Raw genomic sequence first — 144,179 nt, forward strand, 5'->3', positions numbered from 1 at the left:
ATGCCATTTGTGTTGGCTGACCATATCAAGTTTTCTGCAATTAAGTGTGCAAATACTGTTTTTTAACCACTTATGTGGCTAAGGAAAGGAGGTGCAAGTTCATAGTGGCCCCCATCTTTTCCTTCCATTTATGAAGTCTGAACTGCAATCAGTACCCTCAAAGGTATTTTTTATGCATCACTACAGCAAATGCCATAAAGATGCTGACACAGGTTCCTAGGTGTGTACTAGGCTAATGGCCCTGGAGCCTTTACAAGCCTAGCCCATAGAAGTGCCCATGCATAGTGCCGCCCGACGTTAGTTCCCAGTGCCCAGTGCAGTAGAGCCACTGGAGTGATCCCCGGGGTGAACTTTCCATTTCCCATCTACTCATCAAGATTTCTCTTGAAGAGGCCCAGTGAGGTACTCTGCTTGACATGTATAGGAAGTCTATTCTAGAGCATGGGTAGTCCCTGAGTTATATTTTAATTTTATCATTTGTTGACCAGGTTAGTCCCACTAGGCTGGTGACTTTTTTCATGGGGGGCACCCAAGGTAATATTTATACTACAAGGGGAAATTTGCCCAGGGCATCAGTGAACTTCCCCTAGTCTTTATGATAGGTGCTGTGGGATCTTTTTCATCCACCAGAGCTACCACCAACTCAAGCTGATGGTACCTCAGTTTAATATCTGATCCAAAGGATGACACTTGTGGAGTTCAGCAACCCTTTATGATGCACTGCAGTGTCAGTAATCCATCTACCTGGTGTGGGGATAGAACCCACAGCCTCCTGCACCAAAGGTGAGTATGCTACCTGTTGCACTACTGGCATAGAAATAAGATGATATGACTGCAGACTGTGGGTGAGGAAATTCATACCCATTACCAGAAAACTTCTTTTAGAGATACTGTTGAAGTATAATTTGTATTTTAACTGCCATGATAGTGACATAGACAGACAATGTACTAACTATGACTCAACTTGACCCAGGTCCGACTGTTGTCTCAGGTACTTGACACAGGGTAGGATGCATATGTGCATCCAGGTGGGGGGGGGGGTACCAGCCAGTCATAGCACTGTCTTTTACACACAGGACAAGGACAGTGTCATACTGGTGGGTAGCTTGTACAGGGGGAATGTGGGCATGGTCACTGAAACAAGCAATAGTATCCTTTAATGATCATCTATGTGGGACAATGATGCAAGGTTTGAATCCCTCAGCCTCCATTACCTAACTGTTGACTCTGAGAAAGTCACATAACCAGAGAATGCTCCCAGTCAGAGTCTGAAAATGGTCTATAAAGATCAGTGCTCTACCCCAGAAAACAAATACAAATAAAAATAAAATGAAAAAAAAATGTTGGAGGGACATAGGCAGGCCCTACAGTGACATAGGTGCCTGTGTAAGGGGCTGGGTTACGGCCATTCATGCAAAATGCTTTCATGGACAGGATGTTAGTGAGAGCACCAAACTCCCTAAAATTTGCCTGAATGAAGACCTATGCAGATGGCTGTTACCCTAGGGGATCTGAGGGAGAAACATATCCTCACCTCTAGAGAGCAAATGGGCTTCAGTATAATGAGAAAATGTTCAGTAGGTGGCAGGAAGGGATATAAAAGGGACCCAGGGAAAAAAATTATAAAATGTGGGTTTTACCTAGGATGCCATGTTTTGAGTGGTCCAGAGTATGGACAGTTACCAAAGCATGAGGTCTTAATGGACTAGTTCACACAGTCACAGACCATAGTTTAACACAATGTATTTATTGTGTGTTCCCCAGCATTTCTTGACATGGAAACATATGACTGGTGCCAGAAACATGGCCTCAAGGTGAATACCAAAAAAATGCATCATTATCCCCTTTGGGGAGAGTGACATCCCCACAAAAAGTATCACATTAATAACAATGTCCTAAGCATGCAATCAGTCGTGAGGGATCTGGGCACCCAGGTTGATAGCAACCTGACTTTTGACCACCATGTTGCTTTCTTTGTAAGGAAAGCTTTCTACATGGCCCACTTCATAAGTAAAGGTATCTCATCCAAGGACAAGGTGGTCATAACATCCCTGTATTCTTCCCTTATAAGGCCCATTGAGTACAACTCCCTGTTCAGCATGTACCTCACAAAGCACATGCAGCAGCTGGAGAGATCACAGAGGCTCCTCTCCAGGAAAATCGAGGGTCTCAAAAAACCTACCATACACAGATAGGCTAAAAGCCTTATCCCTCTACTCAGTTTTATATAGACTCCTCAGAGGTGACCTCTGTCTGGCATACAAGGTGAGCTCAGACCCCACCTTGAGTGGACTTCTGCATATCCACAAGTCAAGCTCCACTCGAGTAACCTGCACATGTGGCCTCAACCTGGTCTGTGATGTCAATAGGACTTGTTGGTGGGAGAGATTTGTGACCCTGAAACTCCCCCATTTATGGAACACAGTCCCTCTCTACATCAAGCAGAGTACCTCTTTACCCCCCTTTTTAAAAGTAATCTAGATAACTGGATGAGAAACAAAAAATACATCCCTGGGATTCCACCTGTGTCCCTGCTGGACATGGGCATCGGGTGCTGACTTGTCTAAACATGGGCTAAACTCTTGGCTTGGCATATAACTTCCTCTGATCCTGTGATCCTATGCATTGCTTCCTGACAGTTGTAGGGGTAACTACTTTATGACTTTGATTTCAGGATGCCATCTGAGTCAGGTGTAGAATAAACTCCATGTAAAAGATAAATATCCTGTTTGTATTATGCATTCTGTTGCTTATAACTTTTGTACTGTAGCTACTATATGAGACCTTTGTATGGTATACTGCACTGACTTTAAAGTGGATGTTTTCCTGGTTCACCAAACTGTGCATTTGTCAGAGATTGTTTGTTTATGCTCATGGAGTTAGAGGCATGTTGGTCAAACAGATTGCATCTCCTTTATCATCCTTTTTCACTAGTCACCTTGTCTTTGTATCCATGAACATTCTACTTCACTGATTGTTTATGGTGGTAAACCATCTGGGGGGGGGGTTCTTCCTGCTCCGTTTGCTTTGCTCCACTCCGCTTCCCTACCCTTCCCCCATATCCCACCCCCAGCACCTCTACTCATATCCCAAGCATACCACTCCCCCTCATTCCTATGATCCAGTTATATACAACTGTACCTTGTCCACACCCACATTTCAGTCACACCTTACCTACTTTTATTTAACCAAACTTATCTGCTTTCCCTTACATCCATCCCCTACTATAATTCTTTGCATATTACTCTGCTTTACCATCTAAAACTGTCTTACATTAACTCCAGGCTTACCACCTCCTCTTATATTATACACACAAACTAACATTGCACCATAATTTTACTACTGACCATTTACATCTCCCCCACCCCTCCTATCACAAACCACAGGGCAAAACACCTAACCTCATTGTCATAGCCCACCCTGATATCAAAACATTTCCAACCTTACCTTTAGCTGCACACATATCACAAGATAATATAATCTTTGTTTACACCTGATATTACATTCTAACACATAAATACCACTTTTACTATTTTTAAACCCACTATCACAGTTGACAAGCTCCTTCTTACCTGTTTAGCTTCTTTATTCTTAATTCTCAGCCTTGCTACAGCTATATCCTTGCTTACCCCCACACACCAATACACATCAACAACTTCCTCCAACCATCACATCAATAAACAACACAGCTTCTCACATATCTCCTCCCAGCTTTTCCCCTATACCCTCCCATATTATTCAAGCCACAGATTGGCCTCCTAACCTCCTATGAAACCACATTTGATACCAATACCATTACCTTGGAATAAAAAATGCTTCCCATGATACTCCTTCCTCATTACCTACTTACTCAAATGAGGAGGCATACATCCTAACCCTGGCCCACCCTCTAATACTAACCACAAGAGTAACCCCAAAGATTTAAACATACTTACACTTAACCTTAGAAGTATATGTAATAAAATGGCCCCACTGCATGCCTGGATGGATCAAATAAACCTGACATACTAGCCCTTACCGAAATATGGCTACACCCCGGTGTAAAAGACTCAGAAATAATACCTCCAAACTTTGCAATAACCAGAAGTGATAGATCTAAATAAAGGGGGGAGGGATAGCCCTTCTATATCCCTCTATGCTCAACATCACACCCTACACCAGTAATATACCCATCTTTTCCAATGCGGAGGTACTAATCTCTTTTTTGAACCTCAATATATCAAAAATAATTTGCATAATGGTAATATATATCCCACCAGGTATCAATATACCAGTGTTGGAAAATATTTTGTCCTGGACATCCCAAACAATAAACCTCGAAATAATAATCTTAGGAGACGTAAATATAGATTGGCAAACCATAGCTTCCAACTCCCCCACAAACAGTATAAATCTGTACGATTTTTCTCAGCTTATCAATACTCCAGCAAGATCTTACCTGCCAATCCACCCTAGACTGGATCTTAATTTCCCACCCTGCCAATTACCCCTCTTCCGGTACACTGTCTAGCTCCCCCAGCTATCATCTGCCAGCATATTCCCTTGGAACAAACTCCCAACAACTAAGAGTACACACTGTAAAATCAGTTAGGAACTCAACTCATTTTTGTCTGCATAAATTCAACAAGCTCCTACATGAAATAGACTGGACACCACTTAAACAACTATCCCTAAGTGATGCTACACTATATTATCCCTAAATGATGCTGCACTCTACTTTAATAACACCTTCCTTCACATACTTAATACACCAGCTCCAATTTGCATGAAAAGAATCAAAAAAAAATCAGCTCCATGGCTCTCTAAGGAATGTAAACACCTGATGAAGCACCATGGCTCTCTAAGGAATGTAAACACCTGATGAAGCTCCATGGCTCTCTAAGGAATGTAAACACCTGATAAAGCAAAGGGACCCAGTCTGGATAACCTGGAAACAGAACAAAAATGAACAAAATCATGTTAATTTCAAAACACTACGAAACAAAGTGACAAAACTAATCAACAGAGATAAGAAGTCATATTATTTCCGGCTTCAACTCCAACATAAAATCAACCCCCAATAAATGTTGGCACTCCATATCTTCTCTATCCTGGAACAAATAGAGACCACACCCTATCACTTAATACCCCTCCACAACAAGCACGTCATAAAATCAATATCACCTACTAACACCCCTAATGCTGGACCCCCCACACCCTTCAACCTATTCAGACATCAGCCCCAGACCATCAACTACTTCTAACCCTGTCATTACTAACCCCCCTACTCAACAAAATGTCATACAAACCCCATTCTCTCTTCAGCCCATACCCACTGACACCATTAAGAAACTGCTACATAAACTAAAACCCTGCTCTACCTCATCTGACAGTCTCCCCCCACACTACCTCATTTCAGTCACCACACTGCCGCTATTTCAATCACCTACCCAATCAATATCATTATAAATAGGTCTTTATCGAATCAGAAGTACCTACCATATGGAAACAATCTCACATCACCCTCATTCACAAAGGAGGGAACTTTTTTGATCTATACAATTTCTGTCCTATATCCATCTTGTCACCCATATCCAAAATTTTCGAGAGGAGTATCCATCAGCAGGTAATGCAACATTTATTGCAAAACAATCTTTTATCCAAAACCAAACATGGCTTCCAACCTAGCCGCAGCACAACTACAGCCCTATTACCTTTTACAGACACTGTGAACAAGGCCAGAGATGTAGGATGCTATACAGCCTCAGTATTCCTTGATCTCTCCAAGGCCTTTGACACAGTGTCGCACCCCTTACTATTAAACACACTGTCTAACTTAGGCTTCTCACATAACACAGTAAAATTGTTTCAGAGCTACCTCAAGGATCGTAAACAAGCAGTGAAATGGTCCAATGAACTCTCACCCTTTCTCCACAACCCTACTGGAGTCCCTCAAGGCTCCATCCTAGGACCCCTACTCTTCAACATTTTTACAAGCAACCTTCACACTGTCTCTCACCATGGGACCCTCAGTACACTGATGATGCCACCATAATCTGCACTGCTCAATCACTACCAGAACTACTCTCAAAAACTCAACGGTCCTTTACTGCAGTCGAATCCTGGCTAAGAAATGCCCGACTCTTTCTTATTCCAAAGAAGACAAAACTAGTACTCTTTCATCCCAAAAACACCTCCCCTGTCACTGATCATTTCAACATCCTTTCATCTGACAATACTGTAAAAAAAATAGTGCAGGAAATCAAACTTCTAGGAGTTATCATTGACAATAAACTTTCATTCGACTCCCATATACAGCAAAATATAAAGTAAACTCAGCAAAAACTGGGACTGTTACATAGAAACAAACATTTCTTTACTGCAGCAAACAAAACTACCCTTGCAAAAACATTTTTACTTCCCTCCCTTATTTGTGGTGCCCCTATCATTACTAAGTTACGAACTTCTACCATAAACAAGATGGAACAGTGCTACAACAACATTGCAAAGTTTGCCACAAACTCTAAATATCAAACACACCAGTGTAAACCACTACTAGAATTAAACTGGCTTGAACTCCCCAACCAACTTGCATTTATTTAGCTATCCACCTTGCACAACCTTATTTTCAAGCCTACTGCCTGCCCTGCAGTAACCAATCTAATCACACCTTAAACACCAAATCGATCCCTAGATCAGAAGACAAAAATCTCCTAGCTATCTCAAAACCCACAAAAAATCCAGGTCACTCACTGTATTCATACTTTGACTCTATACTTTGGAATTCACTACCTCTAGCTACCAGGTCTATGCCTGGCCTAACCCATTTCAAAGCCTCTTTAAAAAATCATCTCAAAAAGACATGGCTCTGCTCCTGCATAAAGCCTGCCCAATGCTCAGTACTTCCTAGCCTCATCCTCCTCTTCTGTCACATTTCAATCCCTCACAGTCTGCGAGATCCTAAGGCTCTTCTAGCTCCTTCTCTGTTTCTGTACCATGTACTTAAGCTGCTGCTAAGGCTGTATTACTCTCTCACTATCTTTCTGCATCACTAACTTTCTGGCTATTATTTTCCTAATGGAAACTAACATTCTATTTATTTATTTATTTTTTCATATACTATAGCAGTCAATGTCACACATTGCTCTACCTACGTACTATTTTTTGGACACTACCTCATGTATAGTGACAGTGATTATTATTCTCTATAATGTTTTTAACTATATAATTGCCTAGATGTGTAGTATATATTGTAACATCTTGTAACATAGTTTGTTCTTTCAACTTATTTTGTATAGTATTTCTAATGTAATTTGCACTGTATTGGATTTTACTGTATTTTATTGTACTGTATAAGTCTGATATGCAAGCAAGCACTATAAAGTTAATAATTTATACTGTATGTACTCTGTGAATACCTCTGCACTGTTATGCACAGTAAATGAGAAAATGTTCACTAAGAATTTTCTGTGTTTTGGTTTTGCATTTTTGTTTTTGGGACTGTGATTAATCTATCATATTCTTCCTTCCAGCTTCTTAATGCTTTATTTTGTAGAGTTCAGCAAAGCCACATGTGATCATTCTGCAAAAACCTGGAATACCTGCTGCACATCTAAAGTATGGCCAAATATTCGATTTGCTTTGGAATTTTACAGCACCATTTAAACTAGCAGACAAAACAAGTGCTCATGATATCTGTACCAGATATAGCACATTGCCCGTCCCATAATCAGTAAAATAATTTGTTTTGGAACAAATACACAGCAAGAATTGTTGAAACTGTGGGACCCTCTACAGTCTGACAGGCATTTTAAGTGATGCATGAAAAATTAAATTGCTATGCAAAGGTTTAGGGTAGCCACTCAAAAGTATCTATTAAATACAAGGGCTTTTGAGATTAAATGTATCATTGAAATAACAGTCATTATGAAAACTACTAAAAATGAAAAAAAAATGTACAGCACCTGCAAGTAAGACCCAGCAAGAAAATAAAAATAGAAACTTATGCTGCTTATTTATAAAACATGTAAAGTATATTGAGGTGAAGACAAGGAACAGCCACTGAGCTGTATTATGTACCCTGGCAGAAGCAGGCATTTCCATCAGCAAGCAGTTTAACAAAGGGACCGGGAAAAGGATCACAAGCCAGTGCTGTCTCAGGCATGGATGCTGAGTAATGGATTTGCATCACAGAACCCTTATCGACTGAAAGTGCCGTATCATAACACTATCAAATTCTCATTACAGGATTGAAGTTAAACCTTGGAAATGCGATGGCATACAGGGTCAACAACATCAATCATTTCTGATGAGGCGTATGTGCAGAGGTCTTAATAGAGCTACAATTATAGCCAGTATTTATCTTGTTAAAAGCCTACATGGCACAGAAAAAATCCTCAGTAGAAAATTACTGACTATGGGAAATATGCCAGCAGCAAATCTTCTATGTGATGGTCATTAGCCCAGTACAAATGTATTAGGGGTCACTTGTACTGTATTAGTACCACTGGCTAATGAAGAATCTTCTAGAAGAGTTTAGCTTAAGGACAACTCAAACACCGTCTCTGGCAGCTGCTGCTGGTGTTAATATACTATTCTTGTCTTGCTATCTCATTTTGCCAACATGTGCATTCCCTTAGCATGATTTCAGAAGATCACCAAACTAACTATCTTTAAAAAGAATTACCAAGAGATTCTCACAAGCAACAAAACAAATATCTAAAAATAGAAAACAGCTACTCCTCCCATCTTTAGCAAGCATAGCAGCAACACACAAACACTAAAACATGACAAATGTGCTTTATCACAGGATATCATTAGTCCACTGAGGGGTGTTGAAGTGCAAAGCCAATGCTCTATAAATGCAAGGCACAGGTATTCTTTTTCTGGAAGTTAGCACAGTGGGTTACGGATGTGAGCTGGGGTACACGGTTTGATTTTCTTTCTTTGCCTCATGCGTGACCTTTTGCAAGTCACGTAACCAGATGTTGCCCTGAAAAGGGACTATGTCCATTGGGCCTACCTGCTTAACAAATGGGTGTTAGTAGTAATGTTATTATTGTAGGATTCTGTTATATAGCAGAAAAATACTGTTCCAATGACAGATCATTCCATCAGATTTCACAAATTTAAAAATCATGCCCTGAGGGAAATGGGGAGCAACCCTCCCACCTCCACCTCTTTACTTAATTTAGCATCCTCCAAGTTAGCACAACCTCTGGGGAAATTTGTAAAATCAGATGGAATGGTCCGTTAAGAAAACAGCACTTAACAAGATGTGCACTTCAAAATAATGCATACCCAGAAGCACTCAATGAGGCTATGCATAGATGTTTAAAACAAAGACAAGAGAGCTTTAGATTTAGCTGTTGTGTGGTAAGGAAATATCAACATTGTTACAAAACACATCTGACTGTGTTTGAGGTCATTGTTGCCCAGAACTAAATGAAAAATAACATCATGCACAATTCTTTATTTGATTTTCTGTACCACTTCAAGAGCATGCCTAAATTATTCTGAAAGTAATCTCCAAAGGTTTGGGTGGCCTTTCAGCAAGGAGAAGCTTGTGTAACATGTGACGCAGATAACAGCAGCTTGTAGATAGCAGATCTAAATCCTCATTACACACGGGTGCAATTTATTTCTATAGTACTGAGGACTAAACAAGGTCCTAACAATCCAAGCCATGATACCTAAGGTCACAAGTGTTTACATCTAGCTGTTTAAAATCCTGGTGTGCCCGTTCTTCTGTAGAGTAGGATGCAGGTGGAAAATCCATATGGAAAAGACATTTTTATCAACCAGGTGAAACGGAGAAACATAGGTGTGTGTGTATGTGTGTGTGTGTGTGTGTGTGTGTGTGTGTATGTGTGTGTGTGTGTATGTGTGTGTGAGTGTGTGTGTGTGTGTGTGTGTGTGTGTGTGTGTGTGTGTGTGTGTGTGTGTGTGTGTGTGTGTCCTAACATTACTACTTTACTACTAGTATCACCATTAACTCAGCGCTTGTGCTGCAGAACTTTTAAGGCAGAAACAATCAAGGTTCAGCAGTTTGTTCAGAGATCCATGCGGAGGCTCTGTGGAATGAATGTGAATGTACAAGATTCAGCTCATCCAAAGACATACTGTAATCACATGACTATATTTGATAGTCAGGATAAACAAAATAATATAATGGTAAACAACTTAAAAATGTAAAAACATTAAAAGAGATGCAACCACTTGTAAAATAACTTTCCTTGATTGCTGGGAATGAAATGCTACGTAGCAGGAATGTATTGTAAACTACTAGACTGTCAAACTATGTGACTGACATATCCTCAACACCGATTGTATGAACCTTCTTGTTACCTAAACTTACACTGAGCAATAGTTCTTACCCTGGGTACCACACAAAATACATAGTGTCTGCTGGTAGGATATGTAGCTATGTCCGCAACCTCAAAGGCAACACACAATTGTGTCCAGAGCTCATTGTAAATGGAGTCACCTATACCGAGCCAGAAGATATAGCAAACTTCCTGGCTGAAAAATTCAGCTCCAACTTTACTCCTCCCCCTCAACCTTCCCTCAGGAAATATCATCAAATATAAATCCCCTACTATCACTAGGGATCCAGTCCTTAATGCTCTCTCTAAGACCAAGAACACTGCATCAGTGGGCCCAGACAATATCCCAGGATGCCTTCTAAATAGCATGAAACATGACCTATCAGGGACTCTGGAATGACTATTTAACTGCAGCCTCAAAACAAGCTTCGTACCTCATGAATGAAGAAAGGTAACAGTCATCCCTCTGCACAAAGGTGGGCCATCTACAGACCCTAGAAACTACCGACCCATAAGTCTCACTAGTCTTATATGTAAAGCCATGAAAGAATTATCATGGAGATGATCAACAGAGATACAGTAAACCTCCAGACACTGGACCCAACCCAGTTTGGTTTCGTAAAGTGCAGATCATGCCTACTCAACCTGGTGGACTTCTTTGAGAAGGTCACCACAGCAATGAATGAGGGCAAAATCTTTCACACTGCCTACCTTGACCCGGCCAAGGCATGTGACGCAATACCCGATTCAGGCATTGTTGACAAACTCTAGAGTTTAGGTACAAACCTGTATGTCACCCAGTAGATAGCCAATTGGCTCACAGACAGGACCCAGGAAGTTAGAATTGGGGAGTCCACCTCTACAAAGAGGCCAGTCACAAGTGGAGTCCCTCAAGGATTGGTCCTTGGACTGCTCCTTTTTGGCATTTACTTCAAGGCCGATGTCAGTGGTCTCTGGCTGAATAAATTTGCAGATGATTTCAAATTAGGCGCTGTCATTGAATCTCACACTGGCACAAATGTTCTCCAGGAGGGGCTGACACAGACAAACAACTGGTATCAGAGACATGACTAAAACTAAATGCCAAGAAATGCATAACAGTATCTTTTGGGAAGTCATCTATCCCTGGTAATTATGATATTGACAACACACCCCTTAGAGTTGACCCACTAGTCAGGGACTTAGGGACACACATAGATAGTAATCTAACCTTTGATCATCACGTGTCTATAGTGGCGAGGAAATCATTCTATGTTGCACAACTTATAAACAAAGGTATGGCATCTATGTCCAAGGAAGACATTATTCCACTGTATTCAGCATTCATCAGACCTATCACTGAGTACAATGCCCCCATTGGTATGTAAATAACCAGGTATACCCAACAACTGGAACGTCCACAGAGGTTCTTCACTAAAAGAATACAGAGCATAAGTAATACGTCCTATGCAGTCCACCTCAAGGCCCTATCCCTGTATTCTGTCTCCTACAGGCTTTTGAGGGGAGATCTATGCCTGGCATACAGGGCATTGTCAGACCCCACTCTGATGGACCTCCTGCATATCCATAAAACAAACAGTGCCAGAATTATCCATTTTAAAAACTTAAACCTTGCCTGTGATACAAACAGGACCAGCTGGAGAGATAGGTTTGTATCCCAGAGACTACCCCATCTATGGAACAGGCTCCCATCCATGTGAGGCAGAGTTCCTCCCTAACCCAATTCAAGTGCAACTTGGACAATTGGATGGGAGACGGGCAATTCATCCCTGGTTTGGAACCTACATCTCTAATGCAAACTGGTAACCTGTAAATGGTTCATCTCCCAGGCCCATGCTTACACTTATCAAGGGTATAAGAACTTGTCAGAGATTTGGGATGCATAGCTAGGCTTAAAAAGGCCCTTGTGGTCTTTAGCCTAGTAAACACCTATGAACCTATGGATGATACACCCACTGATCTTCCTGTAACAGGCAAACATCTCCAGAGTCACTCCAAAATGTGGCTAGGGGTACTGTCTCCAGAGACACACCAAAATGGGTGGTCTCTGGCCCCACAGATCTAAGTCTATCAGGAACCCCCAGAAAGCATGCCCCTGATTCCATCACCTACTTAGGTGGGTATGGACCCCTTTTGAATTCGCGCATGTAAAATGTGTAGCCTCCTAGAAAATAAGTCAGTTAGTGGCGTGAATATGAACCACACCTCCAAATTCTTTTCAAATTAGACTATTTTGAATAAACTTCTGTTCTGAATAAGGTATTTGCCCATTCACTGTAATTTACTGCATTCGCTTTCAATATTAGCTGATTGTTCAGAGTGTTTTACTGCAGTAAATGAAGTGCAACAACAGACTCTTGTAACTGAAGTACAGGAACTCTATTCTCATTTGTTCCAACACACTTTCAATTATTAAAAGCATGTACTGTCATTTTATGGAAGAAATACTGATGAATCTGGGAATATGTTACTTGGAAATATCCCTGTGACAGATTTGCTGAGAGTTTGGTGCAATCTGAAAGAAGAACTGCCAATGATGGCTAGACAGCATGCCATGAGTCACCGTGAAAGAGAAAGTGGACACGGTGTGTTCGATGCTTACCAGTGTTATAGGTTCATAGGTTCATAGGTTTATACTAGGCTATCTGCCCTAAGGCATTTATAAGCCTAGCCCAAATTATTGTGGCTTACGCCACCCCTTATATGAAAAAATACTGTGCCCATTAGTTTGTTGTGCCTCTGTCCAGCAGTGACACAGAGTTGATTCCTGGGGTAAACCTACGATCTCCCATCCACAGGTCTAGATTTCTCTTGAACAGAGTCAGTGAGGTGCTCTGCCTCACATGGACCGGGATTTTATTCCACAGCATAGGGAGTCTCTGAGTGATAAATCTATCCCTCCAGCACGTCCTATTTATATCCGTGCTAAGGTTTAAGTCGCTTGCTCTAGTGGTTTTGGTGGATTTGGATTTTTTGAGGTGGAGCATGTCCATTAATTCCGGGTTGGACATGGCCTTGTATGTCAGGCACATGTCACCTCTGAGCAGACGGTATGCGACTGAATAGAGCTGGAGTTTCTTCAATCTGGCAGCATATGACAGATTTTGGAGTCCCTTTATCCTTTTGGTGAGGAACTTTTGGGGTCTCTCCAATTGCTGCAGATGTCGGGTGAGATACATCCCGAATGGGGCATTGTACTCGATCATTGGTCTGATAAGTGAAGAGTACAGGGGAACAATGACCTCACTAGATCTGGATGTGAATCCCTTCATGATCAGGTGGGCAATGTAGAAGGTCTTTCTAACCACCTTAGCAATGTGAGTGTCAAAAGAAAGGCCACTGTCAACCTGGGTCCCCAGGTCCCTGATAACCTCTTCTGTGCTTAGTGGATTGCCACCTATATGGTAGCTTGGGGTTACCTTGTTTTTCCCGAAGGGTATGACTATACATTTTTGGCGTTTAACTTCAGGCCATGGCTCTGGCACCAGCTATCTGTTTCCGTGAGTCCCTTCTGAAGGATATCCGTGTCCGATGCACTTTCCACTATGGCGCCCAGTTTGCAGTCGTCTGCAAACTTTGTCAGCCAAAGTCCTCCCATGTTGGCCTGTACTTCTGAGAAGTAGATGCCAAACAATAGGGGCCAAGGACCGAGCCCTGTGGGACACCACTTGTGACCGGCTTGGAGTCTGACACAGCGCCAGCAACTCTAACCCTGTGGGTTCTGTCCTTAAGCCAGTTTGCAACCCATCTTGTGACATATGGGTTTACATTTAAGCTGGTAAGTTTTTCTACAATACCCGAGTGGGGTATTGTGTCGAAGGCCTTTGCAAGGTCAAGGTAGGCTGTATGGACTGCCTTTCCCTCATCAATGGCCTTGGTGACTGTTTCAAGAAGTCAACCAAGTTCAAAAGGCATGATCTTCCCTTGACAAAGCCAAACTGGGTCGGGTCCAATGTCTACAAGTCCCCTATATCTTTGTTTATCAGCTCCATTATGATCCTCTCCATAGCTTTGCAGACTAGACTTGTTAAGCTTATGGGGCGGTAATTACCAGGGTCCGTAGAGGCACCGCCTTTGTGGAATGGGACCACAGTTGCTGCACGCCACTCCTTGGGCACGTATCCTGTGGTAAGGCTGAGATTAAACAGCTGCCTTATGTGCGGGTTTAATTCTTCATTTAGCTCGTGTAGCACACAGCCGGCGACACCATCCGGTCCCATTGATGCTGTGTTTTTAGCTTTAGAGAGAGCAGCTTTCACCTGCGCATTTGAGATGTCCGGGAGGCTACACTCGGCTGGGATAGTTATCTCTCCTTTAGGGGAGAGGGGTGAAGTTTGCACTGAACCTGTCTGCCAGTATGTTGGCAATATCTGTGGGTTCAGTGATTTTTGTATCATTTTGGACTAATTCTGAGCATATCTGGGAGTTTCCACCCAGGTTCCTAACATAGCTGAAAAAGGCCTTATGATTGTCCTTTGAATCCATGGCAATTTTTCTCTCAAAATTGGCCTTAGTTGATTTTATGAGTGCTCGTATTTTTTACTAATAATGATCAGGGTGACTTCCCTTTTATGGATTTTGTTCTATCATGTAATAGCTTTCTCCTCTTATTGTAAAGTTTGTTAATGGCTGGGGTCCACCAGACTGGACGTTTGCCCTTTGTGGAAAGAGTCTTGGTTTTATTTGGGATTGCCTGATCCATGCAGTCCTGGAGGTGTTCATAGAAGGCATTTGTAAGGGCTTCCAGCTTGGGTTGTGGTTTCCTCTGGCTCAGGGGCCTTGAAGGATACCACACCAGTCTTGAGTAGTGTGAAGTTTGCTTTAGAGAAGTTCTTCACTATGGTCTTTTTTGCTTGGGGTGGGGGCGGGATGTGGATTTCCAGTGAGATTAGTTTGTGATCAGATCTCACCAATGAGGGATATACTTCCGGTGTGGAGCATTTTGTCCCCATGTTTGTGACAATGAGATCTAATATATTTTCTCCTCTCGTGGGAACAGTGACTAGCTGTTCCATGGCATTTGAATTTATGAACTCCAGGAACCGTTGGGCTAGAAAGTTAGGGCTTGAGTAATGTTCCCAGTCTATATTCGGGTAGTTGAAGTCACCCAATATGATGGTGTTTGGAGATACATTTATACCCTCCAGTGTCTTCAGGAAGGCTGTGTGGGTTTCCTGAGTTTGAGAGGGTGGCCTGTAGCATGCTACAATTTGTAGAGCAGTTTTGCCTATGGTTAGTTGCACCTGGATGGTTTCCGAGCTTCGTGCGTTGCCACCAACCTGGAGGTGTGAGTATCCTTTATGAATATGGATACACCCCTCCTTTTGTGGTGTGGCCCGGGTTTCGGCGCCGGAACGCATGATATGAGGTAAAACCTAATAGTGCCGGGTGCTCTCAGGAGCCTTGAACCAGGTTTCAGTTACAGCACAGACATCGATGTTCTCCATACTGAGAAGGGCCTCGAGTGCGTGCATTTTGAGATTTAGACTTCTGGCATTGAGCAGCATTACCCTCAGTTTCTTCCCATTTTTGTTTTCTAGGGTGGTAGGTTTAGAATTTGAGCCTTGCCTAAAAAGGCACTATGGGGTGGCAAGAGCCTTAGCCAATATCCGAATCCCAGGGTGACAGGTGCAAGCCGTCCCTTGCGAAGCAGCGTGGCTTGTCAAGCATGTCATCCCAGGCAGACAGACACTGGATCCCCTTTGAATGACACCAGACATTAAGCCAATTGTTAAAGCTGATCATCTTGTCTCTATATTGTGGCATCATTCTTGGTGAAGGAAGGATACTGCTCAGGGTTAGGGTCATACCTGCCTGGGCTACATAATCAGAGAGCTCCTCTATGTCTCTTTTCATGTAGTCCAGGGAGGTACATCTCAGGTCGTTCACACCAGCATGGACAATGACTGTGTCATATTTGTACTTGCCATGGAGTGACCCGAGTGCTTGTGTTATGTGGCGGATTATAAAACACTTGACACAATAGAAATAAAGGTTAAAAGGGAGGTGAATGAGTTGAAGTATTTGAGTATGGGAATCATACTAAAGAAGGTGCCCATAACAACAACAACAACAAAAAAAACTGGCAAAACATGCAAGGACTGTTGTTAAAGATCAATGACCTTGAAAATAGGAATCAAAGGAGCAATGTGAAAATCAGTGGGATGCTTGAAAGTTATATGGGACAAAACATAGCATGTGGGGAAAGCAAAATTATCCGGCCTGCAGATATAGAATTTCCAAGTTCCTGTAGTCTTTAAAAGAGAAAAAAGAGGAATATTTTTTGCAGAGGATAATTGACTGATTCAAGCCAACATATGTTTTACGTCCCTGAGTTTTTCAATCTCTTTCATTTAAAAAGGAAACTATATAAAGCAATTATATTCGAGTTGCAGGCAGTTGGATGGGATCCAGACATGGTCCAACTGTACTGCTTTGCAGTATTATTAGCAACTAAACAGAGGCAGCTACTGCATTTGTCAGCTGATGGCTGAAGTTTAGTGGGTAAAGGTTTAGGGATCAGTGCAGCAACAGAAACAGTGAAGAGGGAACGATAGAATGCTTGTCTTCCAAAATATGCATCCTGAAACCATAGAAATGCTTCCCATCAACTGAATGTGAAATTAAGGCACAGACAAGGTTTAAAGAGTAGTCAGTTTTGGAAGGTGAGGACTACTGCAAATAGCATTGTCCATTTTGGCATTAAGAGACTATATTCTTCAACAGGCAGTAGAGTGCCTCACTGCTGAGTCTGAAGCAAATGGAATGGAACTCAGCACCTAAAAATCACAGGTCATGGTTTCCTACCAAAAGGAGCATGGATTGTTCTCCAAAGGCATGTGGAAAGCAGTGATGTCAAGTAAAGGGACTGAGTACCTTGGGGTCTTGTTCATGAGTCCTGTTAGAATCAACGGGTGAACCATCCTGTAGATGAGTGCAATGATGGAAGTACCACTGATGTGTATACAGCACTGCAGTAGAGAAGTGACATAGCCAGAGGATGATGCTGTAAGTTTACTGGTCAGCATGTGCCCCCACCTTTATCTATGGTTAGAAGTTTCTGGGCAGTGACCAAAAGGATGAGCTCAGAGATACATTTGGGAATGAGGTTCATTTGTAAGGGGTGCTGGGTTCTGTCTCTATAACATAGTAAGGAACGTTGCAACTTAGAATGATCTAAGAGTAGAGCTATACCTCATCTGGGCTGAAAAGTGGCAGCTGAGGTACTCTGGGCACCCACTGAAGCTGTCCCAGCTGTGTTCCATAAAAGATGCACCATGCATGGCCTAAGGGGAAAGAAGACTGAGGGCAGACCCAGGATATCCTGAAAATATCTCCTACCTCACACAGAAATGCCTGGAAACTCTTGAGGATGAACTGTAGACTGTTACTGGGGACAGGGAAGTGTGGTCTACCTGCACAGCCTGCTAACACTGCAACACTCACCAGGGCATCTTGTTTAGAAAATCCAGCCAACCAGCCACTACAGGGGGAAAAAGAAATGTATTTACTCACTTGAGGATGAATGCATGGAAAAAGACATGCAGAGTTCCCTGGAAATGGTTAAAAGACTGACTAACCATTCAAGGCTGGGGAGGTGGGTACGTATAAAGTTCCTGCATATGGTAATGCAGTGGAAGCCTTTGTGACTAGCTGTAGTGAGGCTGGGAATATGGAGTAGAAAAGAGTTTAGAATAAAATAGGATCCACAATTGACTGCTATGGCCTTTCTGCAGAAAGGAGGTCTGGCATGAGGGAGGGCAAAAGGTGAATGGTCATATGACTCAGTGGCCTTGAAATATGTATGAATGTATGCATCTATGAACAATAACTAGCTTAGTTTGAAGGCACTGTAGCTTACAGGATGTGAACAGTGGTTAACCAAAACGGCTTGAATTGACTCCAGTTAGTCTTAATTTCAATATGATATGCACAGAGGACAAAGGTTAATTATGACAGGGAAAAGAAATAAAATGGTTATTGGTCTGAATGAACTGTCTACTCTGGTCTCTATATTAGATGGCTGGAAACTGTAGTTGTCATTAAATTGGGCTAGACTAATGAGATGCTGTAGGTTTCTATTTAGAAGGCAGCGTAGTAACTGGATGGACAATTAATTTGGGGCAATGAGTTAAGATTGGTCTGGCAGTTAAAAAAAAACTCCTTGGTAGGAAGAATTAAAGGTGGTGCCTCACACTACAGGACAGATGCAACCATTCCCACAGTGAGGTGGCAAATCCCCAGCCAGGAGCCCATAACCAAGGCCCTTTTGACTGGACCACAAATCAAGAAACATGTACTGAACTCTACAGGTCAATTGACCTACTGCTACAATAAATACGTGGTCAGGCAGAAAGGTAGAGGAGTGGCAGAGTGCATGGCTGGTTACAGTAATTTCACCAGAGATTTGGTAATGTAATTCCAAACTCTATGTTACAGATTTGCTTCTAGATTTTGAAATACAGGTCTCCTTACTTATGTGAAAATGCTTTTCTTTGTGGGATTCCATGGGGTAAAGTTTAGACAGATATGGGTCAGGAGATATTCTTATTATCAGGCTCTATTGAACATGCAAGAAAAAAGAGCTATGATGCGTCCTGTGAAACCAATATTCCCTTGGCATGCTTGAGCCTGAAGTGTTCATTTCTCATTTGCTTCAGCATCATCAGGTGTTTATTAGGTAAAGCTGTTTGCTCACTACATGATGTAGTAGTATATGCAAGCTCAAACTGTGTTGTGTACTAACTACAAGATCACAGTATCTCAAAAAAGTGAGCCTTTTTTAATGTTTTAAATTATCTCTCCTTCTAAGAGTTGGAGTAATGTTGGAGTGATAGAATAATAAAGTAATTCAGTGAGTCAGGCGTGAAAGTGGCTGAAGCCCCACATTATGGAATGCAAAACCATTTGCTTTACTTTAAGCAGTTAACTTACATTATAGTTTAATAAATTGTACAAAAATTAATTTTCCTGTCAATTCATGTGTTTAGATCGTAGGTATACTTGTGCATATTTGTGAAAGTACTTTCATGCAGTTAGATCATGGTATCGCTTTTCAAGGCATTTTAGTTTTGAAGTATCATAATGTAACATTAAAATCAACAAAGTGAGAATATGCAGCCTGGAGACCACCACAGAAGCTTGAAATGTCTACAATCTTCATTACTGTAAAAAAGTTAAAAGCAGAATTAAGATGTCTCACAGGTGTGAACATAAGTAAAAAATCATGACTGAGGAAAGATTAAGCAACATATGAATGACAGGTAACCAGGACAAATAGACTGTTTCAGTTCTTCTGAAGAGAACGATGAAAACACTTAATGGACTTATTAGGATGACAAAGGACATTCAAGGCCTGCTGAGACAACATCAGGAGGATACAAGGGTCATCACATCACAGCTGGACTGCATAAGCCCAGACATTAACAGCGAGTTGCTGTTACAGTGGTTTAAGATAACAAGATTTATGACCTTATTCAGCCATACAAAGTACAGTCTAACAAACTTACTGATCAAGAGAGCAGAAACTATAAAAAATGTATGCATTGTGGGGGTAACCGAATGCACAAAAAGAAATGGACTCATTCTGAATACTCATCACAGTTTTCACTGGTAAAATACACCAAGCATACAGAGTGAAGCCTTTTAGTAACAGTTTCTAGAACACCCCCCCCCCCAAAAAAAGCGCTTTCAGCTTTCATTCATATGCAGCTTAAGAACAGCTCCCGAATAACATATTTTTAATTAAATGATTCTAGCTGAACTACTAGAGTTTTTGAGTATTTACAAATTTTACACAAAAGAAACAAGGCATTCACTAAGTGATTATACATGGTAATAGTTTAATGGATATCTCGCCCTTTCAAGATAGCCATGCTGGCTTTAAGCCAAAGATGGGTGGTGGTGAGCAGGCAGCAAGAGGATGATGATATGATTAACCTGTTAAAGCAAAGACAGAACTGGTTTTCCTAATACTCTAGTAAAGGTAGTAGCAGAACGGACAGAAAAAGGACACTATCCACGAGAGGAGGAACCTTGCAGTGAGCCACCTAGAAGATCTAGTAAAATATCAAAAGACCAGCAGACAAGAAGAACTGGACTAGCATAAGAAACAAGAGATCAGAGAAAAGGCAGAGAACATGGGGAAAGAAGCAAACATCAGGACACCCGGGCTTGCATGAGCTAGTCAGAGAGAAACATACTCATTAAGAAGAAAAGGGGAGAACCAGCATTGTGCAAAAGGAAGCCGGAGAACGTTACTCAGTAAAGAAAGGAGCTGAGGGCAGCCAAAAATAATCAGCCCTTTGATCAGTGGCAAGTTAGAAGCAGGATATGGTCCCAGATAGTGATGCTGGATTGGTTGGCATCCCTTCAAAAAAGATAAGTGCTAAGGCAGGGACACTCAGTAACACACAGCCACTAGGTAAGACACAGAAAAGGGAGTATATTAGAGAAGCATAGCTTCAAGACAGAGGTAGATGTAATTCAGTTACAGATGGGTATATTTGATTTACAGTCACAGAGCTCAAGCACACTAAACTTTAGCAGGCATATTAAAATGTGCTCTGATCAGGATTTAACTCTTTCACAGTGTAAAAGTACAGACATGCTGATTCAGATCTGTACAAACTGGTGATATCCTGCTCGAAGCAAATCTCTCAAAGACTCTTTTTAGCATGTATTTTAATGGTTGATAACATTTTATTCTAAAGGGAAACTATCACCATGTCAATTGCTGTAGTTGACATTCAGGGTTTCAGTATGCAGCAAAGTCACACAGTAGACAAATAAAAGCTCTGGCAAGAAAAATTTGCACAAAAGCCTTCATGAGCATGGGCAGAAATGTTTACACCCACAGGAGATGACATAGCAGGCCTTCATTTCAGCTGGAGAGTCAGGGTCCAAAAAAGAATAAAGTAAAACATGCCCAAATGATGCCTGCACCCCAGTTGTTGGAGGGGATGAATGAAAGACTGACATGTCCTGGTAAGATGGTCACCAAGTACAGGGACCATAAAAATACTATAAAAATGTATAGAATTCACACTTTATCAAAAGAAGGCACAAATAAAGAAACCTGGGAAAAGAGGGGCCAGACATAATGCTACTGCAGGAAGTTAAGATGAAGAGAAAAGCGATATAACAAATGGCAGGCCATAGAAATATGTAGGGTGAAGGAGATGGAAGTCTGGAATGGAGCAAGAGGCAGAAAGCATCTGGCCTGGGTGAAGGAAAAGTTTTAAAAAAGATGTGTCAGTTACTATCACCACTTACACCTATCTGTGCATTTATTATTTTTAAAATCCTCACATCTGTTTGCTCACGTTATTTGCACTTTTTTTGTCACACTTGTTTTTCTTCACTGTTGGTATATTGCACTGCACTCTTCTTTCTGCTATCAGCCATGCATTTTCTGCACTTTAGGTATATTATTTGTACTTTCGTTTTATTAGTTTTATTTTTTTCTGCATGCAAATTATTTTATTCTCATTTTTATAATGTCTGGTATGTAATTATTCTAAATGTAATTTGTATTATGTAATTTTTTTTATTGTTATTCTCATTGTTTAAATGTCTAGTATGTTAGTGGTTGTTTCTGTAATGTTGGAGCTTTTCTCCTTGGGTCTCCACTGAAAATGGACCATATGGATTAGACAAACTAACCCAGTTAACAAATGTCAAATAAATAAGTTGTAACTGATAAAAAAAGTGGCATAACATGGCTATTTCTGTTAGATAAGATAAGAATGGAAAATGATACATAGTGGAGGGGAACACAGAGAGGAAATCTTGAAAGACGGGGAATATCTGTGGAGTAAATTAGAATGACAAGCAAGATTTTTGAAAATGTAGTTGAATTAAAAAACAAGGGAGAGTGGAACAATTTTTTAGTAACTTGGGATGTTTTGGTTATTAAGCAATTTAGTTTCTACAAATCAGCGAGAGGCAGAAAAATGAGGAGTTTATCTTCTTCCAGTGGGCACATTAATAAAAACAATGCTGGAGGGTTGGACATTTCATGGGTTATGTTTCCCTTGGTCAAGTGTAAAATGGGCGAGTTTAACGTAGATAATTTATATTAGGTGATTTGAAACCGATCCCTTCTATCCACTGAAAATCGCTGCCAGTGCAGCTTCTGTTTGAGCGGTAGTAGTCATCCAATGTCTGAGTGGTAGTAGTGATCCAGTGTTTAGGCCGTAGTAGTGATCCAATGTTTGAGCGGTAGTAGTGATCCAGTGTTTGAGTGGCAGCAGTGATCCGATGAGTGGTAGTAGTGAGCCAATGTTTGAGCGGTAGTAGTGATCCAATGTTTGTGCAGTAGTAGTGATCCAGTGTTTGAGCAGAAGCAGTGATCCGATGAGCGGTAGTAGTGATCCAGTGTTTGGGCCATAGTAGTGATCCACTGTTTGAGTGGTAGTAGTGATCCAGTGTTTGAGCGGCAGCAGTGATCTGATGAGCGGTAGTAGTGAGCCAATGCTTGAGTGGTAGCAGTGATTCAATGTTTGAGTGGTAGGAGTGACCCAATGTTTGTGAACTTTTCTTGTTTTATGCAGGGTAGCTCAACTGGGAATTACACATCAATATACGGATGAGGGGTCTATTTGTCCTTGCAAAAATGTGTTTCATTGAGTTGAGACTTTGAAAGATGTGTTAATAGTTTACTGTCATGAAAATACAGGGAAGTGGAGTGTTAAACAAGAACGGCAGAGGCAGTACACATCTCAAAGAAAAACTACTGAGAACTGAAGTAGAACAGACACATTTTAGTTAGAGGAGAAACTGCTGGGAGAGAATGGGGACAGGAAAGTCTGAAACAGTGTATATCAGAACATATGGACAACATGCTAGCAATACCTGCATACCTGGCAGTTGGCGCAGAGGTTAAGGTCATGAGCTGTAGCTACTGCTGTACAGGGTTTGATCCCTCAACCTTTATTTGCCTACTGTGTGACCTTGTACAGGTCACTTAGCCAGACACTGCTCCCAGGTCACCCTTGAAAGGGATTGTGTGTCCAGTGGGCTTACCTGGCTAACAAATAAATATTATTATTAATAGAATGTTGACAGAGAGGAGAAATGGAACTTGGAAAGGGGAAAAATGGCTTTGGCAACAGGATGAAAGAAAAAATGAATTAAGAAGCAAAATATTCAGATTATAAATTAGTTTTTGCAGAATAAAGTTCGCAAGGAGACCCAAGTAAGATGCAATTAAGACAGCATGGCAAAGGACATTGTCGGGTAAAAAAAGGAAAGTGTGAGTGAATTATGCAAAGGAGAAAGAAAAACAGAAGTCAGGATGAAATAATTACAGGCACAGAACCCAGAGGGAAATTTGCTTCAAAAGGATGTAGCGGTCGTCAAGATGCAGATCAGAGAAAAAGAGATGTTGGAACAAGAGATTTTATCTAAAAAAAGGCTTTCAGTGGACTAAGGAAGCAAAATGGAAAGGCTGCAGACTACATTAAATATACAAACAAGATTGTACAATGGTAGGGGAAAAAACTTTCTGTTTCCCACTGTTCAACAATCTTAGGCATAAAAACACAAAACACTGAGTAATCAACCAACAAAAAAGGAATTTGTTTAAACATGCAGCTAACCAAGCCTGTGATGAACACAGTCGCACCCATATGTGATAGTGTGATAGACAGATAGATTGACTGATTGTTACAGATGTTATACATACACACACACACACACACACACACACACACACACACACACACACACACACACATATATATATATATATATACATATACATATATATATATGCGCGCACACACAACACACACACACATATATATATATATATATATATATATATATATATATGTATATGTATGGATCCAGACACATGCTCAACTAGCATATGTCCGAATTACAAAACATCGAACACACATACACAAAAGTGCTTAACATTGACAAGCGCTTCCATGTATGTGTGCCTGTTTCGTAGATTGGACTACAGTGCAGGTAAGGGAAAATTCCCTTTTCCCCACTGTAGTGCGATCTCAGAGTGAGAATAATAAAGTAGGGGGGTGGGGGGTGCAGGGGGCAAAGCCCCCTGTAGAAACGTAGATTTTTTTATTTTTGAACTACATGTACACGGAAGTGCTTTTCGATGTTAAGCGCTTTTTTGTATGTGTGTTCGATGTTTTGTGATTCGGACATATGCTAGTCGAGCATGTGTCCTAGACCCATATATATATATATATATATATATATATATATATATATATATATATATACGTGTGTGTGTGTGTGTGTGTGTGTGTGTGTATTTATATATATATATATATATATATATATTTTTTTTTTTAAGGGAGTAAGAAAGATTTCATTTAGGAATGGGAAAGGTTTGACAGTAATGACAGAAATGCCTAGAATGGATAAACATCAAACGAGGAAGTTGAGAAGGCAATATGATCAGTGAATGCGGGGAAGACATTCAGGGAAGATGGCTTTCCAACATAATTTTACAAGTGAGGGAGAAATGATAGCAGAAACACTAAAGGAAGATGAAGAGGGGACCTTCGTCAATCTTTTGAACTAGCTAGTGGTACTATTGAAAGGGGACTGAGATAAAATGTAGCCTGATAGTTAAAGGCTTACTTCACTTACCAGTGTGGATGCTAGGATTAGAAAAACAATATCCAAATTAGTCAAGCTGGACTACAAGGGTTTTGTCAATGGAAAAATAGTAGAACAGAGATAGTGACTACTAGATTCTTTCTGGAAGATTGTGATAAGAAACGGATAATACTAATGTGTCCTTGTCAATTTACCAAAAATCATTATACTGAAAGTAATAATATTGAATGTGCAATGCTGAAATGTCAAAATGCTCAAATGTTAAAATGTAGAAATCAAAGTATCTTCTCCCCTACATGGGGAGAGTTGAATTTGCATCCCCACCCTGCAGGACCCAATTTTCACTAACAAGGGAGTGATATTGTTTGTTGGCTGAGTGTGTACTGGCACAGTGGATATATGTATGTAGTATGCATATGCTATTAGTAGGTAGTTTGAATTACACATTATAAAATTTCAACATTCCGACATTTGAGCATTTTGCATTCAGTATTATGACTTTCAGCACACTACTGTTAAGTTTTCACATACCCAATGCTAGATTTGTCTTGTTTTAATGTTACAGAAAAAAAAGAAGAGTTTTTTTTTCTATTTTCACATTTGTTAACTTAATAAAGTACACTGACTGAAGACACTTTTTAGGTATGACCTGGACCAGATAGATGAAAACATTACATTTACAGCAAGACATGACAAAGAATGATTAAATATAGAATGAGGAAATTGAGAGCAAATGAGAACTGACTTCATACATACAAGCTTCTTGCCAATACTAAAAGGGTATTTAATGATTTTTGTGATATTTCAAAAGTTACAGCCAATTCACAAACTCACCATTACAGATCCAACAGGTTCCCTTCCATTCTTCAGCAGTGAACAGAGAAATTTAGGCCTCACATTTGAGCTTTTTATCTTCTTAAACAAACCCAAATTCACAAAGTTTTACCTCAACTATCCTACAGAATACCTCATCTCCTTACTGTAGAGGTTCAGTGAGACATAGCCGTTAATGTTCTAATAGCTAGGCTTTAATATCTATATTTTATATATCTACCTATCATTATTCTGGAATCTTCCCAAAATAACACTCAGCTTCAAAAATCTGAAAATCAAGTTCTGCATTTCATTCATCTATCCCATAATACTGAAAAATATTGCCATACCCTTAGTAAAGGAAAAAGGCTACCAGTGACTGACATGGCCTTACTTTGTCTAAATACTCTCACCCATAAACTTCTTAAACAAGGATACTCTCTTTCCCACTCAAATTGCATATCAAAAACTCCAACTATTCCCTTTGGAATTTAACTCTCTCCCCCTTTCTTGACCATCCTTTTCCCTTGCTGGTTGTGAAAGGTCCTTCTGTAGACTCACTCCAGCTTGCTAACATTTTTAACCTGAATCTATTAAACATGCTGAAACAATTGCTTCTTTAAAGAAGTCTCTTCATTCTCACTTGCTAAAGAAAAACAAATGTAGGGGCTTCAGAGATACTGACTAAAGGCCTTCATAGCCTCGCCGACCCTACGTCTAGCCTCTTTAGATTGTACTTTATATCACAGCACTCTAGTCCTGTACATTCTCTTCACGTTCCCAATACTAGACAAATAGTACACAAAGCAGACTCACATTTCGTAGCTAAATAAACCTCCTCAAACACTTTACTGTTTTACTAATAGGTAAGTCTTGTTATTATCTACACTTAGCATTTGTTTCAAGCCTTCTTCACATCCATTTACAGGTTATTGTATAGTTGTCGAACTTGTACATTAAACTTGTATATCATTTGTATTTTAGTTACATTAAGTGCAGCCTAAACGAAATTCCGAGTATCAACTCACCAGAGAGTACATAGGAATCAAGGATAACAAGAACATTTTAACATTTCAATACAATACCCACAGAAGGATAAATAAACCAATAATAACAGAAAAAACACAGAAGCTCCGCCCCAGACAGTCATAGGAATATTGTATATAACAGCATGACAGTGGAGGATTGCACATGTTAAGACTGTCCTCCTTTGTTCGTCTGGATCAGCCAAACAGCAGGCAATTGCACATGAATAAGAAAACATAATGTTACATCAAAGAATAAAAAATGATATTGCGCACTTTTCATCTACTACGTATTGTGAATGATTGATGACTAAATAATCTGTGGCTCGTATCAGAGTTTATAAGTCTCAACACTATTGGTTAGAAGCTGTTTAAATATCCGATGGTCCTGCAGGAGATACTCTGATATCTCTTGCTTGAAGATAATTGTGTAAACTAGCCATGTGCAGGGTGAGAGTGGTCACAAATTATTTTGGATCCACATTTAGTGCTTCTTGCTATGAAGAGATCCTACATTGATGTTAAGTTTGTACCCATGATTTTTTCGGCAACTCGCACCACTCTCTGTAGCTTCTTTCTTTCTGCTATTGTACTGTTCCCAAACCAAACTGTGAAGCTATTAGTGAGAACACTGTCAACTGCTCCTCTGTAGAATGTGGTGATAACAGTAGGTGGGGGCTTTACTTTTTTGAGCCTTCTGAGAAAGTGGAGACATTAATGTGCTTTTTGACCAACTGCTCAGTATTCACAGTCCAAGAGAGATCCTCCAAACTGTGCACCCCTAAAAACTTTGTAGATTTGACCCTTTCTACCTCTTCACATTTTATCATGAGCAGTGAGTGCGTTGTTGACCTTTTCCTGAAGTCTATAATGATCTCTTTTCTTTTATTGGCATTCAGGTCAAGGTTGTTCTTAGCACATCAGTCTATCAATGAGTAGACCTTGTCTCCATAAGCTCTTTCATCCTCTCCTTTGATGAGGCCAACAACCGTAGCATCATCTGCAAACTTAATGATGTGGTTGGTGTTTTATTTTGCAGAACAGTCGTGGGTGAGGATGGTGAACAACAGAAGGCTTAACACACACCTGAGGAACACTGGTGTTGAGTATTTTGCATCCTGAGGTGTTGTTGCCCACACATGTTTTCTGAGGTCTGTTTGACCAACAGCCTGACATAGTTGTTTATTGTTTATTGATACTACACAGGATATTGTTTATTGATATTACACAGGATTGGGTTCCAGGATACAGGTGTTCATTTATGAAATGTTTTCCACAGCAGTGAGGGTGAAGGGTGGTCTGTGTAAGGAGAGATTGTCAGAGTTTTTTGAAAAGTCCTCCTCTAACTTTCTCCATTGTGTTGTATGGAAATGAAGTGGAGGAAATTGGGACAGAGGGAGATTTTTAGATAAGTTTAAATGTGAGTGTGTCAAGGACTAGAAAAGCTCTGCTGCAAACTGGAAGTCAGTTGTTTTAGCAATGGTAGTGCAGTGGTGGGCATTGTAGGGGCAGAGTTTAATGAAAAGCAAGACTGTTTTAAGTCTTTTGAAGGATATTCAGCTCTGCATTGTATTTAAAGCAACTGCAGTCAAAGCATATTCTAATGTAAAGAGTAGAACATTAATAGTAATAGTTAATCTAGTTCTAGAGTCAGTACATAAGAAATTTTATAGGCATCCTTAAGCTATGTCAGAACTTTTTTGGAATGAGATTCAGTACAAGGTAGGATGAACAGAGAATGATTGTAGGCTAATCTTCAATATTTTTGAGATAAATCATAGAGAAGAGGGGTCCACATGGGTCAGGAATAGTGGGTGTGGTCTTCTGGTGTGATCGCTTTTGGTTCCAAAAACATAACCGTGGATTTTTGTGTTGAAAGTTAATTTAGATAACTAATTCAGCAGCTGGGTGAGGATACTCTTTATAGGTTCATAGGTTCATAGGTTGGTACTAGGTTATCAGCCCTAAGGCCTATACAAGCCTAGCCATAACAATTCCCTGGATATTTTTTCCCACAATATTTACATCCCCGGACTCCTGTTTAGCAGGGTGACTGACGTGATCCCTGGGGTGAATTTCCTATCTCCCATCCAATCATCAAGGTTCCTTTTGAATAGCGCCAAGGAGGCACTCTGCCTGACATGTATGAGCAGTCTATTCCAGAGTATGGGGAGTCTATGTATTTGGAGTATGACCAGAGTAAGCATTACTAACGAATCTGGAAAAACAGAGTGGCATAGTGCAGGGATGGCCCTTGTCACCCACTCTCTTTTTGCTAGTTACTTAGATTCTTCTACAAAACATAAGAACAGTCTTTGATTTGGCACCAGGAAGGGGTGGAAATGGGGGCATATCACTATGTTCATTCAAGACTGAATGTTAATCATAGATCAGTTAAACAGGGTGCTACTGATGATGTGGGAAATAAATGAAGCATTTTGGAGCCAGGTGGTGCAGGGTGCAGTTTGAAGAAGAAGGTTGCGAGTCAAACATAGCGTACTGTCAAAACCCACAGTACAGGACCGAATGAAGAGAAGGATGTGAGTGAAAAATGCAGTCATGGGGTTATATGAGACCTGCTGCCAGTCAACTGCAATAAATTATGAAAGGCTTTTAAGTAGGGTGAATGTGTTGTTAAAAATATAGTGGAAAATGTGGAACATGCTTAAAAAAATGAATTTATTTATTTATTTGCATGTGTTTACTTGGAAAGTCTAACTTAGCATGTAACCCCCTTTCACTGTTTTCACTGAAGACCAGGGGGATCTCCATTAACAATATTATACAGTAACTGCATGTATATGTAATGTAAAATGCAACATTAAAAAATACCTTCCAAAGGATGTACAGATACAGTTAGGTACACATAAATACATGCAGCAGTATAATACAAGTCAAGTGCATAAAACAAAACATGGGATTACTTTAAAGCATGTCATTTGCAATGTTATGTTAGGCAAGTACACAGGAGAACTGAAAATGAGTGCAACATAATACCTAGCAGCATTTTATGTTTTATTTATTTTTGTTTGTTAACCAAGTTGATCCGCTTGTACAAGCCCCTTTTCAGCATTACCTGAGCCAAAAAGCCAAACTCAAAAGAAAGTGTGTATGCCAACACCATAATCATCATCATCAGTCCCCCTTTTCCCATTTTTCTACATAGGGTCATGGTATCTTGTTAACTGTAGCCAACTCTCTCGATTCAGTGCCACACTCCTGCCTTCTTCAACACTCATACCTGACTGTCGCAGATCTTCTTTCACACAATCTATCCACCTCTTTGCTGGACATCCTCGCTTTCTCTTACCTTCTTCCTGTCTGTCCCAAATCTTCCTCACCAGATTGTCTTCTTCTTTTCTACACATGTGCCCAAACCACCATAATCTGTTCTCTTTGATCTTTTCTGCAATCAGAGCTACTTTGACTTCTGCTCTTATCTCCTCATTTCTTCATTTGTCCCACAGTGTGCATCCTACCACCTTTCTCAAGCACTTCATTTCTATCACCTCTAGCTTCTTCAACTGTTCTGCCTTTACTGCCCAGGTTTCTGTACCATACAGTAGTACTGGTCACACCACTGTCTTGTACACCTTACCTTTCAGCTTCTTTGGCATTCTTTTGTCATAGACTACACCTGATACTCTATGCCAGTTGGCTGCAGCCCCTTTGATTCTAACTTTTACCTCTTCATTCAGACCACCCTTATCCTCAACCACCCCTCTCAGATACTTGAAGCTGTTTACCTGTTCCACTATCTTCCCTTCTGTCTCTAGTCTCAGCTTCTTCTGATTTCCCCAATTTGCTGCCATTACCACCATCTTATCTGTGCTTAGTTTCATCCCATGTGCCTTCAGATTTGCACTCCATTCTCCTATCCTTTGCTGAAGTTCTACCTCAGAGTCTGCTTGTACTGCCACATCATCTGCATACAGCAGCTTTGTTGATCTGTCCCCTCCAACCTGTTTGCTAATGTAGTCCATCACCAGTATGAACAGCAGTGGGCTCAGAGCTGAATCTTGGTGTACACCCACTCCCACTGTGAACCCCCCTGTGTGGCCAAACATTGTTCATACTTGAGTTACTAGGTCCCTGTACATAGCTTGCACTAATTCTACCAATGTTTCAGGGACTTCAAACCACCGTAGTACTGCCCAAATCATCTTTCTTGGGACCTTGTCATATGTTTTCTCTAAGTCTAGGAATGCCCAGTTGAACTCTCTCCTCATCTCTAGATTCTTCTCAAGTATCTGTCTCACTGCAAACATTGAGTCAATCGTGCTGCATCCTGATCTAAATCCAAACTGCTCATCTCCCATCTTACATTCCACTACTCTGCTCATCCATTTATCAGTCACCCCCTCCAGAACGTTCATGCCATGTGGTAGGAGTTTGATGCCTCTGTACTGTCCACAGTTGTGGATGACCCCTTTGCTTTTGTACACTGGCATAAGTATGTTTATTCTCCAGTCATCTGGGATATGCCTTTCTCTCCACACTGCTATTAGTACCCTTAGGGGCCATTTCTCCCCTATCTCACCCAGCATCTTTATCATATCTGCTGTGACCTCATCTGAGCCTGCTGCTTTCCCTGACTGTATCATCCTTAGTGCTTTTCTTATTTCTTCTAAGCTGGGCTCCTGTTCTTCTCTCATCGTAGTCTGTTTCTGGGGCAGTACAGCTTCTATGGGGTTTTCTTCATTCAGAAGCTGCTGGAAATACTCCTTCCATCTGCTTTTGATGTCCTCTGGGCTGTTGAGCAGGTTGTTGCTGGCATCCCTTATGAAGGGTGTCTGACTATCTTCTTTATCTTTCTGTCTTTGCCTTGCAACCTGATATAGTTTCTTTGTGCCCCTTACTGAGTCACTTTCCAGAAGCTGGTAGAGTGCCTCCGATGCCATATTCTTTGCTATTGCAACTTCTTTCTTAGCTTCTTTGTTAGCCAACCTTAGTTCTTCCTAGCTTGGTCAGTCTTTTCTATCTCCCACTTCTTCCTGCACTTCTTCTTTTTTTGATGACTTCCTGGACTTCTGCATTCCACCAGCAGCTTTCCGTATGTACCTTATTTCCATACCAGGCTCAGCCACATATCTTTTCTGCAGTCCTAACACATGCTGTTTTTAGGCGCTGCCACTCTTCTTCATCTCCACCTATTTACTCCTCTTCTTGGGGTGCTAGAGCCCTGAGTAATTCCTTGAACTGTTGTACTTTCTCTCCAGTCAACTTCCAGGTCTTCAGCCTGGTCTCTGTTGATCTTAGAGCCTTCTCTGACCACTGCTTGCAGCTAATTGTGGCAACTAGTGGTTTATGCTGTGGGCCGACAGTTTCACTGGGGATGACTTTGCAATCATGGATTCTACTCCAGTGCCTTTTCCTTACTAGGGGGAAGTCAACCTGAGTTGCATGTTGGCTAATCTTTTATGTGATCTTGTGTCTGCCTCTCTTTCTGAACCATGTGTTAGCTACTATCAAGCCATTTGCCAGACAGAAGTCTAGAATGGCTTCTCCTTCTTTATTCATGTTGCCCCACCCATGTGGACCAAGGCAGTCCTCATATCTTGTTCTGTCAGTCCCGTTATGCGCATTCAAGTTACCCATTATCAACACCAATTCATGTTGTCCTGCTTTATCCAGTGGGTCCTGCAGTTGCTGTCTGAATCCACTCTCTTCCTCACTATCGCAACCCTGTTGTGGGGCATAGGCTGAGATTATGAATACTGCCCTATCATTATATTGGAGTGTTGAGTCTGTCATTAATTCTGATGATATCTCTCACTGCCTTCTGAACCCTCTCTCTCACCACAATTCCTACATTATTTCTAGCCTGTCCCCCACCTCAGTAGTAGAGTGCATGACAACATACATACATAGGTAATTAGCAGCAACATATCTCTCAATCTCTAAGCACAAAGTTCTAGACAAAGCCAAAATAATTAGATGTCAAAAGCCCAAAATCAGAGGCACATTTTAAATACTGAGTAAAGTAACAAAAAACAGCTAACACAGCTAGGCAGAGACAAGTTTGTTAAAACAGAATTAAAAATGGTAAGTGCTTTCACACCTCAAACAGCAATTCATCAGACCATCAATCAGATAAAATTACAAGCATTTAAATAATAAATTAATGAGCAAGTACATGTGATCTTAAAATAGGTGTTAAAGGAACACCATCAATTAAACCTAAACCTTTATCAGCCTGCAGTTCAAGAATTCAATTTAACTGAAGGCATTCAGTGCAATTTGTTACATTTCCACCCGTACAGTCCACATGAATAATTGCAGTACTAAATGTACAAAAGAATGATTACTTCCTGCCTCATGTATATGCTTAAATAAAGCATTCTTCATCTTCCCTTTTCTCATATCATATACATGGTCCCTAATACACTCTTTAAGTGTATGATTAGTTTTCCCAACATAGACACATTTATATTTCTTACAAGATGCCAGATATACTAAATTGGTACTATTAGTCAGTATAGAAGTTCAATTTATAAATACGATTAGCTGAAGGGCAAATGAAGTATTACATATATAGCTACACATACTACAGGACCTGCAAGCAAATGTGCCAAGCCCTTCAGATTTAGGAAATGTTGGTCTGCCAAAATTATAACATAATCTTCTTTTCAAGAACAGACTATTCTTAAAACAAAAATAACATCTATCACCCAAAAGTTCTCTCTATGTATCTTCCATTATCAGGACCAATGTTTCCTGATGACATCACAAATAAGATTTACATCATTAGAATATGTCAAATTCATTCTACATTTATTGCTATCAACAGCATTAGTGTGTCCAACTACATTCCAATTAACTGAATACGAAAAGTAAGGCTTCACAGAATCATTTCTATGCATCAAAACTTCATCAGTTGTATGATCAATCTCATTTTCAGAATAACCTTTATGCAAAAAAATCTACCTTCATATCTTTAAACGTATGCAGCATAGTACCATCATTATCATTCAGCCTTACTACTGTAAAAAACGTATTCATAAGAGCATTCTTATGAATATGCCGTGGATGCACACTATTTCAATGTAAAATGGTATTTTTCTTATATGCTTTTTTCTATAAATTCGTAGATATAGAAACATCACTAGCCCTATTAATGTATCCTTCCAAAAACACAATATGCTCAGTAGAATGCTTTACACTGAATTTAAGGAAGGAAGTAGTATTATGTAAGTACTCAGTGAAATCACTTAAAAGACCAACCAAACCAGTCCAAATCATCAACAAATTGGCCATAGTGGAAGATATATCCCCTAAAAGAATTGTCATTAAATAGATACAAACATTCCCAGTACACTAGAACCATGTTAGCATAGCTATTGGCACACATAGTAGCCATAGCTACACCAATCCTTTGTAAATAATAAACATCATTCAAAACCAAAACATTATTGTCTAGGATAATCTCCAATAGTAAAGTGAAATGAATCTTGCCAGTACTATACTGTGAGTTACGGCAAAAAAGCCTGAAAAATCAACACCCAAATCATTGGGTATGACTGTAAACAGGGAGTTCACATCTATAATGACCAACAAATATTCACTAACATGACAATTCCTTTAACACCTATTTTAAGATCACATGCACTTGCTCATTAATTTATTTATTTAAATGTTTGTAATTTTATCTGACTGATGGTCTGATGAATTGCTGTTTGAGGAGTGAAAGCACTTACCATTTTTAATTCTGTTTTAATAAACTTTTCCCTGCCTAGCTGTGTTAGCTGTTTTTTGTTATTTTAGTTTACTGTTTTTGGTTGTGCTAAACTAGTCTTTACCTGTTGTGGCAGTTTTTTCTTGTTGTTCAAAATTTTAAATATTGCTCGTATAAATTTAGAATGTTGTGAAAAATATTTGGTTTTGCATTGCCATGTATTTGCTGAAGGACACAAAGTCTGAAAATCAAATGTGTATCATTATATAGTGACTTTAATTCTCAGTTATTTGCCAGAAAAAAATGAGGAACATACCAGAAACATGAGGCAAAAATCTGGACATCCTGCAAAATACTAGATAGATGAGAGGTACAAACATACATTTGTAAATGTGTAAAAATAAATTTATGTTAGAGGCAAAGCCAGGATATAGAATATAGACAGAATATAACTGAGACAGTTAGATACTGTAGATAGATAGATAGATAGATAGATAGATAGATAGATAGATAGATAGATAGATAGATAGATAGATAGATAGACAGATGGAAGGATACACAGATAGATAGATAGATAGATAGATAGATAGATAGATAGATAGATAGATAGATAGATAGATAGATAGATAGACTGGTAGATTGATAGACAGACAGATGGATAGAGAGATAGACAGAAAGAACCAATGAATATACAGTAGAGTAATATATACATGCTAAAGACTTCAGTGCATTGAAATTAATACATTGAGGTATGCAATTTGGAGCAATAATTTAGTGACTATACCAGTGGCATAACACAGCTGAGCTAATACACTTTAATACTATGTTTAGTTTGGTTAAAATACAAAGTTGTGACCTATAAATGGTATCTTTCAGTTACAATAGTATTGTGACAGGCTGCATATGTATAGTTATTTATTGGTCAGTATCAAGGAAAAAATAGTACTGTATATTAGAGAGAGTTCCGATCAGATTATAAAAGTTTCAAAACTCAGAAAATCATATGGTACCATATGATCAAAGTCATATGATGAAAATCATATGGGACCATAAGATCAAAGTTTTGAATCTTCTAATTTTTTAATTGAGATCGTGGTATGGGAAATTTACCCTTTTCTGCAATGTAGTATGATCTTGGAGTTGGTATATTTCATTAGCAGGAGGGGTGGGGGGCAGAGCCACCAACATGGGAGGTGCAGGGGGGGGCTTGCTCCCCTGCAAAAATATTAGAAATAGATTTTTTACTTGTTTATTTTTTTAATAGTCAAAGTTCTGAAACTTCAATCATATGGTCTTGGCCATATGAATTTCGAAGTTTCAGAACTTTGATAATGTAGCATAGATCCATTAGAGAGCATGTTTAACCAGGAGATGTACAAAAGCATGGTCATGAGTGTGATGTCCCTCCTCTAGGCCAGTAGTGACGGAGTCTCAATCCTCACCAAGGACACTGGTGAGGCACATTCTCTTGGAACAAAAATAGATGGACACAGTACTTCCAGATGCATTTCTCTGCACCAAGCCAAATTTCCCTTAATAGTACACAGAGAACACACTCCTATCCTGGGGCTGGGTTTCCCCTCTCTCTCACCATGCCCCAAATAAGACTCCACACTAACCACAGCTGTAGAGTTGAGTCCTCAGCCAAGTCCGCCATCACCTGCTCTGTGAAATCAGTGCTATGTGTCCCTGCTCCAAGTAGCTGACACACACACTGTTTGACATTTGATTTTCACACAGACACACACACACACACACACACACACACACACACACACACACACACACACACACACCTGGAAAAGACTAGCACAGATTTACCAGCTAGGCCCCCTCTGCCCAGATTATAGGGTAAGTACTGCCACCAGAACACTCCAAAGCCAGTTACACTAAGGATCTTACCAGGGTATCCAATTATACTGAGAAAAATTAGTACTAATACAAATGATAATGTTTGACCAATGCAGCAAGGCTTTCAGAAATGGCCACAGTATCACCAAATAAATATAAGCACTCCCAAAGGTTACAATATTCTCTAAAAGACCAGCCACAATGAAAATTTTAAATATATTTAATAATAAATAATAAAAGAGCATGTTGTTGTGTCTTTCGGCTTTTCCTGGTTAGGGGTCACCACAGCGGAACTCCGGTCTGCTAATGATTGGCAGTAGACTTTTACGTACCGAGTTGCCAGCCCTGATGAACAACCTTCAATGAAGGTATGCCCATTCACGCATGTCTCCACACAGAGGACGCTTTAGCTGAGAATCAAACAGGACAACGTTTTACTGTGAGGCGACAACGCTACCGCAGCACCACCACAAAACTACTAAATATCTACTTACAATAGACACCAGAGTTTCATTCACAGAAAATATTAAAAATAACACTGATGGAAAGATTCACACAGATACAGAAAAAGAATACTTTACTAATGTCACTATATTTTCCTGACTGATCTAAAGAATTACTGTCCCATAGTTCACTTACTAGAGCAAGGCAAGATGAAGTGGGTGGATGGTCCTTCTTTTTCAAGTTTCACAAACAGACTGCACTTAGACTTCTGTCTCATCTGCTATTAAAACATAATTTCGGTGCTGGATTACAGAATGACATCACATACATCTGGTCACATGACTTCTGGTTTCCACACTATACCCTTTACTAGAAAGTAAACCAAATATAGCACATATGTGTCATAATATACACACATAGAGCTTTGCTAAGATGTGTTATACCATCTGGAAGCTATAAAACTATTTCAAAAACTTCCACTCTTCCAAGGTAGCAATTAGTTCACCCCTAAGAACACTACAGGAAGATTCCTAGTCCTGGTTGTCACAGACATTTTGTCTCTGGCTGCAGTTAAGAACTGTAACATACAATCTTTATGGCCTAAACCAGGTAATTTAATTTCAGACTATTTTTCAAAGTTAGCTGGACTGAGATTAACCTCTTCTCTTTCAGTATCCTCTGTTACAATATATTAATTTCAACAGTTACAATACAGTCTGACATATAGGTGTATTTATTTTCTGTCGAGCAGGAGCTACTGTTGCTACATTTTTAACAGAAGCAGCTTTACAAATACATTTTCAATACAAGCACCTGTACAAACCAGTTAGATATAAAAATGACATATGATTCTTTACAAAACTCTAGCTATGCTGGCACTACCTCACATCATCAAATATCTCCCTATTTTGAAAACTCAAGCTAGTTTTTCAAGTGACCCTTGAGAAACATGGCTTGAGGGACATAAGCCTGTCTGGAAACACATTAACACATACCCTGTCTTGAGAGTCCATCTACATTGGCATTGCTGACCCCACTATTGTGCTGCACTGTCATATCATATGCCTGCAACCCTAAGTTCCACCTTAATAACTTGGCATTTTGCTGGCTGGCTAGATGTAGCTATGTTAAGAGATTTTGGTCTGTATCTATAGTGAATTTCCTTCCATACAGCTAGGGTTGACTTTTCTGGAGTGCCCATACTATGGCTATACATTCTTTTTCTACTGCTGCATAACATTCCTCCCTGGATTGGAGTCTGTGACTGATATATACAACTGGGTGCTCTTCTCACTCTGAGGAAACTTGGCTGAGTACAGCCCCCACCCCATGGTTGAAGCATCCACCTGCACCACAAATTCTTTGCTGTAATCTGGACTGGCTAACACAGGAGGTCCTCCCAAAGCCCCTTTAAGCTTTGGAATGCCTGCTCGCATTCTTGGATCCACACTACCTTATCTGGCCTGTTTTTCCTCATCAGGTCTGTGAGGGGGAGCAGCTATTTTACTATAATTGGGAATGAACCTTCTATAGTACCCTGCTATCCCCAAGAATACCCTCATCTGAATTTGGTAACAGGGGCTGGCCATGCCTAAAAAGCTTCCACTTTGGCAAGTTCTGGCCTGATCTTATCACTCCCACTCTATATCCAGGTAGGAGACCTCTGCCATACTCACCTGACACTTACTGGGCTTAATGGTCAACCATGCCCTTTGCAGTCTGCCCAGGACCTCCCTTGAAATGCTGAAGGTGGTCATGCCAGGAATGGGTGCAGGTGGCAATATCGAGTAGGTAAGTAATAGCATAATCAGTTGCTCCTTCTAGGATATAATCTCCCAGCTTCTGGAAGGTTGCTGCAGCATTTTTCATCTGAAAGGCATCTTTGTGAGCTCGTATATCCAAAAGGAGTCACAAAGGTTGACCTCTCTCTAGCAGTAGGAGTCAAGGGCACCTGCCAGTAGCCCTTGGTCAGATCAATAGTGGTCAGATACTTAGCCCCACCTAGCTGTTCTAAGGCTTCATCCGTCCTTGGCATGCGTAAGCATCTGACTCTGTATGACTGTTTAGTTTTCTGTAGTCCACACAGAACCTGATGCTGCCATCTTTCTTTGGTACCAGCACCACTGGGGGGGGGGGGGGGCAGGGACTGATGGATTCCTGGATTACTCCCAGTTCCAACATTTCCCATGTCTTCTCCCTCAGAGTCTGTCTGATTTGCTCAGACACTCTGTAAGGAGGCCTGCTTGATAGACCTTTGGAGTCCTGTATCCACATTCTGCTGCACCAGGTGGGTGCACCCTGGTTTCCCAGTGAACATGTCCCCAAACTCCTGTAACACTGTTTGGATTTCTCAAACCTGGATAGGGGATAGCTGCTGGGACATTGCTACCTCTTCCACTGATGTGTCAGTCCGAGCCTCACTGAAGAGATCAGTCACCAGATCCCCCTCAGACTCCTTCTGCCATCCACTGCAAATACATAGCACCAGGTCTTCCCTACCATGGTAAGGCTTCTTTATCTTGAGGTATCATTTCAGGTGAGATGTAAATAATTGAAGGTTGCATATCTGTCTAAGACTTTAGACAAACTGTATGCTGCTTTCCCAGCAGTATTATGATCTTTACAGCATTTAATTTTTTTGTCCTTAGAGTGTAGAGAACTACCCAAGGAGTATTGCTGTATGAGGTTGTTTAATTAATTCATTTATTTGCATGTTATTACTGGGAAGGTCTGACTTGGTGTGTAACCCCTTTTCACTGCATTTTTCTGGCCTGTGTGTAAGATTGTTGACAACCCAACCATTGGATGGTTGCAAGATTGCAAGTCACTTGCTGGGATAAGTCAATCTAGTTAAGTCTGGGTGTGATTACTGGCAACTAACTATTTTATTGTAGCATTGTGCACATTTATTTTTTATACAGCTGCAGGTTGGTGAAGATCATTGCAGGGTATAGCCCTATAGGAAGAAAACATGTAGAAGCAATAGTTTTTTCTAGAAGTATCAGTGAGATAGTGTCTAGTACATTAGGCCAAATTTCTAATGAATAATTTTTACAGTTTGCTGGATGTGTATTTCTAATCGCATGTGGTCGTCTATAGCGACTCCTATAAACATTTCATATGGTTTAACAGTTCAAGTCTAATTTTATTGCTTGAGAAACAGTGAAAAGTAGTTTGTATTGGAGACAGATTTACTAGTGAACATTATTATTATTATTATTATTATTATTATTATTATTACTACTTTGGATTTAAGAGCAGTTGAAAACTACCTAGGCAATATTCAATAGAAAAGCATGCTTCTTGGTTTGTTGTTGTAGTTAATAGTATGTTTTTGGCAGTGTGTATTGCATGTGAGTGAAGGGCCATCTACTTATTGAATAATCTTGTCTTGTGTGGTTTCTGTGTGTGCGTCATTAATAAATATGTTAAACAGAATGGGGCCTAGAATGGAGCATTGTGGGACACCAATGGAGACTGTCAAAAAGGAAGAGTATTGTTTTTGCCATTTGACTGCTTGATATCAGTTTGAGAGGTATCTGAGGAAGCAGGAGAGGGAGGAATGTGGCAGTCCAATTTTTGATAGTTTGTGAAGATCTTTTTTAGAGCAAGATAGCATCAAAGGCTGCTGATGAATCGAGAAAGAGGATGAGACTAGGTTATCATGGTTTCTGTTAATATTAATGGTATTTCTGAAATTAAGAAATGTGGTGGTGCTGTGATGTAGCCTGAAATCATGTTGGATAAGAAAGACAGAAGATTATTGTCACTTAGCTGTTTGAGTAGCTATTTTTGTATGTATTTTCCAGAATTTTAGATAATAGAGACTGTGTAGCTATTGATCTACAACTAGAGAAGACAGTGCAGTTTCTACCTTTATGAGGATATATGACTTTTTCCAAATGAGTGGGACATAATTTTCTTGAATGGATTTGATAATTAGGATAGAAATAGGGTATACAAGAATGCCTGCAGCAATTCTGATAAACTCTGCAGGGAGAATATCGTCTGCAAGTGTTTTTGGTTTTACCTTATGAAGGAATCAACTTATAAAACATCAAAATATAAAAGAAAAGATGCTGTAAAGTGAAACAGATCCCCTCCAGGAAGGAGTAAACGAGAAATTACAGAATTCAGTGCAAAGTGCCAAAACGCACTAATACAAAGACTCAACATAAAGAAGGAATGTCCCCTTTCTCCAAGATGCAGTGGTTTCAAAGTTGTTAGACACTCAGTGCTGCCACACAGTTCTTTCTAACAAATGGATGTTTAGCTGTTCTAATGTAGTACCAGAAGAAAAAAGAAAGAAAAAAGAAAGAAAAAATGGAGGAACATGATGTGTTTTACAGCTTTGAAAGCGGTAATGCACGTATCCCTGTCACAAAGACTGTGACAATATATAAAGTCGACTGCTGGCAATCAAGGGAATGGTAAGTCGTACTCACTGTTCTCAAATAAAATATTTTTGCCTGAGTATCTCTTGGAAACCTTATTACTTAAGCAATGCAGAATGTTTAGAACTATCTAAACTAATGTTCACAGTATGGACCTATGCAAAATGTGCTTAAGTGATAGGGATATATCCCTAAAACTAGTCATTTTAAGCTAGTAAGTGACGACATGTCTTCATAGGAGTAACATTTTGCAGATCAAGTACATTTTTATTTGATATGTGGGGGCAACACCATTAGGGTTGAGTACAAAATACAAATCTCTTGCTACATCACTGCCTGTAATATCTTTAAAAGTTATTATACACTGCACTCTGCTAGACTTTCATGTCTACATGCACCCATGTGTGTGTGTTTCTGTGTTTGTGTGTGTGTGTGTGGGGGGGGGGTGCACACGCATGTATGTGTGTATACCAGGGCAACGTGTATTATAGTTTTTAAAGCTGTAAAAGGCTTCCAGCTCTTTTTTCATATCTACTGTCATATGAGACTAAATAGGATTGATTCTTGTGTACCTTTTTATATCAAAAAGGTGAATAACAAGCTTGTCTTTTGTCTAATTTCAAAGCACAATCAGCCTACTTCATTTATTTATAAACTTTCCTATATGATATTATGGAAAGTTTATAAAATATATTTTATTCTGTTTAATATCACAGAAAGTTTATAAAAGTATGTTTTATTATGTATAATATAACAGAAGGTTTATACAAATATGTTTATTAAGGCAACCGAAGAGATGTCACTAAGCAGTCATGAACATCATTAGACAATTGGCACAGGGCACCAAATCAATGTGTTGCCCAATGCATCAAATTCTCTTATTTCACCTTAGACTATGATATCTGTACCTGCTTTAGTATACTAGAAGAATGAATGATATTCAACCAATATAGACAACATAAAAAGCTTTTAAAGTCTTTCTGTTTTGTAAGGCAGACGGCATGGTTAAGTGATTAAGTTCTTTATAAACAATTATTGTATTTAATCAGCTAATGAAGACACAGGTGATGAATGAATGTGTTATATTTGTAATCTGGTAAATTGGGCAGTGTCTGTGTACATTGTTTTAAAAAATTCATATAAATATTCCTACAGTAATGAAGAGAAGCCTTTGTAGAAGACTGTTTTCAAAACTATGCCACATTTCCTGAAGACGGAACTAAAATTGCAAAGTAATCTATACAGACACAATATAACAACTAACAGATGCTAAATTTAATTTAGCAAAGGCAGGCATGGAATAAGATACACAAGGCAGGAAAACAACAGTAACAGGCAAAAAGGCTGATTAGAACACCTGCTAGGTCTGACTTTTGCAGTTGCATGATGCCTCAGATATGCAGGCCGCAGTCCTTGGTCCTACAAATTTATTAGCTGGCGACAAATTCCAAAATGAAAGCCCTCTGGCCAACCCAGAAAGGAACAGAGAAATGAATGAAGCAGTACTCCTAAAACAAATCATCTTTACAATTAGCTGATGAGCAATCTCACACACTCCTTAACAGCAAATGTGGACTTAACTTTGATGTTAACTGAGGAAAAACTTTGCACTCTGCTGACTTGGAAGCAGATTTTGGCTTGGTTTCACTTTGTGCATAACAAACTTGTGTCATAAAAAGTTTAAAAGATGAAGACTCCCCAGTGAAATGTTGTTGCCAAGATCAAAAGCCATGAGAGTTTTATTAATTATTTTGATTTTCTGTCTCTGATGGCTGAAATGTCAAAACAAAGGCGAGAGACAAGGCTTACTTTAATATTACTTTACCAAGAGAAAAACAACCCCCAGGATTCACGAAGCCTCCGTGTAAGAGTTATAACTCTTACACGGAGGCTGCAGTTAAACGGAGTGATGTCAGCATGCTCTGCATATTCATGAGAGCATGCTGAATCACACCTAAGTCTAACACGGTCCATGTAAGACAGTAGGGGGCGTGTCCGTAGGCTGAGCCCTGCAAGTGGACACGCCCCCAGAAGTGTAAAAGTGCCCCAAGTAGACACCCACAACAGAGTCCACGGAAATGTGAATAAACACAACACAACACATGCCCCTACAGACTATTAAACATAAAACAATCTAAATGAACATGTCATATTTGTTTTAAATTGTAAAGATGTTTAACCGTGAGTGCGCTTATGCGTTTGGCGTGCCCGTAGCGCAGCTACAGTTAGCAGTCAATGGGAAAGCATATAAGAACTAAATATGCAAAATAAGCCAGAAAGCAATAGCGTAGCGGTAGAGATGCTGGCTGCAGAGCAGGCATTCATGGTTCGAGCCCCCACAACACAAATTTTTTTTTTTTGCAAAATAAGCAGGAAACAAGTCCCTGACACATATGTACACATAAAACCAGAATATATGTAAAATGCAATGAAATATCCCATTTATATTGAATAAATGTGAGCTAAGAAATTAATATAAACTGCCAGATGTGCCCATAGCTGAGCTACAGTACAACAGAGTGAGTGTATGTGCCCGTAAATAAGCATTGGTCCAACTGGTGCAAACTGAGTGCCCGTAGCTGAGCAGTGGTTTACCATGCTAAATATATGTGCTCCTAACTGAGCTGAGCGGAATATGCATGCCCATAGCCAAATGAGGCTTAAACCAGCGTACCCCGTTTGCGCGGAGCTGCGCACCGCGCAAACAAGCTAACCGACGGGCAACGGTGAGCAAGCCATATCCAAACTGCCTTTACACAGACACACCCCTCAACATGTCTAGACAGTCATGAAAAATAAAAAGCAGTGGCCAGGTTCGAACCCAGGATACTATACACCATAGTCAAGGTACAGAACCACTAAGCCATGACAGCAGTACCTAGAAATGCAATAATAGCTCATATATAGGAATGAATACAAACTACAGCATGACAATGCAGGTTTACTGAAGTTGATACAATTCCAAACTGGCCAATCACAGATATGTGCGGAAAACGGACTATATAAGCCCCATAGGCGGAATACACAGCATAAACGATTGTAGAACAGACCTGCAGGCAGAATGTCAGGTGTAGGGGGGGGAGGGGGGGGTTTGGGGGGCCCGGCTTTCCCCGAAAAGGGCCCAACCAGGGGGGGTTTGGGGTGGGTTGGGGGGGAAGGGAGTCCCGGGGGTTAAACATGGCCCTTGGGCCTCCCCCTAAGGCCCAAACCCCAATAAAAATGAGGCCCAAAAAAAACCTTTCCTTTTTTTTCCCCGGGGGCCCCCAAAGGTTCCTTTTCTTGGGGGGCAAAACCCAAAGGGGGCTAAAAAAGGGCGTGGGAAAAAAAACCAAATTTGGGGGGGCTTTCCTTTTGAAAAACTAAAAAACCCCAAAAGTTCCCCCCCAAAAAAAAAAGGAATTTTTCCAAAGGGAAAAAAAGGTAAAAAGGGAAAAAAAAGGGTCCAAAACCAAAACCAAAATCCCGGACCTTAAAAGAAAAAAAGAAAGGGGGGGGGCGGGAAAACCAAAAACTGCCCCCCTTTTTTGGGAAAAATTTTCCCCCAGGAAAGGGGCCCCCGGGGGCCCCAATTTTTTTTCAAACCCAAAAAACCCCCGCCCCAAAAAAAAACCAAAAAACTAAAGTTTAAAAGAAAAAAAAACATTAAATTTGAAAATTTGGGTAGAAAATTTTTTTTTTTTAAAAAAAAAAAAATTTTTTTACTGAATATTTTTTAATTCCAAATATCCCCTTCCCATTTTTAAAAAAATTCCCCCCCCCGGGATTTTCCGTTGGGCAAATTTTTTGCATGCTGTTGTGCACCCCCGTTCATAATCCACCCCTGATGGTGTTGCCATAAACAATGCATTTTGGGAGGATTACTGAAAATTACATGTGTTATGCGTTTCGGGTTAAAGGGGTGGGGTTAAGGGAAACTAACATGCTTTTCAACTAATTTAAGGGTTTAAAATGTCACAACCCCAAAACGCATGAATAATGCAAAAATGAACACAGGGAATTCCGGGAAACCCCCCTAAACGGGCGAGTGACCTGGAAGGGCCGATCCGGACCCTTCCCCCTCCCCTGGCCACCTGGGGTGGAAGCGTGGGGGATGGGGTGTCTGAATGTCGGGGGAATCCCCATACCCTCCTGCGCCCGGACGTTGCTGGGGATTCACTCTGTTCAAAGTGGGCAGGGTGGCCAAAACGGGATTGTTGCCCGCCTAAACCCCCAGAAGGTTGGGGCGTAAAACATCAACTGCCTATGGGGGGGGGATATGTTCCACTGTTGATTGTGGGCTATGGGTTGGGATTCCAAACCCTCCTCCCGTAATTTTTAAACCCCCACACGTGTAACATGTATTCTTGTTTGTCTTGTTGTTAATAAATCCCTATTACCACCCTTTACCACATACCATCCCCCTGAAAAAAAAAAAAAAACACTCTGTCCCAAAAAATTCGCCCCATACATACTGCCCTTCCCACACATGTTTGGACTGGAACCCTTCAATTCAATTGGCTGTAAAAAAGTATTATTGTTGTTGAACCCCTCTCTCATGGAAGGTTTAAATGTCACACCAAATTCATACATACCCCTTTGGCGAAGAAAGGGGTAGGGCCACCTCTCCCTCCTGCACACCCAAGCTTGTTTCCCTACTGCTTACCCCTTTGTGACCCCACCACCCGTCCCCCATTTTCTTTTCTTTCAAAAAAGCGGGGGGGGTAAGCTGCTTTTAAGGGAAAGGGGGTTGCCTTGGGGGGGGATAACCCCAGTGCCGTGGCTCGGGCCCGGAACCCTTCAACTGTTAAAAAGTGCCTTCATTTTGTTGCTTGTCTGTTAAAAAAAAAAAATCCCACTGTACCCAACCTTTTCCTGACTTACCACTCCTACTCTTAAAAAAAGTGCAAAAAATATATCATGTAACATGGAAAAAAAAAATTGGTGTACAAAAGATACTTTTGTTCCAAAACGGGTGGATTTCCCAAATGTATTTTAAAGAAACAGCCAGCTTTTGGGGCTGTGGAATAATGCACCTAGCCCTTCAATCCCTCCTCCCCATCCCAAACCTTTCCACTCACCTTTTGGGGACAAAGGCCCAAAACCAGGGACACATTACAAATAAAGTTACAACAAGCGCCGGACAGTTCAGAAAGTAACAGGGTCTACACCTTGTGGGATGTTTGGAAGGGTATGCAGTCTGGAACTGAATGTTTGTCACCATATTCTGACTTGAGCCCAGACTGACTTGCCAGATAAAGGTGTGCATGAGATATTGACCAAATTATGAGGCAGAAATGAGGACAGCCTGCAAATATCTGTACACATGACGGGTCCAACACCACCATATTTGAATAGTTAAGAACCTAGACATAGCAACAGTGAATGTCTTACAGGATGCCCACAGACCCCATGTGAAATGTACAAACAGTAGGCAGAAGGTGTAACACATGCAATGGTAACTATGGAGTCGGAAAGTATTCACCACTTTCGCATGATCAGAAAAAGTGTAGTAATACATATGCTCATGCTAACCCACAGTCACAACTGCAGCATACCAGACATTTTAATGGGTGTACCCCACTGATATGTACCATTCCATGAGGCACATAACCGATGAACCTGAAAGTCTCTGGGGCCTGCTCTGCAGCATACTCAAATACCCAAATAGATGTCAAGGCCCACACCATGGCCAGACCACACTGCATGCTGTAACACCCTAGCAGATATAGCAAGCATTCCAAGGTGTGAATGTACATGGAAAATAGGAAATCTACAGCAGCACACTACAGTCAAGACACCTAGCAGGCATACAAGTAGTGACTGTAAAGGGCAACTATTGAAGCCTTAGCAACAGAGTGCAAGCAAAAGTGAAAGGAAAGCACACACACACACACACATTAACAATAGTAGTAGTTGTAGTTGTCAGTGTACATACACAGTTAGTACAGGAAACTGGAGAAATGAATGGAGGAATGTTAATCTACAACACACCTGGAAATATGAGAGATACCAACCTTTACACTCACAGAACATTGTCCACAGCATAACAGCATGGTCCCTGCACTTAACATCTGAAAAGGGCTACGCCTATCTCACACACCTTTTATAGCACTGTTCTGAAATCACAGTGAGAACTGCAATCAGTACACAACTGGCTGCATGCAATTAGCAAATGCTGGCTAACAATTGGTGCAGAGGCCATCACATGGGCATATGCAGATACCTACAAAAGTATGCTGTACTCCATGTCCACGCATGCAATACTTTCATTACACCCTGAGAAGGACGTGAGAGACAGACAGAGACAGAGAGAGAGAGAGAGACAGAGAAAACTGCAATTAAGCAGACAGAAACGAATTGTTCAGCAACAGCTACCTGAAAGCTGACAACTGGGAAGTGGAGCAACAGGACAGAGAACCAGACAGCAGCAAGCAGCTGTGACAAACACAGGTAATGTAAAGTAATACTATAAAGGTGTACATACTGTGAACCCTCCATATGTGTCATTGGTCTGTATCCATATGTATATGAAGATGTGTAAGGGGCAGGAGACATACAGCAACTATCAGTGAAGGCTGTACATACATTTGTATGTGAGAGCATCTATGTGCACATATCAATGTTGTTTGATTGTAGGTTGTAGTGCCATGTACAAATTAGGTTACACAGCTATGTATGTTTAGCAGTATGTTAGTGTGTGTATACAGTATGGTAGACAAATATGTTGATATACCTGTCTAACATATGGATATGTATGTATGTCAACATATGCATATATATATATGTATATATATATATATATATATATATATATATATATATATATATATATATGATATGCATATATGTATACATACATAGAGAGAGAGATGTAGGAATACATAGACAGATGTCGATAGAATATTGTACCAACATATCTATGTAATGCACACATGCAGATATAGATATATGTAGATACATATACATAGACAGACTGATCTGACTACCTACAGGTATGATTGTATATGATGACCTGCAACACAGCCTGTCCCACCCCTCTGTCACTCACACCCCTCTGTGCCCCCTCCACATCTATGGCAATATATGTACATCAACATATATATATGTGTATATGTATACGGACATATATATATATATATATATATATATATATATATATATATATATATATATATTTATATAGATATATCTATATACATATATATATATATATATATATAGAGAGAGAGAGAGAGAGAGATGTATATAAAGTCTGAGTGAGGCACATGTGTACAGATGTATTGCAACAGGTGCCTGGTGACAAAGGCATGGAGTGAACACCAGTGTCAAATCCGGATATCATACCACATTCCAGATCACCTACACCAGTAACCACCAGATATGTGATTGGCCGCCCACCACTGCATGTGTCAGGGGTGAGCAGGGTCAGAAAATGTAGAATAGTGGCCCCAATGATAGTCACAGTGGCACACTATCCCTGGAATACCTGCACATGGTATGTGTCCGCAGACATGGTGAGTCAGGTATGGACATGTAGGTCGGTGTACCCCACACCACATAATGGATGCCATGGTATGGACCTCACATGACAGCAACAGATATGGAGAAGGACACAGTGACATGTACAACACTGTGACAACGCACTCAAACACATTAACAATGCACAGTGACTGACAACACCACAGAGTACACATATGCTACCCACATAGAGGTTACCACTCCCAGATTTACATATGGAGGTCACACCCATGACAGATGTCCAACAACCATAGTAACACCTCCCACCATCCACAACCTAAATGTCTGCTGTGTGTCGTCCGTTGCCACTGCAATAGTGTGCACATGTGGAGGTAAGAGTTCCTACTCACAGATAAGACACACCCTGCAATAAACCACACAGTGTTAAGAAGCGAGACTCCCCATGAGTACATGTCACACATACCCCTGCTGAATGTTAGTCAGATAGGTAATATGCCATATGAGTCACCCTGTGTAACTGTGTGATGGCAGCAGGTACCATCACACCACATGTGTCACAATGGTCAGGGTAGCAGAACAGTACGCTGCTGTAGACACAGGGGCAATAGCATATTGGATAGTATTGTATTGTAATGTAATGTATTGTGTTGTATTGTATTGGTATGGTGAGGTGCCTCCGTCATGGAGTGGAACCACTGCTGCTGTGCGCCAGTGTACAGGTACATATCTTGTAGTCAGGCTAGTGTTACATAGCACTTCTATATGTGTTTAGCTCCTGTCAGAGGTTATGTAGCATGCAACTGGGGATACCATCAGGTCCCATCCATGTTGTGTATTCTGCTGTCCTGTGGGTGTCTCTCACCTGGACATCTGTGATGACGGGGAGGTTACAGTCAGCTGGGATAACTATGCCTTATTACAGGGGAGAGGGCGGGGTGACACCTGCACTGAACCTGTCCGCCACAATGTTGTCTATATCTGTGGTGTCAGTGAAATATGTGTTGTGTACTACCTATGGGCATAGAGGATGGCTCCTGACCAGGTTGCTAACATAACTGAAGAAGGCCTCCTGGTCATCTGTAGTGTCACTCCTGTTTTCCCTCTCAACGTTGCCCATGTAGTCAGTATGATGGGAAATAGATCCTTACCAGTGCTGCTCAGACATGCCCTCCCTTCAGTGAATGATGCTCTGTCTTGCAGTAGCTTCCATCTTCTGTAATACAATCTGTCTATGGCTGGGGTCCACCAGACAGGATGCTGTCCCTTTCTGGAGAGTGTCTTGGTCATATATGGGATTGCATGATCCATGCATTCTTGGAGATGTCTGTAGAAAGCAATTGTGTAGGGGTCACCATTGTGGGTTGTATCTGCCACTGGCCCAGTGGGCTGTAAGGATACCATATCACTGTTACAAAGTGTAAAGTTTGTATCTGTAATGTTATGCACTATAGTCATCTGTGCTGGTGGTGGAGGTGGGATACGTATATCCAGGGCAATCTGTGTGTGGTCAGCCCACAGTAGTTTCCGATGTAGGCCATACAGTACCTAGATACAGATGTCCAGGGGTTCTCGTGGGCGCATCCATGGGCGTACTGCCCCTGTCAGACGTGCCCACAGAGGTCTTACAACCTCAGCTATGTTTCGGACTGTCATGCAGGCACAGTCACGTATGGAACGGTACACCAGACAGGGTCTGAGGAGCTGGCAGCATGTCGCACAGCCATGACGACTGACAGTATGCGTGATATTGCTGACTGCCATCCGTGATTTCACCGATGTCAGACAGGCGTTGTGGGGACATATTAGACCCGGTTCCACAACTACATGTCCATGAGCCAGGGTGATGGTGGGCGGTTGAGGCGTCGGCGTGGCGTATGCCAGCAACAGCAGCAGCTGGCAGTCGTGGCGTGCGACAACAGGGCCGTGGGTTGCCCTCGCCAGTGGTGCAGCAGCCCCAGCAATGCTGGGTCTGTGCTGTCATCAGACACCCAGGAGACCACGCACGTGGCTCTGGCCAGGCCCGACAGGGATCTGTGTCCAGTCAACGAACACCTGCTTTTGATGACAGTACCCAGTCTGGGTTGGTACTGGATACGGTCCGTAGCACCCCTGCAAGGCACAGGTACCGTGTCCGTGGCCAGAGACACTGATCTGTATGACCTGGCAGGTACAGTCTGTGGCTGTTCACAAACACCAGTATATGGCAGCCATGAGGTGGAACTGTGTGCATCCATACACACATGCAAATTGACAACACCTAGGGCTACCGCATACACGCACACTGCATCAACATTGCCCCACCTTCTACTGCTGTCCCTCACCAACACACATACACATACATGTCAATTGGTGGTATGGGTGGCTGACTCAGGCATACCAAGTTCACACCCTGTGCATATGATGAAACTGTGCCACCTCCTGCAATCTGTAACAACTGTGCAGGTACAGGTTAACATGTTGCTGATGCACAGGGTGACCACATAGATGTGTAGTAATAGTATCATGTTGTTAACAGTACTGTGTGCTGAATTAATTGTGGGTATATCACAGCATGCCTGATGCAGTAACTGTGTGATTGTCATGTCCTGTTGCCTACACCCATGGTAAGTACCATAGTGTATCATCTGCACATGTTGGCATACTGGTGGTAATGATGTCAACAGAAGGCTACATACATAGGTAGCACAGGGGATAGGGTAATGAATGTAGTAATACACAATGATGGACATGTAAATCGCAAGTGGCATGTTGCCCACACTAGACTCTGCAATGCAGATGTTTGAGGATGTTGATATGTGTGCAGTACTACACGACTGGTACAGGACACACAGGAGCACCCTAGCACTGCATGTGCACACATCTCATACCATGCTAGACAGCCCCAACACACATAACTAACTGTCACAGGAGGAGAGTCCCCATATATGTCAGGATACTGTGGTGGCAGGCCAGGGAGCATACATCCTACTAAGTATGGAACCACTGAGTGAAGGCTCAGTGTCTGTTATTTAACATGTGTATTACTGCAGGTATGAGCACATGGGTTTCTATCCAGTTATTGTACATCCTGACAGTACATGCATGTTCCATACACTTGTGTGCACTGAGACTGGACCCTAGCCATCTGACCCGTGTATTTCCATGTACATGTGCATAGTGCCTGCATATTTGCAGTGTTACCTACTGGAACTGGTACAGCTTGTTTGTTGTACAATGGACTACATGGAGCCCTGTTTACTGTATCTTTGTTTGCATGCATGTTTGCTTGCAATTACCCTGGAATACTGATCACACCTGCAATGCATAGTTATAGAGCTTCTGTGGACTCCTAGTGCCATCTGCATAGCCTACTATATGTATGTCCATGTCCCACTTGACAGGTTGTCACTGTTTGTCCTGTTCACATGTACATTGCCTGTGACACAGTGCATATGACCTGCCTGGCATGTCCACGTGAGCAGTCATATATGCTACTGCTCACTAATCACAGGCACTACACCTTCACACATTCATCTTCTGTTGAACTACCTGCTTTGCTAGGGACAGCCTGCACCTGTCACCCCTGGCCTTTCAGATATTGGCAAAGGCTCTTGCTACCCCCATAGTGCCTATGTTAGGCAGGGCTCAAATGACAAACCCACCTTCATAGGTATCACAAGGGATAAGACACTAAGAGCAATGCTACCCAACGCCAGATGTCTAACCCTCCAGATGCATGCACCCAAAACACTCCTTGGCATGGAAAACATCGATATCTGTGCAGTAACAGATGCCTGGTTCAGGGCTACTGAGAGCACCAGCACTACCGGGTGTAACCGGTTGATTTCTTTGATACAGTCACCAAGGCCATTGCCAAGGGAAGGTGGTTCACACAGCCTACCTGGACCTTGCAAACGCCGCAACAATACCCCACTTGGGCATTCTAGGGAAGCTCACCAGCTCAAATATAAGCCCCTATGTCACTAGATGGATTGCACAGTGGCTCAAGAACAGAACCCACATGGTTAGCATTGCTGGAGCCATGCCAGACCCCATAACAGTTACAGGTTGTGTCCCACAAGGCTCAGTCCTGGGACACTCTTGTTTGGTATATATTTATTGGAGGTACAGGCCAACACGGATGAACTGTGGCTGTCCAAATATGCAGATGACTGCAAACTGGCCACCATAATCGACTCCCCAGCTGACACAAGCATCTTCCAAAGGGGCATCATAGCAACAGACAACTTGTGCCAGAGCCATAGCCGTCTGCTGAACAGTGTTTAGAAGGGGAATGTGCATCCTGTAGTCTGTTCACCTAGTTGCCAAAAGGGACATTGTCCTCACACACACTAACCCCCCTCAGCCAAAAACACACACTTGTCAATTGCAGGATTCAAACCCCTATCTGACTGTTATGACACTTGAGACGGACACATTAGCAGAGCACGCTATTTGCATTACTGGGGGTTTTCTCTTCCCCTGCTATACTTATACAGTGCTGACATCATCAGTGTTTAGAAAAGGGAATGGGCATCCTGTAGTCTGTTCACCTAGTTGCCAAAAGGGACATTTCCCTCACACACACAAACCCCCCTCAGACAAACGCACACACTTGCCATTCGCAGGATTCAAACCCCTACATAACTATGTTATGACACTTGAGACGGACGCATTAGCAGAGTGTGCTATTCGCATTACTGGGAGGTTTCTTTTCTCCTGCTGTACATATAGGGTGCTGACATCATCGGTGTTTAGAAAGAGAATTTGCATCCTGTAGTGTCTTATCCTATTTGCCAAAGGGACATTTCCCTCACACACACACACACACACACACACACCCCTCAAACAAACACACACACATGCCATTCGCAGGATTCAAACCCCTACCTAACTATGTTATGACACTTGAGACGGACGCATTAGCAGAGCGAGCTATTCGCTTTACTGGGAGGTTTTTTTTCTCCTGCTGTACTTATAGGGTGCTGACATCATCGGTGTTTAGAAAGGGAATGTGCATCCTGTAGTGTCTTTATATATTTGCAAAAGGGACATTTCCTCACACACACACACACCCCCTCAAACACACACACTTGCCATTTTGGGATTCAAACCCCTACCTAACTATGTTATGACACTTCAGACGGACGCATTAGCGGAGCGCGCTATTCGCATTAATGGGAGGGTTCTTTTCTCCTGCTGTACTTATAGGGTGCTGACATCATCGGTGTTTAGAAAGGGAATGTGCATCCTGTAGTGTCTTATCCTATTTGCCAAAAGGGACATTTCCCTCACACACACACCGCCCTCTCAGACAAACACACACACTTGCCATTCGCAGGATTCAAACCCCTACTTAACTATGTTATGACACTTTAGACGGACGCATTAGCAGAGCGCGATATTCGTATTACTGGGAGGTTTCTTTTCTCCTGCTGTACTTATAGGGTGCTGACATCATCGGTGTTTAGAAAGGGAATGTGCATCCTGTAGTGTCTTATCCTATTTGCCAAAAGGGACATTTCTCTCACACACACAAACCCCCCTTAGACAAACACACACACTTGCTAATCGCAGGATTTAAATCCCTACCTAACTATGTTATGACACTTGAGACGGACGCATTAGCGGAGCGCGCTATTCGCATTACTGGGAGGTTTCTTTTCTCCTGCTGTACTTATAGGGTGCTGACATCATCGGTGTTTAGAAAGGGAATGTGCATCCTGTAGTGTCTTATCCTATTTGCCAAAAGGGACATTTCCCTCACACACACACCCCCCTCAGACAAACACACACACTTGCCATTCACAGGATTCAAACCCCTACCTAACTATGTTATGACACTTGAGATGGACGCATTAGCAGAGTGAGCTATTCGGATTACTTGGAGGTTTCTTTTCTCCTGCTGTACTTATAGGGTGCTGACATCATCGGTGTTTAGAAAGGGAATGTGCATCCTGTAGTGTCTGTTCCTATTTGCCAAAAGGGACATTTCCCTCACACAGACTTACACACACACCAACCCCACTCACACACACACACACACACACTGAGCATTTGAAACCCCTAACTAACTATGTTATGACACTTGAGACGGACGCATTAGCAGAGCGCGCTATTCGGATTACTGGGAAGTTTCTTTTCTCCTGCTGTACTTATAGGGTGCTGACATCATCTGTGTTTAGAAAGGGAATGTGCATCCTGTGGGAGGCAGACACCAAGCACACTATGGCTAAGCTGTCATTCCCTAGGGCAAACAGCCTAGTGTTGACCTCTACACCATTATGTTTAATTGTCAAATGCACATTATTTGTTGCTGATAGACTGTTTGCATATCTTTATTGCCATAGCATTCCCTGTTTGTATGAACAACTTCTGCATCTGTGGAAAATGTTTGCATATGGGAGGGATCCACTATATCACATATGTCTCTGTAGTCATTTAACTGTGTGCACTGGGCAGACTGCTGTAATGTGGTTGGTTCCTGGCATAACACATAACAATACCAGATATGTGTGTCCAACTGCTAAACCGAGATTTGGACTAAGTGTGTGAGCATGCCCAGTTCAGCCTTCCCATGGCATGTTGTCAAAGTGTGTGAGCATGCCCAGTGTGAGCATTCCATATGTTGGACTCTGCAGCCCACCACATTTGTGGATGTGTGTGGACTTCAACAACTATCACCCGTTTATGGTTGTGGGTTGTGTGTCATGTTGTGTAGTTACTGTACAACTGCTTTGTGTGTGAACACAACAGGATTATACTGTGCCTGCAGTGTTTGCATGGGATACTTTGCATACAGTTGTCAACATCCTTTCACACTGACCTAACACTGTAGTACTGTATAGTGTACTGGTAGTACTTTGACTGTGGTGGACAGTATCCTGGGCTTTACTGCTGTCACTGCTTTACATTTCGATAGTGGGCACAACAGCCTGGTTGGGGCCAGTTGTGTACATCTGGCCATGTTGCATTCTGTTCAGATATGAACTACTTACACCAGGCTTGTCCAACATTGTTAGTGTATTCCACAACATAGGTGTACAATTGCAAACACTAGCGATGTGCCCTAGTCCATGTCTAATGCAAGTTGGAGAGTGTGTTTGTCCTTCAACACACATTGTAAGAGGAGTTTGCCATGACATATGTCATGGTTAGTATACTGTGCCTCTGTCTACCTGTGACATGACAGTGATACCCAGGATAAACCTACCATCTCCGTCCACCCATCAGGATTCCTATTGAGGAAGATTGATAAGTGACTCTATGGGTAGCCTGTGCTGAGGGTTCACTCATGGGTGGGAGTGGCTTCTGTGTTATGGATCACACAGTACAGCTTGTCCTATGTAAGTCAGTGCTGGGGTTCAGGTCTCTCATGTGCATAGCTCACTGCCATTCAGATTGTACAAGGTGCAGCATGTTTATTGATGCCAGCAACACAGGCAACACATGGCATCTGTGTAGGCTGTTTGATACTCCTGATGAGGTACTGTTGGGGACTTTACAGTTGATGGAGGTGTCTGCTGAGGTACATCCCACAGGGGCTATTGTAGTTGATTGTACCACTGATGCAGGATGACTGCAGAGCCACAATGACCTCCCCTTATGTAGATCTGACAGCCTTCATGATTAGGTGGGTATATGGTATGTTTCTGTAAACACTACAGCACATGTTTGTCCAATGCAGGATATTTATCACCCTGTGTCCCCAGGTCTCTCATTACATGTTAACTACATAATGGGTTAACACCTATGTGGTAATTGGTGGGCACTTACTGTATATCCACGGGGGTTGACTATGCACGTTTCTGCACTTAGCTTGCTGACATAGCTATGGCACCAGTTGTCTGTTTCTATGTGGCCCTTTTGTGGGATGCATGTGTCAGCTGGTGGATCATATGTGGTGAGCAGTTTGTAGTCCTCTGCAAAAATGTTAGGACACAGTCCTTCCATGTTTGCCTGTACCTATGGGACATATATATACCAGACGAGGGAGATACCAGGACAAAGCCTTGTGGGATGCCAGTTATATCTGGTTTGTAGTCTGACATGGCTGAAGCATGTCTGACCATGTCTGTTCTGTCCTTGGTCTGGTTTGCAACCCCTCTACTGACATGTGGGTTTATATTTACGCTGGTGAGCCTATCTATACTGAACATGTAGGGTATTGTATAGAAGCCTTTGCAAGGTCCAGATACACTGTGTGGAGCACATTGCCCTCATCAATGACCTTAATGACTGTTTCAATTGAGTCAAACATGGTTAGGGGCAGGATCTGCACTTGAGAAGGCCACACTGGCTTGGGTCCGGTGTCAGTAGGTCCCCAACATCCTTATGTCTGTGGTACATGCTGATCCTTTCCATAGCTGTGCAAACTGGGCTTCTCAGGATTCAGGGGTAGTACTGTTCAGTATCCATTCAGGCAACACCTTTGTTGAGAAGGACCACTGTTGTTGTACACTGCTCTTTGGGTACATATTCTGTGGTAAGGCTGACATTGAGCAGTAGTGTGGTTTGGCATTCCATACATCTTAGACTCCATGTTGCACTAAGCCCAGGACACCATCTCATACCATTGCTGCTGTGTGTTTTGCTTTGGAGATGTTGTCTGTTACCTCAGCATCTGCAATGTCAGGGGCCAGCAGTCTGCTGGGATAGATATTCTGCATTCGTGGGGTGGGGGTTTGCACTGCACCTGTCAGGATGTATGTTGGCAATATGTGTGTGTGTTTGTGGTATTTGTGTGATTCAGGGCATATCTGTGAATTCCCAACATGGCTCCTACCATCAGTTGTGTAAGCCTTGGGATTATCTTTAGTGTCCTGTGCAATTTGTATCTACATAGGTTCATAGGTTCATACTAGGCTATCCACCCTGGGCATTTGTTAGCCTAGCCAGAGTGTGTGTGGCTTTTCAGACCCCTTGCTATGTGGATATTATGGCCATTTATGATTTGCTTTGCTGTGCCTCTGTCTGGTCATGACACAGTGAAGACCTCCACTGTAACTCTACAATCATCCATCCACTTGGCAAGATTCCTGTTGAACAGTGTCAGTGAGGGGCTCTGCCTAACATGGAGTGGGATTCTGGTCCAGGGTGTGGGGAGCCTCTGGATTATGTATCTGTCCCACCGGCACATCCTATTTCATTATTTGTTGAGGTTGACATCTCTCACTCTCGCAGCTCCAATGGATATGTGTTTTCTGGGGTGGAGCATGTCCATTACTCCTGTGTTGGGCATGGCCTCCTACAACAGGCATGCAATGCCTCTGTGTGGGCAGTATGTGACTGGATTCAGCTGGGGTGTCTACAGCCAGGCAGCATATGACATATATTTGAGACACTTTATCCTCTTGGTGAGGTACCTTTGAGGTCTTTCTAACTGCTGCAGGTGTCAGGTAAGGTAGATCCCATATGAGGCATTGTACTAGATTATGGGTGTGATTAGAGAAAAGTATAGGGCCACAGTGACCTCTGTTGCCGTAGATGTGACTCCTTTCCTGATACGGTGTCAAATGTAGACAGTCTTCCTAGCCACATTGGCAATGTGGGTGTCACATAACAGGTTACTGTCCACTTGTGTCCCTAGGTCCCTGGTTACTCCTTCCATACATAATGGTTTACCACCTATGTGGTAATTCGTGGTACCTTGTTTGGTATTTGGTGGGACATTCATACTGTCCAGTGTCTTCAGGATGGTTGGGGGGGTTATTGTGTGTGAGAGTGCAGTCTGTAGCATGCTACAGACTGCACAGCAGTCTTGCCTACAGTTAGTTGCACATGGGTGAACTCCACTGCCTTGTGCATTGTCAGTTACCTGGATGTATGGGTGTCTGTGCTGCCTATGGATACTCACCCTCCTTTTATGTTTTGTTCCAGGTTTTGGGGCCATGACACATGGTGCGTGGTATAACCTGGTAGTGCTGGTGTGCTGTCAGGAGCCTTGCAGCAGGTTTCTGTCACTGCACAGACATCGATGTTCTCTATTCTGGAGATGGCCTCGGGAGCATGCATATTGGGGTGTACACATCTGGCATTGGTCAGCATTTCCCTTATGTTTCTTCCCACTTATGTTTTCTAGGGTGGTGGGTCAGTCTTTTCAGCCTTGCCTACAAAAGGCTCTATGGAGGTGGCAAAGGCCTTATCCAATATTCAGATGCCCAGGGGTAACAGGTGCAGGCCATCCCAAGAACAGCTGCATGGCTTGTCAAGCATGACATCCCAAGCAGACAGACATTGGATCCCCTTGGAATGACACCAGTAAGTGTGCTACTTGCTATGACTGATCATTCCGTGTTTGTACTGTGGCATTATTCTTGGTAAGGGTAGGATGCTGCAAGCGGTGAGTGTCATACCGGCCTGGACTACATAATCGGATAGCTCATCTGTGTCTCTTTACATGTAGTCTAGGGCAGTACATCTCAGGTCATTCACACCAGCATGGACTATGACTGCATCATATGTCTACTTGCTTTGGAGTGACCTACATATTTCTGTTATGTGGCATATTGTGGCAGCCTACAGGCAGCTTACTGTACCCTTTCCCTTGTTCAGTCTGGTGTGGGACAGCAGTGTGTCTGACTATGGAGTCACATATTACAACTGTATCAGGCATGTTGTTTCTCCATCTGGCCTGTGACTGTTTGGCACACCAGCTTTGTGTGCTATGTGTTGCATGTGCTATGTTTGGAGGCTGTTTCATTGGGTGTCTGCTTTAGAGGCCTCTGTTGGTGTGCTGTGTTTGTGATTTCTGCCTCCGGGAATGTATTTCTGTGTTTATGTGTTTGGTTTGCAGTTGTGATAGGTCTATGTGGGTATGTGTTTGTGGTGTGTGTGGTTACCTTCTCCTACTGACTTGTTTTGGGAGTACTGAGTTGAGGGAGCTCAGCCTCCAGTTTGGATGGATGGTTGCATCTCTTACATATATTTTTATTTCTTGGGTGGAGTTGGGGGTTGTCTGTGTACTTGGGGCAGGTGTAACATTGTCTCAGGATTCACAGATTCCACTTGTTGTGGCTGGCCTTAGTGGATTGCATGTGTGGACAGATTTTATTGTCATACTACTGATCAGTAATTACTTCATTGTTCATGTTTGCTGTATCATGTAGTAGCTTCCTCATTCTCTTGCATGTTTTGGTTATGGCTGGTGTCCACCATGCCAGATTTAGGCACTGTGTCTTGTTTTAATTTAGGACTGCATAATCCAAGCATTCCTGGCAGTGTTCATGGAATGGCTGTATTACAGGTTCTGAGGTGTGGCCCATATTTTGCACCTGCACGACCTTTAGTGGATTCCACAACAGTTTGGAGGTGTGCAAATATTGCTTAGCACATGTTTTCCACTGTGGTTTTCCGGCCAGGGACTGTGGTCAGGATTTGTATATCCAGTGTGATTACTATATGGTCTGGTTTTACCAGTGAGCAATACACTTCTCATCTTGACATCCCGAACCCATGTTGCTGATTCTCACATGCAGTATGCTTACCGCGCTTGTGGGGTGGTACGTTGTTCCTGGGCCTTTTGGTTTGTGGATTCGATGAACTTTTGTCCTACACTGTTGCAGCTGGTATAATGCTCCCAGTCTATATGTCTGGGTATTTGCAGTCGCCCAATATAATGTGGTTTGGAGGACTTGATATATTCATGTATTCCAGCATAGGCCGGATGCAGTTCCTGGTGTTGGGCCAGTAGTCTGTAGCAGGCTGTAAACTGGGGGGCAGTTTTAGCCACTGTTACTTGAGCATGGCTAGTCCATGCTGCTTTTTGTGGTGGTACCCACATGGGGGTGTGGTTATCCTTGACAATTCTTGCTAGTCACCCTCCTTTTGTAGCTTGTTCCTAGTTTTGAGGCTGTACAGCACAGTATGAGGTGTAACCTGGTAGTGTTAGGGTGCTGTTGTGAGCCTTGCCTCAGTTTTCTGTTACAGCACAGTTATCAACATTCTCCATACTGGGTGGGCTTAGACTGCATGCATCCTGCTGTTTCAACTTATCCCTTATCTTATTCTTATCCCTTCTGGTACCTATGGAGATAGGTTTGTGTTTTGAGCCTTACCTATTCAGGGCACACTGTGCGTGACAACAGCCTTTGCCAGTATCCATACGGCCTGCACTGATAGGTGCATGCCAGTCCTAGCAGGTGGTGCATCATGTCATGCTCAGCATGTCATCCCAGACTGGCACACATTGGGTCCCCTTTGAGTAACTGCGATACTTCAGTCAATTGTTGCACTTGATCATCTCGTTGTCATGTTGTGGCATGCTGCTTGTTGAGGGTAGGATGTTAGTCAGGGTCCTCAGGTGTGCATATGGTACTTGGTGTTACATTACTTAACACATAGCATTCATGCCTCAGGTGGTGCTGCAGGGCTGCCTCTGTCGGATGCGCATATTACACTTCCCTGTACATGTTTGAGAGCAGGTTGTGTCACGTTAGGCATCCCTGTTACTATATGAGTGAGTCAGAGGGTATCATTCCCAAGGTTCCTACTGAGCCAATGTATGTGCTATGCGTTGCCTCTTTGCCAAGGCCAGGGCATACTGGGCACGCCTCCTTCTGCCTACTGGGGCAGGCTCAGGTTGTTCCTCTTCCGAGTCACGCTGTGCCTGTGGTGGCCTTGGCAATGGTGGGGGGCTGTTTGGCCCAGCCCTATGCTGGTCCTGCTGCAGCTGTTTTCGCAAGATCATATTATGTAGCATAGCACATACCATGACAATTTGGGTACATGTAGTTGGTGTGTACTGCAAGGCTCCACCAGATGTGTCCAGACACCGGAACCGTGACTTGAGCAGCCCAAACACACGCTCTATTACATTACGTGTTTGTGCGTGTGCCTCATTATGGCGTTCCTGTTCAGGTGTGTGTGTGTTTCTGATGGGTGTCATCAGCCACGGCTCCAGTGCATACCCTGCATCCCCCACTAGGTGTCCGTGCGGGATGTCCCCATTGGCAAATGTCTGGTACAGCTGCGTCAAATGCCAGATGTGGGAATCGTGGTAGCTCCCAGGACAGCCAGCACACACATTCATTATTATGCCCTGGGCATCACACATGACCTGGCAGTTGATGGAGGGGAAGCCCTTGCGGTTGATGTATGCCCTACCCGCTCACCGGCTGGTGCTTTGATGAGTATGTGCGTGCAGTCTATTGCACCCACTACCTCAGGGTATTCCGCTATTTGCTGGAAGAGACGCATGTTGCTGGCCAATACCTCATGGGCATTGGGGAAGTATACATGATCACCGACATGTGCTGACATGGCATCCAGGAACTGGTGCAGTACCCTGGAAGCCGATGCCTGTGATATCCCCATCATATCGCCAGTTGGTCTCTGGAAGGTACCTGTTGCTAGTATTCTTAGGCCAACACATACCTTGGTTTCCACTGGGATGGGTTCCCCTCTGTTGGTTCTGTGTGTGAGGCGTGGCCTGCACAGCTCCACTATTTGCTGCAGGAGGTCTCTGTCCACTCTATAGCGCTCTACTATCGCCAGCTCATGTAACCCGTGGTAGGTGACCCTGGGCCTGTACACTCTTCTCCGTCTCCTCACTGTGGGTTGTCTGGCACCATCTGCATTGTCACCACCCTCAGCAAGTCGCCTATGTCTCATTATGACAGCTATGGCAGCCCCTAACATTTCTGCTCTGAGTTCAGCTTTTTCAGTTTTCACTTCTGATAACTTAACTCCTGTCTTGCAGTGTCTCTTGAGAGAAACATTCTGCACTGCTGTTTGCAGAGTTTTAAGTGCTGGGCTGGCCTAGTATTCTGCCTGTGTAATTGCCTGCATCTAATTGTTTTCACCTGCTAGCTCCAGCAGTATTCCCTGCTAACTTCCTACTACATCTGTTGCTTCCTTTTTCCTTTCTGTTTCCTCAGGGTGGAGCCGTGTGCAAACCAGCAGAAACACGCTCACAGTGGCTTACACGCGCGCACACATACTTACACAGTTCAGAATCTGCTTATTCGGATTAAAACGCGTGCACGCCCGCGCACACGGTGTTAAACATCTCCCAACACACTCCCAAATGCTGAGTCTGCCTTACACGCGCGCACACTGCCCTACACACGCACACTGCCTTACTCGCGCTTGGCGGCGCATGCGTCGCATACACGTCCAGCAAGAAACTTTGGTGTAGGCAACAGTGCACACCTTCCATTTCTTGACTTTCTCATGTTTACTTAGTGGCACACCTCTTTCCTTGATATCTGTCTGACATCTGTCATGTAACTCTAACCTCCAATGAACTGCATCTCTTTCTACCATTCCCCCCTGTGATGTCACCTATCTCCTACTCTGTTCCTCCCCCGTATGTAACTCTTACACTACTCAGAATGTACTCATTTGCTATGTGACAGTGGAATTCAGTATCCTTACACTCATTTGCATCAGATTGCCTACTAATGCTTAGTTACATCTCTTAAACTCAGCTTCCCCCCTTAGCAACCACTACACGGTGGCCATGTTGGTTTTGCTCTGCTGGTCCCTCCATTGACATTCCATGTATTGCATAAAACCTACATTTGTAGGTTTAAAACCTTCGTTTTTATGTTCTATACAGCGCAGCCCGTTTGTGGGCTGCGCTGGTTTAAACATCGGCAATCGCCCGAAAAAAAATTATATTTTTAATATATTTGCATGGGGTCACCTTGCCAATGGCCACATATTTGGCCATTGGCATGCTGCCTATCACATATGCACCCTTTATTTGGAGCTGACATGGCTCCATTGCGTGTTGCAGAAACGTGCTCAGTTGTCAACTGAGTACATTTCTGCAGCTAAAACGGCTCTTACACGGGCTGTTCTGGGCTTCCTGGATCGCTAATCAGCCTCATTTGCATGCTATTCGGCTGCAAGTGAGTTGATTAGCTTATCCACGCCCACTCCATGTAAGAGCCGTTTTAGCTTGACTTTTACACGGACTTTGGGCTGTTCCTGGATCGCGAAGGCTGCATGGAGTCTTACACTACTCTTAGACTCCGTGCAAGCCTTCGTGAATCCGGCCCAACTACTTTTACATGTCCTGAAGTACCCTTGGTCTGGTATTTTGTGTACATGCTCAGCAATATTTGTAGTGCAATGATCTGCTCTACTTTATTCAAGCTGCATATTTAAATTTTCTCTGCTGTACCCTGATAGATGTGTTTATACTGAGGTTTCCCTAAGATCTGAATGCATAGTGAATGAAACATTCTTTTTAAAACAGTTTATGTCTGTGATCTGTATTATTGAGGGCAATATGTTTCAGGTGTCCTTTCTGAGATTTTGGCACAAAATGTGCACATCATTGGGGGTGGGGATCTCCAAAACAAATGATGATGCCTGAATGGGAGACATAAATAGTTTAAGACACCTCAAATAGATGGCATAGTATAACTTGTTGTTCTGGTCTATGACATATTACAGTTGTACCTATATTAAGATTGTTTCTCAGATACACAACAGCCACCTATATGCAGGAAGTAATACCTGAAAGGAAGGATAGTGCAGTGGTAGTGTTGTCACCTCACAGCAAGAGGTTCTTGGGTTCAGTTCTTGGCTGGAGTGCCTTCTGTGTGAAATCAGCATGTTCTCCCTATGTTTGTGTGGGTCCCTTACAGGTGCTCCTAGTTGTCTACCATGTTAGAAAGACATGTGTCTGGAGTGTTTCTCCCTGGGTCACTGCTGAAAATTGACTTTGTTCCAAGTTGGACTTTCCTGGTTAACAAATGTTAAAGAGTTCTGAATAACTGAGACCATATAAATACTGCAAACCATATAGACATAAAACATTCATCACCACAGACACAGTTATGTTATTAAAACTGTGTACCAGCTTCTGGAATGTATCCACATCCTCAAAAGTATACACCACCCTGAGTCCTGGCCAGTCCATCATTCTGCACAGTATACCTTTTCAGTACTGAAAAAAAATGAGAGATTTAAACAAAAGAAAAAAACATGCAATCTACCATTCTGAAAAAAACTATAAAGCTGTTTAACAAAATTTGGAGACAAATCATGATAGATACACCAAATGTATTTTTAATTCAGATTATAGTATGTTTCATTGCACAAAATAAATAAATTGTTTTAAAAAGTGTATGGTGTGGCATACATTGTGCATGCCATGTAATGCCCTTGCTATTTACAAAGCTAAACTGTAATATATTTACATTCCTTACTGAAGAACAGAGTGTGTGTTGTAACTTTAAGAAGCATTTCAAAGTGAGGGTACGTGCATATAAATACAGAGCATGTGCAGGCAGCAGTTTCATTTTGAGAGAACAGTCAGAGTGTTAACATGTATGAGTGGAGTAGTCAATCTGTTTATAAGTTTGCTTAAGTTTAAGTTACTAAGCCTCAATCCTGATGTGTTTGTACATAATAAAGTTGCTTGAACCAAACCCACAACTGTTTGTCTGTTTTCTCCTGACTGGATGAGCGACATGGTGTCAGAACCGGAATAGACAGTGCAGTTTCTTCAAGCTATGAAGTACAGAGTTAACAGTGAAGGTATCTTGAGCAGGTTGAATGATACAGTGCTGAAATGATGAAAAGAAGGCCAGAAATGAACTTCGTGGTTACCAAGACTCACATAAATTATGTATTTTGTAAAGAAAATGAAAAGAAGCATTTGCAAAGCACAAAACACATTATTATTAATTAAATGAATAGCACAAAAGGCATTATTAATCAAGCAAAGGCACAAAATGCATTATTTGTTGTTGTTGTTGTGTCTTTCGGCTTTTCCTGGTTAGGGGTCGCCACAGCGGAACTCTGGTCCACTAATGATTGGCAGTAGATTTTTACGTGCCGAGTTGCCGGCCCTGACGCACAACCTTCAACGAAGGTACGCCCATTCACACATGTCTCCACACAGAAGACGCTCTAGCTGAGAATCGAACAGGACAACATCTTACTGTGATGCGACATTAAACAAAATATTTGAAACCACAATATTTGATAGAATTATCAGAAATACATATGAGGGTGTTCAGAGTTACTTTTGATTTGCATAACGAGCATGTTAAAGTAAAACGAGCACAAGAAAAGTAAAACGAGCATGTTAAGAGGTCAAATGGGCATAACGAGTACAATAAAAGGGCAAAATTTGCATATGAAAGCCAAGCGACTGCATGTTTTTTAGTAAACGACCGTGTTTTGACATGAACTACTATTTCACATTGACTAAAGTTATTGAAAGCATAACTAGAGTTATTCAAAGTATCTCAGAGTATATAAAGTGTTTGCAGTGTGTGCTTTATTACAGTACAATTATTTCAAAGGGTTTACTGTATGCAAAGTACAGTTATTTTGCAAAGTGCAGCCAGAATACCATGATTTTGAAAAGTTTCTTGTGCTGTGTATATTTTATTCGCAGAGTGCAGTCATTTCAAAGTGTTTCTTACACTATACAGAGTTATTTATCAAAGTACAGCCATTTTGAGAAGTTTCTTGTCCTGTGTACAGTTCATTCACAAAGTGCAGTCATTTCAAAGTGTTTCTTACACTGATAAGGAGTGGTTTCACAAAGTACAGTGATTTCAAAGTGTTCTTGTGCTACGGAAACTTATTTTACAAAGTGCAGTTATTTTGGAGAGTCTATTGTGGTATTGGGCATAATTACAAGTTCTGGCATGAATTTCTGATGTATATGTGTGCATATGTGTGTATGTTCATACATAATTCAAAGGGTCTTTATTACTGTGTGTTGATATGGCACAAGCATTTCATAGACTCAGTCCACTTGTGTTTGATCATAATATTGAAGGGAATTGGAGAGTGTTTGAGCAGGAATACAATATTTTCATACAAGTAGCTTTTTCTGACAAAGATGCACATATGAGGGCATTTACTTTGCTTAATCTAGCAGGGTCAGACGCCATTGAAAGAGAGTGTTCATTTGTGTATGCACTAGCAGTATATGCAGGAGAAGGAGAAAACTGACATATTGTTGTACAAGTTGAATCAAGGGAGGACCCCAAGTGCTTGAAACATAAATTTAGAGAAATGTGTAACTCCCAGACAAATGTTACATTGGGGAGACACCTGTTTTATGCAAGAGACCAAAAGCCAGAAGAAACTTTTGCAGCTTATATTACTGACTTGAGAAACAAGGCTAAAACGTGCAGGTCTGGTGATTTAAAAGATGAGTTGATAAAAGAAAAGCTTGTGTGTGGTGTTAATAATGTTATTGTGAGAAAGATTTTGCTTCATGACAGTGATTTAATGTTGAGCAAAGCTATAGAGATTTGTCAGATACATGAGCTTACAGAAAGGCACACAAATATGCTTGCAAGTGATAAGAGCATGGTTTCAACAGCTTCTCGAGCAAGCGTTGACAGCATGCAGCACATGGCTAGCAGAAACAGGCCTAAGTACATGACAGCTGCAGCCCCTGCAGGATTTCCAGGGAGAACCTGTAACTTTCCAGCAAGTTCTAAAACTAGCTTAGTAAAACGGACATGTTCAGTGCAGCATAAGGGTGAGTCAGCAAAACCCAAGTCAAGTCTTATCGTTAAGTGTCATAATTGTGGTGCCAATCATGAGTCTACAACAGAAAAGTGCTTAGCATTTGACCAGCAATGCCACAAGTGTAAAAAAATGGAACCATGTTCAAAAGTTTTGTAAATCAAGCAAGCCTCATTCATTTATTAAGAAAGGTCACACAAAAAAGCAAGTCTATTATATTGGAAGCTGCAACTATACTTTCTATGTAGATGCTGTATTAGTGGTTCATGAAAAGGTTAGTGCAGTAGATTTGTTGGCAAAGAACGAGTGTTTTGTACTGTCCTAATCAATGGTAAACTTACAGAGCTGGTTCAAAGTGCAATGTTGTGTCAGCAGAAACATTTTCGAGAGTAAGAGCTGGTGAACAACTTAGTTTGGCCAAGTGTGTGAAGCTTGTTGCTTATGGAGGTGAAAGGATTCAAATCGACAGCTCAGTAGTGCTTTCATGCTATTCAGCTGGGAACAAGTACAGATTGCAATTATATGTAGTCAGAAGACCTGTGCAGTCATTATTAGGTCTCAGAGACAGTTTAAGAATGAAACTGCTTTATTTTACCAAAGAGGTCCATCGTGTAAGCATGTCCTAGTTCCAGTTTCACTGATGCTATTTTCTCAGAGTATGCCGATTTTTTCAAAGACAAGCTAGGCAAACTTCCAGTTTTATTAGACCCAGAGGTCAGTCCAGTGGTCAGACCAGTGATAAAAGTTCCAATAGTTATGCAGGACAAAGTCAAGGTCCAGTTAGAAAAAATTCTGCAACACGGTGTGATTTGTCCAGTCACAGAACCCACTGAATGGGTATTTTCCATGATAGTCGCTCATAAGAAAAGCTCAGATGAAGTCAGAATTTATATTGACCCAAGAGACTTAAACAAAGCATTAAAGAGGCACCACCATCCTATGCATACAGTTGTGGAAGTTGCTACCCTGATGTCAAATGCCACTGTTTTTTCTGTCTTGGATGCAATTAGTTCATTTTGACAAGTAATGCTTGATTGCAAATCTTCACTACTGACTACATTCAGTACCCCATTTGGTAGATGCAGATTTCTTAGAATGCCTTTTGGAATAAATTCTGCTGGTGAAGTCTTTCAGTGTGCAATGGAGGAATTTTTTTCAGGCTATCCGTGTGCTATAATAGTAGAGGATTTACTATTTGGAGGCAATGCTGAAGCAGAGCATGACAGAAACCACAAGAAAGTTCTGGACAGAGGGTGTGAAGTGAACTTAAAGCTCAATCCCCTGAAATGTAAATTCAGCCTAGCAGAAGTTACTTATATAGGTCATTTATTCATTTATTCATGCTTATGACCAGATCCTTCCAAACAAACAGCCATTCTTGAGATGCTAGCTCCAGACAATGTCCAAGCCTTACAGAGCTTCCTTAGTATGGTTAACTATTTGGGTAAGTTTATACTAGACTTCAGTGAATTATCAGCACCTTTAAGAGAGATGACATACAAAAATGTTGCCTGGTTGGAACAACACCAGAGTGCAATTGATGACCTTAAACAGAAAAATGCCAGTCCACCTACAATAAGATACTGTGATGTCCACAAACCAGGAATTCTTTCCTGTGATGCTTCAAAGTTCAGCCTTGGTGCAGTTATTCTTCAAGAGGGCAGACCAGAAGCCTATGCATCTAGAACTCCTACCCAAACTGAGATGCAGTATGCTCAGATTGAGAAGGAACGTTTGGCAATTCTGTTTGCATGTTCGAAGTTCCATGATTATATTTATGGCTGAGCTATCCAGATTAAGACTGATCATCAGCCTCTAGTCACTATTTTAAAGAAGCCTACATATACAGCTTCAGCAAAACTACAAAGAATGATGCTCAGATTACAAAAGTACAATTTCAAAATGGTCTACACAAAAGGCAGACTTCTTTATCTGGCTGATACCTCATCCAGATCACCCAGAAATATCACAGAAAAGCTTGATGCAGAGAATTTTGACTTTGATGTCATGGAGGTGCATAATTTTTCTACCACAAGACTTGATGAGCTAAGAGATCATGCAAAGACTGATTCAATTTTGCAAAAGCTCAACCACTTCATTAATGTAGGATGGCCGTCAAAGCAATCTTGTGTACCAGCAGAAGTGCAGCCTTATTTTCCTTACAGAGATGAGATGTTGATGGAAGATGGTATCATTTTTAAAGGTCCTAAAGTTATTGCTCCTACTTCCATACAACACGAGTACAGATTTTGCATCGTGGCCACCCAGGTTCTGAAGCTACCAAAAGAAGGGCAAGAGGACTAGTATTTTGGCCTTCTATGTTGAAAGACATTGATAAAGTGGTGTAATCTCATTCAGTCTGCAATAGTACTAAACCACATTTGCAAAAAGAGCCACTCCAGCTAAGCTAGATTCCTGACCTACCTTGGTCAACAGTAGCCGCTGACATATTTGAGTAGAACAATCAATATTACTTAGTGTTGGTAGACTCTTATTCAAACTGGTTTGAGATCAGTCTGTTACCTAACCTAATGTCCAGTGCTGTTATTACTAAGTTGAAATGCCACTTCTCAGCCCACGGTAGCCCACACAAAGTTATTTCTGACAATGGTATCCAGTTTACCAGTCAGTTATTTCAGAAATTTGCAAGAGAGTGGGACTTTATCCATATTAATAGCAGTCTGGAATACCCCCAGTCAAACGGCCTGGCTGAGCATGCAGTACAAAGTGCAAAGCAATTACTAGAGAGGTCAAAGTGTGACAATACCAATATCTTCTTGAATTTCATAAGTCTCAGAAATATACCCCATGGCAACTTACTTGACTCACCTGCGCAGAGACGTCTATCCAGGCAAACCAGAACAATCTTCACTGTCAGTTCCAGTTCGTTGGTGCCTAATGCTAAAAACACAAGAGCAATCAAAGCCCAACTATTTAAAAAGCATTTATTTCGGAAGTCAAGCTATGATAAAATGAGCAGATTTTTTTGTCCATTGAAAGAAGGAGAGATAGTGAGGATGCAAATGGCGAAAGGTTTTACTCTAATTGGTCAAGTGAGAGGTATATCTGCCAAGCCAAGATCCTACCTAGTGGAATTTGAGGGTATAGAATACAGGAGAAATTGCAGGCATCTTCTTCCGGTGTCTGAATCGATATCACAGCATTGTACTTGTGATACAGACTCTAGATCTCAGAACAATCCAGATGATGTTCCTGTTGAAGGACACATCTCAGTACCTATTCCCATTCCTCATGATGTCCCAGATGTCCCTGAAGTTGAACATTCATTAAAGACAGTCCCTGCTGCTAAACCTGGTTCTAATTTATATGTCACACAATCAGGTCATATTTCCAGACCTAGTGTAAAATACACAGCAACCTGGACATGATTGTTTTATTTGTATTTAGTTCTGTTTGATTGTATGTCAAAGAATTAGTTCTCTATAATTATATGTCAAAGGATCATTTCTGTACAATTGCATGTCAATTAATGTTGTCATTTTCAGTGCATGACTTATTTCTCAAAGAGGGAGGATGCAGAACGGTGTGTGTTGTAACTTTAAGAAGCATTTCAAAGTGAGGGTACGTGCATATAAACAGAGAGCATGTGCAGGCAGCAGTGCCATTTTGAGAGGACAGCCTGAGTGTTAACATGTATGAGTGCAGTAGTCAGTCTGTTTATAAGTTTATTTAAGTTTCAGTTACTAATCCTCACTCCTAATGTGTTTGTATATAATAGAGCTGCTTGTCTGTTTTATTCTGACCGGAAGAGGTACACTTACCAAGGGTCCTAACCAGACTTCAATATTTTATTCAAATATTAAATTACTCCAAAATAGTTAAACAATTGCATGTGGTACAGATACAATGTATCATATCAGACAAATTCATGGAGTGTAAAGGCTCCTTAACAAATGGCATGGAATAATCATCACTATAACTTTAAAGAATGCATTGCAGAAGAAAGTTCATAACTATCAATATTAGCTAGAGAAATCAGAAGATCAGATGAAAAAAAAAACAGAATGCTGCTGTAGTGCACTGTTAGAGGTTCAAGACTGGATAGTTGTTGATTGTCTTTTTGGCTTTTCCCGGTTAGGGATCGCCACAGTGGAACGGAGTCTGCTAATGATTGGCAGTTGATTTTTATGGTGCTGAGTTGCCAGCCCGATGCCCAACCTTCAGAGAAGGCACGCCCATGTCTTTCAGAGGCCACTGGACCACGGGGAGGACATACAGACTCCACACAAATGCACTCCAGCTGAGAATTGAACAGGAGAACCTCTTGCTGTGAGGCAACAATGTTACTGCTGTACCACCGTGGCTCCAACAGGTTCAAGACTGGATAGTGCAAGTTACAAAACTAGAAAAAAGTAAGAGTGATTCACTACAGGTAACAGCAAACTTCATCCATTAAAAGCATTCTCCCTTCCCCCTCCACCTCACAAATTATATATATATGAAGTACAAGATCAGTGAACCTAAAAAAAAACAAAACTCTGAAATACAACAATTTGGGGCTTAATATGCATTTTGCCCAAATTAGACTTTATAAGTGTTCTGATTATCTCAATTTGCAGTGCAGAGGTAGACAGGTGAACAGGGAGGGAATGCATTCAACCAAGGGGGAGGGGCACACCCTATACATCATTACCACTCAAACTGGTGAGGTGGGACAAAAATTAAGCTGGTGACTGTCATGAATGAGGAACTTCCTAATTTTTGTAGTAGAGTACAAAAGAATTTGCTCAGAATTTAGCATGACGCAGGGCCTTACAAAGAGGAATCAGTCTGCCCTCTGTAGTTTCTAGGGGGGCCTCTTTCAAGTCTATACTAAGGGTCTGAATACACTCAGTTAATTTGTGCTGACTATGGTGGGTCAGCTGACCTGCTGCTACTGTGTATATATATATATATATATATATATATATATATATATATATATATATATATATATATATATATATATATCTAGGACTTTTGATCAAAAGATCAAAAGCCGAATCAATACCACAAACACACTTTACGAAAGCTTCATCAAAAGCGCTTTTGTTAAAGTATGTTAAAAAAAAAAAGCACAAAATCTACTTGAATGCAAGCTCCCCTGCACCCCCCCCCCCACACCCCCTACTTTAATATTCTCATTCTGAGGTCGCACTACATTGGGGAAAAGGGAATTTTCCCTCACCGCACCATAGAATGACCGGAACAACAAGCATACTTATGCGAAAGTGCTGCTTCGGTGAACAGCACTTTCGCGCAAGTATGCTCACCAAATTGGGATTCGGTGAAAGATGCAGTCGAGCATCTGTACGGATTCCATACATATATATATATATATATATATATATATATATATATATATATATATATATATATATATATATACACACATATACAGAGAGGGAGATATATATATATATATGTGCCTTCAACTAGTAATCTCCCCATTGCCTTCACTTTTTCTTCTGTACCTACTTTTAACATAAAAAAAACTCTAACATAAAAAATTAGCAGCAGACAACCTCCCAAGTGAATACCTACAAATCACAGCTGATGCTCTGGCCTACCCAGTATCCATCTTGATTAACCGATCTCTGTCAGAAAGTTGCGTTCCCACACTGTGGGAAGTATCACATATAATTCCCCTCCACAAAGGCGGCCCCTCCACAGAACTAACCAATTGCCGCCCCTTAGCTATTCTCTCTCCACTCTCCAAAATACTAAAGAGATGCATACACTCTCAGGTCTCAGACTACCTCCTTACTAACAACCTCCTTTCCAATACTCAGCATGGTTTCCAACCAAACCATAGCACCACCACTGCCTTACTCTCCTTTACTAACACTATCCTTCAGCATAAAAACAATGGCTATCTCTCCTCTGCTACTTTCCTAGACCTATCTAAAGCATTTGACATGGTCCCACACAAACAACTTATCTCTGTCCTCAATAACCTATCCTTCTCACAATCAGTCACCAACTGGTTTCAGAGTTACCTGTCTGACCGCCAACAATCCATTGAATGGCAGAATGACATATCTCCCCAACCATCTGTCTCCATAGGGGTTCCCCAAGGATCCATCCTTGGACCCCTACTCTTCTCTGTTTTCACCAATAATCTAGCCTCTGCCACCAAACATGGCACACTCATACAATACACAGATGACTCAACCATCATCTGCTCAGCCCAGTTCCTACTCAAACTGCAAAAAGTCACACAGGAAGCCTTTTCCTCTGTTGAACCTTGGTTACCCGATGCCCAATTAATACTCAACCCAAACAAAACTAAACTACTCATCTTCCAACCCACCAAACATACTTAAAACAACTCTCACGTTAACATCACAGCAAAAGACAACACCACTATATACCCAACTGAACACACCAAATTACTAGGAGTGGAAACAGACAATAAACTAAAATTTGACATTCACATATCCATGACCATAAAAAAAGTCCACAAAAAAACTAGGAGCATTATATAGAAATAAGCAACATCTCACCAAAGCAGCAAAGATTTCAATAGCAAGTTCCCACCTTATCTCCACCCTACTTTATGCCTCTCCAATATATACCAACCTAAGGCAATGCGATCTAAACAAGCTAGAGACCTGCTATAACAAAATTGCCAAATTCGCTACAGGGGCATCCTACCATAGTCACCACTGTTTCTCACTTGCTGAACTGGGCTGGCTTGAACTCCCTCACCTCCTTCAATGGTATCAACTCTCACTCGCCCACAAACTAGTAAACCATCCACTAAATGTCCCATCCCTCCAGAATCTACTCCAACCCTATCGTACCACCAGACCACTAAGATCCAGCAACAAAAATCACTTGCAGATCACTAAAGCCAATAACTCTGCTGGTGAAGCACTATTCTCTTGCACCATAGCCAAATTATGGAACTCCCTCCCTCAAACAATTAACTCCATACCATCATGCACTCACTTCAAAACTTTACTAAAAGCGCACCTAAAAACATGCTGGCTATGCCCTTGCAACTCCCACTCTAATATCACCCACCCCATCCAACAACTACCTTTCTTTCCACTCCACTAACTACCTTGATTATAGCAAGCTCAGATGCTCATAAGCCTAGTACTTATTATACAGCAGGAACTTCTTATTGTAACTTTTGTTAATGTCTGTTATGTACTTCACAGATAAAGATTCTAGTTGTCTACTGATGTACTATGTTCTTCATCTGTAAATATGTTGTAAGTAATTGCTATGTAAATTGTTAATCGCTACGTAATCCAATGCAACTACTGTCTGTTTATTTTAACTGTGGAGCTTTTCTCCCCGGGCCTCCGCTGAAAATGGACCTAAGTCCAGTCGGACACTCCCGGTCAACAAATATAAATAAATATATATATATATATATATATATATATATATATATATATATATATATATATATATATATATTGGGAGACTGGAAAGGGATAGGTGTGTAGGGAAATATGTGTGCCTTTAGGAGCTTCAGCTGAGGTTTTCAGGTGTGACTGTGGACCCTACATAATGGACTTACATCTGGGCATTAGAAGACGGAGTTGCTTTCTTAGATGAAGTTGTTTCTGTTCCTCTTGGATTTGTACCAGATAAACTGTACATATTTTGACTGGGGCTGTTCTTAAGCACAGGTCCTAATGGAAAAGGAAAGTCTCATCATTAGATAAAATCACCGCTTGTTCTACTTGTGAAGTACTAACTGGGAGACATGAAGATTTTGGGATTCCTAGTGCATTAGAATGAATTACAGAAAAATGAAAACTTCATTTTAAAGCACATCATTTAGTTGAAATCTTACTTCATTGAGTAAAACTTAGTGCTATAACAGAAAAGCAGAAATATGTGAGAATGTATGAAGAAGCTTAAATGACTATTTGTAAACAGTTAATCTGATATTGTTAATCCTTGTTCATTCCTTATGCATGGGTATCGGTTCCGACCTCGGAACCGAGCCGGCCATTTTCCAAGCTCGTGTCAGCTTCAAACTGTCGAGCTAAACTCTTACCCACAATACCCCTCTCCTTGTTACTCCAGATTCCGTTTGCCGCATTGCCATTCGGTCATGTCAAGCTGCTTCTCTTGAGCTAAGTACAGTTATTTGTTGTCTAATAGTCATTTATATTACTTTTCTGTCAGAAAAGTTTCTTTTTTGTTGTCTCTTACCCTATTGCATCTAGCGACCATATTTTCTTGAGGTTTTCTACTTTTTTACCGCAAGGTATTCTCCCCTTACTATCATTGGTAATCTTCCCTTTTTTTTCATACCTTCAGGTTTTCTTTTGTACCATTGCTGGTACCCTTTTCTACTTTCTAATTTTACTATCATGGCAGATAAGAAAGGTAGTCCGGGGTTTAAACGGTGTTCTGATTGTGGACACAAACTACCTACATCTGATGCACACTCTTTGTGCATTTATTGTTTGGGGGCATCCCACTTATCTGTTGACCCACCCTGTACTATCTGTGAAAATTTTATAAATAGAACTTTGTTGGAAAGGAAAAACACGTTGTTGCTGCAGGGACTTCTTAAATCTCCCTTTTCAGAGACTATTTCTGGGTCGGAGGCCTCAACCCCTCCTAGAGCCCATAAGAAAATCTTGGATGTTCCTACCAAGGCTAAATCTTTGCCTTCATCCTCGGCTGGGGACTCCCACCAACCAAAACCTAAAAAGGCTAAATTTTCAGCCCCGGAGCTCACCCAGTCAGCCTCAGTGCTTTCGGTGCCTAGACCTTTGGCACCGACGCCTTCGGCTCCATTAGTGATCTCGGCTCCATCTTCTCCTGCAGCCTTCATTATATCAGCACTGAGGGGATCCTCAGTTCAGACTAATACCACTGTATCGGCACCAACCGCTCAGTCGGCGCAGACCTTGACCACGTCAGCTCCGACATCTTACTCGAAACTGACGCCTTTATTGTTGACTCCAGTTTTGTCGGTTCCAGCTTCGTTACCGACAACCACTTCGGCACCGATCCCTGTGTCGGTGCAGACCATGACCTCGGCACCGATGACTTCTTCGGTGCAGACACCCATAGTCCAGTCTCTCTCGGCACCATTGTTCTTGGTGCGGACTGCTGAGATGGGCACCGAGTTTGCCTCTTCTGTGGACAGGCCTGTTTCTCCCTCAGTCTCCATGAGGTCCACTAGAATTCTTTCTGAACAGGATATGTTGCATCTTATGGATCAGGTCCTCTTGGCCAGAGGTATCCCACCCCCCAGGAACTATCCTTCCTTGGGAGGTGATCACCCATCTCCAAAGACCCCTTCTTATTCTCCTCTTTCATTGCCTTTAAAGTCCATGGATATAGCACAGTCTTCCCCTTCTGCGGTTCCCTTTATAGATCTCACTAAGGAACCGCAGTTGCCTTCATGGCAGGAAAGTTTTGCTATGACCCAGGATGTCAGTTGTGACATGCATAGTTTACTGCTTCACAGCCATCCGGGGAATCCGGGTCGGCAGGCTGAGCCACTTAGGGGAGGGTGACCCCTGTCCTGGACATTCACTCCTCTTCAGGTGGACTAGCCTTCCAACTGATGGAGAAGGCTTTCTCTGCTGCTGGCAATACTGGACTGTCTATCCCTTCGCCCTCCTCTGGTACACTGGTTTCACAAGTCGCACCGAGCGGACACCGGGTGCAAGGGCCTCAGGACATATTCCCACAGGAACTTTTTTCCGCTGTCTTCCCCAGCTTCTCCCACTGAGGAAGGCCACCGGAAAAGTTTGTGTAAGAGGAAACACATGGACTCCACAGAGGATTCCCTCACTGAAGACACAGATTTTGATGAGGGGGAAGGATCCCCTCGGTCACCCTCTGAGGTATCCTTTGGTGATATCCTCGAAATCCTGAAACAGAGAGGTGACTGGCAGTCCTCTAATCTGACCTCTGAGGAATTTGTGTTCCTGCAGGCTTTTTGTGCCCAGCCCCCTCCCTCCTGGGTTACTCCACCTGCCAATGAACTTGTCCGGCTTATCGTGCAGTGTGCTTGGAAGGCTCCTGACACCATTGAAGTTATTCCCCAGAGGCCAGATAAGATTTTGTCCCCTCTTGCTACAGATACCCATTGGTCAAAAGGTCTTCCTGTGGATGCTTTGGTGGTGGCGGCCGCAACAAAAAAGGATCTGGCAGAAGAAGAAAGCCAGACTGTCCATACGCCTAACAAAAAGTCCTGGGCCCTGGACAGGATAGGGAAGGGCACCTTTGCATTAGCGACCTTTACTATCAGGTCCCTGAATTATATGGCACACTTTACCAGGCTTCAAAGGGATCTGATTTCTGAGCTCTCTGAAACCTTAGCTGGTGCTGTGTCTGATGAGGTCTGTGACAAAGTGGCCTCTCAGCTGGCCACCATTGAGTCAATATCTAACTCCTATATGTGATTGATATCTCACGCATCAGAAGGAGCAGCTAGAGCAGTGGGTTCAGCTGTGATCTTGAGATGACATGCCTGGATGTGCTTGTGCAATTTCGTGGAACCCTTTAAGGCTTCCTTTCTTAATGCTCCCATTAAGGCCTCTTCGTTGTTTGGACCCAAAGTTAAAAGCACACTGGCCAGATGTGAACAGGATGGTAAGACCCTTTCTGCCGTGGGTGTCTGTTATTCTTCCCCTCAACGTGCTTTCTCCCGAAACCAAAAGAGTGGGAAGATATGGTTTAAGAAATCTCAGGGTCCTTTCCGTGACACACAGGCTGAGTTCTCCCCTAGAGGCAGATGGGGAAACTCACAGGGAAGATGCTCCTTTTGGGGCAGAGGGGGTCTGCATAACCAGGGTTCCGGGGACTCTTTCCCTGGCCAACCCTACCAGCGCTCCTGAAGAGCGGCCCAACTAATTTCCTCTGGAGGTGGTTGGGGGTCATTTCTCCTTGTACCATTCTGCCTGGCTAACCATCGATTCTTGGGTACAAAGGATTATAACCAGAGTTTATCATATCCCCTTCGATCTTTGACCAATCCCTTCAAAAAATCTTCCCGACGTTCCACCCAGTCAAAGGGAAGAAGCAGCACTAGAGATAGAAAAGCTGCTAAGAAAAAGATTCATCTAAATAGTCCCTCCAGACCACATAGGATCCGGATTCTACTCAAGACTATTTTTGGTGCCAAAGAAAACCGGGGACTGGAGACCAATTTTGCATCTCAGTGTACTGAACAAGTTTGTGAGAGTACAAAAATTCCGGATGGTCACAATACAGTCTATCCTCCCACTTTTGGAGAAAGACCATTGGATGTGCTGTATAGATCTTCAAGATGCATACTACCACATAAAAGTGGACAGGACATCAAGAAGATTTTTGTGCTTCCGTGCAGGAACCAGTCACTACCAGTTCAGAGTACTGCCCTTCGGACTCTCTACAGCCCCCAGAGTGTTCACAAAGTGCATGGCAGTTGTCACAGCTCACTTGCGACTTCAAGGATTCCAGATGTTTCCATACCTAGATGACTGGCTGATTTCTGCCCCTACCAGACATCTACTGGAAAAAGCCCTGACATACTCTCATAGGTTCATAGGTTCATACTAGGCTATCTGCCCTAGGGCATTTATAAGACTAGCGAGAATGTGTTTGGCTTTCGCCACCCATTTTAAATTAATTTTGCTATGCCCTTTTTTGAGGTTAGTATACTGTGCCTCTGTCTAACAGTGACACAGAAGTGATACCCGGGGAAAACCTACGATCTCCCATCCACTCATCAAGATTCCTCTTGAAGAGAGTCAATGAGGGACTCTGCCTAACCTGGACTGGGATTTTATTCCAGAGTGAAGGGAGCCTCTGGGTTATGAATCTGTCCCTCCAGCATGTCCTATTTATTTCGGTGCTGAGGTTCAAGTCTCTCGAGCGTGTAGCTCGATGGGATTTGGATTTTCTGAGGTGCAGCATGTCCATTAATTCCGGGTTGGACATGGCTTTATACGTCAGGCACAGATTGCCTCTGAACAGGTGGTATGCCACTGAGTAGAGCTGGAGTTTCTTTAACCAGGCAGCATTTGGCATCTGTTTGAGCCCTTTAATCCTCTTGGTGAGGTACTTTTGGGGTCTTTCCAGTTGCTGCAGGTGTCTGGTAAGGTACATCCCAAAAGGGGCATTGTACTCAATTATGGGCCTGATGAGGGATGAGTAAAGAGGCACGATGACCTCCCCTGATCTAGATGTGAATCCCTTCATGATTAGGTGGGCTATATAAAATGTTTTTCTAACCACTTTGGCCACGTGGTTGTCAAATGAGAGATTGCTATCAACTTGGGTCCCCAGGTCCCTAATTACTTCTTCTGTACTTAATGGATTACCACCTATGTGGTAATTTGTGGCACTTTGTTTTTGCCAAAGGGGATGACTATACACTTTTTGGCGTTTAGCTTGAGGCCATGGCTCTGGCACCAGTTGTCTGTTTCTATGAGGCCCTTTTGGAGGATGCTTGTGTTGGCTGGAGAGTCGATTATGGTGCCCAGTTTGCAGTCATCTGCGAACTTGGTCAGCCACAGTCCTTCCGTGTTGGCCTGTACCTCCGAGAAATATATACCGAACAAGAGAGGTCCCAGGACTGAGCCTTGTAGGACACCACTTGTAACTGGTTTGGAGTCTGACGTGGCTCCAGCAATTCTAACCATGTGGGTTCTGTCCTTGAGCCAGTTTGCAACCCATCTAGTGACATAGGGGTTTATATTTAAGCTGGTGAGCTTATCTATAATGCCCGAGTGGGGTATTGTATTGAAGGCTTTGCAGGTCCAGGTAGGCTGTGTGGACCACCTTCCCCTCGTCAATGGCCTTGGTGACTGTTTCAAAGAAATCAACCAGGTTTAAGAGGCAGAATCTGCCCTTAACAAAGCCGAACTGGGTAGGATCCAGTGTCTGTAGGTCCCCAATATCTTTATTTATGAGGTCCATGATGATCCTTTCCATAGCTTTGCAGACCAAGCTAGTCAGGTTTATGGGGCAATAGTTTCCAGGATCCGTTGAGGCACCACCTTTGTGGAGAGGGACCACAGTTGCTGTACGCCACTCTTTGGGTACATATCCTGTAGTAAGGCTAAGATTGAACAGTAGTTTTATGTTTGGGTTTAGCTCTTCTTGGAGTTCATGTAGGACGCAGCCCGGGACACCGTCTGGTCCCATTGATGCTGTGTTTTTTGCTTTGGAGAGGGCGGCTCTTACCTGAGCATCTGAGATGTCAGGGGGGCAGCACTCTGCTGGGATAGATATTTGCCCTTTTGGTGGGGAGGGGGGGGAGAAGTTTGCGCTGAACCTGTCAGCTAGGATGTTGGCAATGTCTGTGGGTTCGGTGTATTTTTTGTCATTTTGGACTAATTATGAGCATATCTGGGAATTACCACCCTGGTTTCTAACATAACTAAAGGAAGCCTTGTGATCATCCTTAGTGTCCTGTGCAATTTTTCTCTCAAAGCTGGCCTTAGACGATTTTATGAGTGCCCGTAGTTTTTTGCTAATACTGATCAGAGATGCCTTCCCTTTTTGGAATTTTGCTCTATCATTTAGTAGCTTCCTCCTTCTATTGTATAGTTTGTTTATGGCTGGGGTCCACCAGACAGGACGTCTGCCTTTGGAGGATTGGGTCTTGGTTTTATTTGGGATCGCATGATCCATACATTCCTGAAGGTGTTCATAGAATGCATTTATAAAGGATTCTGCGGTCTGGGCCGTATTTTCCACAGGCCCGGGGGTTTTGAAGGATTCCACCTCAGTTTTGAGGAGTGTGAAATTTGCTTTATAGAAGTTTTTCACTGTGGTTTACTGGGCAGGGGGTGGTGTCGGGATGTGAATATCCAGTGAGATTAGTTTATGGTCTGATCTTACCAGTGAGGGATACACTTCTGGTCTGGAGCATAGAGTCCCCATGTCGGTGATGATCAGGTCCAGTATGTTTTCCCCTCTTGTGGGAGTGGTAACAAGTTGTTCCATAGCATCTCTCCTCACTGCACAAAGGCTAGGCATAACCATAAACTGGCAAAAATCCAATTTCACCCCATCTCAGTTGACATAATTCATAGAGGTTATCTTGGACACAAAGAACTGCAGAGCTGCCATTCCAGAGCACAGAATTTTAAGGATAAAGCAACAACTGATTCCAATCCTTTCAAGGGAGAAATCAACGGCTCACTCGGTTCTACAGCTGTTGAGTTCCATGGCAGCCTCCATCACCATTGTCCTCCTGGCCAGGTTTCAAATGAGGCTTCTACAATGGCTACTGCTCACTCAATGGTATCCCTTTCAGCATCTTCTTTCAGCCATGATTCGAGTAACCCACAGGTGCAAACAGGACTTAAATTAGTGGATGACACACAATCTGTCACAATGGTGTCGCCCCTTCTCCCCCAGCAACTCAAGGCCACAGTGACCACGGACGCCTCCCTGATGGGATGGGAGGGCTATGTCAGGGACAGACAGTCCAAGGCACTTGGTCCGAACTGGAGGCCCATCCGCATATAAATGTTCTAGAGCTGAGGGCGGTGCTTCTGGCGTTGCAAGCATTCCATCCCTTGCTGCCGTCTGGGACAATTGCGATTCAATCAGACAACATGGCGGTGGTCTGGTACATCAACAAGCAAGGTGGAACCAAATCTTACCCCCCTCTGTTGAGAGGTCATGAGGATATGCCAATGGGCGATGGCTACCAACTGTTTTCTTCTAGCAATGCACATTCCTGGGAGTTCCAATGTGATAGCAGACAGACTCAGCAGGTGCATTCTTCAACCTCACGAGTGGTCCCTGAATCCCTTGATAGCGGCGGAGATCTTCCACCGTTGGGGCCATCCTTGCTGCGACCTCTTTGCATCCCCGACCAACTACAAATGCAGCAACTACTTCACCCTGATTCCCCCTCCGGGACAGTCACCCAATGACTCTCTATTCCATCATTGGCCCTCGGGTCTTTTTTATGCATTCCCACCCTTTGCCCTCATTCCCCAGTTTCTGAAGAAAGCCCGTCGGTTGAAGAGAAAGGTGATCCTCATAGCACCATATTGGCCTCAACAGATTTGGTTCCCCTTCCTTTGGCCTCACCTACTAGATCAACCATGGATTCTCCATCCAACCCCAGAGTTGATCTCACATCCAAAGAACCTGATGCATCCCAACTTGAACAGCCTGAAGCTCACAGCTGGGCTACTCAAACTCCCTTGATTGCTAGGCAGACTGATCTTTCTTTACCAGTATGTGACATTCTCATTGCATCTCATAAATCTTCCACTAGAATTACTTATGTGAGCAAGTGGAAAAGATTTACCTGTTGGCTGAAAGATAAACAAGTAGATCCCTTCTCAGCACCAGTGTCGATAATACTAGACTATCTGGCCGACCTTTTCCAATCGGGTCTATCGGCCTCTACCATTAGAGTTCATTTGGCTGCAATTTCTAATTTTCATGAGGGTGTCCAAGATTCCTCTCTTATGTCCCACAAATGATGCAAGACCTTCATAGAAGGTGTGAATCATCTGAAGCCACCTTTTAGAGAACCTATTCAACCATGGGATTTATCATTAGTTCTACAAGCTCTGACAATGCCACCCTTCAAACCAGCCTCTTCTTGCGACCTCAAGCATTTGTCATGGAAAACCTTGTTTTTGGTCACTATTACGTCTGCTAGATGTATTTCTGAACTTCAAGCTTTATGTATCAAGAGTCCATACTTGATTTTTCATAGAGATAGTGTCTCTGAGAACTAATCCATCCTTTCTGCCAAAAGTGATCTCAGAGCAGCGTCGGGCAGCGCCGCTTAAACAGATTTAAACTATTCCCGGCTCCACAAAGTCTGCTCTTCACTTTTTCCCTTAGAACTGCTCTAAATCTCAAAATAAGCACTCTGTTTTCATTCCAAAACTCTGCACTTGCTCATATAAGTAATCTCATAGGTAAACACTAATAAACTTAAGCATTACATCCTCTTATACTCCTTTTAAGTACTTGCTCCCTATTGGTTCTTACTGATCAGTCAATAAGTAGTTCCCTATATTATTCAGGCATGTCCAAAGGTCAGTTTCGGGTTTACTCTCCAGTCCAGCTGGTGAATCTGGGAATCTTGAGGCAATGTTACAACTGCCTTATATATACAGACCACCCTCTCCTCCTCCCAACAAGCTCAAATATATGTGAGAGATGCAACTATATAGCCAAACTGAAGGCTAAGCTCTCTCAACCCAGTACTGGCACAGCCTGTCAGGAGGAGAAGGTAACCACACACACCACAAATCCAGTCTCACATAGACCTATCGCATCAGCAAACCAAACACATAAACACACAAAAACATATTCTGAGGCTCTAAATAAAAATCTGCCTAAGCAGCAGAGACCTCCAAAGCAGACATCCAAGCAACCCCTACCACGAAACAATACCCACATAGCACATAGCTCACAAAGTCAGTGTGCCACACAGTCACAGCCATTAAGGCTAAACAACACACCTAATACACTTGTAATAGGTGACTGTATTGTCAGACACACTGATGTCCCACTCACCAGGCTGAACCAGGAGAAGGTCACTGTAAGCTGCCTGTCGGGTGCCAGGATTCGCCACATAACACAAGCACTCAGGTCACTCCAAAGCAAGTACAAATATGACTCCGTCATTGTCCATGCTGGTGTGAATGACCTGAGATGTACCTCCCTGGACTACATGAAAAAAGACAGAGGAGCTCTCTGACCATGTAGCCCAGGCCGGTATGACCCTGACCTTGAGCAGCATCTTACCCTCACCAAGAATGATGCCACAGTATAAAGACAAAATGATCAATTTTAACAATTGGCTAAAGTATTGGTGTCATTCAAAGGGGATCCAGTGTCTGTCAGCCTGGGATGACATGCTCGACAAGCCACGTTGCTTCGCTAGGGACGGCTTGCACCTGTCACCCCTGGGTTTTTGAATACTGGCAAAGGCTCTTGCCTCCCCAATAGTGCCTTTTTTAGGCAAGGCTCAAAAGACAAACCCACCTCCATAGACAACACAAAGAAAAAAAAAACTAAGGGTAATGCTGCTAAAAGCCAGAAGTCTAAACCTCAACATGCAAGCACTCGAGACTCTCCTCAGTATGGAGAATATTGATATCTGTGCTGTACCAGAAACCTGGTTCAAGGCTCCCAAGAGCACCCCAGCACTAACAGGTTATACTTCATACCATGCTTTCTGGCCCCAAAACTCGGACCGAACCACAAAAGGAGGCGGAGTTTCCATATTTATCAAAGATACCCACACCTCCAGGTTAGTGGCACTGCACGAAGCATCGGAGACCATCCATGTGCAACTAACAGTGGGCAAAACTGCCTTTCAGTTTGTAGCCTGCTACAGACCACCCTCCCAAACACAGGAAACTCACTCGGCTTTCCTGAGAACACTGGAGAATAAGAAGGTCTCTCCAAACACCATTATATTGGGCAACTTCAACTACCCAAACATTTATTGGGAAAACTACTCAAGCCCAAACACCCTCTCCCAATGGTTTCTAGAATTTATAAACTCAAATGCTATGGAACAACTGGTCACCACTCCCACAAGAGGGGAAAACATATTGGATCTGGTCATCACCAACATGGGGTCTCTATGTTCCACACCAGAGGTATACCCCTCATTGGTAAGATCAGACCATAAACTAATCTCACTGGACAACCATATTCCGTCCTCACCTCTAGCCAAGGAAACCACAGTAAAGAACTTCTCAAAAGCAAACTTCACACTTCTCAGAACTGAGGTGGAATCCTTCAAAGCCCCCGGGCCAGTGGAAAATACGGCCCAAAATGCAGAATCCTTTACAAAAGCATTCTATGGACACCTACAGGAATGCATGGAGCATGCTATCCCAAATAAAACCAAGACTCACTCCTCCAAAGGCAGGAGACCTGTCTGGTGGTCCCCAGACATAAATAAGCTATACAACAGAAGGAGAAAGCTACTACATGATAGAGGAAAATCCCAAAAAGGGAAGACGTCTCTGATCAGTACTAGCAAGAAACTACGATCCCTCATAAAATCATCTAAGGCCAGCTGCGAAAGAAAAATTGCACAAGACACTAAAGATAATCATAAGGCCTTCTTTAGTTATGTCAGAAACCTGGGAGGCAACTCTCAGATATGCTCTGAGTTAGTGCAAAATGACAAAAAATACACTGAACCCACAGACATTGCCAACATCCTGTCAGAAAGGTTCAGTGCAAACCCCCCCCCCCCAAAAGAGCAAATGTCTATCCCAACAGAGTGTAGCCTTCCTGAGATCACAGATGCACAGGTGAGAGATTCCCGCTCCAAAGCAAAAAACATAGCATCAATGGGACCAGATGGTGTCTCGGGCTGCGTCTTACACAAGCTCCAAGAAGAACTAAACCCTCATATAAAGTCATTGTTCAATCTCAGCCTTACTACAGGATATGTACCCAAGGAATGGCGTACGGCAACAGTGGTCCCACTCCACAAAGGTGGTGCCACAACAGACCCCGGAAACTATCACCCGGTAAGCCTGACTAGCCTGGTCTGCAAAGCTATGGAGCGTATCATCATGGAAATCATAAACAAAGACATTGAGAACCTCCAGACACTGGTTCCTACCCAATTCCCCATTTGGGATGTACCTTACCCGACACCTGCAGCAACTGGAAAGACCCCAAAAGTACCTCACCAAGAGGATTAAGGGGCTCAAACAGATGCCCTATGCAGTTCAGCTAAAGAAACTCCAGCTCTACTCAGTTGCGTACCGCCTACTCAGAGGCGATCTGTGTCTGACGTATAAAGCCATGTCCAACCCAGAATTAATGGACATGCTTCACCTCAGGAAATCCAAATCCCTTAGAGCTACATGCTCCAGGGACTTGAACCACAGCACAGAAATAAATAGGACATGCTGGAGGGACAGATTCATATCCCAGAGGCTCCCCTCACTCTGGAACAAAATCCCAATCCATGTTAGGCAGAGCCCCTCACTGACCCACTTCAAGAGAAATCTTGACGAGTGGATGGGAGATCGTAAGTTTACCCCTGGGATCTCTTCTGTGACCCTGCTTGACAGAGGTACAGTAAACTAACCTTAAAAGGGCTACCTTCTCTGACCTACTATACAGAGGCACAGCCAACTAATCTAAAAGGGTGGTGAAAGCCAAACACACTCTGGCTAGGCTTATAAATGCTCTAGGGCAGATAGCCTTGTATCAACCTATGAACCTATGAAATGTCCATTAATCAAACCATTGAATTGCCAGTTTTCTTTCCCAATCATTCAAACAGAGGAGAGTATTGCCTACATACCCTAGATATCCACAGGCAAATCCATTTTTACTTAAACAGGACTAGGTCCTTTTGTAAATCTGACCAGTTATTTTTGGCCTTTTCTGGACCTAGATTAGGATCTGCTGTTGCTAAGGTCACATTAGCTAGATGGTTGAAGGACTGTGTGAACTTCATTTATACACAATGTAATATCTCGTTGCCTACTACCATGAAAGCTCATTCAACAAGGTCGGTGGCAACTTCTGCTGCCTTCCATGCCAGAGCTTCTTTACATGACATCTCTGCAGCTGCAACTTGGGCTACGCTTCATACCTTCATCAATCATTACAAATTGGATTTGGCCTCCAGGGGAAGAGCATCTTTAGGTTCTATGGTGCTCAGGAATGTCCTTCCATGAGAGCCTCCCAGGAATAGAGGTAGCTGAGGACTCTGTCCCATGCATAAGGAATGAACGAGGAGTAACAATATCAGATAAAGAAGTTATGTCTTACCATAACATTCCATCTCTATTGTTGATCCTCGTTCAGTCATTATGACCCTCCCTCCTTCCACCTCTTGTGGCTTCTAGTGGATCTCACCATCCGATTCTCTTAGGTTATTTGACCAGAGGTAGCCTCTACCTTCTTTTGACTTGTAAACTCAATCTGAGGCAACAGGGAGAGGGGGGTTGTGGGTAAGAGTTTAGCTCGAGAGTTTGAAGCTGATGCAAGTTTGGAAACTGGCAGGCTCGGTTCTGAGGTCGGAGCCGATACCCATGCATAATGACTGAATGAAGATCAACAATACAGATGGAACGTTATGATAAGACATAACTTCTTTTTGTTACCTACAGCTAATCGCTGTTGCTGAAGTTTCTATTTGGGCACCAGCAGAGATTCACTGTGTGTGGTCTTTTCTATTTTCTCTTTTCTTTGCAGCTGTGTGACTATGGATTTCTTATATTTAAAAAGGGCTTATGGAAGAAAAGCTCCCACATGGAGTCAAATGGTTGAAAAATCACTTTCTACTAATTGTGAGCTGAAAAAAATGAATTTTCCATCATATGAGTTTTCAACCATGTGAGTTCACCATTTTGTAAGTCAACCAAAGTGAATTCTATCAACCTCCATAGATCCAGATTTTGATAGGGGCTCTTCTTATATTCAGGAGTCAATGGAAAAGTAATTCTCACTGGAGCACCCACTACAAAAATTACCTGTATAGCTGCCCTTCTCAGGGTCTTCTGTCAGACCTATAACACATTCAGAAGTCTAATAGTATTAGAAATACACACTCAAGGGACTTCAATCTCTTTTTCAAGATTATCAGAACATATTGGAGGGATAGGTGTACATCACAAATAATCCCCCTTTTATGAAACTAGCTCCCACTCCACATGAAGCAAAGTAATTCTCTTACTCTACTCAAACATAACTTGGATGAATGGTTGGATAGCCACAAATTCACCCCTTGTTTATCACCAATGGTGCCCATGGACAGGGAAAGCATGTAGGTCCCCAACATATACTTCATAGCCTGGTTTTGGAGATTCATATTGCAATATATAAGGGCTATTAATTACCATGGGAATGCAGGGCTAGGATTCTTAAGATCCTCACAGTGAATAGTCTAGTAAATACCTATGAACCTATTGACCTATCTGTGCAAATTTCTGAGTATACTCCTGATGTAAAAACTGCAACTGGTTTGAAAATAAAACAAAGATTATGACGTTGTTTGCTCTTTCAGTTTTACTGTCAACTCAGTTATTTTTCTTATGACAATATTGTCAAAACAATGTCAAATTAGGTTGTGGCAGTGATTTACATATACCACAAAGCATTCCATGTAATTAAAATCACCATATGACTTCATTGGAACAGGTATTTACATTATTGTTTCACTGATGAATTGTCGTATATATTAATATTTAATGTAGGGTGCTCCCGTGTGAGATATAGCTGATATTGTGTCCTACTAGGCTATAACACTCCCGTTTTGCTGCACTTAGCATGTAGACATTGTGGGTTATGTCTTTCATGATGTCATGTCTGGAGTTTTCAGCTTTAAGCAAATGTTCATGCAGCCTTCCTTAGCAATTAAATGAATTGCAAAAATAACACACTTTTCTGCATCAAACATTGTAAAATTTGATGTTGTATATGACAAGGTTATTGTTCATATCTCTAAGGGTTTGTTATTTACATTTGCTACAGAAGGCACGGCAATACACTTTAATCTTACAAGAAGATACTAAAAAAAACATCTGAAATTCATTTCTAAAAAGACAACAGCCGAAGAAGACATGGAATTAAATGATTATATTTTACTATATCACTGACTGACTAAATCAGCAAACACTACACCGGCCACATATGATCAAAATGCAATTAACAAAAAATGCAATTAACAAAAAAAAAAGCAAAGTTTTATGCAGGGCAAGGTCCCACACCCTCCCCCATACCTCTGCGAATTATATATACCAACTCTGAGACCATAAAACAGTGATGAAATGGCAAATTCCCACTCTTGTCTGTGTATCAGTCCTGCAAAACAAATGCCAATATCCTGCAATGAACTGGTAGGTTGACAAAACAAACTTCCTAACTAAACGTTTGATGTAACAAAAATATGATCAAACACACTTCACTCAACCAAATTTATAAAAGATCTGGAAAAAATCTAAGAAAGGACAATGCAAAGGTGTTATCAGATTAAGATTTCTCTGCATGTAAAAAATAACCCATGGGTATCTACAAGACAGAATACCTGTAAGAGAAACACAATATAATCTACTTCAAAACACTGGAGTATTAAAACAGTTAAATTTAAACTAAAATAAGCTATGATCAAATGCTGAATTATTGTGAAATAAGGTATTACAAATAAAACATATAGACCACTCCTAAATGTGGGCTACTATACCATACCTCATCTAAATATTCTAACTCCTCAGTCTCTATATAAAACAGCTTCTAGTGTGAGTGGACAAAACTGAATGGATAGAAGGTCTGAATCCCTGAATTGTATTCACCCAAAAACAGCTGGAAAAAAAACACTTTTTAAGTGCTTTTTGCAAGAGGGCAAACCCCTGCACCCCACACCCCTGAAATTTTATATATATATATATATATATATATATATATATATATATATATATATATATATATATATATATATATATATATATATATATATATACCAATTCCATGATCACACCAACTTGAAAAATGGTGAAATTTCCCCAAAAGGGGCATCACTGTTGGTAGAACTACCTGACAGTGATATCTTGACAAGCAGAAGCTCTGATCATCATCAGATTAAACCTCAGACAACTGAAGCCTGAGCATTCAGCCTTCATCCACTTATGGGTTCTCCTGTAGAAAGATGCATTCTTCTGCAAAATATATTGCAGTTCTGAAGTCATTATACATGTGAGTGGGGCTGGGAATGGGGGCTAAAGATACTAAAGTGACAATGCAGAGGTACTGATCCTTTGTGTTACATATTGTTACATATTTTATTTGTTAAAGGGTTTGACTTTTTACTGCTTTTGATATTTCATACAACAGCCATCTGAAATGACTGACAGCATATAAATACAAGCAGCATTCAAAAAAAAAGAAAAAGCATTTTTCTAGAGAAGAAGCCACCTATGTCCCCATTATGGGGGGGAACAGCCCCCCACCACAGCTTAATACATATATATATATATATATATATATATATATATATATATATATATATATATATATATATACCAACTCCAAGGTCACTATCACACAGAAAAGAGAATTCCTATTTAACCAGCAGTTTGACCTTTCAGGAAAATAAACTGCAGTCGCACAACAGTGATGGCAAATATGAGTGTTTATCATTAGTGATGCATGGACAAGCCTGAATACTCTCAAAGATATGTATTGAGAATTCAACATTTCGGAGGTAACTTATTGAAAATATGAAATTCCATACTTCAAGTTCCACAGCTATGAAAATGTAAATATGATTAGCACTTAAAAAGAACAAAACTTGAAATTCACTGTTAATACACCAAACGTTTTTTTCTCAGGAGTTCCCCTGCACCCATCCAATATAGGTGCTGCACTTTTTGTGTATGCTGTTTCGTAGGTTATTGTACCTTCCACAATAGGGAATTCCATGAAGCACAACAATTTCAGAATTAGAACATACTCCCCTGGCACAATAAATTTTCTAAGTCATGATTTTTGAAGTGGGAGCTCATTTTGGATTTGATTTTATGCTATTCTGTCTTATAGGTGCATAGGTAGGTACTAGGCTATTGGCTCTAGGGCCTATACAAGCCTATCCAAAAAGGTACCCTGGCTTTCACCACCCAAGAAAATGATTTTCTTGTGCTCCTGTCAAGCAGAACCACAGAAGTGATCCCTGGGGTGAATTTCCTATTACCCATCCAATCATCAAGATTTTTCTTAAACAGTGCTAATGAGGAGCTCTGTTTGACATAGATAGGTAGTCTGTTCCAGAGTATGGGAAGCCTCTGGGACAGGAATCTATCCCCCCAGCATGTTCTGTTTATTGTGGTGACAAGGTTTAGGTCCCTAGAGCGTGTAGCTTGGAGGGCTTGGGATTTCTTTAAGTGGAGCATGTCCAACAGCTCTGGGTTTGACATAGCTTTGTATGTTGGGCAGAGATCGCCTCTGAGTAGGCAATATGCAATGGAGTAAAGCTTGAATTTTTTGAGATGGTCTGCGTAAGGCATCTGTTTGAGGCTAGTAATCCTCTTTGTGAGGTATTTTTGCGGCCTTTCCAGTTGTTGTAGATGTCTTGTGAGGTACATACCAAAAGGGGCGTTGTACTCTATAATGGGTCGAATGAGTAATGAGTAGAGGGGAACAATGACCTCTCTTTTTCTGGATGAGAAACCTTTTGTGATGAGGTGTGCCACATAGAAGGATTTCCTGACCACTGTGGCGATGTGATTATCAAAGGAAAGACTACTGTCCACATGTGTTCCAAGGTCTCTTATCACACTTTCGGTGTTAAGTAGACTACCGCCTATGTGGTAGTTCATGGATACAGAGTTTTTACCAAAGGGGATGACAATGCACTTTTTGGCATTGAGCTTGAGACCATGGCTTAGACACCAGGCATCTGTCTCAGTGAAGCCCTTTTGTAGGATGTCCACATCGTTAGGAGTTTCGATTATGGCACCTAGTTTGCAGTCATCTGCGAATTTAGTTAGCCAAAGACCTTCTGTGTTAGCCTGTACTTCAGAGAAGTAGATACCAAACAGGAGAGGACCCAGGAATGAACCCTGTGGTACTCCACTTGTCACTGGTCTGAAGTCTGATTTGGAGTCTGCTACTTTCACAGTGTGGGTTCTGTCAGTAAGCCAGTTGGCATCCCATCTTGTGACATAGGGATTTATACCTAGTTTAGTGAGTTTATCTATAATTCCAGAATGGGGGATGGTGTTGAATGCCTTGGCGAGATCTAGATAGGCTGTGTGAACCACCTTATTCTCATCTATAGCTTTGGTGACTACTTTAAAGAAGTCTATCAGGTTTAGGAGACATGATCTGCCTTTTACAAACCCGAACAGTGTGGGGTCTTTGTTTATGAGTTCCATGATGATACATTCCATGGCCTTGCAAACCAGGCTCGTCAGGCTAATGGGGTGGTAGTTCCCGGGGTCTGTTGTGGCCCCCCTTTGTGGAGTGGTATAACCGTCACAGTACGCCATTCAATGGGCACAAAGCCTGAGGTGAGGCTATGATTGAACATGGTACTTAGGTGGGGTGCCAGTTCATTCTGTAGCTCATGTAGAAGGCAGCCTGGGATGTTGTCAGGTCCCATGGATGCTGTGTTCTTGGCTTTGGAGAGTGAGGTTTTTACCTGTGCAGCTGTGATTACAGGAACTTTTCATTCTTCCGGTATAAAGATGGGCCCTTTAGGGGGGGGGGTAAAGTTAGCACTGAACCTATCTGCCAGGATGTTGGCAATATCAGTTGGTTCTGTATAATTAGTGTCATTGTGCTGTAACTCAGAGCAGATCTGAGTGTTGCCATTGAGATTCTTGACATAGCTATAGAATGCTTTGGGGTTGTCTTTAGAATCAGTGGCGATTTTGTTTTCATAACTAGCTTTGGAGGATTTTATGAGGGATCTCAGCTTCTTACTGAGGTTGAACAGGGAGGTCCTCCAATTGTGAGATTTTACTCTTTTTTGCAACAGTTTCTTTCTTCTGTTGTAGAGTTTATAGCATCTTGTTTCTGTTAGGGATAGCATGATCCATGCACTCGTGTAAGTGCTTATAAAGTGCATTTGTGTAAGATTCAGCAGTCGTACCTCTATTGTCCATCTGCATGGGTGTCGTAAAGCCTGACACTTCTGTTTTAAGATGCGTGAAGTTGGCTTTGGAAAAAGTTTTTACGGTTGTTTTCCTAATGGGGGGTGGGAGCGGGATGTGGATGTCTAGGGTGATTAGCTTGTGGTCGGATCTGACCAACGAGGAGCTGACGTCTGGTGTAGAACACCGGTCACCCATGTTGGTGATGACCTGTTGTCTTATGTTAGGCATACATGTACTTAATACTTCACAAAAATAAAACTGAATCTGTTCTAGATAGGCCTTATCTATATTTGCATTAGAAGTTACTAGATCACTCAATTCTTATCTGCAAAATGCCTTTATCCTCAGAGATATCTGAAAATTATTCTGAGGTGGGTTAAATCTTCAGAGACACTGTGTGTAGCAGCAAAAGAAGGAAATATGCTCCTCATATTTCAACAGTAGTTGAAGAAGTTAAACAGAAAATATTTGAAAGAGGTCTGAAGAAAGAGACATATCTGGTCTCAGACCTCTGCAGGACTCAATCACAGACAAAGGATGTGAAAGACTGGTGAAGTAGAAAGACATGAATCATTCTGATATAATCATACTATAACACCCTAAAGACATGTTTAAATACTTTGCAATGTGAACATCTTACTTTAATGAAGAATAGTTTTACTAGTATTTGTGTCTGATATAAGATGGAATCCTCTTTGGGGTACTGTGCCATTTTTTTACATACTATATCTTTTGCCAGGATCCTCCAGGAACCAGAGATGTGCACAATTGATTTGGGGTTTACTGGGATATTTGGACTAAATATTTGTTGAAATAAGGTGCTAAACCTATCTACTTATACACCGGACAAACAACGTCTCACTCTCACAACCTGAAACTAAAACCTTCACACCAGCAGTGCTCTCGCAGATAGCAGAACTTGGCATTCACTCGAACTACTGTAATTTAATTTTATGTATGTGTATACATTTAACTACCACACCATTCCTTATATGCTGTTTTATATAAATTATAGCGTTCTGCTCCCCATAATTAATCTGTTGCACATCACCAGGGCTGACTTCACATCCTCTTACCAGTTTGGATACTCTTTACTCTTTTGCCTAACTTTCCAGCTCTTCTATTTTTACCCTTCTTCTCCATACGACCCTCTTTTTTTTTAGCTTGGCTCAGTCTGTAAACCGGTGCTTATATTAATTGTTACAGTACAAGAGTTCAGTGCATATTGTAGCTGGTTGCAGATTGTTTCTTACAATTAGCCTCGAATAAGGTGTAGCCCACTCTGGTCTCACTTCGCTCCCCTACCCTATCCCATTCTCACCCACTGCCTCTTTCATTACATTTATACTCTCCTAGACACACCCTCTCACTCCTAGACACACCCACTTGCTCATTATCCAATTACCATTCCCCTCTTCCTTTCTAACAGACTGTATTCATTCCTTTCCCTAGCATTGTTCTCAACATAATGTCTCCTTTCATTCTACACACAATACACCTTTTGCTTCTATCTGTATGTCTTCTATTGCTAACACACACTACAGCACTAAGCCCAAACTCCCTATCTACCAGAACAAACTTTTTAACTCCACATACAGATTCCAACTAGTATTACTACTCTACATCAGCCCTAGCCTATACTATACAACTCCTCTCCTCTGTGCCAAACCCCACATTCTCTCCACCAACTATTCCCTACATTATAAACCCAATAGTCAATTCCACTGTCCTCTCTATATACACTCTCTAGCTCTACCATACCTTTTCTTCCCTCATCTGTTCCAGTGACATTTACCCTAACCCTGTGCCCCCAACCACTCTTCTGTTTTCCTATTATAACTCCCCCAAAAGCTCAAAAGCTCCTCATATGACTACTATAAACTTTCAGAGCATTTGTAATAAAACCTTTATGTTCCATATGTGGTTCTCTCAAAACAGCACTGATATCCTAGCTGCTTCTGAGACTTGGTTAAAACCCTTTACACAGGACTCTGAGTTTCTCCAACCTAACTATAGGATAATTAGGGCAGATAGACAAAATAAAAAAGGGGATGGTGTTGCCATTATCTACTCCAATACCCTCACTGTATTACCATTTACTGACTCAATTCCTCAATTTCAAAATGCTGAGATTCTAATCTCCTTTCTGGAAATCAGCAACTAAAAAAACATTGTTTTATTGTCATATACATCTCACCAGGTAATAATATCCCAGTATTAGAAGATATTCTGTTTTGGATTTCCCATACTATAAAAAATGAAGCAATTAATTATACTAGGCGATATGAATATTGATTGGGCTTCCACTTCCTCCAAACAATCATTCTCCAGCATAAATCTGTTTCACTTTACCCAACTAATCACTGCTACTACTAGGTTCAACAATAAAACCAACAAAGGATCAATATTAGACTGGATCCTGGCCTCAGACCTTTGTAAATACTTAACATCTGGCACCATGTCAAACTCCTTTAGTGACTACCTCCCTACCTATAATATATGAACCTCCTTATCCCTCCCAAAAGTTCATAATATCAAACTAATCCAAAGCCTATCAATATTTTGCTCTCATACTTTTAACAGTATTCTGAATAGCTATAACTGGAACAGCCTTAAAACTCTTCCACTGGATGATGTTCTGCTCTGCTTTAATAATGTCTTTCTAAATATCTTCCATAGCCTAACTCCTGCTAGATCCAAAAGAATCAAAACCAACCATGCACCCTGGTTTATCAAAAACCACCACAGAAATCATGAATAATAGGGATAAACCTTGGAAACACTGGCTTAAATCTAAGAATCCTTCAGATTATATTCATTACAAACAGCTCCAAAACCAAGCTAAAAAACTGATCTGTAAAAACAAGCAACAATATTTTTGGAATCTACAGACAAATAGAAAAAACAATCCCAAACTCTTCTGGTCTTTTTTCAATAATCTCCTGATCTCCCAGCACCAAATCCAGTCCCTGCCCATATCCTAACATGCCACCTGAACCAATTGCCACCGCTTTTAACTCCTACTTTATTGACACTATAGCTAACATTACTGCTTCTTTCTTCATCCCCCCCAAATAATTGTATTTGTATACCCTCGTCTCCTCCTGCAATACAATCTCCCAATTTCCAGCACTCCTCATCCGAACTGCACACAACAATCCCCCCCAGCTAGAATTTAATCTCTCCCCATCTCTACTTCCTACATCAGAAAACTCCTCCTGAATTTAAAGCCTTGTTCTAATTCAGCCAACAGAGTTCCCACCAAATCTCTTCTGGTGATGCAGTAGCCTACCCAATTAGTATTCGTATTAACAGGTCTATACACGAATCTTAAGTCCCTTGCCTCTGGAAAAAAAAAAAACAATCATCTTGTCCCTTCATAAAAACAGCTCATCTACCAATATCTCTAATTTCTGACCCATTGCAATACTTTCATCCATCTCCAAAATCCTAGAAAAATGTGTACAAAAGCAACTTATTCAATACCTTCTAAATAACAAAATCCTCTCCCAACCCAGCATGGATTCTGCACTGGTCACAGCATATCTACAGCTCTAATATCCTTCTTAGACATAGTCAACAAAGCCCAAGATTCAGGTCACACTGTATCAGTCCTTTTCTTGGACCTGTCAAAAGCATTCAACACCATCTCTCACTCTATCCTCCTTTCCCAACTATTATAGGTTTATCCACCCAGTCACTTAACTGGTTCAAAAGCTATCTCTCCAACAGAGAACATGCTGTTAAATGGCAGGACTCTATTGCCCCCACCTTCATAACCCAACAGGCATTCCACAAGGCTAATTTTAGACCCTCTTCTGTTCAACATATTTATAAACAATCTTCACCAAGCTATTCCAAATGCCTCCCTAGTCCAGTACGCAGATGACTTGACCATAGTCTGATCTGTTCCCAACTCTGACATACTACAACAAAATACCCAAGCAACATTCTCAACTGTAGAACCTTGGTCTCACAAAAATACCTTTCTTTAAATGCCAAAAAAAACAAACTCATGCTTTTTACCCCCAAAAGAAATACATCTATCAACAAAGCTGACTTTAATATATTATCTCTTAACTCTACCAGAATTGAGCAAGTAACCCATACTAAACTGTTGGGGTTATAATTGATGACAACATTAAATTCAGTCTGCACATCCAAAGTAATATTAATAAGACCCACAAAAACCTTGGTTTACTTTAGAGACACAACAAGTTCCCCTCCTTACTAACTAAACAACCATTAGCACTCACTTACTTGTTAACCTCTTTAACATATGGTGCACCTTTACTAACCAACCTGCAGTCTTCCTTGAAAACAAAACTAGAAACTTGCTACAACAAGATTGCTAAATTTGCTACAAATAGTCACCATTCTACCAATCACTGTATTGCCCTAAGAAAACTACAATGGCTAGAACTACCCCATTACCTATTACTCCTTCAGATCACTACTATACACAAATTTATTCACAAACCACAGGACTGCCCTGCCCTCAGCTCCTTACTTGCCATTTACAACCCCACTAGGCCAATGCAATCAGAACACCAACACTTGCTCCAAATTCCCAAACCCAATTTACCATCAGACAAATTATTATACCCTTAGATCATTGCCAGAGTATGGAATACGTTACCCTCATGTATCTGCATTGAATAAAGCCCCTCTAACTTCAAAACTGCACTGCATAACCATCTCCTCTCCAATTGGACATGTAACTGTTTAAATGACCCCTCTGCTGTTGCTTAATTTTTACCATCCAACCCTAAACTTGCCCCTATTCTAGTTCCTTGCTCCAATTACTGTTTTTCTTGATAACCTATAATGAACCCTTCAATACTCAGTTCATTCTCTCTGCTTTTAAGCCTTGTTGTGATCTTCTGTACTATATTTATCTTTTTTTTCCTTCTCTCAGCATTGAGCTTTATTTAGTTTATTTATATCATACAAATTACAGATGATTTCTTTATGTAATAACTCTTTTGACTCATTTTAATTCACTAAAACTTATTTGAGACCACATGTAAGTGTTCTTGTAACCTGGAGAAGATGACTTCTTTATGAATCTCTTTGGATTTTGTTTTCTTTAAATTGTTTGAAACATTTGAAATGTCATGTAACTGTTATTTTAACCTTGAAGCTTTTCTCCCTGGGCCTCCACTGAAAATGGATTCATTCTGGCCCAGTGAACTTTCTTGGTAAACAAATGTCAATAAATAAATAAATAAACATTCAAATATCTGAGACTATGGGCCGGATTCACGAAGGCTTGCACGGAGTCTAAGAGTAGTGTAAGACTCCATGCAGCCTTCGCGATCCAGGAACAGCCCAAAGTCCGTGTAAGAGGCAGGCTAAAACGGCTCTTACACGGAGTGGCTAAGCTAATCAGCCCACTTGCAGCCGAATAGCATGCAAATGAGGCTGATTAGCGATCCAGGAAGCCAAGAACAGCCCGTGTAAGAGCCGTGTTAGCTGCAGAAATGTACTCAGTTGACAACTGAGTACGTTTCTGCAAACACGTCAATGGAGCCATGTCAGCTCCAAATAAAGGGTGCACATGTCATAGGCAGCATGCCAATGGCCAAATATGTGGCCATTGGCAAGGTAACCATGCAAAAATATTAAAATAATTTTTTTTTGGCAATTGCCGATGTAAACCCAGCGCAGCCCTCAAAAACGGGCTGCGCTGCATAGAACATAAAACGAAGGTTTTAAACCTACAAATGTAGGTTTTATGCAATACATGGAATGTCAATGGAGGGACCAGCAGAGCAAAACCAACATGGCCACCGTGTAGTGGTTGTCAAGGGGGGAAGCTAAGTCTAAGAGATGTAACTAAGCATTAGTAGGCAATCTGATGCAAATGAGTGTAAGGATACTGAATTCCACTGTCACATAGCAAATGAGCACATTCTGAGTAGTGTAAGAGTTACAGAAGGGGGAGGAACAGAGTAGGAGATAGGTGACATCACAGGGGGGAATGGTAGAAAGGGACGGAGTTCATTGGAGGGTAGAGTTACATGACAGATGTCAGACAGATATCAAGGAAGGAGGTGTGCCACTAAGTAAACATGAGAAAGTCAAGAAATGGAAGGTGTACACTGTTGCCTACACCAAAGTTTCTTGCTGGACGTGTATCTTGCGTGTGCGCGCCATGAAGCACGAGTAAGGTGGTGTGCGCGCGTGTAAGACAGTGTGCGCGCGTGTAAGGCAGACGAAGCATGTGGGAGCGTGTTGGGAGATGTTTAACACTGTTTGCGCGGGCGTGCACGCGTTGTAATCCGAATAAGCAGATCCAAAACTGTGTAAGTATGTGTGCGCGCGTGTAAGCCACTGTGAGTGTGTTTCTGCTGGTTTGCACACGGCTCCACCCTGAGGAAACAGAGAGGAAAAAGGAAGCAACAGATGTACTAGGAAGTTAGCAGGGAATACTGCTGGAGCTAGCAGGTGAAAACAATTAGATGCAGGCAATTACACAGGCAGAATACTAGGCCAGCCCAGCACTTAAAACTCTGCAAACAGCAGTGCAGGATGTTTCTCTCAAGAGACACTGCAAGACAGGAGTTAAGTTATCAGAAGTGAAAACTGAAATAGCTGAACTCACAGCAGAAATGTTAGGGGCTGCCATAGCTGTCATAATGAGACATAGGCGACTTGCTGAGGGTGGTGACAATGCAGATGGTGCCAGACAACCCGCAGTGAGGAGACGGAGAAGAGTGTACAGGCCCAGGGTCACCTACCACGGGTTACATGAGCTGGAGATAGTAGAGCGCTATAGAGTGGACAGAGACCTCCTGCAGCAAATAGTAGAGCTGTGCAGGCCACACCTCACACACAGAACCAACAGAGGGGAACCCATCCCAGTGGAAACCAAGGTATGTGTTGGCCTAAGAATACTAGCAACAGGTACCTTCCAGAGACCAACTGGCGATATGATGGGGATATCACAGGCATCAGCTTCCAGGGTACTGCACCAGTTCCTGGATGCCATGTCAGCACATGTCAGTGATCATGTATACTTCCCCAATGCCCGTGAGGTATTGGCCAGCAACATGCGTCTCTTCCAGCAAATAGCGGAATACCCTGAGGTAGTGGGTGCAATAGACTGCACGCACATACGCATCAAAGCACCTGCCGGTGAGCGGGGTAGGGCATACATCAACCGCAAGGGCTTCCCCTCCATCAACTGCTAGGTCGTGTGTGATGCCCAGGGCATAATAATGAATGTGTGTGCTGGCTGTCCTGGGAGCTACCACGATTCCCACATCTGGCATTTGACGCAGCTGTACCTGACATTTGCCAATGGGGACATCCCGCACGGACACCTAGTGGGGGATGCAGGATATGCACTGGAGCCGTGGCTGATGACACCCATCAGAAAAGCACACACACCTGAACAGGAACGCCATAATGAGGCACACGCACAAGCACGTAATGTAATAGAGCGTGTGTTTGGGCAGCTCAAGTCACGGTTCCGGTGTCTGGACACATCCGGTGGAGCCTTGCAGTACACACCAACTACATGTACCCAAATTGTCATGGTATGTGCTATGCTACATAATATGATCTTGCGAAAACAGCTGCAGCAGGACCAGCATAGGGCTGGGCCAAACAGCCCCCCACCATCGCCAAGGCCACCACAGGCACAGCGTGACTCGGAGGAGGAACAACCTGAGCCTGTCCCAGTAGGCAGAAGGAGGCGTGCCCAGTATGCCCTGGCCTTGGCAAAGAGGCAACGCATAGCACATACATTGGCTCAGTAGGAACCTAGGGAATGATACCCCTCTCTGACTCACTCATATAGTAACAGGGATGCCTAACGTGACACAACCTGCTCACAAACATGTACAGGGAAGTGTAATATGTGCATCCGACAGAGGCAGCCCTGCAGCACCACCTGAGGCATGAATGCTATGTGTTAAGCAATGTAACACCAAGTACCATATGCACACCTGAGGACCCCGACTAACATTCTACCCGCAACAAGTAGCATGCCACAACATGACAATGAGATGAGGAAGTGCAACAATCGCTGAAGTATTGCAGTGAGGCAAAGGGGACCCAATGTGTGCCAGTCTGGGATGACATGCTGAGCATGAAATGATGCACCACCTGCTAGGACTGGCGTGCACCTATCAGTGCAGGCTGTATGGATATTGGCAAAGGCTGTTGTCACGCACAGTGTGCCCTGAATAGGTAAGGCTCAAAACACAAACCTATCTCCATAGGCACCAGAAGGGATAAGAATAAGATAAGGGATAAGTTCAAACAGCAAGATGCATGCAGTCTAAGCCCACCCAGTATGGAGAATGTTGATAACTGTGCTGTAACAGAAATCTGAGGCAAGGCTCACAACAGCACCCTAACACTACCAGGTTACACCTCATACTGTGCTGTACATCCTCAAAACTTGGAACAAGCTACAACAGGAGGGTGACTAGCAAGAACTGTCAAGGATAAACACACCCCCATGTTGGTACCACCACGAAAAGCAGTATGGACTAGCCATGCTCAAGTAACAGTGGCTAAAACTGCCCCCCAGTGTATAGCCTGCTACAGACTACTGGCCCAACACCAGGAACTGCATCCGCCCATGCTGGAATACATGAATATATCAAGTCCTCCAAACCACATTATATTGGGTGACTGCAAATACCCAGACATAGACTGGGAGCATTATACTAGCTCCAACAGTGTAGGACAAAAGTTCATAGAATCCACAATCCAAAAGGCCCAGGAACAACGTACCACTCCCACAAGAGGGGTAAGCATACTGGATGTGATAATCAGCAACATGGGTACGGGATGTCAAGATGAGAAGTGTATTGCTCACTGATAAAGCCAGACCATATAGTAATCACACTGGATATACAAATCCTGACCACAGTCCCTGGCCGGAAAACCACAGTGGAAAACATGTGCTAAGCAATATTTGCACACCTCCAAACTGATGTGGAATCCATTAAAGGTCCCATGCAGGTGCAAAATATGGGCCACACCTCAGAACCTGTAATACAGCCATTCCATGAACACTGCCAGGAATGCTTGGATTATGCAGTCCCAAATTAAAACAGGACACAGTGCCTATAACTGGCATGGTGGACACCAGCCATAACCAAAACATGCAAGAGAATGAGGAAGCTACTACATGATAGAGCAAACATGAACATTGAAGTAATTACGGATCAGTAGTATGGCAATATAATCTGTCCACACATGCAATCCACTAAGGCCAGCCTCAACAAGTGGAATCTGTGAATCCTGAGGCAATCGTACACCTGCCCCAAGTACACAGACAACCCCCAACTCCACCCAAGAAATACAAATATATGTGAAAGATGCAACTACCCATCCAAAATGGAGGCAGAGCTCCCCCAACTCAGTACACCCAAAACAAGTCAGTAGGAGAAGGTAACCACACACACCACAAACACATACCCACATAGACCTATCACAACTGCAAACCAAACACATAAACACAGAAATACATTCCCGGAGGCAGAAATCACAAACACAGCACACCAACAGAGGCCACTAAAGCAGACACCCAATGAAACAGCCTCCAAACATAGCACATGCAACACATAGCACACAAAGCTGGTGTGCCAAACAGTCACAGGCCAGAAGGAGAAACAACATGCCTGGTACAGGTGTAATAGGTGACTCCATAGTCAGATACACTGCTGTCCCGCACACCAGACTGAACAAGGGAAAGGGTACAGTAAGCTGCCTGTAGGCTGCCACAATATGCCACATAACAGAAATATGTATGTCACTCCAAAGCAAATAGAAATATGATGCAGTCATAGTCCATGCTGGTGTGAATGACCTGAGATGTACTGCCCTAGACTACATGTAAAGAGACACAGATGAGCTATCCGACTATGTAGTCCAGGCCGGTATGACACTCACCGTTCGCAGCAACCTACCCTTACCAAGAATAATGCCACAGTACAAACACGGAATGAGCAGTCATAGCAAGTAGCACACTCACTGGTGTCATTCCAAGGGGATCCAATGTCTGTCTGCGTGGGATGTCATGCCTGACAAGCCATGCAGCTCCCCTTGGGATGGCCTGCACCTGTTACCCCTGGGCGTCTGAATATTGGATAAGGCCTTTGCCACCTCCATACAGCCTTATGTAGGCAAGGCTGAAAAGACTGACCCACCACCCGAGAAAACATAAGTGGGAAGAAACATAAGGGAAATGCTGACCAATGCCAGATGTGTACACCCCAATATGCATGCTCCCGAGGCCATCCCCAGAATAGAGAACATCGATGTCTGTGCAGTGACAGAAACCTGCTGCAAGGCTCCTGACAGCACACCAGCACTACCAGGTTATACCACGTACCATGTGTCATGGCCCCAAAACCTGGAACACTACATAAAAGGAGGTGAGTATCCATAGGCAGCACAGACACCCATACGTCCAGGTAACTGACCATGCACAAGGCAGTGGAGTTCACCCATGTGCAACTAACTGTAGGCAAGATTGCTGTGCAGTCTGTAGCATGCTACAGACCACACTGTCACACACAATAACCCCCCCCCAACCGTCCTGAAGACACTGGACAGTATGAATGTCCCACCAAATACCAAACAAGGTAACACGAATTACCACATAGGTGGTAAACCATTATGTATGGAAGGAGTAACCAGGGACCTAGGGACATTTGTGAACAGTAACCTGTTATGTGACACCCACATTGCCAATGTGGCTAGGAAGACTGTCTACATGTGACACCGTATCAGGAAAGGAGTCACATCTACGGCAACAGAGGTCACTGTGCCCCTATACTTTACCCCAATCACACCCATAATCCAGTACAATGCCTCACATGGGATCTACCTTACCTGACACCTGCAGCAGTTAGAAAGACCTCAAAGGTACCTCACCAAGAGGATAAAGTGTCACACATATATGTCATATGCTGCCTGGCTGTAGACACCCCAGCTGACTCCAGTCACAGACTGCCCACACAGAGGCATTGCATGCCTGTTGTAGGAGGCCATGCCCAACACAGGAGTAATGGACATGCTCCACCCCAGACAACACATATCCATCGGAGCTGCGAGAGTGAGAGATGTCAACCTCAACAAATAATGAAATAGGATGTGCCGGTGGGACAGATACATAATCCAGAGGCTCCCCACACCCTGGACCAGAATCCCACTCCATGTTAGGCAGAGCCCCTCACTGACACTCTTCAACAGGAATCTTGCCAAGTGGATGGATGATTGTAGAGATACAGTGGGGGTCTTCACTGTGTCATGTCCAGACAGAGGCACAGCAAAGCAAATCATAAATGGCCATAATATCCACATAGCAAGGGGTCTCAAAAGCCACACACACTCTGGCTAGGCTAACAAATACCCAGGGTGGATAGCCTAGTATGAACCGATGAACCTATGTAGATACAAATTGTACAGGACACTAAGGATAATCCCAAGGCTTACACAACTGATGGTAGGAGCCATGTTGGGAATTCACAGATATGCCCTGAATCACACAAATACCACAAACACACACACATATTGCCAACATACATCCTGACAGGTGCAGTGCAAACCCCCACCCCACGAATGCAGAATATCTATTCCAGCAGACTGCTGGCCCCCTGACATTGCAGATGCTGAGGTAACAGACAACATCTCCAAAGCAAAACACACAGCAGCAATGGTATAAGATGGTGTCCTGGGCTTAGTGCAACATGGAGTCTAAGATGTATGGAATGCCAAACCACACTACTGCTCAATGTCAGCCTTACCACAGAATACGTACCCAAAGAGCAGTGTACAACAACAGTGGTCCTTCTCAACAAAGGTGTTGCCTGAATGGATACTGAACAGTACTACCCCAGAATCCTGAGAAGCCCAGATTGCACAGCTATGGAAAGGATCAGCATGTACCACAGACATAAGGATGTTGGGGACCTACTGACACCGGACCCAACCCAGTGTGGCCTTCTCAAGTGCAGATCCTGCCCCCAACCATGTTTGACTCAATTGAAACAGTCATTAAGGTCATTGATGAGGGCAATGGGCTCCACACAGTGTATCTGGACCTTGCAAAGGCATCTATACAATACCCTACATGTTCAGTATAGATAGGCTCACCAGCGTAAATATAAACCCACATGTCAGTAGAGGGGTTGCAAACCAGACCAAGGACAGAACAGACATGGTCAGACATGCTACAGCCATGTCAGACCACAAACTGGATATAACTGGCATCCCACAAGGCTTTGTCCTGGTATCTCCCGCGTCTGGTATATATGTCCCATAGGTACAGGCAAACATGGAAGGACTGTGTCCTAACATGTTTGCAGAGGATTACAAACTGCTCATCACATACGATCCACCAGCTGACACATGCATCCCACAAAAGGGCCACATAGAAACAGACAACTGGTGCCATAGCTATGTCAGCAAGCTAAGTGCAGAAACGTGTATAGTCAACCCCCGTGGATATACAGTGAGTGCCCACCAATTACCACATAGGTGTTAACCCATTATGTAGTTAACATGTAATGAGAGACCTGGGGACACAGGGTGATAGATATCCTGCATTGGACAAACATGTGCTGTAGTGTTGACAGAAACATACCATATACCCACCTAATCATGAAGGCTGTCAGATCTACAGAAGGGGAGGTCATTGTGGCTCCGCAGTCATCCTGCAGCAGTAGTACAATCGACCACAATAGCCCCTGTGGGATGTACCTCAGCAGACACCTCCATCAACTGTAAAGTCCCCAACAGTACCTCATCAGGAGTATCAAACAGCCTACACAGATGCCATGTGTTGCCTGTGTTGCTGGCATCAATAAACATGATGCAGATAGTACAAACTGAATGGCAGTGAGCTATGCACATGACAGACCTGAACCCCAGCACTGACTTACATAGGACAAGCTGTACTGTGTGATCCATAACACAGAAGCCACTCCCACCCATGAGTGAACCCTCAGCACAGGCTACCCATAGAGTCACTTATCAATCTTCCTCAATAGGAATCCTGATGGGTGGACGGGAGATGGTAGGTTTATCCTGGGTATCACTGTCATGTCACAGGTAGACAGAGGCACAGTATACTAACTATGACATATGTCATGGCAAACCCCTCTTACAATGTGTGTTGTAGGACAAACACACTCTCCAACTTGCATTAGACATGGACTAGGGCACATCGCTAGTGTTTGCAATTGTACACCTATGTTGTGGAATACACTAACAATGTTGGACAAGCCTGGTGTAAGTAGTTCATATCTGAACAGAATGCAACATGGTCAGATGTACACAACTGGCCCCAACCAGGCTGTTGTGCCCACTATCGAAATGTAAAGCGGTGATAGCAGTAAAGCCCAGGATACTGTCCACCACAGTCAAAGTACTACCAGTACACTATACAGTACTACAGTGTTAGGTCAGTGTGAAAGGATGTTGACAACTGTATGCAAAGTATCCCATGCAAACACTGCAGGCACAGTATAATCCTGTTGTGTTCACACACAAAGCAGTTGTACAGTAACTACACAACATGACACACAACCCACAACCATAAATGGGTGATAGTTTGTGAAGTTCACACACATCCACACATGTGGTGGGCTGCAGAGTCCAACATATGGAATGCTCACACTGGGCATGCTCACACACTTTGACAACATGCCATGGGAAGGCTGAACTGGGCATGCTCACACACTTAGTCCAAATCTTGGTTTAGCAGTTGGACACACATATCTGGTATTGTTATGTGTTATGCCAGGAACCAACCACATGACAGCAGTCTGCCCAGTGCACACAGTTAAATGACTGCAGAGACATACGTGATATAGTGGATCCCTCCCATATGCAAACATATTCCACAGATGCAGAAGTTGTTCATACCAACAGGGAATGCTATGGCAATAAAGATATGCACACAGCTTGCCTAAGGATTTTCATTTCATAATGGTTGGGCCACAGGTGTTTCCCTAAAACAGTTACCGGGGTTTTTTTTTCCCCCCCGGGAATTTCCCCTTTTCCCAAAAACCGTTGTAGCCCCTTAAGTCAAGGGAAAAAAAAATCCCCAAAACCGAAAGGCTCGTTTGGGTTAAGGGGGTTGTTAGGAGGGGGGGTTTAAATTGAAAAGGGTTTGGGTTTGGGGGTTTTTTTTAACGTGGGGAAACCCCCTTTTTTAAAAGGGAAAAACCTCAGGATGCAATTCCCTTTCTAAACCCGTATGTCAACCCCTAAATAAAAGGGGAACGAAATCCCCGTTGGTAGGGGTTGAATGGGCCTTCAATGTTTAAAAAGATAGGGGTTTTAATCCTTAACAAGGGTTTTTTGTCTTTGTGGGAGAGAAATTTCCCCTTTTTCCTGGTGCGCTCAGGTGCACATTTTTTAAAACCCTATGCAGTTGTCGAGGGGAAATGTTGGAAACCTTGAAGGTCCCCTAAAAACAATTTTTTAACTGTGAAAGGCAAATTTTTTTTTTTTGAGGGGATTTGGGGGAGGAAATGCCCTTTTGGCAAATAGGGGAACAATAAAGGTGTTCCCCTTTTTTAAAGTGTGTCGAATTAAATGGGAGGAAATCCCTTGCAAATAGGGCCGCTAAATTTCCCTTCTTCTAACATGTTAGGGAGGGGTTTAATCCGAAAGGAATTTTGGGGTTTTTCAGGGGGAGGGTTTTGGTGTCCCTTTTGGAACTTTCAATAAAGGGGACATTCCCCTTTAAACAGATGATGTCAATATAATAAGGGGGAAAAATCCCAGTAATGGAATGGTGCTAAGGGGTTCCCAATGTCCTTGATAGGGTTGAACCTCAATGGGAATTTTTTTTCTATGTTTGGAAGGGAAGCCCCTTTTGGGAAAAAAGGCCCTGGATGCCCTTCCCCTTTTCACTGGATGTAGCCCCCTGATATCGGGGGGAACCCCCCGTAAACTGCTGTCTCAATTTCCCCAAACCCCGCAGTGGGGACACCTGAATTGGAATGGGTTTGTGGCTGGGGGGTTTTTTTTGGGCTGTCCCTTTTTGGGAAATGGGGAACAATCAGGTGACATTCCCCTTTAAAACCCGTTGAGCCCTGGTTGGGCCCAAATTGTGTTGCAGAGCCCCTTTGGGTTTTTTTGGAGGGTTGGGGCCGTTAATTCAAAAACCCCCCTGTGTTGGGCCCGTACCTCCAAAAATTTTTCCAAAAAGAGGGGGCCCCGGAGAGTTTGGGCACAACCCGAATTTAGGGGTCTGGCTGGTAGCAATGCTCCTGTGGGGCTTTCCCCTTTGGACTTGAAATTTTGCATTGGGGGCCCTATTTTAACTGGGGCTTTAGAAGCCCTGGGATTTTGAAAAGGGGGTTTTAAGGTCCCGGTGTTTGGACCCCCTTCCCCGGAATGGTTGGAATGTATCGAAAAATGGGGTACAATATTTTTCCTGCCCTGCCAGGCAGTCCATATGATGTGTTTCCCGCCCAAAATGTGGGGGCATGCACCGGGGTTTTACATCTGGGGGGGGGGGCATTGCCTAGGTCACCCGTATACCCATGAATGGGTTTTTATTTTGTATCAAGGAATGGGGAAAAGCCTTTTCCAAAGTAAGGCCCGGGGTCAGGTCATGTCCCCCAAACAGGTAGTTCCAGAAAATAATTTTAATGAGGCCTTGATTGGTTTCATGAATAACGTCAGTGGCAAGCCAGGCAGGGCAACAGTGTACAGGCAATGTACTGTCAGGAAAACATAACTGAAGGGGCATGGACATACTAAAGGCATCAAGGCATGGGGCCCAGGCTCTATAATATGCTCGGTGGACAGTATTCCGGGTAATTGAACCTCTCAAAAAAAGTTTGTGGGCTCCATGTATATTGTCCCCAAATGTAAGTTCCGTGGTCCTGAAAAGCGGATATGCACAAATAAATTCGATGGGAGGGTCCAGTTGGCAACAATGCAAAAATGCATTACTGTCAATGTAAAAAAAATATAAAACCCCTCCCTGCTAATAAAATGCCCGGGGCCTTTTCCCCTTTTTCCAACTTGTGGATGATTCCCGGCCCCCACCAAGTTTGACAAAGGGGACCTTTCCCCCCTGTGCAGTTGTTTTCTTTTTTAGCAGGGATGGGAACACGTTTTCTCCTTTGTTGTACCTGTGATCGCAACATTAACTCCTCAAAAATTGTTCAGATCAGGGGGCAAAATCCCCTTCAATTTACAGTTATTTTGGGATTCTAATTTAACCATCCCCTTTCATATGTATGTGTTTGGGACACATTTAAAGTTGCCCAAATGTGCAGTGTCATTGGTAACCCTGGGGGTGCAACAGGGGGAAACACACATTCCTCAGGCTGCATATACCCCTTTTCAGCCACAGACTGTTTCCAGTCATTTCAACATTTTGGCACCCGTCTGCCTGAATGTACCGACGTTGTTTCAACAGGGGGTGGACTTTCATCAAGCCCGGGTGTGAAATTTGGAGCCTGGGCGCCCCCAACCAATTTCAGTTGTTTGGTGTTGGTGAGGGGGAGCAAAAAGGGGGGGCTGGGGGGTGTGTCCGACCCAGGTGTTTTCTTTGCTGGTTTTAGGAGCCACGCCACCTCACTGCCATTAAATGGGGTTTTTGGACGCCAAATGTCCGCCGGGCATACAGATCAGGTTTGGAAAGGGACCTTGCCGCAGGGGCTGGACCATCGTACCCCCAGACGGGGCTGTTGAACGGGTTTTTTACGGAAAAGGGCGGGGGGCCGACCCCGGGGTTTGGTTTTTGTGCAGCCGACCCGCATTGCGGGGGCTCGGACGGGGGGGCCGCCCCGTTGGGGGCCCCTGCCATGTGCTGGGGGAAGCCCGTCCCCAACCCCCATACCCTGGTCATGGCATGTTTTGGAAAGGTCAAATTTTCCCCCCGTTTCTTGCATTGGTGTCACGGTGGCAGCCCCAATGCCCCAACTGCATCATCTGTGCCATTCCAGTCCCTCAGACCCTGCTTTTACCGTTCCCTACTTTCCCAGACAGCAAAAAACTGGGGAAGCCCCCACGTTTTCAGGGGGGGCCCGGATGCCCCACAGCCCCCCACACTGCTGGGGTCCACCCCATGGGGCCTTGGGGGGGGGTGCCACAGAACATTCCCGGTCAATGCCCACATGCCCATCACCAGGGGGAGGGGGACAATGACAATAAAAGGGTACAGCTTTTACTGCAAGGTGCCCAAAGGGGGACCCTGGGAACCCTCCTTTCCATTCACAGTGCACATCACAGACCCATGGGACCTGACCAGGCCTGCACATGACACCAAGGGAGCAAAAAACCTTGGGGGGAAAAAAGGGAAAAACAGACAACCCTTTCCCGGAGCCAATGACATACAAAACAATAATACATCACACATGAACCATAACCGAAGGTCCAAAATGAAATGCACAGGGGCCAATGAAAATGAAATGAACAGCCCGGGCACAATCACACCCCCCACCCCACATGCAAATCCCGGTCACACAGCACACATGACAATTCCCCCCCCCGGGCCCCCAAAGCCTGCCCGGTGACGGGCCACTCACCAGACCTCACGGTGAAAGAGGTGCCACCCCCAAAAACTGCCGGGGAACTGAAAATGCCAAAATGCACAATCACCATGAGGGACCTGCCAATGCCAAATGCCCAACATTACCAATTTTACAGTCTCACGTGCACCCAACCGAACCCCTTGCCAAAAAAAGATATGCCAAATGTTATTCTATCCACTTAAGGTTTTTTCCCCGCTGGAAGGGATCGGTACCCGATTGCAGACATAAAACTAATGTTATGGGACAACTTCCATTTACTGGGTTTTAAGGTGGTACAAAAGTTTTTTTAGGTTCAGTTTTAGGAACAACCCTTTCACATTTTCATCTCATACAACCCAAAACACCAACCCGCAAACCCATGCAAAGCAACTTCATTGGGTTTACCCGACGTTCACTTCTCTGTGGGCTACCCCACAAATTTATTCCTGTTTTTTTCATACAGCCACTACATCAAGTAGCCCTCCCTTGGGGAGTGGGGGGGGGTACCACCCCCCCCCTTTGGGCCGTTTCCGGGGAAACCCCTGGGGGACTTTTATTTCCCCAGGATTCATGCTCAATTTCCATTTTCAGCCCTTTACCCAGGACAAGGGCTTTCCCAACAGCCCTTCCCCCTGATTTTGGGGGGGAAAAGAAAGGGATATCCTGAAGGGGGATTCCCCACCCATGGAAGGTTCTTGGGCCATGTTGAGAAAAAGATAAACCGGCACAATTATGTAGCAATTTTGGGAACATCTCCAAAGCCCATGTTTTGAACAACATATTCACTTTTACACGGCATTGGGGGTAAAAGTAAAAGGCCCGGTTCACTCCCAAACTGTCCAGCCCCCTCCCTACAATCAAAACACCCAGTCAGAAACCAACAGGAGGACCTTTCGGGGGTTTTATCTATAAGGGGGGGAAAAAAACTTGGGCTGAACCTGCTTTCCCGGATATACTTCCCCCCTCCCCCCCAGCACAGTGGTCATCATAAAACAAACAAACTTTTCATTTTAACATAATTACCTTACACCCCCTCCATCAAACAACCCCTGGACCCCCACACAATTTTTTCTACGACATTCCAAGTGATGGACTGCTCCCAAATTACCAAGAAAATTCCCCAAAAAAAAACCTTCTGGTACCCCAGCCAAAAAGGTTTTTACAGAAATGGAAACTCTCAAACGGTTTTAAAGGGAGGGGGTTCTGGAGTGAAAAATTTTTTAACTAAAGGGGAATTTTTGGGCAAGGGACATAAAATGGGGGGGTTTTCAGTTTGTTGAACCCGGGCAGGGCCTCCCTTTTGCCCCTGAGTAAAAAAACCTTTTATGAAAAAATTGACTTGTGGTGGCAGGTTTAGTGCAGGTGACCCCCCCCCCCAAAAGCAAGTTTCCCCGTACTGTCCTCCCTATCCGTGTCCCGGGGAGGAAACCCTCACAAATCCTGGGGGACCGATTTTCCCCCTTTCTGCTACAAATCTGACAACTCAAATATAAAAGGTATGTCACTGTGACTACAATTGCCTTTGGGGGAAAACCCTGGGTTTCCCTCCCTGAAGGGGCACCTCACATAAAAAAATAAAAAAATTTAATTATTAAAAAATTTTATCATTTCCCTGTGTTCACCATCTTTTGTACCGACCTTGGAACATTGGGGGATGGGCCTCTCGTCAACATTCCTCTCTATCATATTATATTGATAAATTACAGGGGGATTTAATTATATATTTTTTTAACATGTGTTTTTTGAGGGTATTCTTATTTTGAGGGGCCAAAGTGCAAAGCAGGGCCAGGCAAACACAACTTTAGGTTGTGGGTTTTGTTTTATGGGTTTTACATCTTCATGGGTGTACCTATATGTAAATTTTAACCTCTATGTGGGTACATTTTCTCTTGGGGTTTTTATACTTATTTAATTTTTATATTTCACATGTTGACATTCACCCCCCCCAAATTTTGCGTATTAGGCCCTAATGGCTCCATTTTTGTTTACACCCACCTAATTCCCTACTGTACCATGTCTGCGACACTACCATTCAATTGGGGGGTGTGCCCCTTTTATTTTGACATTTTGCCCCGTTCCCCCCGCCTCATTCCTAATTGGTTTCGGGATGACAAATTGGAGGTCCATTTGACACTTGTTACTCCCTCCTTTGTCACCCGGGCCCCTTTTCTACTCTGCCTTGCCTCCTCAAATCATTTCCTTCCTTTCCCCTTTCCCTTTAAATTTTTGTTTTAATTTTATAATAAAATGTGTCTATATGTATATAGATATATATATATATATATGTAAATATGTCTGTATACATGTGCACATATATATATATTGATGTACATATTCTGCTGTAGATGTGGAGGGGGGGGGCGCAGAGGGGGTGTGGGCGACAGGGGGGGGGCAGGCTGTGTCGCAGGTCATCATATACAATCATACCTGTAGGTGGTCAGATCAGTCTGTCTATGTATATGTATCTACATATATCTATCTCTGCATGTGTGCATTACATAGATATGTTGCTACAATTTCTGCTCGACATCTGTCTATGTAGTCCTACATCTCTCTCTCTATGTATGTATACATATTTGCATATCATATGTATATATATACACATATATATATATATACACATACACATGTTGACATACATACATATCCATATGTTAGACAGGTATATCAGCATATTTGTCTACCTTACTGTATACACACACTAACATACTGCTAAACATACATAGCTGTGTAACCTAATTTGTACATGGCAGTACAACCTACAATCAAACAACATTGATATGTGCACATAGATGCTCACACATACAAATGTATGTACAGCCTTCACTGATAGTTGCTGTATGTCTCCTGCCCTTTACACATCTTCATATACATATGGATACAGACCAATGACACATTTGGAGGGTTCACAGTATGTACACCTTTATAGTATTACTTTACAGTACCTGTGTTTCTCACAGCTGCTTCTGCTACTGTCTGGCTCTCTGTCCTGCTGCTCCACGTCCCAGTTGTCAGCTTCCAGGTAGCTGTTGCTGAGGGATTTGTTTCCGTCTTCTTAGTTGCAGTCTAGTCCTCTCTATCTCTCTCTCTCTCTCTCTCTCTCTCTCTTTCTCTCTCAGGGTGCAATGAAAGTATTGCATGCGTGGACATGGAGTACAGCATACTTTTGTAGGTATCTGCATATGCCCATGTGATGGCCTCTGCACCAATTGTTAGCCAGCATTTGCTAATTGCATGCAGCCTGTTGTGTACTGATTGCAGTTCTTACTGTGATTTCAGAACTGTGCTATAAAAGGGTGTGTAAGATAGGCGTAGCCCTTTCAGATGTTAAGGGCAGGGACCATGCTGTTATGCTGTGGACAACGTTCTGTGAGTGTAAAGGTTGGTATCTCTCATTTTTCTCGGTGTGTTGTGGATTAACATTCCTCCATTCATTTCTCCAGTTTCCTGTACTGACTGTGTATGTACACTAACAACTACAACTACTACTATTGTTAATGTGTGTGTGTGTGTGTGTGTGTGTGTGTGTGTGTGTGTGTGTGTTTGTGCTTTCCTTTCACCTTTGCTTGCACTCTGTTGCTAAGGCTTCAATAGTTGCCCTTTACTGTCAGTACTGGTATGCCTGCTAGGTGTCTTGACTGTAGTGTGCTGCTGTAGCTTTCCTATTTTCCATGTACATTCACACCCTGGAATGCTTGCTATATCTGCTAGGGTGTTACAGCATGCAGTGTGGTTTGGCCATGGTGTGGGCCTTGACATCTATTAGGGTATGTGAGTATGCTGCTGAGCAGGCCCCAGAGGCTTTCCGGTTCATCAGTTATGTGCCACATGGAATGGTACATATCAGTGGGGTACACCCATTGAACTGTCTGGTATGCTGCAGTTGTGACTGTGGGTTAGCATGGGCATATGTATTACTATGGTTTTTCTGCCATGCAAGTGGTGAATACTTTCCAGACTCCATAGTTACCATTGCATGTGTTACACCTTTCTGCCTACTGTTTGTACATTTCACATGGGGTCTATGGTACATCCCTGTAAGACGTTCACTGTTGCTATGTCTAGGTCCTTGACTATGCAAATATGGTGGTGTTGGACCCGTCATGTGTACAGATATTTGCAGGCTGTCCACATGTCTGCCTCATATTTGGTCAGTATCTCATGCACACCTTTATCTGGCAAGGCAGTCTGGGCTGTAGTCAGAATATGGTGACAAACATTCATGTGCCAGACTGCATACCCTTCCAAACATCCCACAAGGTGTAGACCCTGTTACTTTCTGCACTGTCTGCGTGTGTTTTACCGTTATTTGTAATGTGTCCCTGGTTCTGGGCCTTTGCCCCACATATTTTATTACTTGGTCCGGATGTGTTCCTGTAAGGGGTTATGGGGTATGGGCAGTGCTTATCCTGCTGTGAGTATGTGTGTGTCTTGCAAGGTGCTATGGTGACATTATTACCTACTAGATTCCCACTAGCATGGCTGTTTCTGTTCACACACTACTATTATTGAAATCCACCATTTTTGTTTGTGATTCTAAATGTCATGCTTTGTGTACTACACATCTATATTCCCTTTACATTCATTCCTACTGTTACATGATATATTTACTTTAGCACAATGATTTTATGTCAGAGTCATGGCTTAGTGGTAAGTCATGCAAACTATAGTTGCCAAGGTCCTGGGTTCGGGACTCACAGTGGGATTTTATTTTTCTTTGGAACTGAGTACAGGACCTGTCAATCACAGTGACTAAGGCACTTTTAAGCAGTTGTAACCGGGTTAGCGCTGGTTTGCGCGGAGCTCGCGCATGCGCACTGGCGGTTAGCTCACGCACGCGCACACCCGCTTACAACCGCTTAAACGTGCTTACCCTTGCGCACACCCGCGCTATTTTCTTTGAAAGAAAAGAAAACGGGGAGACAGGAAAGTGGTGAAAAAGGGGTCACAAAGAGGGTAAGACAGTAGGGTAACAAGCTTGGGATGTGCAGGAGGGATGTAGGTTAGGCCCATAGCTGCCCATTTCTTCATCAGCAACAGCTGTGCATATGTATGTAATTTGGTGTGACATTTGAAACCTTCCACCCCTGAGAGAGGTGTCAGGGCAACAATAATACCTGTTGTACAGCCAATTGGAATTGATGGGTTCCATGTCCAGTAGACATATGTGCGGAATGGGCAGCTATGTATGGGGCGTAATTTTTTTGTGGGTACAGAGTGCCCTTTTTTTTTATTTTTTTCAGGTGAGAGTGGTATGTCAGGTGAAGGTAGTCGGTACAGCTGGGGAGGTAGGTTGGGTAGGTTAACAGACAAGACAAACAAGACGCATACAGGGGCGGTGTATGACACGTGTGGGGGGGTTACACAATTGACGGGGACGGAGGTTTGGATGTCCAGAGCCCATGAGCCCACAGATGGCAACAGTGGAACTGATATCCCCACCCATAGGCAGTTGCCACTGTTCCTTCACTGCCCAGGACGAGGCTGTGCTGGGGGCTGTGTAGGCGGGGCAACAGGCATGCCCGTTAGTTGCGCCACCCGTGCCTCGAGCTGGCATAGGGGCTCAAGGACAGAGTCCCGAATCTCCCTACGCACCACAGTCCGGACGCTACAGAGGGTGAGTGGTGGATCTCCTCCGGCCACACTTGCAGAGGGGGGGGCGAGCCCCATCCCCTGCAGTGCTTCCACCCACAGGTGGCACAGGGCCACCGGAGGAGGGTCCAGACTGGGCACTAGTGCCAGGTGCACTCGCCAGCTGAGGTGGGAGAGGTGGGTCCGCCGGAACCCGCCTTCCCTGTCGTTCTATGTTTTGCATTATGTCATGACAGTTTGGGTTAGTGACATATAAATACCATTCACAGTTAGTTGTAACAGCATGCATTAGTATTCCCATTAACCACACACCCAGTTATTCACACCATTGAACAGCGTGCATAACACATGCATATTTTAACAGTAATACACAGTCCAACAACATGCAGGGTTGATTGATGGCAACAGGCCATCAGGTGTGGATGTATCAACAGGGCGGATGCATCAACAGACATGCAAATATATATGACCCAACAGGACAGACGTCCAGGGGTGGTAATTGTGATTGCACATACCATTTTCACGTGGAATGGGTTATAGATGGTTAGAGGGTGGGGTAAATCAAACATAATATTAACACCTTCGAATACAACTACATATGCTGTACATTTCTAATAGCTACAGTTATATACACACTACTGTTCTAACTACAGTGTCCTATATGTTAACTACTTAACCTTGCAGATGGGACTGTTACTGCAACATAACTCTACATTTTATTGGTGTTCATACACATTCATATTGAACTTTGTGCAGATACATCATCCTGTTAACTGTGCTTTCTATACTTGAGGACAGGTGTGGATGTTTGGTATATCAGACAATCATCCTATCTGCATATTTCAGACTGGGAGCAACATATCCAGATTTTGGTGTACACATTCCACATGCAGCAACACTTTGAACAGATGTTTCTGTTTGGTTCTGAGTCTCACATGCATTTAATTATGTCCTGACTGCAGTATAGTTTATTCAGGGGTTATTACTACTGTAGTGCTGTATTCCTGACACTTTCTCGCACTCTCTCACTTGCTTTCATGTTACTATTCAGACTGGTACTTCTAGGCTTTATTGACATGTTTTAACAGTAGTTATTACAGTTCTTTCCAGCAGTCTCACGTCTGTCATGTTTCAGTATTTCCACAGGGATATATTTCACACATGTGATTTCATCCTCTTCTGCAGCTATACTTTACCTGCTGCTGCAGGTTGTGTACTATTTTCTTACAGGCAGGGCAGTTTTATTTCATAATATGTGTTGGACAGTCTCATGATTAGTTTCAACCTACAGGCTGGGAACTGTTGTAATCAGGCAATACTTGCATACACTTTCACACTGTGACTTGCAGATTTAATTCCTTCCTGGCTACGCTGCACGCTTATGCTGACTGTCATACATTTATATATCTTTACAGTTACTAGTAGTGGATTACTGACCTGCCTGGTGGCGCAACACTTTCAGCCTATCGGCATAGGCTCTGCGGTTCGCAGAACGGACACCTGCAGCTGTAATATAAATGAAGTAATATTGGAATACACATCTCCATGATTTCAGGTAGTTTAACTTTCTACAAACATAATTAATTGATACTTACTCAGTGGTGGGGCGTTGGGTGATTGCCGGGCCTCCTGGATCCAAAGGTTCAGTTGGTCCTGCTTACGTCTCTTCAGGTCCGCATGGTGGTGACGGACCTGCTCACCTGTCCTAGGAATTCCTGTGGCACTGGTGAGTTCATGAGCCAACTGGTCCCACGCCTCAGCCTTGTACGCTCCCCAGAGGACCTGGCCCTGCATGAGTTGGGCCTCATGGTTGTGGACTAGGAGCCAGGCCATGTACCTGGACTCCTCAACACCCCACCTCTGCGCTCGGCGACTACCCTCACCTACACCTGACATTCTGCCTGCAGGTCTGTTCTACAATCGTTTATGCTGTGTATTCCCGCCTATGGAGCTTATATAGTCCGTTTTTCCCGCATATCTGTGATTGGCCAATTTGGAATTGTATCAACTTCAGTAAACCTGCATTGTCATGCTGCAGTTTGTATTCATTCCTATATATAAGCTATTATTGCATTTCTAGGTACTGCTGTCATGGCTCAGTGGTTCTGTGCCTTGACTATGGTGTATAGTATCCTGGGTTCGAACCTGACCACTGCTTTTTATTTTTCATGACTGTCTAGACATGCTGTGGGGTGTGTCTGTGTGAAGGCAGTTTTGATACGGCTTGCTCAACGTTGCCCGTTGGTTAGCTTGTTTGCGCGGTGCGCAGCTCCGCGCAAACGGGGTACGCTGGTTTAAGCCTTATTTGGCTATTGGCACGCATATGCCGCTTAGCTCACTCAGGGGCACATATATTTAGCGTGCTAAACCACTGCTCAGCTACAGGCACTCATTTTGCACCAGTTAAACCAATGCTTATCTACGGGCACATACCCTCACTCTGTTGAACTGTAGCTCAGCCATGGGCACATCTGGCAGTTTATATTCATTTTTAGCTCACATTTATTCAATATAAATGGGCTATTACATTGCATATTACATATATTCAGGTTTTATGTGTTCTATGTGTCAGGGACTTGTTTCTTGCTTAGTTTGCAAAAAAAAAATTGTGTTGTGGGGGCTCGAACCATGAATGCCTGCTCTGCAGCCAGCATCTCTACCGCTTCACTATTCCTTCCTGGCTTATTTTGCATATTTAGTTCTTATATGCTTTCCCATTGACTGCTAACTGTAGCTGCGCTACGGGCACGCCAACATAAGCAGCGCACTCACGGTTAAACATCTTTACAATTTAAAAAAAATATGACATGTTCATTTAGATTGTTTTATGTTTCATAGTCTGTAGGGGCATGTGTTGTGGTGTGTTTCTTCACATTTCCGTGGACTCTGTTGTGGGTGTCTGCTTTGGGCACTTTTACACTTCTGGGGGCGTGTCCGCTTGCAGGGCTCTGCCTACGGTCATGCCCCCTACTGTCTTACACGGACCGTGTTCGACTTAGGTGTGATTCAGCATGCTCTCATGAATATGCAGAGCATGCTGACATCACTCAGTTTAACTGCAGCCTCCGTGTAAGAGTTATAACTCTTACACGGAGGCTTCGTGAATCCTGGGGTATATTTATAAAAATTCTAGACTCTTCCCTTCAAAATGATATTAACCATTAATGGAAGAATTCTCTCATGTAAAATAAGGCTGTTGCTTGTACCTAACCATCTAAGTAATATGCAAAAAGATGGGATTTTCTGTAAAAAATGAAACACATTGATGTTACCTAAACTGAAATATGCCACTCAATTTTGAGATGGTAAATGGAATGGTGCATATCTGAAGTGTAATTCTGTATCTTAAGAATAAATGCTGCATTTCTGAATAAATGCTGTGAGAGTGCAAGCCTGAAAATATGTTAAAATAGAAATTAAGTAGGAATAGACATGAACATGAAAAGATCCTGGACAGTAAAACATGACGGTGTTCCCTATATCTGTTTTTATTCCATAAGTGGTGATTAGATCTTCAGAATAGCTACGTTATAGTCCATGCTCATTTGTACACACATGTCTCAAATATTCCAAACCAAACTTCAGTTCAGATTTTGTTATTTTACATTTCACTCATAAGGTTGGTGGGCATTACTTTTATTTGAAAATGTGCTTGATTGCAGCAATAAATAAAGACAGACATGCCAGTTAATACCTCTTTACTTCAGAAAATGAAAGTTAATTAAGTGTTCTTATTTTGTGATATATGTCAAACAGTACAAGCATTTAAAAGTACCCCTGATTTGGGATTTTCATTCATTATTATTTTTGGCTGTATTCTGTTATTCTGGAGTTAATGACTATGTTGATTTTTAGGTTTTGATCCCTTTATAGAAAAAACATGTGCTAGAAAGCTATGATATTCAACAGAACTGCTGAGCTGTAAATTTAACTGTATATATGTAGGAAATGGCAGAGTGCTTGCGGATGGTTAGATGGAAGAATGGAGTAACAGGAGGAGCGGCCTTAGGTCAACTGGTGCCCTAGGTAAAAGGGCACCACGGCACCCCCCACCACTCCACCCAGTGCCCCCATCCTGGTCTACCTACACCAAATAAATACTGGAAAAGTGCCCCTACTAAAGCGGCACCCTAGGTGGTCACCTTGTTGGCCTATGCCTAAGGCCGGCTATAAGTAAGAGATCACATTATTCTCTGAAAAGGAACTTTCCAAGGAACTGTGCACAGTCAAACTGAAGTAATAAATGGGAAAAGCAGTAGTGTGTTTGAAATTAATAGGAAACAAATAATGTTCTTAAAATTTATTCTGGCTGGTGCAGTGAGTGGACGAGCAGTGTTTTTTTTTTTCTGACAATGTGTTCCATGTTTTCATGTTATCTGAAAGAGCAGTTTAAATTCAAGTACCATGCCAGGCCTGCTGACAGTCGACTCACATTTGGTTGACTTTTGATTGATCTGATATTAATATATACAACTTAGGGGAAGTGAATAGGGCTTACAATGGTGGAGGTGAGGTAGTGCAGGTTCCCTCAAACTCAATTTCTGGTCATTTTTGTTTTTATGATTCAAGTTTTCTAAACGTCGACCAAACGAGTCAACTAAATGTGAGACAGCCAACTGTTGTGAAGCCTCTTTGCCACTGTAGGTTACATTCTAAATATGTTCATTTGTAATTAAGAAGTGATATCCATAACTATCTGCTGCATTCCGCTTATTTGGTTAAATTGTTACCTTTTTATGCTTCAACTAGGTTTTAATCATAAGGAAGGCACCAAATGTCTTCGTCGTGAATTATGAGAAAATAAGTTCAAGGGTTCTGGTCTCCATTCCCGCAGATAGTAGAATAACCCCAACTAGGAGCACTGAGCAGTGTTTATAGATATTTAAGTGTGCAAACAGGAGATAACATTTGTCAGAAAAAAGCATCAGATAAGAAATTAACCTTGTGCATACAGAAGAAAAAAAATTAACTGTAAGGCGCTCATATAGTGGTCTGCATGTAGAGTGCCCAACACCAAAGGCAGTTTGGTAACCCATAGCTCCTGTGATTTTACTGTAAAGTGATGCTAAATCCACTAGCACATGGTAAAGTGATGATAAATTCATTAGCACATGACTATCAAATCTTATTGCATGTGGTGAGAACATAGCTCTCAACTGTGCAGATTTTTGTAGAATGTCCAGACTTTTGACTCATATTTTTGTTTTGTTCCTCATAAAATTTGTGTGTTTTTGGAAAATCATTCTAGACTGAAGTTAGTAAATAATGCATGTCATTTGAGTTTCATGCTTCATATCCTTCAGAAAATGCATGCCGATGCAAAAGCTATTATTCTAGCAAGCTTTTCAGTTTATAAGTCCCAAATTTTTCAAATCTGTTCTTGTTTTGAACCTTTGCCCCCCTGTTATTTCTGCCTTTTCCAGATTTCTTGCGCTAACGGGTTGAGAGGTATGGGTGAGAATATACACTCACTGTAATGGAAAATGTTCTAAAAAGAAATGCTATTTGCAAAGTAAACAAGAGCATTCAAGCGCAATGCACAACATCTACATATATAATGGGATTTCACACGTGTCACACTTTAATGTTTTGAAACTGCATTAACTCCTGTAAGCTGACAAAAATTACAGAGCATGCACTGCAGGGGTTGAAGGGCACCCACTGTTACTCAAACAACACTATCATCTTTAAAACAAGTGTAAAGTAGGAACATTCAAAGACTCTACGTGTTTGGTATAAATGGTGTCTATATCGACTGAGCATCAACAAAAAATAAATAAGAAGAAATGCAGCCATTCTTAAAATGGCAGTTGTAGATTTTCATTCTAGTCTGGTGAGACAGATGTAATATCAAATCCTTTAGTGACACAATCCAAGTTCAAGACTCAGACCAAACAGCAAATTTGATTTAATATCTATGTCTCCATCTATCTCTCTATCTATCTATCTATCTATCTATCTATCTATCTATCTATCTATCTATCTATCTATCTACATATATAAACAAGCACAGTTAGCACTTTTGACTGACAGCACTTAGTTCTATGGTTTGGTTCCTGACTAAGAAATCTTCTGTGCAGAGTTTACAAGCTCTTATTGTAATAATGTGAGGTTTTTCTGGGGTCTTTGGGTTCTTTCCCCATCCAAACATATACACATAGGTGAACTAGAGATGTTCAGCTTACCCCTAGGTATGTGTCTGTGTGCTGCACAGGTGAATGTGTTTACCTAGTGATTAAATGGCATCCTGTGCAGTACTGGGTCTCTGCCTTATGCCCACTGCTTGCCAAAATAAACTCTGGCTCCCTTTGTAAATGAATTAGATAAAGTAGGTATTGAATATGGATGAATGGGTGCTTGTAGAAGGTTGGAGGGAACTGGGCTAACCAAACATGACAGGCAAATAACTTATGAAGAAACATTACCCATTCTCCCAGGGAATGAGAGAGGATTTTTCTGGCTGCTGTTCATCCATGGTGGAAACTTGAAGTTCTGCAGTTTTTACTAGTAGCTGGCATGTTGGCTATCTTGGAGTGGTGTGCAGGAAAGTGTCTCAGATTATGCTAACACCACTGCATTGACATTGTATCCATTAAAGGGGACTGTTTTTAAAAATGCTTGGACATGACCTCACTGCCATATTAACACCACTTCCTCTTCATTGAGAGATAGTACTGCTTCCCTGAATAGCGAGTAAGGCAAAGGAGTGGCTAGAAGAACAGTATGGCTAAACAATTGGTCAGTAGACCTTAAAGATGTTGACATAAAACAAACACATTAAAATAAATCCAGATTTTGGTTGACACTAGAATTCACTTACCTCACAAACCACTTCATCCCATTTAAATGCCACACCTAATGTAAGTTTATCAAATAGTTTTAAATGTATCATACTCAGACAGTTTCAGACATTACATCAGTTTGATGCCTTTTATAAAACAGTTTCTTGAACACATCTGTTCCATGAGTCAGAAATATGCAAGACATCCAAAATCTGAAACCACATAGCATGTCTATGCAGCTTTATTTAATGACCTCGGTCCTGAAGCCCAGATCTCATCTTTATGAAATATCCCCCCTTTTGTGTACAAAGAATCTGGATGGTTGTGCTGTCAAAAATGTACTTTGTACTATCCCTTCCATCCTATGAATGAAAACCTGATCTCAGATCTAGCAATATGATGTAGAATTACACAACAAGGTTTTCAGCATTTATCTCTTTATTAGCAAGTTCAGTATTCTAAAGCACTTTTAAATTTACTTCATGCCTTAATTTGATCAGAACCTTGCAGATGAAACCCCAGTTGACAATACCCCAACTTCTAAGGCTGGTATCTTTGGAGAAACACATAGAAGGCTTCCCATCTTTCATTCCAGCAGAGTTCAGGAGGTGGCAGTCATAATCTGTCGCCCAGTTTTTTAGCATATCTTAAATCCTACAGTTTGAAACTTATTGGGCTAAATGTGAAGGTACTCTGATAACTCAAACATGCAAGAGATGTCTAAGTCATGACTTTACTTTCACGATATACGATTGTATTCATACTTATTTGCATCATGTATGTCAATCATCTCACGTGTGGTATGAGATTGCTATACCTCTTGGGTTTCACCTGAGTAAAGCAAGCCACATACAATGCATGTCTACCATCTCCAAGCAGGAGGGTTGTTTTTTATGATATTTAATTGTACCCACCTTTACTGAACAGCTGACAAACAGCACTTACTTCTGAACCCCTTTTGTTAAGAGGTGTATGCCTTTACCCTAAAAGATTGGCTGCAAAATACTTCAAATACTCTATGATTCCGCAGTGAAGTTTATTTATGATCTTAATCTTCTATTTATTTATTTAAATTTGTTAACCAATTAAATCAATAAGTCCAATGAATCTTTTCAAGCCCAAATCAAAAGTCAGAAACAAGTGGTAACACTGCATAACCAAACATCTTTAGGATGGAAATATCAGTCAAACAATATTATACATAGCATTACCACAACCCAGCTGTTCAGCACATATTAATCAAACAGTATTGTATAAGTACAGCATTGTAATCTTAAATTGTCATTGTTACCCATTTTTATTTATAAACTAGGTAAGCAAACTGGACACAACTACCTCATTTCAGCAGCAATGTCTGGTTAAGTGACTTGCTAAGAGCCACACAGTAGGGAAAGGAGGAATCAAACTTTGTACGGTTGGCTACAAGAAGTAAATCATCTTAGATAATTAATCATCTGCAGTAGTACAGTGCACTACAAGTTATGTTCTTGAGTTTTTCTTTTACTTATATATCAGTTGTTGACTGGCTTAATCTTACTAGGCTTGTGGTCTCTTTTCAGGGAAGATCTGACGTGGTATTCTTACTACTAGAGGGAAATTTTACCAGGGCATCAGAAGACTTCCCCTACTCTTTTTGATAGGTGCTGTGGTATCTTTTACATCCACTGAAGCTACTATAAACTCAGGTGGATGGGACCACATTTTAATGCCTCACGCGAGAGATGACGGACTCAGGAGTACAGCGTCCCCCTAAACCTGAACTGCAGTTTCAGCAATCCAATTTCTGCAGTGGGAATAGAACCCATAGCCTTCTGATCTTCTAGCACCAAAGTTGAGTGTGCTATCTGTTGCACCACTGACACTGCCATTGAAATTATTTATTTATTTTATTTATTTTCAGTTTGATGACCGAGAAAGTCTGTTAGATTTTTTGAATATTCCAGTTATCAAAATCTCTGTGTTATCTTATACTATTTGTTTGTTAAGTAACGTGTTATTCACATATTTAGTTTTATATTTGTGTTCATAACTACAAGTTTTCTAATGATTACTACACTGGAGTTTTTTCTCCCCGGGTCTCCGCTGAAAATGGGCAACTTGCCCAGTCAGACACTACCCAGTTAACAAATGTAAATAAATAAATAAATAAATGCAATCCAGGAGATCCTTAAGAAGCTTAGCCCAAATTCCAAAATGTCACAAAACACTGTCTGGATAAATGACTTGTTCAGCGTCATACAATAAGCAAATGAAGGCGAAGGGAATCAAACCCTGAATCACAGGAACTAGCTTGTTAACAACTCATAGCCCTAACTCTCTCCACTAACAGCTCATATCACGAATAACGAATTTAACAAAGAAACATTTCTCTGCTTCTTAATGTGGCATCTTATGTAGTTCACATGTATACAGGAGTTTATGTATTATATGTATGATCACACCATATTTTATGTACTTCTTAGCTTGCATTTTGTGAGTGTATGTGTGTGTGTGTGTTTGTGTATATACATACACACATATGTATATATATATATATATATATATATATATATATACATTCTTCTTTCAAAGCACTCTGACTGGAACTTTTAATCTTATCTTATTTGTATTGTATCTTAGTGTTATATTCAGGTTTTTGCTATATACTCACTATGTATATAATATTTTTGATTAGCAAGACTATGATGTATTTTCTGCTCTATTTAAGATTGGGTTGTGGCTGAAAGGGATCAATAGACCAGTCCACTAACCCGGTGAATAAATGGCAAATAAATAATACATCTTCTGTGTTATTCATAGGTTCATATGTATATTCATCACATTTCTGCAGGAATGAATAGGAGGTTCTGTCACTAACCAAATACATTATAGCGAGCTTCAGCATTGCTATGTATGTTGTTAAAGTATTTTTTCCTGGAAAAAAAGCTATGATTTGGTCATTTAATTCTTCATATAAAAAGGGTTTTGCATAAAGTGGTTCTGTGATTCAGATTACTATAAAAAAAGTTTGTATGAAGTTGGTGCTAAATATGTTCCACTTATGACTGTGGTTTCACCAGTCTGACAGCTACTGCATTAAAAAGGGTCTATTCAACCTTGCAGTCAGTTTGCCAACATCACAGGAATTCACTGTAATTTGTGCAGCACAGTAGTACCAGTCCACATGGTGTATATCTGTAGGTATGCCATGTATGACCTCCGCAGTGTGCAGTCTGCTCAGACGCATTGACAGGGCCCCATTTCACTCAGCTGGGCCGGCCTTCTAATGTTTGCTTAAGAAGGAGCAAATATTGCTGCTAATACACTAAGTATTTTCCTTCAAAAAACACAAAGAAAGGAAATGAAAGTCCATCAGTTCAAGTCTGCCCCTCCCTTCCTGGTCTGAATTTGCCTTAATCACAACCCCCCCCCCCCCACCTTTCCTACTGCCCCTCTTTAGTCTAAGTCAAAGTTTTGTTATATAAATCAGTGAAGCTAGTCTTTCTAGGAAGTCCTCACCTTCTTCCAAAGGAAGTTTAAAAAAGAGAGAAAAAAAAAACAGAGCTTTTAAAATGTTCTTCGGATATTTTCCTTCTGGGGCAGGATGCACTCAAGAGCAATAGAACAGTAGACAGGAGAATGCATATATTTATGTGCAATCCAGTGATGAAGAAAAAAGACTGTTGAGCCAAGTCCTAGTTAGTCAGACTTAATAATGAGAGCCTTTTCCAACAACTTCATTTTATTCCTGGATTACAAAATAAATTCAAGGAGGCACATGGCCTTACTATTTAATTTGTAGTTTTATGCAGTGAAACTCATTTACTGTATTTATGCTTATTCTTTCACACTTGTCAAGCCTATCCTCATGTTTTGTACCTCCTGTGCCATCCCTGCCTATCTGTATCAGTGTTGTTGCAAATCTCTCAGTCCTCTCATAAAACAGATCTGAGCTTCCAGAACCTTCAGACTAACAGGGATAAACAGACTCAGAAAGATGTGACCCAGGACTGAAATATGCAGTGCAGCACTGCTAATTCTGTCCTCAGGGTGATTGGTGCTTACTGTTACCATCTGTGTTATTTGTCTAAGAGCTTATGTCGGGGTACAGGCCCTTCATCCTACACTTAAGCTGTCTAATATACTTCCTGGCCACCTGTGTAGCACTGTGTCCAATGCCTTGCTATAGTAACTATAAGATTTATTTGACATCATGTCTGCACAATAAGAATCATGCTATAGTAACTATAAGATTTGTTTGGCATCATGTCTGCACAATAAGAATCATGTTGTTTGAAGTCCTGTTTTCACTGGCCTCAAGATAAACAGTAAATGTGAAGTTGTTAATCTCGCCGATTATTCTCACTGATGGGGTTGGAGCCGATCCTCAGCTCCAACATGGCCGATAGCAAGCTCAAGGTTTGCCAGTAGCCCGAGACCAGCCCCTTATCCCACCATGCACTGCTAGAATTACCTCAGATCTAGTTTGCCGTGGCAAGAGAGATCTCGGTTATCCAGATAGCTCGGAACATTTTAGAAACAGCAAGTTTTTAAAAAGTTTTAAAAAAAAAAAAAGTTTTCTTTTTTGATATATTTATGTAGTGTGTGTTAGTTTTATTATTTTTAGATAGTTTAAACAGTTTAGATAGTTTAAATTGTTTTAAATTAGGGACTTGGCTTTTTAGTTTGTGTGGGCCTTAGCCCTTTTTCCTACTATTAATCCCTTTAGCAGTTAAGTTTTTTTCTGTGGGACTCTTAGTCCCATATTTGTATTATATTTTTATTTATATATATATATATATATATATATCTTACTGTTGTAGATAGTGCCCGGGTTGGGCTTAGTTGTTTGTGAATCTATTTACTGCTTTTTTCTCAGTATGTCAGAGGATAGGGAGAAATCCCATCCCAAATCAGGTTTTAAAAAATGCCGAGATTGTGGGCAGAAAATGTCCATCACTGATGGACATATTCAATGTGTCTACTGCTTGGGGGCCAAGCACCTCCAAGACACCTGTAGCATTTGTCACTACTTCTCTTCAAGAGTACTCTTGGAGAGAAGGAGGAAACCTATAGACAGAGGATTGCTACAGCAATCTTTTTCAGTGGTTTTGAATAGCCATGAAGGTGCTAGTACGTCTTCCAAATCTTCAAAATCCAAGTCTTCAGATAAGGTATCCAAAAAGACAAAAATTTCAGAAAGAGGGTCATCAGTTCCACAGTCATCGGAGCGGAGTGTACCTTTGATTCGGAGCCAGCTTTCAGTATTGGAGTCGGTGTCTGAAATTCCTTCTTCACCTCTGCTCCAGTCAGCACCTTCGGTGCATTCAGCTAAGTCTTCAGTCAGCTTTTCAGATTTGGACATGGATCGGCTAGTGCAGACGCTTTTACAGGCACCAGGACTTGCCAAATTGTTGTTGGCCCTGACCAGCTTGTCAGTGCCGAAGACCATGGAACCGAACTTGTCTACTTCTCCTCCGGGCCGTACTGGACTCTTGGAGCCGAGGGAAGTCGAACCGATGGTGGTTGGACCATTGGAGCCGATATCCGCTCTGGGGTTATTGGCTCCATCTACTCGGATGTCCTCGGCACCGACCGAGGGCTCTAGGAGCCGACGCTTTCCAGTCAGGTCCAGGGAGGATAGTTGCACCGACTTGTCGGTGCTGACTCTCCCTCTCGGGGCTTCGGCTTGGATGAGCTAGGCTCCTACCTCAGGCTCGGAGCCCAGGGTTTCTGTGCGGGAGGATCGGACGGTACTCTCGGGTCCGTCCACTCCTCGTTGGAGCCATGGTTCCTTCGATGCTATGAGGAGAGTTTTGTCTCCATAGACATCATCAACATTGGTTCAGCTTTCCCTCTCCCCTCAAGCTCCCGTGTCTACTTCTGCATCTACTGACCCCTCTAAGCGTAGAGACCCTGAGCCTCAAGTACCCCCACAGGGTGTCCTCTGCTCTTCTGAGACCTCCCCAGACCCTCCCACTGAGGAGGTGCCCAGAAAGAGACTGTGCAAGAGGAGGCACTTAGACTCCCCACAGGAGTCTTTGACATCTGACACGGACTTAGATGAGTCAGAAGGGTCCCCTCGGTCCCTCTCTGAGGATATCTCTTTTGCAGAGATACTAGAGATCCTTAGTCAGAGGGGTGACTGGCAGTCCAAGACCCCTACTGAGGATGAGTCTGTGCTCTTGAAGGCTTTTGGGTCTCAACCTTCCACTTCTTGGGTGTCTCTGCCTTACGACGAGCTCATGGATCTGATCTCTCGTAAGGCGTGGGAGTCACCGGAGGCCATGGAACCTGTCCCTCGTAGACCCAATAAATTCATATCTGCCCCAGTCGATAAACCTTTTTTGACAAAAGGAGTGCCTGTGGATACCATGGTTGTGGCTGCAGCCAACAAAAAGGAAGTATCTGAGACATCCTCTTCTATCCATCCCCCTAACAGAGATTCTAGGGTTATGGATAGATATGGGAAGTGCATGTTTAGTTCTGCGATCACTGAACTACTTGACCCATTTTACAAGACTACAGAGAGATCTCCTGAAAGAGCTAGGAGATACTCTCCAGGGTACAGTAGCTGCAGGAGTGGCCGACAAAGTCAAAGCCCAGCTCGCTACCCTTAACTCAGTAGTGAACTCGTCCATGCGTCTCATATCCTATGCAGCTGATGGTTCAAGTAGAGCTGCTAGTTCGGGCATTGCTCTTCGCAGACAAGCCTGGATGTGTCTCTGTTCCTTTGCAGAAGCCTTCAAGTCTTCTTTTATTAATACCCCATTTGATGGCTCATCACTGTTTGGGCCCAAAGTAAAGGAAACTTTAACCAGGTGTGAACAGGAAGGCAAGACTTTATCTGCCATTGGGGTCCACTTTTCCACTCATACTCAGCCCTACCCCAAGGGCCCTAGGGGGGGAAAGATGTGGTTCTAAAAAACTCAAGCAGCCTTTCATGACACACATGGTGAAACCCCATCTAGAGGTAGAGGAGGGGGTTATAACAGAAGACACTGCCCCCATGGCAGAGGGGGCCCACAGCAACAGGGTGACAGGAGTCAGTTCTCCAGTCAGTCCTACCAGTGCTGAGGTCTGACTGTTCAGCTCTGGAGGCAGTCAGGGGTCACTTGTCTTTGTACTCAGAAGCCTGGATAAACATAACATCGGATACTTGGGTACAAAGCATAATTTCCAGAGGATATTTCATACCATTCTTTACCCCTCCCATTCCTATCAAAAAAAATCCCAGATGTTCCACCCAATCTCAGGGAACAAGCAATCGTAGAGGTCCATAGATTGCTAGAAAAAAGAGTCATCCAACCAGTTCCAGCAGACCAAGTCGGATTCGGAACTTACTCAAGATTCTTTTTGGTACCAAAGAAAACAGGGGACTGGAGACCTATCTTGGACCTCAACAGACTCAACATGTTCGTAGAGAAAGAGAAGTTCCGAATGGTCACGCTTCAGTCCATTCTTCCCTTTTTAGGGAAAGGTGATTGGATGTGCTCCATAGATCTCAAGGACACGTACTATCACATAAAGATGGACAGATGCTCTAGAGATCATCTGCACTTCCGGCTGGGAGCCAATCATTACCAGTTTCGAGCCCTGCCCTTTGGTCTCACTTCAGCCCCCAGAGTGTTCACCAAATGCATGGCAGTGGTCACAGCTCACCTGAGGCGTCTAGGATTCCAGGTGTTTCCATACTTAGACGATTGGCTCCTCACCGCTACCAACAGGCATCAATTGACTCAGGCAACACAATACACTCTGACACTCTGACATCAATTAGGCATTACGATCAACTTCGAAAAGTCTGCCTTATTGCCATCTCAGCATACCGTTTTTATAGGAGCAGAGTTAGATACCTCAACCACCACTCTACGTCTCCCTATCGAAAGAGTCTCCCTTCTTCGCCAAAACATCAGCTCACTGGTGTCAGAGAACAAAGCTACAGCAGCGGAGGTATTGAAAGTACTAGGTTTGATGGCAGCAGCAATCCTGGCTATACCACTCGCAAGGATGCATATGCAAATCCTTCAATGGCTTCTTTTCACTCAGTGGTCTTACCAGAAACTACCAATGCACCACATGATTTTTATCACAGATTCTTGCAGGAGAGACCTTCGGTGGTGGTTGACGTCTCTTCATGTTACAGTAGGGAGACCCTTTGTTCTCCCCCCCAGTAGCCACTGTGACCACGGACGCTTCCCTGATAGGGTGGGGGGGCATTTTCAGGGAAAGACTGACCAAGGCACATGGACAGATCAAGAATCACATCTGCACATCAATGTTCTAGAGCTGAGAGCGGTACTTCTGGTGTTGCAGTACTTTCAGGACTCTCTCCCTCTAGGGACTATTGCAATTCAGACCGACAACATGTCAGTAGTCTGGTACTTGAACAAGCAGGGCGGAACCAAGTCTTACCCCCTTTGTCAAGAAGCCCTCCGGGTTTGGCAATGGGCTGTGTTGTCCCAGTGTTTTCTGTTAGCAACGCACATCCGGGGAAATCCAGCATCATAGCGGACAAGCTAAGCAGGGCAATATTACTCCCTCACGAGTGGTCTCTCAATCAACAGGTTGCGGAGTTGATTTTCCGCAAATGGGGCCAGCCTTGCTGCAACCTTTTTGCCAGCCAAATCAATTCAAAATGCAGAAGCTACTTTGCCCTGATACCACCTCCCAGTCATCCCCCGAGAGATGCACTTTTACATGATTGGCCCTTGGGTCTCCTTTATACATTTCCACCCTTCCCATTAATACCCTGATTTCTACAGAAAGCAAAATCACTGGGAAGGAAGGTTATACTCATAGCCCCCTACTGGCCTCATCAGATTTGGTTTCTGTTTCTTCACCATCATCTGTTGGAGGATCCATGGATCCTGGACCCAGTTCCGGATCTTCTGATGCACCCGTCAGGGGACCTTCATCCTTCTCTACAGTCCCTGAAACTGACTGCTTGGCTAATCCACTTCCCCTAATTGCCAGGCTTCATTCAATTTCAGAACAGATTCTCTTATCCTCTCACAAGCCATCTACCAGGAAATTATATGGCAGCAAATGGAAAAGGTTCTCAATTTGGGCCAACGCGCAGAACATTGACCCTTTTCGAGCTCCGCTATCTTTGATCTTGGAATTTTTGACAAAAATTTTTAAGGAAGGGGCAGCAGCTGCTACAGTTCAAGTTCAGTTAGCTGCTATCTCAAATTTTCACCTTGGTCTTGATGGCTGAAATATTATGAGCCATAAATTATCCAAAACCTTCCTTAAAGACATTCTTCATATGAGACCTCCAATCAAAATTGCCTTTTCTCCCTGGAATTTAAACCTTATGCTGTCTCAACTTATTCTTCCTCCCTTTGAACCAGCTTTTTCTTGTGATTTAAAATTCTTATCGTGGAAAACAATTTTTCTTGTGACCATTACGTCTGCCCGCAGAGTGTCAGAACTTCAAGCATTATCCATCAGACCACCCTACATGATCTTCCATGCTGATAGAGTATCTCTCAGAATGAACCCCTCTTTTTTATCTAAAGTCTGTTCTGAGTCAAACATCAATCAGGTCATTGAACTACCAGTGTTCTTCCCCAACCACTCTAACAACTTAGAATATTTGCTGCACAAACTTGATGTTCACAGACAGCTCAGATTTTATCTTGACAGAACTAAGGATATTAGGAAATCAGATCAACTTTTTGTAGCCTTCTCAGAAGCAAGAAAAGGCAATCCAGTGGCTAAAACAACCTTATCTAAATGGTTATCCGATTGTATATCATTTGTTTATGAAAATGTGAACATGCCTTTAACTCACAAACCAAAAGCTCATTCTACCAGCGCTGTCTCTACCTCTTCTGCTTTTCAAGCTAAATTGCCCCTTGACAATATTTGCACTGCAGTCACTTGGTCTACCCCTCATACCTTTATCTCACATTACAAAGTAGATAAGGTTTCTAGGGACAGGTCTTCCTTTGGTTCTACAGTACTGAAGAACATACTCCCATGAACCACCCAGGGTTGAGGGTGCTAGGGATGCTACCCATCAGTGAGAATAATCAGTGAGATTAACAACTTCACATATAGAAGTTATGTACTTACCATAACGTTCCATGTGAGTTGTTTATCTCGCCTTTATTCTCACGTCCCTCCCTCCTTCCCCCTCCTGGCTGACTATTGACTTAGAGGCTAGTACCATCCTGGTTATTCAATATTTCTCTTTCCCTTTGGGTACTCTTCTTCATAGATATATATAAGAGAGTATGTATAGGTTGTATATATGTATAGACTATTATTCGCAGCAAACAAGATCTGAGGTAATTCTAGCAGTGCATGGTGGGATAAGGGGCTGGTCTCGAGCTACTGGCAAACCTTGAGCTTGCTATCGGCCATGTCAGAGCCGAGGATCGGCTCCAACCCCATCAGTGAGAATAAAGGCGAGATAAACAACTCACATGGAGTGTTATGGTAAGTACATAACTTCTATTTATTTCATTCAGAGGTGATTCCATGGCATTCTGAGAGGGTTGATGTGCAACTAGTTTCCCATGAATTTTGGTCCCGTCTTGTGAACAAGAATCACATATGGTCTTCTATGGACCACACCTTCTTAAAATTGGAGGTGTTACCAGATCTTACTTAATTTTCTAATGACTTAGGGGTAAACAAAAAATGCCTATATGTCCTGCTGACTTAAAAACTAATACCTTATCTAGATTGTTTTTTGACTGAATACATGTTGTATTTCCTTGAAATTTCTTCTGTAATTATAGAGCAAAAATCTTCCATTCAGCTTCATCATTTTCTGCTATATCTCTTAACTGCCCAGATTTTTAAAGAATGTCCAGATTTTTGCCTCACGTTTTTCATCTTTTCCTCATACAGTCTTGGTTTTCTGGCAAATTATTGGCAAATCATTCAAGATTGAAGTAATAAAATAATTACAGACATTTGAGTTTCAGACTTCATACCCTTCATAAAATTCATACTAATGCAAAACCTGTTATTATATCAATGGTCTAAATTTGAAAGAGCAATATTTAAAATTAAGCTAAGGTCACAGTCTACCCAGGTTTGCTATGTCTGTGGGGTCAGTGTGTGTGATACCCTTAGTCACTACTTCTGCACATACTTGGTCCTACCTTTTAGGCTATGTACATAGCTGTAAAAGGCCTTATGGTTATCCTTGGCTGTGCTTGCTAAAGTTCTCTTAAAGCAACCCTTAGTGGATTTGACATGTTGTCTTATTTACTATTGAGGCTGAGGAGGGTGCTTTTCCATTTTTGGGCCTTGCCTTTGTTTTCTTGGACAGAAACTTTTTGCATTTATTGTAAAGTTTGTTGATGCTGGATGTCCACTATAGCTGCTTGTTTTTACTTGGGGCTCTGTCTTTGATTCTTTCTGGTACAGCTGAGTCTATACACTTATGCAAGTGATTGTACAGGGCTGTAGTGTAAGCTTTGGTGTAGTTACCACTTCCAGTTGGGGGTGGAGCTTGGAATGCATTTATACCTTCACCTAGGAGGGTATAGTTTACCTTGGTGAAATTTTTTAGTCTTATCTCACCTTTTGTGAATTTTGGTGTTAGTTCCAGCTCAAAGGTGACTGATTTCTGGCCAGATTTAACTAATGAGGGTCCGGCAGTTGTGGCAGTACATCTGTTTGACATGTTAGTGGGACCAGATCTAGTATGTTTGTTCCTCTTGTTGGGATATGAACAATTTGTTCCAGGGCATTTGAGTTAACAAAATCAAGGGACTTTTGCACTAGTGAGTTTGGGCTAGCATAGATTTCCTAGTTGATGCTGGGTTAATTGAAATCCCTCATAACCAGAGTGTTCAGGAATATTTGTATTGACTCTAGTCTGTTCGAGTAGGTTTCATGCATGTCATGACCCATGGAGGGGGATATATAAATGGCTATGAGTTGAATGGGTATCTTACCCACAGTAACTTGTACATGGAGTAACTCAATGGAGTTCTCCAGACTAACTAGAGGGGAGGTGAATTTTTCTCTAATAAAGATAGAAACACCACCTCCCTTGGTTCTCATACTTTTTTTTTTGCTGTCTGAAGGTGTGGAAGGCATTGTAGCCTTGCAAGACCGAGGTACTGTCTGAGGCCTTGAACCAGGTTTCTGTGACTGCACAGACATCTACATCTTCCAGTGATAGAAGTGCTTCCAGTGTGTGCAGTTTTTGGTTTAAGCCCCTAGCATTTAGCAGCTTGCCCTTTTTTTTGTTATGACTGGCAAATTTCAAGTTGGTAAGTTTGTTTTCGAGATCTTGCCTAAGTAAGACACTATGGGGAGGCAACAGCCCTTGTCAGCAGTTGAAATCCTAGTGGTGCCAGGTGCAAACATCTCTGGGAAAGCAGCGAGATTTGTCAACCATGTTTTCCCAAGCTGACAGAAACTGGATCCCCTTTGAATGACACTTCAAACTAAGCCAATTACTGAAACCAATTATTTTTGTTTATACTGGGGCATCATGCTAGGTGAGGCTAGGAACATACCTGCCTGGGATGCATACTAAGAGAGCTCAATCATGTATTTATTCATATAGTCCAGTGAGGCACTTCTCATGTCATTCACTCCAACATGAACTATGACAGGGTCATAATGGTACTTGTTGCTGAGACACCTGAGTGCATGCATGATCTGATGAATCCTGGCACCGGACAGGCAGTTGACTGTGACTTTCTCTTTGTTCAACCTAGTGAGTGGGACATGTGTGTGTCTCACTATGGAGTCTCCAATGATGTAATGCAGTTCTTATTGGTTTGGTAGGTGAGGCACTGGTGTTACTATGTTTCATGGGTGCTGTGGAAACTGTGTTAGTTGTAGCAGTCTTGTGTTTTGGAGGTCTCTGGTTTTTCAGTTATTTTTTTGAGAGAACTTCCACATATGTTGATTGTTGTGTTTGATGTATACTATGAGTTTGAGTAGTGTACTATGTGCATGAGTAGTGGTGGGTGGGTTGACAACCTCTTCAGTGTTGCTACACTGCCTCAAGAGACCCAAGTCAACAAGGCTGGCAGGGGAAACAAGGGTAGTCCAGTTGTCCATAATGCTAGGTTGAAGAACTGTTATCACAAAGGGGTGGCTTTTCAGGACCGCTTAAGGAGAAGCTCAGTGGATGAATATTTCTGCCAGGGTTTTTTTTTTTGCTGGTGGTTTAATAGGTTACAGATCACTAGCAGTATTTCTTTGACCAGAAAAGTACTAAGGATGAGGGCTACAGTATTGTGCTACAGCTGCATCTAAGGAAAAAAATGTTGAATTTATCTGTCCAGCTATTGTGCACAGTTGTTTGGCAGTGCGCAATGTGCAAACAAGCACAAACCTGCTCAAATCCAGGGCTAAAAGACTGAAAAAAAACTTTAAAAAGGTTCAAAAGGACCAGTGAGGATACTACCCCAAGACCATCCACCCTTCAGTAGACAAGTTCCAATCAGCACACTTCTCTCATTAGAGTGCAAAAGGGCCCTTTCCAATCAAAGATGGCCTGGAAAATGTGCTCAGAACAAACAGTCACTACAAACAGACTCAGATGCAGCAAACCTGTATCTGGACTATGCAACAGCTACTAGCTACCCTAGTTTTGATGGGAACCACTAGAGCATGTTTAACACATCACGAAAATAGCAGTAAGACTAAAAATAATTTTAAACAGCAGAAAACATCAAGGAGACTCAACAATATTTTAAACAGCTAACAAATCAATTATTTTTATACTGCTTGGTGGGAAACCCAGGACAAGCACAACGGATTGCTTTGAAACAGTGAAAATTACCAACAAATACATAACAAACAGTGAACATAGCAAAAGAGCTTAGCAAACAGTGTAAACAGCAATAAAATACAATTTAATAGGCACTGTAAGTCAGACAATTGCAGTACAACACTGCAGTTTGGTACACAATATATAAATACAGTATTAAGGTAGGCAGCAGGCAATATAAAATGCAGTAAAAAATATAATTAATCAAAAACAAAACAGGCAACTTATGGTTTTTGGGAAGATCAGAAGCCTGAACACATGGTACCCTTTGCATTTTTGGCTAATACTTCAACAAAATAGTGATATGCATAACAATTAGAGCAGCAATTCACACTCAAATATTTTTACTGCATTGCTGTACATAAATAAATGACCTTAACAGAATGATAAGCAAGGCTTAAAGGCAACAAATGCTAAGATAAATGTGCAAACCAAATACACCGGCCTTAGGCAGTAGTGTGAATTTGCCCATTACTAGTCTCCTTCAGAAGGGAGAAACATAGGCCTCGAGCAAAAAATGTGCTTAAGTCCAAAGTGTTCCAAGACACTAACTTCCTTGATTGATATTTCAGGTTTACAGACCACCATGTCTCTCTGTAAGGCCATCTCTTCATTGACACACAGTTGAGCTAGATGCTCAGACCTACTGTGACCTTCTAACTGCCATGAAACACAAGCTTCTTTTGTTAGGCTGAGCTGCCATATCTTATTATCTTCCTCTCATCTCTCTTTACTCCTGCCTTTCTTCTGCTGTGAACGTTTCTTAGGAGAGATGGAGGCAGAGCAATCCAACTTCTTTCCACTTTGCTGTTTCTGGCCATTAAACTGAATGGCATCTACATTGATTGTTTTGGGGCTATCAGTAGACTGTATACGTCTTTCTACATTGATTGGTTTGGGACTAGCAATAGACTGTATATGTCTTTCTGCATTGACTGGTTTGGGACTAGCAATAAACTGTATATGTCTCTCTATACTGATTGGTTTGGGACTAGCAATAGATTGTATATGTCTTTCTACAGTGATTGGTTTGGGACTAGCAACAGACTGCATATGTCTTTCTACAGTGATTGGTTTGGGACTAGCAACAGACTGCATATGTCTTTCTACAGTGATTGGTTTGGGACTAGCAATAGACTGTGTATGTCTTTCTGCATTGATTGGTTTGGGACTAGCAATAGATTGTATATGTCTTTCTACATTGATTGGTTTGGGACTAGCAATAGACTGTATATGACTTTCTGCATTGACTGGTTTGGGACTAGCAATAAACTGTATATGTCTCTCTATACTGATTGGTTTGGGACTAGCAATAGATTGTATATGTCTTTCTACAGTGATTGGTTTGGGACTAGCAATAGACTGCATATGTCTTTCTACAGTGATTGGTTTGGGACTAGCAACAGACTGCATATGTCTTTCTACAGTGATTGGTTTGGGACTAGCAATAGACTGTGTATGTCTTTCTGCATTGATTGGTTTGGGACTAGCAATAGATTGTATATGTCTTTCTACATTGATTGGTTTGGGACTAGCAATAGACTGTATATGTCTTTCTGCATTGACTGGTTTGGGACTAGCAATAAACTGTATATGTCTGTCTATACTGATTGGTTTGGGACTAGCAATAGATTGTATATGTCTTTCTACAGTGATTGGTTTGGGACTAGCAATAGACTGCATATGTCTTTCTACAGTGATTGGTTTGGGACTAGCAACAGACTGCATATGTCTTTCTACAGTGATTGGTTTGGGACTAGCAATAGACTGTGTATGTCTTTCTGCATTGATTGGTTTGGGACTAGCAATAGATTGTATATGTCTTTCTACATTGATTGATTTGGGACTAGCAATAGACTGCATAAGTCTTTCTACATTGACTGGTTTGGGACTAGCAACAGACTGCATATGTCTTTCTACAGTGATTGGTTTGGGACTAGCAATAGACTGTGTATGTCTTTCTGCATTGATTGGTTTGGGACTAGAAATAGACTGTATATGTCTTTATGCATTGATTGGTTTGGGACTAGCAACAGACTGTATATGTCTTTCTACATTGACTGGTTTGGGACTAGCAAAAGACTGTATATGTCTTTCTACATTGACTGGTTTGGGACTAGCAACAGACTGTATACGTCTTTCTACATTGATTGGTTTGGGACTAGCAATAGACTGTATATGTTTTTCTGCATTGGATTGGTTTGGGACTAGCAATTCTGCATATGTCTTTCTGCTTCCTGTGGAGTGAGAAATGCTGCCTGCAATGAGCCTATGGCAAAAGATAGTGTGGCAGGGAATTTGAGACTTACTATGTACTCCACATTACTATTTATAGAGTCATAGACCTTCAATTGTTACTATGCTAATGACCTGGGGGGCTTTTCTAAGTCTATCAAAGTTTTCCCAAAAGACTAATGCTATCTTGTATGCAAATAGGACAATGAGGGACTGGCATTTCTAAGTTACCTCTGTCTGTAAGGGACGTGGGTGCCAGGCCCACTATAAATTTCCTATTTCTCATTCACTGGTCTGTGTTCCACTTAAATTAGGTAATAGACAAATTCAGCTTCACATGGATGGGAAATCAGTTCCATAAGAGGGGCAGTCTCTGTCTCCCCAGCATGTTCTGCTCATATTCACAGACAAAATTCATGTCCTTAGACCTTGTATTTCTGGTACTGTTTAACTTACAAATATGCAGGAAATCTATAACTGTGGGGTTTGTGGATGCCTTGTAAGCCAGGCATACATCATTCCTCAGCAATTTATAGGAGACTGAGAACAGGGAAAGGGCTTTAAGGTGCTCTGCATAAGGCAGGCTTATTATACCCTATATTATTTTTGTAAGGAACCTCTGAGTTCACTCTAGTTGCTGCATATGCTTGGTCAGCTACATACCCTACTGAGCATTGCACTTTCTGATTGGTCTAATAAGGGCAGAGTACAGTGGGATAATGACCTCTTTAGACCTAGATGCCACACCTTTACCTATAAGTTGTGCAACATAAAAGGATTTCCTCACCATTGTGGTCACATGGTGGTTGAAGGTAAGACAACTGTCTATGTATTTACCCAGATCCCTGACCACTATGTCAGCTCTTAGGGGCATATTATCAACTTGGCAATTAACTGGGAAGGTTGACTTCCCAAAAGGTACAATATGTTTAAGACCATGACTTTTGCACTATTTGCTAGTCAGAGATAGGCCTTCTTAAAAAATTCTAGTGCCTGCAGCGGAGTCGATGATAACCCCTGACTTGCAATCATCTGCAAACTTAGTGAGCCATGAAACTTCAAGAGTTTGCTTCCATTTCAGAGAAAGTGATGCCAAAAAGGAGCAGGCCCCATACCATGCCCTGAGGGACTCCTCTAGTGACTTGCCTCTTGATGAAGATGGTCTCACCTATATTGCCCTCCTGGGTCTTATCATTGAGCCAGTTCACTATCCAGTGAGTGATAAAGCGTTTATACCTAATTTAGTGAGCTTGTCTATAATACCTGAGTGGGGTATTATATCAAAAAGCCTTAGCCAGGTCGAGGTAAGCTGTGTGCGCAGTCTTGCCTACATCCAATTGTTTGGTGACCCTCTCAAAGAAGTCTACCAGATTTAGTAGACATAACCTTCCTTTAACAAAGTGGAACTGTGATGTGTCTAGCATTTGCAGCTTACCTATATCCTCGTTTATCATGTCCAAGATGATTTTTTCCATGGCCTTATATATGATTCTGGTCAGAATTATGTTGTCTGTAATTACCCAGATTGGTGGTTGGTCTTCCTTTGTGCAGGGGAATGACTACAGCCATCTTCCATTCCTTGGGCACAAACCTGATTGAAGGCTGTAGTTGAAAAGTGATATTTAGTAAGCGTCCAGGGATGTCATTGAGACTCATTGATGCAGCATTTTGGCCTTGGAAAGTGCACTGATGACCTCTCCTCTAGTAATGGTTCGGATGATTGTGATATGTGGTATTTCCTTTGGAATATCAGGGGGGAGTGGGGGGATTTGAGCTGAACCTGTTTGCCAAAAGGTTGACAATGGTCTCTGGCTCAGTGTGGGTAATGCCATTTACAATCTTCTAGTCATTATTGTGTACTTCCATTGAGGTTAGAGACATAGCTTTAGAGAGATTTGTGGTTGTCCTTTGCCTGAGAAGCTATTTTTTCATCAAATTTAGCCTTTGAACTAATTTACCCTCTTAGCTGCCTGTTTACATTTGTCATGGGGCTTTTAGCATGTCGGGCTTTGTTCTTCCAACATTTAGCCAAGATTTTTTTTTCTTTTGTTGTATAACCAAATGATACTGTGATTTCACCAGGGTGGCTTGTCTTTTGAGTTTGTTTTATTTTTAATATGAGTGGGCACAGCTCACTCTATACAGGGTTGGAATTTAGCCAAGGTGTCACTTAGTAGAGAGAGATTTGCCTTGGAATAGTTCCTAAAGGTTTTTGGTTTCTCTGGGTCCCTGGATTTAATATTTATTTCAAGCAATACTGACTTATGATCAGATCTGATGAGGAAGAACAGTACATTGGATGAGGAATATTGCTCCCCCATGTTTGTGAGTACAAGGTTAAAGCTGTTTGTACCCCTGGTAGGAGAATGGACCAACTCTTCCAGGATGTTGGTATTAACAAAGTTTAAGAATCACTGTGCTTGTGCATTAGAAGTGGTGGAAGATTCTCAGTCTATAGGGGGTTAGTTGAGATCTCCCATAATGATTGTATTGGGTTGAACAGTGATGAACTCTATAACACTGAGATAGGTAGTATGGGTTTCCTAGGACATGGAGGGGGTCTTATAAGTTGCAAGGATATGGTACAAGATCCTGTTTATGGTGAATTGCACATGTATCAGTTCCAGTGGTTCAAACACTTTAACTAGTCTGGATGTGAGCTTGTTTTTAATATAAACTGACACTCCTCCACCTTTAGTTCCCTCATGTGCAGTAGCCGGTCTAAGAGTGTGAAAGGCATCATAACCTTGTACTGCTGAGGTACTGTCCATGACTTTAAACCCTATCTCAGTTACTACACAGATGTCTACACTCTGCAGGGTGAGGAAGACATGCAGGGAGTAGAGTTTCTTGTTAAGACCTCTAGCATTGAGCAGTACCACCTTCAAATATTCCTTAATAGGTTCTGTTTAGTTGGGAGGTTTATCAGTTTGACATTGCCTAGAAAAAGGCACTATGGTGGTGGTGAAGGTCTTTGCTAATATCCAAAAGCCTAGAGGGGATAAGTGCAGACCATCCCTGGCAAGGTAGAGTGGTCTGTCAACCATGTTCTCCCAGGCAATCAAATATTGTAACCCCTTGGACTGATGCCAGAAGCTAAGCTAACAGTTAAAATCAATCATTTTCTGTTGATAATATGACATCATCTTTGGGAAAGGTAGTATGCTGCTCAGTGTTAGGCTCATACTTGCCTGAGACACATAATTAGTGAGCTCAATCATGTACGGTCAAGAGAGGTACATCTCAGGTAATTAACACCCACATGGACTATGACAGATTCACACTGGTACCTGTGGTTTAATCCATTACAGCCGAGTGCGCCTCCAGAGGCGTTCCTGCAGTCATCTCCTACTGACACCTCTAGGCGTTAAATATTGTTCATTAATTTTGCATTAATAATTCCAAAACCATAAAACAACACAAACCAGTCACCAAGTGCAGCAAACCACAGCTGAATTCCAAACACAAACCAAGAAACTGCCACGACATGTTTCCTGTGAATAATAAACTGGGAACGAAGCTTCCAGTTAAAACCAAGTTTTATTGTAGAAAACTGCCACAACACGTTTTCACTGTTAATACATTAACGTTGCTAAGTATCACCACACGTTTTCATAAGAGTAGCACTCAAACTTCATCAGATGAAAAAATCTTCTGAGCATACACCTCCCTTTTTGCAACCTTTCAATTAATTAATTAAATCAACAATTCAATTAATATCTAAAAAAACATGCTGTCATACAGTTAAATGCAATGTTAAAATCATCCCTTTCATAGTAAAAGAATTTAAAACCAAATAGAAAATATGTTATTATACAATGCCTCCTCTAAAACGTGCACGCTGATTGGCCAGCCCAACCAGCGTGCCCGTTGTAAATCCCTCAATATACTAACGGAAAAAGGTCCGGTCACCCGGACTTTTTCCGTTAGTATAAAACACTGTCTCGCTATGTTAAAAGAGTTTAACATAGCGACACAGGTTTAAAAAAAGCAACGCAGATCTCCGTTGCTTTTTAAAGCTGTCTCGCTATGTTAAACTCCTTTAACATAGCGACACAATGTAAGCAACGGAGATCTTGCAATCTCCGTTGCTTTTAAACCTGTCTCGCTATGTTAAATGAGTTTAACATGGCGAGACCTTTAAAATAAGCAACGGAGATCTCCGTTGCTTATTTTAAAGCTGTCTCGCTATGTTAAACCCATTTAACATAGCGAGACAGTAAAAAGCAATGGAGATCTTGCGTTCTCCGTTGCTTTTGCCCACGGATCTGATGTACTGCGCAGGCATGCGCAGTACATCAGAACTGCCGCGGAACACCAGACAGCTGCGGAAGGGCAGCAAAGAGGCATTATACAATGCCATTATTTAAGAAAAGTAATTATTTCTTTTCTTAAATAATGTCATTGTATAATAGCAATAACCCACTTCTGGGTGTGGGTAATGCTGGATTTACCCACGGTTGTCTTTGTTTGGTCCCTCGGGCTTCGCCCTCGGGACCAAACCACGCCAACCATGGGTAAATCCAGCATTACCCACACCCAGGCGTGGGTTATTGCTATACTAATGAATACCAATTCATTTCATGTTTAAATATAAACTGAACAGATAAATAAAACTGTATTATTATATAAACTACCATTAGAATACAGTACTAAAAATTATACAAAATATATATAAAGTGTATATTTTGCTTGATGCCTATTTCACAATTTTGCTGTTCTAAGCTTAAGCAAGGGAACAATAGAAATATATTCATTCATGCCCGGGTATTTGTTAGCTTCAAATACCACTTGCCAGTATGTCTCTCTGAATTCCAGACTGGTTTCTCAGGGGCCTCCCCTCGATTCCCTAGACACCATTTCTACCACAAAGAAATGGTATTTTGCTTGGGGGCATGAAAGAGTGTGTTTAAATAGGGCATTTCTAGGATTGCCCTCCTGGATATCATTCATGTGTTCATATATCCTACGTTTGAGGGTTCTCTCAGTCTTGCCTATATAAAATCCTTCATACTCTTTACATAGAGCTACATAAACTAGCCCCTGAGAATTGCAGTTGAAATAATTATAAGCCTCTATCCATTTCTTCCTAGCTGTTATAAATACTTTCTGTTGTTGAAGAATATATTTACATTGTGGGCATGCCCCACATTTATATGTTCCCTTAGATTTATTGGAAAATATGGAAGGGGAGTTGTTACCGTCTAATAAGTTCTTTATATCGAACCCCTTTCAAAAAACTGTTTTAATGGTCTTCCCTTTTAAATTTGGTAAATCTGTATATTCATTAAATTTAGCCCATTCACTTTCAACTATATTTCTTATAGTGTAGGCATTGGCACTAAAATTGGTAATGAACATATTATTGTATGTAAAACCTGCTTCACCTTGCTCTGGACCTGTTGGTATTGTAGTTTGTATTAGTCCAGTCCCTAAAACAGGTTTAAATTTCCCTTGTCTATGGTCACATACCTCCCTTTGTATATCCATTATTAATTCCAGAGGGTATTCCCTCTGCAGGAACATTTCCCTGAGTTTGTCACACTCTTCCAAAAAATCTACTTCCCAAGAAGTCATGCGACAAGCTCGAACATATTGTCCCTTGACTATGCTCTTTTTTTGATATGATGGATGTGAACTACTAAATCTAATATAAGTATTTGAGAAGGTGGGTTTCCTGTATATACTGGATTTGAACCCATTCTCTGTCACATGTAGAGAAACATCTAAATAATTAACGAAATCCATGGTCACTTGATAGGTGAACCTTAAAAATGTAGT

Source organism: Protopterus annectens, chromosome 13.part0 (genome assembly GCF_019279795.1).
Source record: "Protopterus annectens isolate FY-2018-M chromosome 13.part0, PAN1.0, whole genome shotgun sequence".
Lineage (NCBI taxonomy): Eukaryota > Metazoa > Chordata > Ceratodontiformes > Protopteridae > Protopterus > Protopterus annectens.